Source organism: Nuphar pumila, chromosome 7 (assembly GCF_984573655.1).
Source record: "Nuphar pumila chromosome 7, dmNupPumi1.hap1.1, whole genome shotgun sequence".
NCBI classification, from domain to species: domain Eukaryota; kingdom Viridiplantae; phylum Streptophyta; class Magnoliopsida; order Nymphaeales; family Nymphaeaceae; genus Nuphar; species Nuphar pumila.
In genome coordinates this window covers 16,446,561-16,590,739 of record NC_143255.1, presented here as the reverse complement: position 1 = coordinate 16,590,739, position 144,179 = coordinate 16,446,561, and the positions used below count along the sequence as shown (strand labels likewise).

At 36.3% G+C, this 144,179-nt stretch overlaps 7 protein-coding genes across 8 annotated transcripts in view; all 7 read right to left on the bottom strand.

Annotated features, from left to right (window-relative positions):
* The window catches only part of LOC149831297 (glutamine-dependent NAD(+) synthetase-like), a 22,478-nt gene extending 4,836 nt beyond the window's left edge, over positions 1-17,642 (bottom strand). Inside the window, exons 1-10 of one of the 2 annotated variants that reach the window (XM_090013802.1) lie at positions 17,274-17,642; positions 15,444-15,749; positions 14,312-14,535; positions 14,027-14,130; positions 10,808-10,942; positions 9,375-9,543; positions 8,654-8,789; positions 2,730-2,868; positions 1,091-1,267; positions 762-929 (exon numbers count right to left, since the gene is read on the bottom strand). In XM_090013802.1, coding sequence (XP_089869928.1) covers positions 762-929; positions 1,091-1,267; positions 2,730-2,868; positions 8,654-8,789; positions 9,375-9,543; positions 10,808-10,942; positions 14,027-14,130; positions 14,312-14,535; positions 15,444-15,749; positions 17,274-17,467 — 1,752 coding nt within the window. In that variant the 5' untranslated portion in view covers positions 17,468-17,642. The remainder of the gene's footprint in view (positions 1-761; positions 930-1,090; positions 1,268-2,729; positions 2,869-8,653; positions 8,790-9,374; positions 9,544-10,807; positions 10,943-14,026; positions 14,131-14,311; positions 14,536-15,443; positions 15,750-17,273) is intronic. The other variant, XM_090013803.1, reaches the window with a different exon arrangement.
* Positions 17,643-23,148: 5,506 nt separating this feature from the next.
* On the bottom strand, positions 23,149-33,481 carry LOC149831296 (hyperosmolality-gated Ca2+ permeable channel 3.1-like). The gene is made up of 5 exons (XM_090012988.1): positions 33,401-33,481; positions 25,990-26,265; positions 24,880-25,706; positions 24,521-24,776; positions 23,149-23,659 (listed from the first exon to the last, which is right to left on the bottom strand). Exons 1-5 carry the CDS (start codon positions 33,479-33,481, stop codon positions 23,309-23,311), a joined length of 1,791 nt encoding a protein of 596 aa, XP_089869114.1. The 3' UTR covers positions 23,149-23,308.
* A 1,303-nt stretch (positions 33,482-34,784) lies between these two features.
* Positions 34,785-54,691, bottom strand: LOC149831295 (glutamine-dependent NAD(+) synthetase-like). The gene is made up of 12 exons (XM_090012987.1): positions 54,431-54,691; positions 53,617-54,147; positions 52,611-52,724; positions 50,347-50,481; positions 48,958-49,126; positions 48,237-48,372; positions 42,312-42,450; positions 40,672-40,848; positions 40,343-40,510; positions 35,937-36,032; positions 35,462-35,590; positions 34,785-35,134 (listed from the first exon to the last, which is right to left on the bottom strand). Exons 1-12 carry the CDS (start codon positions 54,689-54,691, stop codon positions 34,910-34,912), a joined length of 2,280 nt encoding a protein of 759 aa, XP_089869113.1. The 3' UTR covers positions 34,785-34,909.
* Positions 54,692-63,164: 8,473 nt separating this feature from the next.
* Positions 63,165-85,651, bottom strand: LOC149831294 (glutamine-dependent NAD(+) synthetase-like). The gene is made up of 13 exons (XM_090013801.1): positions 85,283-85,651; positions 83,449-83,754; positions 82,317-82,540; positions 82,032-82,135; positions 78,814-78,948; positions 77,380-77,548; positions 76,659-76,794; positions 70,729-70,867; positions 69,089-69,265; positions 68,760-68,927; positions 64,317-64,412; positions 63,842-63,970; positions 63,165-63,514 (listed from the first exon to the last, which is right to left on the bottom strand). The coding sequence occupies exons 1-13, from the start codon at positions 85,474-85,476 to the stop codon at positions 63,290-63,292; spliced, it is 2,202 nt and encodes a 733-aa protein (XP_089869927.1). The 5' UTR covers positions 85,477-85,651; the 3' UTR covers positions 63,165-63,289.
* Positions 85,652-91,175: 5,524 nt separating this feature from the next.
* LOC149831293 (hyperosmolality-gated Ca2+ permeable channel 3.1-like) lies at positions 91,176-101,494 on the bottom strand. The gene is made up of 5 exons (XM_090012986.1): positions 101,414-101,494; positions 94,017-94,292; positions 92,907-93,733; positions 92,548-92,803; positions 91,176-91,686 (listed from the first exon to the last, which is right to left on the bottom strand). The coding sequence occupies exons 1-5, from the start codon at positions 101,492-101,494 to the stop codon at positions 91,336-91,338; spliced, it is 1,791 nt and encodes a 596-aa protein (XP_089869112.1). The 3' UTR covers positions 91,176-91,335.
* Positions 101,495-102,847: 1,353 nt separating this feature from the next.
* On the bottom strand, positions 102,848-122,816 carry LOC149831292 (glutamine-dependent NAD(+) synthetase-like). The gene is made up of 11 exons (XM_090012985.1): positions 122,556-122,816; positions 121,742-122,272; positions 120,692-120,805; positions 117,039-117,207; positions 116,318-116,453; positions 110,381-110,519; positions 108,741-108,917; positions 108,412-108,579; positions 104,000-104,095; positions 103,525-103,653; positions 102,848-103,197 (listed from the first exon to the last, which is right to left on the bottom strand). The coding sequence occupies exons 1-11, from the start codon at positions 122,814-122,816 to the stop codon at positions 102,973-102,975; spliced, it is 2,145 nt and encodes a 714-aa protein (XP_089869111.1). The 3' UTR covers positions 102,848-102,972.
* Positions 122,817-131,240: 8,424 nt separating this feature from the next.
* LOC149831291 (glutamine-dependent NAD(+) synthetase-like) overlaps positions 131,241-144,179 on the bottom strand; it is a 19,948-nt gene continuing 7,009 nt past the window's right edge. Inside the window, exons 6-11 of the mRNA XM_090012984.1 lie at positions 138,772-138,910; positions 137,132-137,308; positions 136,803-136,970; positions 132,393-132,488; positions 131,918-132,046; positions 131,241-131,590 (exon numbers count right to left, since the gene is read on the bottom strand). Of these exons, the coding sequence (XP_089869110.1) occupies positions 131,366-131,590; positions 131,918-132,046; positions 132,393-132,488; positions 136,803-136,970; positions 137,132-137,308; positions 138,772-138,910 (934 nt within the window). The 3' untranslated portion in view covers positions 131,241-131,365. The remainder of the gene's footprint in view (positions 131,591-131,917; positions 132,047-132,392; positions 132,489-136,802; positions 136,971-137,131; positions 137,309-138,771; positions 138,911-144,179) is intronic.

Sequence of the window (144,179 nt, the reverse complement as noted above, 5' to 3'; positions counted from 1 at the left end):
AATTAGGAAATTGATGGCGTTTTAAAGACAGTTGGAAGGGCAAATGGAATAATTCATCTAGTATTTTGTCATGCCTATCCAAAATTTTGGATGTTTCTGTCTTTGTTAAGGGACCAGATTTGTTGATTTTTTATTTATTCTCTGTAGATATTGTGGTGGGGAATTTTATGTATTGGAAAAATAAGCCACCTGATCATCAGGCTGCTAGTGACTCTTTCCTCATGGATACTGTGTAAATGCCTTTTCAATGAACGGAAATTTTGGGGTAACCCCACAGCATTATTCATCAAAAAGGAAATGGGTAGGTGTGTATTATGCAGCTGTCAGAAGGTGTACTGTAGGTGTATACATGATTTGATACACAGAAGAGGATAGCTCAATACAAACACAAAACACAATCAAAATAACAAGTCTTTTTTCCTCGCTGACTGAGATCTTCAAAAGTATGTTTGAGTAAAATTCAAAATTATAAGCACAAGCATAATTAAGAAAAACTTCAGTCATTTAACAATAATGTCCACACACAACGCTTCCCTTAACACTTGTATGACACTTCAAACATGATAACAAAAACATTAATAAGGAATGGCTTGAGGAAAAGGTCCCCTCCCCCAGTTCATGAAATATGAAACCACAAATAATTAATCATGTCAGAAGTTTTATACGCTTTCCGAATAATGCATTACCCTTTCGTACTTAAGTGAAATGCCATGGGGAAATAGTAATAGTAACAATATCTTATAACCAGTCAAGAGAAAGACCTGGGAATAATTGGAACGGATAGGTTCCAACTCTGCAGTTGGAGGAGCTGCTTCGACTTCTGCCAAAGATGTATATCCAAGATTAACAGAAGCCCAGCGAAGGAATGCACGGAGATCCACTTTACTAATACTCCCAATTGGATTAATATCAGCCGAGCTACAATCATACTGCACCAGGAAATGAAAAATATCACACAAAAAACTCAATGACAGGAACAATGGAGACTCAATAAAGGAAAAAGAACGATGGAGACTTAATAAAGAAAAATACAACTGCCCCATCAAATGCATATTAGGGATGTATAACAAATGGTAGTAGAAATTCACACCTTGGTTAGGTACCCTCGCAATGCTTCATCAACATTTGAACTCCCAAGCACAAGATAAAAGCCAGATTTGTTATGAACCCAAGGCATGAGAGACGCTAGCATAAAAGATACGACCATTCTTACTCGAGCTTGAATATTTTGCAGTGCCAGGTTCTCCGTGTTTGAGCCACCATCAACCTTTAAAGAAGGCTTATGTTAATGTTGTGACCCAACTAGACTAGAAACAACACATTAAATGAAACACATTAATGTGCACACATGCAGAAAAGGAAAACAGACATGGACATGAAAGAAGTAAAGAATGTTATGGCCTGATAAGGGGTTGATTGACCCATGAAATACTCTAGCAACCACTAAAATCCATGTAGTCAAGAAAGAGCTCCAGCTTACCACTGGTTTAAGGCCGGGTATGGACTTGAATTGGACAGGGAAGAATAGAATAGTTTTGTAAGCAGTCTTTGGTTCTAGCTTCATAGCTGTCGCTGTTCTTGTATTTGGTTGTCCTACTTCCTTACTTTCTTAAGACAAGAGAGTGATACCTCATCATTTTTGGTAATGGTGTAATTCTTCCATCTTATTAATATACAATTTTCTTTCTTTAAAAAAAAAACAGAAGACATGAGTTAGTTTATGGTCCAAATATCCTCTCTGTTGGCTTCTCCGTGTTCAATTATGACAACCCCATAGACACAGATGTCATCGATATGTTCAAAACACCATGGTCTTATATAATAGAAAAACAATTTATCATGATCTTTTCAAAATACCACCAATTTAAATATATTGCTTCATGATATTAACACGGTTTATCATGGTGTTTTCACAAGTTGTTTTTCAAACTTTTATACACCTAAAAATGATATTTTGAAAACTTTTCTAAAAATTAAGTTATTTTTCTTACACTGGATTGTTTATTATTATCATTTTTAAATGGAAAAAACTTCCTGAGCATTTCCCAAGATTTATAAGGAAATCCTAAATATCTTGAGAAACTGCCTCATTAAGATGTAACCAACACATTGATACTGGTGACTGGATGCGTACAGTAAGGAAAACACAGGGTGTTCTAGTTCTAGAGAAGCTGTTGTGAACAGGACCATAGTTTTGCAAGTTCAGGTCCTTTAGGCATGTCCTTAGTTCATTGAAACATGACATTACTAAAATTGGATTCAAATGGTACCAAAACTTGACTTGGGTCAAAAAATCGCTGACAAAAGGCAGTCTTTAGCACAGGTTGAAGTTGAAATTTATTCGTCTGGATGATGTTGAAGAAAGTAGGGAGTACACGTATAGGCAAGGTATCCAAGGCAACCATGTCATATAAATGGACATATACCATTTTGCCAAGTTTCTGAACTGTTTCAAAGAGAGACTTCAAGAACCATCTTTTTAACAAACATCTCTTTTTTAGCTTATTCTAGCTCACATCAGTATCATTTTTAATAAAGAGAAGAAAATAAAAAGGAAATTGGAATCTCCTGTCAAATGATAGACTCAGTCAACAAATTACAGCACTCATCAACAAGCGCTCACCATAAGCCCATAAAGGTAAGACAGAATGAACTTTTCATGTAAAGAGGACACCCCAAAAACTAAAAAGAAAAAAGAACTCAAAAATATAAAATATTCAGATTAGTACCTTATAACAGGGCCTCCTCCCAGAAAGTGTGTGAAACAAGGAGATCAATGCGGATATAACCATGTCAATCTTCATATCAATATGATATGAGCCAATTTCATCAGAGAGGACCTTTGCTCGCAGCCTAGTAGCCTCAGAACTGCATAGATGAAACAACTAAGTCTCAGAGGGCTCTTGTCTCATCCAAATCACAAGATAAACACTGGAGATCATGAGAAAAAAATTTCATGATCCACCTTAATTAGGAAGCTAGCCATTTGGAAAGCAGAGACACAGCACATGGAGAGAGAAAGAGATTTCCATCTGTTACATCCATGGTAACCTTGAAAAAAAAGAAGCGATACATTTGAAATGACCTCTTATTGGAAAATTATCACTCACAAAAAGGTAAGACATGCAGCCATATGCACAGTAGTATGCAATTAAGACATGCAGCCATATGACCATCAGTATCAGTATGTCATCTATAACTATTGTAAATCAAATTAGATGAACTTGCTCAACTTGTAGTTACTATCTAGATATTATCTCTTAAAGAGTTAGTTATGTTTCAATAAAAGCAGATCGCTTAATTCATTGTATGAAAAAATATTTATTGATAAATCATGCATCTTATGTGCATTTCATCGATAATATCTCTCTCTCTCTCTCTCTATATATATATATATATATATATTAAGATTGTTGTTTGGTCCTTTGTGCTTAAACCCATTATAGGTTGTGTAAATGAATCCTAATGGGTTGTGATTTATGAGATTGTTCTCATTCATTATTATGTTCAATAAATATGCTTTAATTGCATGTTATATATATGTGTGTGTTTAATATTGATTATCTTGTTCACATTGTTGTATGCATGAATTTAATTAACTCCTCATTTCTTGAAGGATCTTTTGAATTGTTATATTTTATATGCATGTTGTCGTGTTTGCTTAGTATAGTTGATGATTTGTTATTTCATTTGAAGTGCTTTTCTAAAACTTTGAGATATTATTTATGCATGATTGTTTATCTCTTCTTGATAATTTATGTCTTTTAGTGATCAAATTCTCTTATGATTAATATTTATGTTTTCTTGAAAAATATGCTGATTTTTGGTATATGATTGTCTAAAATTTGATTTCATAAAAATTTATCTTTGAGGTATGCTCCTCTCATCATTCTTAATGATTGTCTAATGTTTCTAAAATCTTAAAATTATTGTTGTTTTGTTTTTATCTTTCTTAATGATTGTCTAATGTTTCTAAAATCTTAAAATTATTGCTGCTTTGTTTGAAAATTCTACTTGAGTATTATTCTTGTTCAAAATATATACTTGTTTTGAAACTTTATAACTATTTGGTTAAGATATCTTCTTTTGTGTAGTTGGAACCTTTGTTTTGTTCTCTCTGCAGCTTCTTAAAGATGATATGGGTTGAGAAAGAAATTTCATTTTTGATGCATCATGAAGATGAAGATAGTCGATGCAGGCATTTGGTGAAGATTATCATTGAAGACTTGGATCCTTCCTATTGATTCCTTTTGTATTTTCAAACTTCCGGTATATCACATCGTAAGTTTGAGGGGGAGTATTAAGTTGTATATATATATATATAGTTTCATATTGTACATATATATTTCTAATGATGTAATAGGTAATACCCTCTAGGGGTATTTTTGTCTTTTTTAATAGGTTGTGCCGATTAGGGGCACATCAATCCTTTTTCTTTTCTTGTATTTTTTTTGTTTTTGTTATTTTCTATGTCACATAGGTGTGGGTGCGGATACGGGTGAGGCGATGCAACACTTTAAAAAAACTTGGGTGCGAGGGTGCGGGGAGGGTATATATATAAATATAATTTTTAACAGTTTTAAGTTAAAACTATGTGCATGTTTGTGCATTTATGTATATATATAAAACTAGACTTGATTAGGTTTAATTGAACCTACTTTTGGATAAAAATGGACCTCAATGTGGTTGACTTCACCTGACATAAAGGAAGTCGTGCCCAAGTGTCACACCTACATGGTTGTGGGTGCAGTGCCCTGTTAGAAGAGTTCATGTTATAATGATGACAAGTAATTTTACCCTTGTGTCCTCCTTTGTATCCTCCCCCATTATGTCCTTCATTGAATTTTCTTTCAAAGTGAGGTGATTTATAAGTTTTTACAAAATTTCCGGGTCTTGATACGGTAAGAACCTCGTCATTAGACTTGTGCATTCTAAGTCTTGTTTCTTCTTGACAAATTTGAATAAGAGCCTCACTTATAGAAGAAGTCGAAGTCCTATGAAACAAGGAAGACCTAACTTGCTCAAATTCTGATCGGAGACCATATATAAAAGAGAAAAGGTTTTCTCTTTCAAGTTGTAATTTTCTCATCTCAATAGCCAAATCTTCTCATTTTGCTTCTAACATAACTAGTTCATCCCAAATGAATGTTTGGTATTATGTACCATAAAGGTCTCTTACACTTTTATCTCTTTGTTTGGTATTATGCACATTGCCTTGAAGATAATATAACCTAGACATATCTTTTTGAATGAATGTGCTCTTTAAGAAGATCCATGCATCACATGTCCTTTTAAATTTGATGATGTTAGTGGTGATCTTGAACTCCATGGTATTCATGAACCATGAAAGTATTTGAGCATTGCTAGCTTCTCGATCCTCCAACTTGTTTTGGTATTCTTGCAAAGCTTTCTCTTTTTGTCCTTCGGATAGAGCTTTGACTTGATCTCCTTTTCTTCTTGTTAATTTAAGTTGAGGTTTATTAGTAGCTCTACTAACAAACCCCCAAAGCTATTTACCTTTGATTGATTTTTCATTACGATAGCCCATATAAAATAGTTGCTTTCGTTAAGCTTGTAGGGGGTGATGGAGGCGAAATCTCTTTCTCCCATAACGAAGAAGGTTTGCGTTTGAAGACTAAAGATTGAAGATCACCACCACAAAGAGAGCAATCCCAAGATAATTTTCAACACTTCAAGAGCCATAAGCTCTGATACCATGTAATGAAACAAGATGTGCACAATCAGAATGCCAACAAAGGGCAAAACAAGTGCACAAATACAATATGATCTCTAATGGACCGATAACAATCTCATAAAAGAGATATACAAAAACACAAATTCCATGATAACACAATGGCACAACTTCCACACAAGCACAATGTAAAAAAACTAATTTTTATATAACGGCCAATAAGCTTAGAAAAGCTTGTATTACATAGAGTGGTATAGAGCCTCACGTATAATGAAAAGGAGGCAGTCCAACAGTCATATTGACTGACATACAAAAAACAGAAAATAAAAAAACAAAAAAGTCTCTACAGTCCCTATTGGACTGTACTATATTATATGTCATTAAATGACCAAAATACCCCTGATATATGTATATTGTATAAATATACGTATATCAGTTATGTATAAAAATATATACACTATATTTTAACAATGGAGACTTTCCATTTAGGTTCAAGGAGTGCCAACTTATCCCATAGAGAGGACAAAGTAGGGGTGGGCAACGGGTCGGGCCGCCTGATGGGCCAAGCCAACCCGGCCGACCATGGGTCGGGTTTAGGCCAAGATTTTAGGCCCGGACCAAAACTCGACCTGCTATATGCGTGGGCTGGGCCTGGGCCGGCCAACGGGCAACTGAGCAGGCATGATGGGCTTGAGTTATTTATTATTTTTTTAATAATATAAAAATTAACTATTTTCATAGTACCTTGGTAACTACTATTTACCTAATTAGTTATATTAATTTTATGAAAACTAGAAAGATAATTAATTGGATACATGGAAAGTTGAAAACTTATTAATTATTACTATTTACAAATGGATTTGGGTCGGGTCGGGCTGGACCCAACCCGCTTCACATTGGCCCATTGGGCCGGGCCATGGGTTGCTCTTCAAACCCGAGCCCATTAAGAATCGATCAATCTTTGTTCTGGGCCACACTTAAAGCCCGGTGGGCCAAGCTCTAAATGGGCCCAGGTCAGGCCAGGCTGGCTCGATGCCCACCCCTAGGACAAGGCACTAAAATAGTCCTAAACATTCATGACCTTTTGTTTAGTACTTCTAATCTTCAATTGCAAGAAATATTGTCTTGGTCCTTTTGGGGTTTTGGGTATACATACCCTTCATAAAGAACCATGCCTCATTTGCCTTTCTAAACTTGGCAATGTTAGCACAAGTCTTAATATCCACATTATTCATGAACCATGCTAAGATTTTAGCATGGTTGTTTTCTCAATCTTCTATCTTCATTTGATGTTCATAAATAGCTTTGGTTCGATCTTCTCTTTCAAGAGCCTTTTCTATGCCTCCTTCAAGTTTTGTGAGCTTCAGTAGAGGCTCGGGAGTAGTGCCCATCACGTACTCCTAAAGTTTTTCCTCTTTGAGGTGGTTCTCCATTACAACTGACCACATCATATAGTTAGTTCTATTGAGCTTAAAGGAGAGTTCACTCTTTGCTTCATGCTCCATGACGAGGATGATTGATCACCATGTTCCGAGGTCAAAGTACCCAAGAAGCTCTTATACTGAAACAAGCAGAAATGCAAAATACAATATGCTTAAGCACAAATACAAGTCCACTAAGGGACAACACAAATGCAAAGCCAATACAAAAGCACAAAAGTGCATACAAAGGCTTCAAAGAGCCAAACAAGAGACCAATATAAAAAAATATATTTATTCACTTAACAAATGCTTAGAAAAGCATTAAGATTACAAGGGGAAGTCCCCTATATATAAGCACAAAAGAGAGACAAAGGGGGCAGCCCAACTAGTCGTTGGGCTAGCCCCCAACGACTAGTTTGGCTGCTCCAACAATCATATGTATTACAAAATATAAAAAACAAAAAACAACAACAACAACTACGCCTTCATCCCAAAACAATTGGGGTCAGCGATATGAACCAAAAAAGAAATTCATTTTGAGTCTTCCACATGAATCCTTTTCCTCCAATCATTTATATCCAATGCCATGTCCTCGGTGAGGTTCAAAGCATTCATATCCTTTCCTATCATCTCCATCCAAGTCTTCCTAGGCCTACCCCGACCTCTTTTAACTAATATATTTTCCCATTTCTCCAACCTTCTAACTGGAGCATCATTAGGCCTTCGCCGAATATGTCCAAACCACCGTAAACGATTCTCTCGCATCTTATTTTCAATGGGTGCAATACCTACCTTCTTACGTATCTCCTCGTTCTGAATCTTATCTTTTATTGTATTTCCACACATCCATCTAAGCATCCGCATCTCAGCTACACTCATTTTTTGAATATGATGTCTCTTGGCAGCCCAACATTCCGTACCATATAGTAAAGCGGGTCTAATAGTTGTCCTAAAAAACAAAAAACAAAAGTACAAAACAGCCCTACTAGGATGACCCTATTACAAAAGGGAAAATACCAAAATGTCCCTATATATATATACACACACATGAATATAGGGGAATGAAAACCTCCCCAATGGAAAATTTTTGGTATTTTTTTTCAAAATTCTGACCGTACAAATGTGTTCAGCATGATTGATTTACTATAAATCAACACTTGGATCATGAATTTTAGATAGAAAAAATGGTATTCGGAGCCTCAAAAGTTTATGAAAATTGTACGCCATTGATTTTGAAACTTATAAAAACCTATCCATGCATCAGAATCAAATGCTCCAAGAACTGATTCCGATAAAAACAAGCATATAGATCACATTTGCACGGCCAGAATTTTGAAAAAAACACCAAAAATCCAATAAAACGTCCATTGGGGAGGTTTGGGAGGGTTTTCCATTGGGGAGGTTTTCATTTCTCCATGAATATATATAACTATATTTTTATACAGATCTAACACATATCACATTACCAAACATTTTAGAAGATGACATAAAATCATGATATCACTATTTTCAGTGTATTGCTAAAAAGTGCTAATCTTACCTGTTTTCTGTTCCCATGTAGACGGTATAAAAAATGCGCCTACTGAACTCTTTACTGTCATGAGGGAGCTCGCCATTATGGTATTGACCGACACGTATAGCATCAGCTTTAACTTGTTCATCTCCGTCCGCAATTGCTGCATGCATATGCAGTCATTGAGCTATAAGAGATATGGATAATAAATGTTTGCCAGCTGAGAAAGGTAACTATGGATTGCTCCCAACGAAAATTTTAACTATGAAAAACAGTAGGATAGAGTGTCATTGTAGAAGTGGCTAAAACTGACACAAGAAAGAATTAATGTCATAAAAAAAAGGAAAATAGAATGATTACCACATTTTCTGACTTGGGGAACCATCTCCCACTCCCGTTTTAACCTAGGTTGGGATTCACTTTCAAAGTTGGTACACAAGCCCTCAAAGCAATTCAACCAAAGAATTGAACATCTCATTTTTTTTTATCTTAGCCAGTTTCTAGGATATTCACATTTAGTGAGGGATTTGTTCTAAATGTAAAAATTGGTCTCACTAGATTCTACTAGCACATTGCAAAAGTACCCACCCCCTTAATAAGTTTTAAGTTGTGTTGCATAAGCCAATGCACTAATCCAAGAGAACGTGTCCCCTTGCTATATAATGCATGACGAAGTCTGGATATAAAGATAACAATGGTGAATGGTCTAGATAAACATGAGGATGTTAAATGCAAATATTCAGTGTACCTTTCATGATCAGCTGGCACATACATCCAACAATAGCTGCTACAGAAGAACTATCTGCTCCGCCTGAAAGTGGAAGCAAATATCCAGAAGCTCCACTCCTTCTCAAGTAGTCCCACAGCCAACAGCTAGGCCCTAAAGCTATCTCCTCCTCTGGCAAGTGGTACTTGACCTGCAAGGTCATAAAACTTTAGAACTTCGGATAGAAATGCAGAAAAAAGGCAACTTGCTGATAATTCTACACACAAGTTAGCCTTTGCTGGCAAAAAAAGAATTTTCAAAAAAATAAAATAGAATAAACAGAAAGGAGGTGTAGTCATTGCTGCAGTAAGGTTTGTTAACTATTTCCATGCACCTGGTTAGCATATTAAACAAACTTACCATAGAATTGACAAGTACTATCTTTTTCTTCTTTTTACTATCTTTGGGGTGTTTCTTTCATGCCCTTTGCTATGAAAGAGGCCCTTTTTCATAGAAAAGGAAGCCTCTTTCCCTAGAGGGGTAAAACAAACATCTTCGTAGGGTCTACATAATGAATGCAAAAAAACATCTTTCCTATCAAAGCCAGTTCACGCTTCCTCTCATGCTAAAGCACTTTCCCTCCTGGGTTTCCCTCTCAAGAGAAAATGGTTTCGCTTGGGTGGGGATGCAACAAACGCCCCCTTCAAGTTCACAAATTTCCATAAGGTAGCATAATGGATTCCTTATATAGTAACTTTTCCTTTCAAAATAAAAAGTTGAGACAGCTTTTAAATTATTCAGTCTGACAATTATCATTAGAGATCTTGAACAATCATATCATCACTATGTCACAGGGGGCTAGCAGGGTGCCGCACCCGCGTCGACACGAGCACCGGGTGCGGTCAACACACCCAGGGTCATTTTGGTCCAATTTTCGGACTTAAAAAAATTGCCAAGAAATTTTTTTTGTCCTATATGTCACAGGGATTCTCCAACTAGGTGCCGCACCTGCACCCAATGCGGTCAACCTGACCCTGTGTGCAGTCAACGCACCCAGGGTCATTTATGTCCAACTTTATATATATATATATATATATATATATATATATATATATATATATATATATATATATATATAATTTTCTATATTTTTGCCGCACCCCCGCACCCATGTGACATAGTATCATCATGAAGCAAAAGAGAGAACAATGGTATATAGCAGAGAAGCAGAGATGGCAAGAAAGAATCTGGGCACGACTTTAGTGTAACCATACTTTCCTATTTTAATGAATGCATGCCTAAACAAGTTTTCATTCAGAGCTTGGTTTGGAACCAAGCATAGGTTGCCAGCACATCTATCCATATACATAAACTAGGCTTGGTTTATTACTCTTTACTATATCTATAAATGTAAAATTAACCTAGAGAAGTGCATTCATAAGTGAAAAGCTATTTGTGACCAAGAAATAGCTCACCTCAATTGGCAGCGAAGGAAATTCTTGGAAATTGAAAGTTTGGCAGAGTTTATAATGAACTGCCACAGAAGGAACCTTAGGCTTGTAACTTGCTTGATCTCGCAAACTACTGATTGCTCCTCGATAGCTAACTACCTGATTATTAAGACAGATCAAGAAATGAGTTGTTAGACTGTCGAGAAAATATTAAGGATAATAAATAACAGAACAATCACAGAAGGAAATCCATGCCAAAATGTTTTGGCCTGGAATATACACATGAATATCACATGTACTAACCAAGGTTTCTACTAAACCAAGGCAACATTTTGGATTGCATCCCTTAAAGAATTATAAGCATAGAATAAAGTTTTTTCAGATGGAGAGTTACAGGTGCAAATTAGTAAACTTCCCTTCAAGTTTTGGTGGGCATGCACCCACAAATTCACTTCTTCAATTAATAAAGTAATGATGAACTAAACCCATTTATAAGTTATTCTGGATGGACCATCGACAAATCAACAGAACAAACTAGAAACTCGGACATCATGACTGGATCATTTCATTATTTGATCATCAATTTCTGACACCCGCAAAAACATCCACACAATAGGGAAGAATCCAACACTCCTTCCTATGTAGTTGCTCCACATGGTGCCTTTTAAAACTCAATGGACAAAATCCTTAAATGCTGACATCTGGACCATGGAGGGATCATGCTGCAATGGAGTACTGGGTCAAAGGTCAGAACAAGTATCATTTTGAAGTTTGTGTCTGTGGATTGAGGGATTTAAGGGACGTAATCTTGCATTAGTGGAACCAGCCATCTGAAGGCAAATAGGTGGGATTTAGACTGATGGTTAAGTTCAGATTTCTCAAAAGTAAGATGAAAGGATGATTGAAGGAGCATAGAGAATATAGTTTTCGCCTCATGAACACTTAAAAAGTGAAGCTCTGGGAATTTCAACTACAAAGGCGCAACGATGATGGATTGACAGAAATGCGGGGGTTGCATTCTCACATCAGTGACCTGATTTCACAAACTCAATGGCGTATCCATGAAGAAATCTGTTGGAGACAAAGATGACATGAAGAAATCTGTTGGAAATATTTTTAAAGGTTCCAATGCTTTTGATTTTCAAATTAGTTCCATCGGCGATAGAAACAATATGAACTATAAAAGGGTTTAGTGCATTCAGATAAGAGAGATTCTAGAGGAGGCACCGAAATCAAGTATCGAAAACGTATCGGGAGGAGAGGATGTGGAGACGGTGACACTAAAAGTAAGTTGAAGATGTCTTAAGGAATTGTTGAAGTGCTTCCGTTAATTGGTTGATGGTATCCTTAAGGTCTCCTCCTTTCTTGTTTGCTTCTTCACCATTTTTGGATGATTCTTTAACAGTTGCCACCTTCTTCTTAAGCTTGAGACATTCTGGTTTGATATGTCCTGGTTCATTACAAAATGGCATATTATTCTCCTCACTCTACCATTGTTATTCCTCCCAAAATGAAGTCTATATGTTTTGACATAGTTGTTGGGTCTTGACACGACAAGGACTTCCTCACTTCCTTTGTTCATGCCAAGTCAAGTTTCAGCTTGGTATACCTCGACAAGGGCCTCGTTAAGTGAGATAGTAGTAATCCTATGCAAAATTGAGGACCTAATTTGCTCAAACTTGGGTCTCAACCTGAATAAGAACATAAAGAGTTGTTCCTTTTCCAATTACTTTCGCCTCATTTCAATGCACGTGCCTTCCCATTTAGGCTCAAGCAAGGCCAACTCATCTCAAAGAGGAGAGAGAGTTTCATAGTAATCTCTCACACTCTTATCTCCTTGTTTTATAGTTTGAACCTTCTCTTGAAGGAAATATTGTCGTGCCAAGTCTTTTTGCATGAACATGTTTTTTAGAAAGATCCATGCATCACAAGCTTTTTTAAACTTCACAATGTTGGTGGCTATCTTAAATTTCATGCTATTTAGGAACCAAGATAGGATTTGAGCGTTCTCGACTTCCTAATCCTCCACCTTAATATGATGTTTTTTAAGAATTTTTTCTCTTTCTTCATCATCAAGGGCTTTGATTTGATCTCCATCTTTTTTGGTGAGTATGAGATGTGGCTCACATGTAGTGACACTTTCGTACCCCTATAGTTTTTTGCCTTTAAGATGGTTCTCCATAGCAGCGGCCCACATTAGGTAATTTGAGTCATTTAGCTTGAATGTGACCACCGTCATGAGTTCTTTTTTGCCTATCTTTGGAGAGAAGAAATGAACTATCACGAACAAGTGTGGTGGAGAGAAATGAAGTATCACGAACAAATGCTTGAGGAAGATCCCTTCTTTGCCACAACCACGAACTTTGGAGAAGTATCACGCGATCCCAAGAGCCTATGGCTCTGATACCATGTAATGAAAGAAAGAGAAATACAAAAAGAGCCACCAAGGGCATACAAGAGTCAAAAGAGAGTGCTCAAACACAAGTCCACAAAGGGACAATACGCAAGCTAATCAATAGCAAATATAAAAGTTCACAATAGCAAATACAAGAACACACACTTAAAAATAATATGATCATTATTATGAGAAAATGCTTAAGAAAAAGCATTAATACAAGAGGGGATTTAACCCCCTTTATATAGGCTATACAAGACTCAAAAGAGTAGTTGGGATGCTCCCAACAGCTATAATTATAGCAGTTGGGGAGGTCCCAACACTCCCAACGACTATATTGGATAAAGTCCAATATACCCTCATGCAAGAGGGAAAAGACAGAATAAAAAATAAAATGAAAAAATATACACAAAGACAAAACTGCCCCTAATAGGCAGTACCTATTACATACATGTAAAAAGACTAAAATGTCCCTACATGGGCAAAACCTATTACAATGAGAAACAGTCAAATATATATATATATATATATATATATAAGTGAATTTATATCAATACATCTTAACAGGCCTACCTTTTCTATTGTTCGAACAATTAGAGGACTGAGACTGGGTGATACCTCGCCATCTACCCCTTAAGATTGATTATATTCTGATCTTTAATTAACAGATATATTCCTTTCTTCTTAAAAAAAAAAATTTGCTTCCAGTGCCTTGAACTGGGAACAACTCGAAATACGATAAAAAAAAAAAGGCTTCAAGGGAAGGAACAACACACATATTTTTCACTATGAACAGAAGAAAGTGAAAAGAGCAACAGCAATAATATAAATGAGAGAGGAAAGCTCACAGCATCCAAATCAACTTGTGCAAATAAAACCTCTACATCCTTAAGTGAAAACTGGGAACCTTGGGCAACAACATCTCCATTCACAGCAACACAAGAACATCCATCTGCCTCAGGGAAACACCAAAATCATCATATTGAAGAATGCATACGAGCCTGAATGCTCAGGGTAAGTGTAAAGATTATAGAAAATGGAGACATTCAGCATTGAACACAATTCACAGAATGCAACAAATGCCAACACACAAATCTAGAAAAGCAAAAAGGAAAAAAGAATAAATGTCAAACCATAGTAAAGCCGGCCACCATCACACCCTTTATGATTGCTATATATATAAACACCGCCACATACAAATGTAGCATTCTTGATCCGGTCCATTCGGATGTTTAGCTTTCTCAATTGGTGATGACTACCACTTGCATTAACAAAGACTTCAACACCATTCAACGCAAGCTCAATTCGGGGTGCATCTGGAGTAAAAAGTTCCTCACATGTTTCAGCAGCAACCACTCTGATGAGAAAAGACAAATCAGAATGACTTACTAGTGTGGAAGTTAAGGACTCATGCTTGTCAAAAGCAAGAATATACACAGTTCTTTGCTTCAAAAACTCAAAATAATTAACTCACTGGATATATTCACGCCTTTTGACATATGTATATTTCATCATTCATTGCTTATGGCAATGTACAGAAAAAATCCTAAAAAGAAGACTGAGTCTACTGAGAGGACTGTGACCTTCATGAATCAGCCAAATCAATTAAGGCTCTCTTTGGGAGCTGGCGTTGGAGGGGAGATAAGAGAGCTGATGGGAGTGGAGAGGAAAATGGATGATGAGAGTTGAGTTGTCAACTACATCTTTTTTAGGATGTAGTTGAAATGGGGATATGGGAGACCATCTCCACCCTCCTCTTCACTCCCATCTCACAAATCTGGGTTACCAAAAAAAATGGGGGAATAGAGGATACAATGAATCCCTATTTCCCTCCCATCTCCATCTCAAATATGGCATCCAAACAGAGCATAAAGGCAAAAACCATTACATGTGAAACATTATTGAGTTGCAAAGTTGAAATCTAAAACTTCCGGCCATTGTATGAAATAATCTAAAAAAGTGGATGTGTGACTCTGCAGGAGATTCTCTGTATAACCAATGCCATGAGACAAACAGTGATTGCTTCAGATAGGGGGTTGCTAAGTTTGCCAGATGCAAAAATTTAAAATGAAAAATTGACATGGTGGCCCTTGTCAATGTTGCAGATTTTTGTACTAAGTAGAAGCAGGAAGCAAACTACAACAAAACCAAACTTTACCGGAACTAATCATACATGCGATACAGAAATACATTAACAAGCAGATTAAAAAGCATACAGATTTCTCTGTGTCTGAAAGTTTAAAGTGCTGAAGACAAGAGGCTTACGTGTCTGAGAATGTCAGATACCCATAACCAAAGGGAACTGTTTTTTGTGAAGTAATCTCATAGACATTGTGCGGGAGTTGAAAATCAATCAACTGGCCTCTATGCTTCCATGCTGAAAACCATCTTGGTTCCCTGTAATTTCCATCACCAGCAAGGCACATCTTTGGTCGAATCAAAAGGATCTTCCGGTCTAAACAGAATATTTGGCAGTTGTAAAGGGTGCTTCCTTCTCTAACTGGCATGCCGATACTACATAAAATGCCTTCCGTCCATTCTCCTGACAGAAGATCTGCCAAACAATCCCACCTACATTCATCATCAGTTCACTTTTTATAAACGAAAACACCAAAAATAATATCTAACTTAATAAGAAAGATTGCAATCCAGAAGCAACATTATGAAATTGGAAATGGCAACGAACAAAGACCAAAGTTCTTTAGCCTAATACTGAATTGTTACTGTGGATAGTGAATGACAAAACGCAAATGCGCATGCAGTTCATCTAATATAAGCAAGTAAAAACAAATGTCAATTAACTTTATGTGAAATTAAAAGAATTTAGGTTCAGATCATGAATTAGTCCCAAAAGGATTACATGAATTCCTTCACACATAAGCAGAAACTTCAAAAAAGAACAAAACCGTGTAAAATCCAACTGAAATTCTGAAATTCTACTCCATTTAACATATGAATTTAATTTCTTTAACAAACGAAATTAAACCCCTAGCATGCATAAATCAAATTAAAAAGAAAAAATAACTGGAAAAGAAAATTGTCTTTTTTCAAATTATCAATTCCAAATGAACGTGATAATAAATTTGTATCAGTTGCCCGATTTCAAAAAAATAAATCAAGCAGTAATAGAAAGTTCAGCAAACCAAACAAAATTAAGGAATCCTACTTTGTCTGAAGACATCTTTTCAACCCTTTTCTAGAGCTATTTCCTAACTTGAAAAAAGAAATAACGAAAGGAATCTAAAGAGAGAAAAAGTAAACCCAACATGGAAAAACAAAAAGAGCAGAACATAAAGCTCAACGATCACAAAGAACAGAAAAGGAAAGGAAGGAACTTATACTTTGTAAAAACAACGTATTCAACGATTTCCAAACCATACCGATTATGTAACATGCAAAAATCCACAAACCAATCCGAAATTAAAAGAGGCTCCCGATTCGAGCACAGATAGCAAAAGTTTACATCCTCAATCCGAATTGATTCAAAGATAGAACAGAAGCACCGGAATGGACAACTGCAAACCTCATCAAACTAAACCGAAATTACAAAAATCCTCCTTCGACGTGAATCAGCAAATTGAGTCCTCGACCAAACTAAACCAATTCACTACAACATAAAAACCACAAACAATTCCCAACAAATCGAAAAGGAAAAAAAATCATCTCATGCAACAAAAACAAAGAACTTCCATTCCTTCCAAGACGAAACTCACTCTAAGAAAACACACACCGACGATTCTAAACGAAGAACGAACGATCGATTAGAAGACAAATCGAACTGCAAAAAACTCACTCTAAGAAAACACACACCGACGATTCTAAACGAAGAAGAACGAACGATCGATTAGAAGACAAATCGAACTGCAAAAGAATTGAATCCACCTGACAAAGGGCTAAAGAATCGAATTCGTCAAAAAAAAAAGAGAAAGTAAAAAACAAAAGGAAATGAACTCGCAATCGAAGAATTTACTTCTTCATGCCACAACAAAAAGAAACAAAGCGAACTTCGGATCAGGATTCTAAGACGGCTTCCGATGAACTAAAAGTCGACTAATTAAGTGAAAAAAAAGGAAAATCACAGAGGGTGAATTTTACGCGTGGGCGTGGGTATCAGGCTCCAAGAAATGATCCTCGCAACCGTAGCCGGTGATCTCGAGCTCGGGGCCGACCCTGACCCTCGCACCCATCTCCTTCGCCCTAGCGATCGACTCCTTCACGTTTCGCAGGTTCAGGTCGAAGTCCATCGCCCACTGGTTCAGGCTGCACGTCGCTACCTTCAGGAGCCTCATCCTTCCTTACTCACTCCAAACACAGAACCCTCACAGACAGAGAAGAAGAAGAAGAATTTAGGATATCGCCGCCTTCGTCTTCTTCGGATTTTTATTGGGCGGGAATTAAGCAGAAAGTTCCAAAAGAAGCAGAAAGTGGCGTAACGGAAATGCGGCCAGAAATGCGAGAGGAGCAAGAGGGTTAAAAACAGAAGTTGATTTATTAACGCGTTAATACATGGACGTCAATGAACCGGAATTTATTCTTTGACGAACCCATATTTTAAAAATTACAAAAGTGCCACTTCTTTTTATATAATCACTTAAAAGTGCCACTTACATGTCATCTTTATAATATGCTCAATAACTAAATACTTACCATTTTATTAGGTAACGATCAAATTGTAATAAAACTCTCTTTCTCTATTAGTCCCATATTAAAAACAAAAGAACAAGTAGTGACCATTTAGTTAAGGAACTATTCAAATGGGAAAACATGTTTTATATATATATATATATATATATAACTGAAATATGTAAATCAGAATAATATGTAAACTGATATGCACCGATATTTTCATTAAGTTCTTTTTTATTTTCTTCTAAAATTTCACCTCACGGATGTAGTCTAGATGCTTGGTTTTATAGAATCAAACTCTTAGATCATCCGATTAAGATATATAAGAAGAATCTTTCAAGACTTCAAAATCAAGGGAGATTAGATTTTTTATAAATATTAAAACATGCAAAAATCACATTTTTTTATTCGATTTCAATGATCCAATAGTCAATTCCAAGCAAATGGACCACGCAGAATGCATCTGCAAGGTTAGATTTACAAAAAAAGAAAACTGATGAAAATCTCGGTTTATACTAGTTTACATATTTTGTTGGTTTACATAATTCAGTTTATATATATATATATATATATTATCTTTTTTAGAAAAAAATGCATCAGACACAAGCTAGAGGCCTGCATAAAACTTGATTCATTTGCACCTGGTTAGCTTTGGGAACCCAATTGGCTCTCAGAACTTGACCCAACAGGGTACGTTCCACTCACTTCCTTATTGTCACACTCACTTTCTAGATTTTTTTATATTAGGAAATAATAGCATTTCTATAACAAACTTGCTGCTTTCACCCGCACTTCATATTGCTTTCTAAGTGTTTCCTTTTCATTTTTCATGCATAATGGCTTCACAATTGTACCACGCTTCGCGCTTCATTCTCGCTTCCCCTTCACACATCTTCTCGTATCCATTTATGGTTGATAAATAAAAAAACAATAGGCAAGCACGTATCCCTTTCTATATCCTCACATGTTGCAGACCGGATGCTGTCTATCATATGGACCTTTGGTAAATCTTCAGTGGCTTGTTCCTACAATTTGTTTTTTTTTTTTTTTAATTCTTTATTGTCATGTGCTAGTCAACTTGCATGAGTTGGTGGGATTATGGATATGTATTCTTTTTTTCCTTTTTCTCGGTTAAGTTGGTGGTGAAGGTATCTTCTCATAAATTGTGATTTTTTTTAACAAAATAAAAAAATTTATTAAAATCATGCATCTGCAAGTAAGACTCTTAAATGAGTCGAATGGAACAGGTTTGGGCTTGGCTTTTTTACCAGAGAAAGCTCATGAGTCGGCTAGTGTTCTTGTTTAGCTGAGCCGAGCTCCGCTTGTCCTTGAATGAGGCAAGCCAAATATGAGCGGCTTCATATAAAAAAAAATCCATGTTATTTATTTATAGAATATATATATATATATATATATATATATATATATTGCATACTTCTCTTTATATATTACATTAAAAATATATATCACATAAAAAAAATATATTTTTAATCTACATAAGCTCACTTGAGTGAAGCCGAGCCAAACGCCTTGTGTTCGGGCTCTACTCCTTTAAGTGGCTTCACTTGCCAGCTGTATGAGCCGGTCACGAACAAGCTCATGACGAGTCAAGTCGCCAGATGTTCGGTTCATTTACCAGACCTATCTGCAACTAAGGGCTGGTAAACAAGCCTAACTAACCAAAGAGGGCATGTTCGGGCTCGGCTCATTTACTAGTGGGTTGAGCTTGTGGCTTAGCTTGTATTCTTGTTTAGCCGAGCCGAGCTCATGATCTGGTTCGTGTAAAAACATTTCATGTTATTTATACAAAGTATATACATTTGTATATATTATACTTGAAAATATATATAATTTTCTATAAATTACACTTAATAACCCACATTTTATGTGTATATTTTTCATTCATCTTTCTTTTTTATATATATTTTATTCACAACAGAAAACATATAAAGTTTGTGACAGAAACAACAAAGAAATAATTGCAATAAAGCAATTCTGTTAAAGCTGATCCACTCAATGTTTTTGGATGCAATTCTATAGTAAATCCTTTATTCGGTTGGACCTGGGTCTGGCTTATGCAATTCTAGGTGAGGTCCGGCCTGTTGATATTCCTACTAAACGCTGTGTCAATGTTCGGATGAACACAACCATAGCAGCGTCGTGAAATGAATCGAGGCATCTCATTTCACTACTATCACATTCCCTCACAGGAACCACCAACTCTCTCATGCACTCGGCAACTCTACAAAAACCCAACTGCCTTTTGATCTACAGACACCGCCTCACCCTGAGCATCTCATCTCTCTACCATTTTGACACCCAACACCACCAAACGCCAATTTCCAAGCATCGGTTGTTTCCTTCAACTCCCTGATTACCAAACACGGGAAAAATGGCGATCTCGTTGATGCAAAGGTAGTCTTTGACAGCATGCCCTTCAGAAACGTCGTCTCCTGGACGGCATTGCTCACAGCTTATGCTGAGAATGATGAGATCGAGAATGCACGCAAAGTGTTCGATGGAATGCCTCATAGAAACTTGGTCTCCTGGAATGCTATGATCTCTGGTTGCGTATGTAATGGAAGGCTGGAGGATGCGTATGTGCTCTTTCGATCTATGCTGGAAAGGAATGCGGTTTCCTGGACTGCTATGATCACTGGGTTTGCTCACAAATGGTATGTTGGCTGAAGCTAAGAATCTGTTCGACCGGATGCCTGGAGAGAAGAATTTGATAGCTTCGAATGCAATGCTTACTGGATATGTGAAGAATGGCAAGATGGATAGTGCACGTTGATTTTTCGATCGGATGGACCGAAGAGATGTGGTCTCCTGGAGGGCTATGGTCGATGGGTACTCCCGAACAGGCTCAATTATGGAAGCTTGGCATCTGTTTGATAGAATGACTGAGAGAAATGTGGTTTCTTGGACGGCAATGATTGGTGGTTATTCACAGAATGGTATGTGGGATGAAGCGTTCAGTATGTTTTTGACTATTTGAAGGCAGGGTGTGATGATCAATTCAACTGCTTTGACTGTTGTTTGTGATGCCTGTGCTGAAGGTGGTAATATCAAAGAGGAAATTCAGGTTCATGCTTTAGTTTTTGTAATGGGTTTTGAATAAGATGCAATCGCGGGGAATGCTTTAATCACCATGTATTCAAGGAATGGAAAGGCAACCCATGCTTCTAAGATCTTTAATATCATGAAGAAGAAGGATGTAGCTGCATGGAATGCCATGATTACAGGATGTGTTCAAAATGGAAGAATTGATGAAGCCTACAGGTTGTTTATTAAAATGCCTAGAAAGGATGTCGTTTCCTGGACTACCATGGTTCTTGGATTATCAAACATTGGATGTATGCAGGACTCAATTTCTCTATATGAGAAGATGCCTGAGAGAGATGTGATAGCTTGGACTACTATGATTTCTAGTTTTGTACAAAATGGTGATTTCGATCCTGCATTTCTATGGTTCATTAGGATGCTTAGGGAAGGGGTTCAGCCAAACCCCGTGACTTTCAGCAGCTTGCTAAGTGCATCTTCCTGGTTAGCAGCATTGAACCAAGGGGAGCAGGTCCATGCGCAGGCCGTGAAGAGGAATTTCCAGTCAGAAATCTTGGTCTCAAACTTGCTAATCTCTATGTACTCAAAATGTGGGAGTATAGAAGATGCATATCAAGTTTTCAGAAGTACCAAAAACCATGATCTCGTGTCATGGAATTCGATGATTAGTGGTTTTGCTGCTCATGGCTGTGGAAACAAAGCATTAGGACTGTTCAATACAATGCAACTAGTTGGAGAGCAACCAAACTTTATTACGTTTCTTGGGGTGCTCACATCATGCATCCACGTGGGCCTAATAGACGAAGGATGGCACTACTTCTATCTGATGAGGTCTTCATATGGAATCAACCGTGGGCCTGATCATATACTTGTATGGTTGACCTTCTTGGTAGAGCTGGATTATTAGAAGAAGCATTCAACTTCACCAAGGCAATGCCATTAGAGCCTTATCCAGCTGCTTGGGGAGCTTTACTTGGTGCAAGTAAAACACATGTGAATCTCAAGCTCGCAAAGATAGCTGCACGTCAGCTTTTTGAACTAGAACCTGAGAGTGCAACTCCATACGTGGTCCTGTCAAAGATGTATGCCATGGCAGGTCAGAAGAAGGATGAGAAAAGACTTGGGATGGTCAAGAGGCTGAAAGATGTGAAGAAGAACAGAGGACATAGCTGGATCATTGTGAACTCTGAAGTTCACTTCTTCTTTGCTGGGTACCAATCTCATCCGCAGTTTTCAGGAATAGAGTCTATGCTGAGGAAAATCTAATTTAATATGGCTGATGTCTAAGAAGTTGGGATATGTGATCATGACCAGAATGCAGACTGTTCCATGGTGTGCTAACCAACCTCTATAAAACAAGGAACATTGAGATGATTGACATTTTTGGTTGCCTCAGCACATCCCCTACGGCATCTTGCCACTGAGCCTGATCAACTGTGGCTCTTGGATGTCGAATTAATGAGATAAGCAATGCTGGAGAAAGGTCACAAATCAATCACTATAAAACAAGGAACAGTGAGATTTCATATTTGGATGTCTAATGTCAATCTCTTGTGACAATCTTTTTCCCATTAATCCATTCATTTCTGCTACAATGGCCAGTGTATGAAAAACATCACAAGGCCACCTTAGATGGCAACAGATGATTAAACCACAAAAGCTCGCGTACGATGCTGCCACTGTAAATCAGAGAACAGTGACGAGATTTCCAATATTTGGATGGCTTTGTGTAATCCTTTACCACATGAAAGAAACCGAAGAACCATGGTCACCATGTAGAGAAGGATTATCATAATTTTCTTCAAGAGAAGAATAAAACATTTGCAGCAAAAGAGAAGCTGTTGCTTTCATCATCTTGTTGGGCAGCTCAGAGCTAAACAAAGCTTCCTGAACAAAAATTGGATAAAGTAGTACAAATGAAAATTGTATCACCATTACCACGAAATCCTGAAAAGATTATGACATTATTCATTGCTTAGAAATAAGACCAAATATTTCACTAACTAACAACTAAGATAAATCCTAATCGTTGTAATTACTGTGAATTTCCCAATAACATCTTGGCAGATGAATTAATGTTTTCTGATCCAGTTCCTGTTCACGGAAGATATGGGTTAATATATAGAGAGAGATAAAGCAAAAATGAGCCATTGGAGTTTCTCTAAATGACAATAATAAGAAGCCACAATTGAGACAACTTTCTTTATAACAATTTTGGTCATATGCCGACCACCGAAAGAAAGATAAAACTGACAAAGTTATAGATGTGGCAACCAAAATAGAATATCCACAAACAGAAATACAGCTTGGGTTCTTCTCGAAAGAAGCATAGAAAGTTTAAAAAAGGCAAAACATGAAAAATGCTCCTACACATTTACACAAGATGGTACTACAACTACACGGATGAATATATGCTTGGGCCTACTCTTGAGGGCTAGCTGTCAGCGAGCATCTCCACCTTGTTCCACATCTTCAAACTTGTCCATGCTCAAGCATGGTGGGACATAGGCCTCAAAAACTGCTTCCAGATTTGGTTCTTCCTCCAAATTCTGGCAGGCAACTTCCAGTGGAATGAAAGCAAACGATCGATAGAAGCGTTTATAGCAAACGTAGCCAAAGATTACACTCAGAATCGGAAGGGGTATAGCAAACGGTGCATAATTGAAGTGCTTTACTCCTAAGAAACCAATCATGGTTAATTGGAAAAGCAAAAGAGAGGCCAGAATTCGACTGTGAATGTGCGGCCACATGCGTCCATAGCTCTCATAGGAGGGTACATACACTTTCAAAGCCTGCATACATAGAAAGTTTTATGAATCAACTCTGCTCTGTGAATAGAAGTAACTAAATCTGTTCATAGCTGTCTTGATTTTCTGTGAAGTTTGTGGTATCAATGATTATATTTCAAACTTGAACGTGCTATAAGGCTTATTGTAGTTTTGGACATTAGTTATTTTCTGGACCATGCTTTAGTTTTAATAGTTGCGTTTTTTTAAGCCCTTTTGGAAGATTGATGATTCAGCCTTCAGACCCGAAGTGCTTTTTAGAGGCAATCCTAAGAACTAGAAGATTTTATTGTTATTTTTATTTAATGTTTGTTTCGTAGTCACTTGGTGAGGCTTTCCCTGAAAATATAAAAATAAATGGTTTTCCGTAAGAAATTCTCAGAGTTTCTTTAAAATAAAGTACAGTAAAAAAAAATGAATGAAGAATATCACAAACATATCATGATATTTTCAATTTGGAACTTTTTCAAAATATCATGATTCTTTTCTGTTTTTCTCAAAAACCTTTAGAACAGAATATATTCAATTATGATTTGGTCTGCTCAATGTTAGGACTTGGTAGAGCACTTTATTTATTATATTTCATGATAGAATATGTTTTTCCGTACTATAGTAGCATGTTTTTTTCAGTCAACAAAATCAAAGTCGGGTTTCCTCTGAGCTTCTTTTAGGAGAAGGCTAGGGACGTTGGTGAGCGTGGCAAGGTCCGACCTTGGTCAAAATCACAAATTTCAGTGGCCAAACACAACTTTTAGAAGTTACTGTTTGTATTTATTTCTAGATGCAGTGAAAAATATACTAATAATCACTATGATGAAAGTAAGAGAAAAAGGAAAGCAAAAACTCAGCAAAGATTTCAAGCCTTACCTGATTTCTGAACAAAAGCCATCCAATTGCAAAGTACACAACACCGAAGGGGAGTATCATTGGTGCAATTACCGAGTAGCATATCACAACTGTTGCTATCAGCATGTCATTGGGAACTCTAGCTACATAATTAAGATCCCCAGGAGCCCAAGCTTCCTTCAACTCGGCCTTGGTTTTGCAGAGGTACCTCCTCTTAAGATGGTAAAGGACCAATGGGACCAAGCGAGAGAGCTCAAGCCCATGGACAACAAAGAACCTGAAATAAAAAATGAACAAGCCACCATTAATTTTTTTATGCAGGAGCAGGAAATCGAAAATGAAATGGAAAAATCTGCGAGTTCAGAAAATGAAAATCTTACTTTAAGGCAACAAATGTAATAAAGAAGGTGGCGCTTTTAGGAAGAGATTTCCCAAGTGTGGGAACAATTTTGTCAGTGTGTGTGGTGAAGTCCTTAAATGAGGTAAGCAGGGTAGAGCCCAGTGTCACCCCAATGAAGACATTAAGCACTGTGAAGTAGAAATACTTGGTAGACGCTGATCTGGCCGCATGGCTCCGTGAAGGGATCCCTTCAGCCTTTGACAAAATCATGAAAATCGTTGGCAGGATAGCCAACAACACCAACAAGGCAATTTGAGGCAGGAAAGCCTCCAGCACCATCTTAATCGTCGGTTGGTCGACAATTGGCTTCAAGAAAGGCAAGTACTTCCTCAAATTCGAAAGAGTGGTGAATGCAGAGACAAATCCCATCGGTATCGTGTAGAAGAAGATGACGAGGAATACAATGCCATAGATCACATACTGCCTGATTTGCCTCATGAAATATGGGATGGATAGATTTTTCCACAGCAACTCACGAGGCTGAGGAGCTGCCGTCACCGTCCATTTTTCGACCATCTGTGCATGGATGGTCTGGGAGGCAGATACAGCGGCTCGCCAGCTGTTAAAGAACACAAGAGCAGAAGCGAGCTGCTTGTCCTTGACGGTGGTCTTCTGTTCGGCCTCTAACTTTGGAGCTAATTCTTTGATTTTCTGGTTGCAGTACTTGATCGTGTCAACTTTCTCACCAATGAGTCCCAGAAATCCAGTCCTGTGCTGCGGCCTAGTTTTCGGGTTTTCTGCAAACACGGCTTCTGAATGAGCAAGTTTCTTCTTGCAACTTTCCAGCTCTTGCCATATTTTGTTGGCCTGTAATAAATACTTGTCATTGCTTATTTACTAAAAATACATGTTTTGATTGAATATTCTGTCACTGTGAGACATGAGCTGTTGATTTTAAATCTCTTCAACAAATTTGAACCTGAATATACCTCATCTAATACATGTTTTTGTTTTCTACCGAGTAAACTATAATAAACACATCTAGAGGTTCAGATTGATCCGAAAAGGCAAAAACAACGGCAACTATGATTCTTAGCAAGATCCTAGTTTATACATATTCCATGTAGGAAGGAGCGAAGAAAAGTAGTACCTCTTTGTTGTCAGTGACCACCATAGATCTAAAGAAAGAATCGGGATGGAGCCTCCTGAAATATGAATCGACCTGCTCTTTACGTGTTTGTTCTGGAGGAAGAGAAGGCATATCTCTAACCAGTACTGCAAATCGTTCGGGCTTAGTTTCATCCGCTTCTAATCGTGCCGCTCTTAGCTCAGAGACATGTTTGTATGCTTTCCATAGTATGTAAAACGTAACAAACGACACCCAGTAAACTGCTAATAAATGTGCCCACATCCTGGAGCTTTTTGGCTGCGTATTGAACACACACCAGTTCACAACAAAGAAACATGATAGGAAAAAGTATTGCATTTGAATCATGTGATGATGACAAGTAATTAGGTTTTTAAAGGGTCCAAAAATCAACGGCTCAAAATGTGCCAAAATTTCTGTCACTCAAAAGATCACATTTTTACATTAGAAAAGCACAACCCAAGGCTTGATACTTGCAAACAAACCACGTTGAACACATTTATGTGTTTAGATTGAGTCGATACAACTTCACCTTATGATTTCTAGCTCATTAGTTCCTTATCTTCATTAGTAGCAAATATTATATATATATATATATATATATATGAGAGAGAGAGATACATGGCTTTTATAAAGATTCATAAGTCCACAAATTTGTTACCTAAAAAAATTTAAAATTGATCTTACGGTTTTGATGCACATAATATATATATATATATATATATATATATATATATATATATATATATATATATATAGAGAGAGAGAGAGAGAGAGAGTCACTAGAACATGAGAACTAGAAATATGGGCATTTTCAATACTTTTTTGCAAATTCAACCATGTGCATGTGCTTGGCACGGTGAGTTGCTAGGAATCAACCATTGGATGGTGTATTTTTGATGAAAAAATATGATTTTTGAATACTTGAATATTTATGAAGATTATGAGCCACTGATTTTAAAGCCTTAAAACATCTGCTTTATGCATCAAAATAGAATGATTCAATAATGGGTTCTTATAAAACCATACATGTAGATCACATCCTTATGGTTAGATTCAAGAGAAGAGAACAAAAAATCCATAAAAATCATGGTTCACACATTAGTTGTCATATTCTAGTGTTTATATATATATATATATATATATATATATATATATATATATATATATATATATATATATATATAGAGAGAGAGAGAGAGAGAGAGAGTTAACTTGCATTGCCTTTTATATAAAGATTCACGATCCATAAATTTGTAACCTCAAAAAATTAAAAAAATGATCTTATGGTTTTGACGTATTATCATCATTATAAGAAATTAGTTATTTTATTACAATATTATGGAAATATGCAACATTGTTTAGTGCATTTTTATTTAAATTTTTTATCAAAATGCTCATGATATAGACAACCGATGCATCAAAACTACCATTAACTTGAAAATGCATCAAGTGTATAATTTTGTGCTGGATATAAGTTTGTGGTGAACTTGTTCACAAAGGGCCATGAGAGAGAGAGTCTCGTTGCAAGGGCAAGTTTTTGTCTTGCATAGATTTCTTTTTTACATTCTATGTTTTTCCTTACATTTATGCACGAGTACCCTAAGAATTCTGTTGGTCACTTAATGAGGAAAAGAAAAAAGAAGAAAACATATAAAATATTTTCTCTGTTCCAATGAGTCATCTCTTCACAGTGCTCCTGTTGCTCCATTCCTAGTTTAACACATCTACCTTGTTAAAGAAAGTGTGGAGGATACGTGAGACCTCAAGAATCATGTGAAGGTGTCCATTGAAGGAAACAAGACATGTAATGAAGCTAATGAAGATAGAAATCTAGTTTCCCTTTCTAAATCTATTCATAATTGTGATAGGACTTTTACAATTGATAAGAGTCCTAAGAAAGAATCTTCTGGTGATTGTAAACCTCCTGTAAAATCAATGAAAACAAGGCCACCTCTCCATTGAGTGTGTGAGGTTTCCCACCGTGGATGTAGGTTCTCGAAAGGAACTGAACCACGTTAAGAGTTTGTGTCTGTTTCTCTTCTTCTCATGCAAGTCATTTATGATATCAGAGCTGTAGACGATATGAAGGAGATGGATCCTCCAAAGAATGATAACACTACCAATGGATCAGGTGCCTCACCAGCTTCTACAAATCTCCAATATTTTTTTACTACAAAATCATCGGATGATAATTTTCTGTTCTGGGAATCTTAATTCATCCCCTTGTTAAAGAGCTATGATCTCATTGGTTTTATCGGCGAATCTAATCCTTGCCAAAAAAAGAGGTTTAAACCGGCTGAACCTGAAAAAAACCTGCTTTAAACCATGCCTATATTCAATGACATCAGCAAGATCAACTTCTGTTAAGTTGGCTGGTCTCCTCTCTCAGTGAGACGGTTCATAGTTAGGTGATTGGCCTGACTACTTATGAGGTATGGATGGTTCTTAAGAAGTACTATGCTACTTGATCTAGAGCTCATGTTCAACAGTTAGAGAGGTCAGTTTCATTATCTTAAGAAAGGCAACGATAGTCCTATTTTCTAAAAGCAAAAGTGCTTGAATCTCAACTTGTACTTGCTTCCAAACCAGCCTCAAATGAGGACTTAATCATGCAGTTCTTGGTTGGTCTTGCTGTTGCAGAATATGGTTCTATTAGGACATCTACTGATACCCATTCAGATCTTGTTACTCTTGATGAACTGTTCAAACTTTTATTGACTCATGAAGCTGAACTTAGTGTGAATGAACAACATGAAGTTGTGACTCCTACTGTCCAATATACCCAAAGGCAATTCGGTAGGGGCCGCAGAAATAAATCTGGCGGTTGTTTTTACTAGAAGAAGCAAATCAATAAGGGTCGGTTCTCTAGAAATCGAGGTGGTGGTTATGATAACTGGTCGTTTAATGCTGGTGGACAAAATCTGTCTCAAAATCAGCATACCAGAGGTTCTTCTAATTCTATTTCTTGCTAAGCATGGTGACAAATCTAGCCATGGGCCCTTCAATGTAGGATTTTCAAGTTTTATAAAGGTCCTGAGGGCACATGGCTGCTCATGGTGGTGATTCGTTTTGCTAAAGCTCATAAGATGAATTTTCGTGGCGCTCAATATTTTTTCTTAGGATATAGTGCTCAGCATAAAGGATATTTGTGTTTAGATATGAAATTGAGCGTATGGTTGTTTTTTACAAGGAGAAGTTTCCCTTTCTTAAACCTATGGTATCTCCCATACTCCCCCACCTACCCCTTCAGTTGGTGTAGCGCCCTTGTCACCCTCACCCCCAGTTGTTTTGACTATGTCTCTGACTGCACCCGCTCCCACTCTCGTAGACCAGCCTTCATTGCCAACCCCTCCTCCTCCTCCCTCGTCGACACCTTCTTCCCAACCTGGTTCAATGCTTGATGAGCTTTTAAAGATTGATTCGTCAGTTTGCTCATCAAAGTAGTGGCAAGGATTGATTGATTGATTATGACTTTGTAACCATGTAATCTTAACTTCTTGTATGTGGTAAAATCTCCAAAAGGTGATTATCATGGGATTAAAAAAAAACCACCTTCAAACAGTGCGGATCCATGGTGATTGAAACCGCGAATGGCTTTGTTGGTACTAGCACTTTTTAATAGACAAAGTCTATTTACATTAGGGGTGTCAACGGGACCGGTTTAATTCGGATCCAAATGAAACCAGATTTGGATAAGATTTTCAGGTATGGTATCGGGTCCAAACCTGGGTCTAATCAGGTCCATTATAAGAAAAACCATATCTGGACCTAATAAGAACTACATGAACCAAACCCGGACCATACCTGGTAAACCATATTTTTTTTATCATTTTTACATTGAAAAATTATGGGTTTTAATTGGAGCTCGGGTTGGGCCTGTGTCTAGTATAAAATTTCACAAACTATAACCAGGTCCATGTATTAATCGGACCTTCGGATCTGAACTTGGGTCTTAATCAGGTCTTCTTATTTATCACCATACCTGGACCCTGTAGGGTTTGGTTTGTATCGGTTCTAGGTAAACCAGGCCCGTTGATGCCCCTAATTTACATAGTGAGGATGGTATTAGCTACCGTCGTGTATGGGTAAGGAACCCTATATATATATATATATATAGAGAGAGAGAGAGAGAGAGAGAGAGAGAGAGACTGTTTTGACCAAATCTGCGTTTAACATGGTTCCAATAGTGGTAATAGGCCCTTGGATATAGTGTTTTAATGTAAAAAAAATTGTTTCTTTTCAGGTTTGAGAGAGAGAGAGGCTGTTTTGACCAAATCTGTAAAAAAAAGTTCTTTTGAGGTTTGAAATTTTGGTAGATTGCGTGGTGTTGATTTTTCAATCCTGGTAAAATCTGACGTACATAAAAAAAAAAAAACATGATCCAAACGCCAGTTTTTATTAAACTTAATACGTATTTCACATCCAGATGGTTTAATGTAAAAAAACCTTGGAAAAAAAAATAATGCATTTTTTTTACTAGGGGTTCCATACCCACAAGGTAGCAAACATTACCCTACATAATGTTCCCTAATAAGAAGTCTATGAGAGAGAGAGAGAGCATAAATGGAGTCACACACAAAAAGAGCATGAAGGGCATAAATAATCTCACGGGAAAATATTGGATACCCTCAGGTGTAACTCATTGGTAAAATGGATATTATCTATATGGCTTGTTTAGTAAAAACATCATGGTAAAAACAAATCTTTTGAGGGCTACAAAATACATTAGTCCACAACCAGTGATACATATTATCTTTTTTTGAAAAAAAAAAAACATGAAAAAACAGAAATTGGTTTAACATTTTAAACAATTTCTTGTGAGATTTCCAAAATAGTCGCCAACATTTCCATTCAACTATAAAATATCATGATGTTTACATTTTTAATGATTATTTTTCATGAAATATATGCATTTTTCATTTCATCACAAAGACTATATTTTTTGAAATTTAAATTATTTATTTTACCGATACTTTGCGGAAAAACATGAGAAATGTAAAACAATTGGATTTCCCATAAGATTTAGGCTGCCCAAATTTGATGAAAAGGTTAGGTGCAATATGATTGGACAAATATTTGTGCCTTAAGCACCTGATCACCCTCCATTTTGGGAACAGGGCAAAGCATGATGGAGGGCAATCAGGTGCTTAATGCACAAATTTTGTGCCAGTACCCGATCGGAACTCCCAAATTTGCTATGTTGTCAAGATTTTTTTATTAACAAAGTTATATGTTTATATCAAAACCACTCAATTCAAAGTGCATTTTTTAATAAATGAACCATGCTAAACACATCCACGTGGTCAATTAATCAAATAATGCTTCTACCTATGAGATTCACTATACAATGGTACTATAAACTGTAGCCAATTCGTTACATAACATGTTATCTTTGGTGATTGTCACATCAGGCAATGGTCATAAAGCTTGAACCAGTTTACAAAGTTCGCCCCCTTTTTCCTTTCGGTCTTCCTTAAACTTCTTATGAAGTTGAATGAAAGAAGTCCTGATGATACCACCACCACCACCACCTCCCCCACCTCCCCCACCCACCTACCCACCCCAATCCTGTTATAACCTTACCATATATAGAGAGTAGAATTTGGACTGCACAATAAGCCAAGCCATACCGGGCCGTCTATGACCAGTTGGAACTTGTCCAATTAAATAAATGAGCCAAGCTTGAGCAGGGCCTCATGCTCATCATAATTGGAAAACTCGGCCAGTCAACTCGTGACTCGCCCGAGTTGACTCAGATTGGAACCTAAAAAAGTAAAAAAAAGTTACATAACTCGGTTAGGACCAAACTTGGCTGAATCAGCTAACACTCGCTGAGTTTATCATTGACTGGGCTGAGTCTTAGCTACCATGTTGAAAATTAAAGGTTTTGCTAAAAATTCAAAACATTAACTAAAAGCATTAAAAAAGTTTGGGCCAATTAAAAAAGAACTAAATTTGAGAATCATATATATATATATATATATATATATATATATATATATATATATATATATATATATATATATATATATATATATTCTACAAACAATTATACCTACAGTCAAGTGGGAATGTCACGTGAGTTGTTTTGACTCAATCAAACCTCATAGACATGTTCAACATGCCAAATTTAGTAGAAATCAATGTGAGTTTTTTTTTATTCAATCTAACCTCATAGACATGTTCAACATGCCAAATTTAGTAGAAATCAACCCTTGGATCATGTTTTTTCGACAAAAAAATGTTATTTGCTAAGTTGATTGTAAATAGAATGGATTGTAGCAATATATAAATATATAATGGTACATGCTTGAGTTATATAGATTTAAGCTCCAAATGCAAAATCTAACCTTTGGATCATGTTTAACATGTTCTATTTGTTATTTCTATATGTTAAACTTGATTGAAATATGATGTTTGATGTCATTTCTAAACTATCCTTATTTTCGTGAATTGTGAGTCATCTATTTTCACTATAAAAAATAAGATCTATAAAGTATTAGGCACAATAAAACATGTTAATGTAGTAAATAAACCATCATTAGATCTATCGCTAAATTCATACAAACACAAACAAGAGTGTGCACCACCATAAGGTATCATAGTACAAAACCATCATATATTTTTCACATACACATATAGGAAGGGTGTAATATTGGACGCTCATTTCATCTGATGTTATTAGACGCAGTTGTGCCACTAATGGCATGCGTAATCAGCAGTGCAAAAAAATTTTGCACAAAAGTGGCCTTTAGGTGCTGTCATTTCTACCACTAGAGGCCCTTCAGTTGTAATGCTTGTTTTGGGCAAAATCAGCGTGCGCAGATCAACGGTGCATACTTGTCCAACGTCCGCATCCACTGTTACTCTCATATATATATATATATATATATATATATATATATATATATATATATATATATATATATATATATATGTGGATTAATCTAACAATAAATTAATTGCTGTTAACAGTAGATGAATTCAATCATATTAAAATAACTAAAAAAAAAGCCTTAAAAATAATATTTTTTAATATATGATTGATTTTTTAAGTCAAAAAGGTAAATTTGATGGATTCATAAAGTTACTTTTTTGGGAAAGGAGTTTGACTTTTCAAATCCCTTAAGTTCAAAAAACTTTTCAATTCCCATGAAGATACATGGACTTTTTACACAGAATCAACATTGTTCTGATTCAACCCGTTACAACTCGCATCAAATTGAGGAGCCCCCAATCCAGCCCATAGGATTTTCACTGACCCGAGGTGACCCCAATCCAATCCCAAACCCTAATAAATAATAAATTACAAGAGAAACAAGTTCAAAGATCCAATAATCTATCATTCTTTACTTATTGATCAAACAGACCAACACAAAAAAAGATTCAAAGTTCCTAAGAAAAAAATTACGAAAAAGTGAACCAGCTGGGTAGACTCAGGATCAAACGGCTGGACCTGTAACATCGTAACCAATGCATCACGCCACGGCATCCTACAATACTGCAAACAGAAATATGCCTATGCACGTGGACCTTGCTGTCCTTGTGACCTATAAATGCTGGCAATGCTATTCACTGAAAGAATAACCGAATGAATGGGAGATTCAAGAAAAGCCTGCTTAGATTTCATAAGGAGGACGGATCAGGTGCAATGTGACCACACACTTTTGGTGTGCTCCGGAACCTGATCACACACCATCTGCTGTTGGGCCCCACAACTGATTGTCTCTTACCAAAGAAGGTGGGTGATCAGATGCAACAACACTACGGATGTAAATGGTTCAGATTCAGGTCGGATGTGGCCAATACCAAATTAGACTAATTGAATGTTGACTAAAAGTACTCGAATTCGGATTCAAATTGGGATGGTGAAAAGCTCATACCATATCCAGTTTTTTTACACATAATCAGATTCATATATCCATCAAATCTGGATATTTGTCAAATTAGGTAGGAAAAAAAATCAAAACCATATCCGCATTCAATTATAATTGAATATCAATTTAGCTTACCAAATCCTACTAAACAGAGTTGGATTAAAATTCAATCCATTGACATCTCTAAGCAGCACACTAGAAGTATTCAATCAGATTGCGCCTGATCATCCCTCATTTCAAAAAGAGAAAAGGAAAATTGGCATTTAATGATCAATCGAGAAAATGACAACAATAGCTCTTGTTCACACTCTGTCTGACTGTCAAATATCAAACATAAGCGACAAACAGTAGATTGGGCCAAAGGTCGTTTATCATCCAGCAAAAATACGGCATCATTATTAACTAAGATTGAAAAAATAGAAGCGTATATCATGCAATTTCACTGAAAGAAAAGCAATAAATTTGCTATCTTTCGTTACCTCGAGACACCTTGACCAAACTGTGAGTCGGTGGCAAATTTAGGCAATAAAAAAGCAAAAGCCACACAAAGACAACATTTACCAAAGAAAACAGTAACTAAATAAATGATATTGGCTTTTCCAGGGCTGGACTCCGACTAGAGACCTAAAATCTAGGATAATCTTAGAACTCAAGCGCATGTTCACAATCTCATTTCTATCAAGATGCCCTTCAACCATCTGATGCTGTATTTGCTAAGATTAACTTGCATCCATCTATCTTTAAATATACCAGCCAAACAAGTGCCTTAGCCACCACTATCCTTGGCATAAGGTTGTCATATCAGCTCCAACCAAAGTCCAAAGAGAAGGCTGAGAGAGAGAGAGAGAGAGAGAAGAAAAGAATAATCTATGCGTGGGAAAATATTCAGACACCAAAATCTTTTGAGAAAGAAACAGAGAAAGACCAAATGCAACTACCATGATATGAATTAGAAAGATAAGGGTCAACAACATGTTGCATGAATTACATCTTATTACCCCCATAAAAGCAGAGATATCAAAATACCTACCAAACTATTAAAATTACAAGCCAGTCCTCGGGTTTCCAGCGTCAGCTGCTGCAACCCCCATTCCAGTTGCATGGACCATGGAAACTTCCAAGTCTGTTGGCTCCTTAGGTTTTACCACAGGGATGCTGCCAGCTGCACCTTTCTGTACAAGTTCATCAATCTTGCGGAACTGATAAGGCCACCTTGTATTGTATAAAAACTGGCGAAGATCAAATCTATTGTCTTCTGGTGAATAACTCTGCAGGAAACAATGTTGTCTTTCTTAATTTTCCATGATTAGTGAAAGCCTTACTTAAAAATTCAAGAATAGAAAAAATAGGCAAATGTTTGAGCACAACCTGAAAAAATTTAAGTCGAATGAAATAAACAAAATGAAACCATATGGAGTTAAAGACATTGGAGGGTTGAAGGAAAAAAAAGAATAAGAATTTCTATTCCAAAAGATATTAGTTTCCACATTTTAAAAATAAGTCAAGTCTCTTATATCTAAGCTGAATATACTTCATAGAATGCAAGCATAGACAATTGAATAATTAGTCAGTCAAGATCTACATCATGAAAATACCTCAGCATGATATGATGGCGTTAGGACAGTCATCTTATGCCGATTCATTGAGTAGTACTTAAAGAAGTGCTTGACCTTTGCCGCAACCTCAGAAGGAGTAAGCCTACCATGCCACGTGTGAACAAGGTTCTAAAACATAAAAAATAAAGCTATAAATAACAGACATTAACCAAATTATAATGCTATGAACACCTTTCCATCAGGTACAGATCCACTGCAATGGATACCACACCAAGTTAGTCCACAGGAGTACTTGATCCCTTGATGTTTGCTACAGTTGATCGATTCCATGTCATAAATGCATGTGTGTGCTTACATGTGCACACATAATAAGAAAAAACAATAAGATAATTTCATCTCTCAAACAATCTGAGTATAATAAGTAAAAATAATATTATTTAACTATGTCATCATAAGAAGGGTTGTTGCACAACCTAGATAATAAACTGTGATAACCTGAGTTTATGAGAGTAACCTGAAACATTGAGACAGGGCCACATCGGAAAATCTTTCTAAGCCGTCCATAGAATGATAACTCCTCATATGTCATGCCCATATCCACTTCATCTAACTGTGCCACAAAGACAGAACGTTAGACCATGAACTCACATTTTTTATTCAATCTTACTTATTGTCGAATTAGTTTTTTAAATAGAAAAAGCAAATTATTTCATTTCCATCAACTATCATGTTATCATGTCTTTGTATTTGTTGCGATCTGCATTGACAAGTTTAATGTAAATCCATCTACTAATTATGGGATCAGCTGATCCTTGATCTGCAACAATACAAATGTCATTCTAGTTGAAAACCATTTGAACAAACAGATGATAAAATAAAAACTATCCTGCATACAAAAAGTGTTTCCCTCTACCACAAAACAATATCATTGGATGTTCACAGGGCAATATAGATAAAGTTTGATACCAGTGGGGCCAATATGAGGCATATTGATAGCTTGCAAACCCATGCTTTTGAAATTCATTTGCAAGTAACTGATCTGCGGCTTGCACAGGTCAACAAATGAACCAGATAGGTCAATGTGTCCATGCAGTTAGATTAATCGCCTGTCTGAGTCAAGGCATCACTCAAGTTTATGTTCAGTCCAGGTTTGATCACATAAAGGGCATACAATATTGAACACAAGCATGGGCACATTTGATTGAAAATAAATTCCTCAGGCATGTGTGAAAAAATCAGACAAACAACTAAATAGTTGCTAAAACAGAAATCTGATGTATGCATCTTATAGGTACCATAAGTAGTGCAGGAATGTGTGAGAGCTTGCACTTTCCTCAGGCTATCTGGCTCTTCAGTTGCTACTTTCTCTTTTGTAAGCCCTCCATTTGAGGGCATTAATGCAGTTAGACTGTCACCTTCATCTGCAATTGAGTTTTGTCTGATGAAGATTTACTTCCAGCTCTTTGAGGACGAACATGAGAAAGCAATCACTAGAGACATATCTTTTTTTCTTATGCACATTATTGTAATTACAGATCTTAAGGAATTTTAATAAATTTTACTTCATATCTTTCATTGTTAACATAGTAAAAAATGAAATATATGAGTTTTTCATCAGTGGAAACTAATGAATAGTGAGGCCCACCATACTGCATCTTCATCCTTTTCTCTCACATTTTTACTTTGAGATGGCATCACTGGGGCTTGTATCATTTTAAGCTGCACATTGTAGGCATTCAAACTTACTTTATGTGAATGTATCACTCACCTAACATTCTAAGTAATGTACGGGCTGAGATTCTTACTAGTTTGGAAGTAAATAGAAGGGAATGGGCATGACTTGATGCACAGCCACCACAAGATGTTGCCCAGTTATCACAAGATTGTTAAATATGTGTATATGTTATTGTTCACATATATATAGTACATATATATATATATATATGTGTGTGTGTGTGTTTCTTCTCTTGTAATAAGTAATACCCACTAGGGTTTCTTTTGCAATTCTGCATGTGTAATAGGTCCTGCCCATTAGGGGCAGATTTGATATTTTTTATTTCTTTTATTTTTCCTTTTTTGTCTTTCCTTTTTTATGTAAGGGCATTATGGTCTTTAGGCCATATACCTGTTGGGGCTCCCCAACAGCTATAATGGCCCCCCTTTAGTCCCTCTTTAGCCTAAAAGGACATCTTGAACCCTTTGTGGGAATGCTTCTCTTGAGCATTTGTTAATATAATAAAATTATATGTTTTATGTCTTTGTGTTATGCCCATTAGTGGCTTGTGAGTTCTTGAGTGTTTGTTCTAGCCCTTAGTGGCTTATGTGCACCATCCCATAGTGGATTTGTGTGTGCACCTCTCTTTCTATTTCATTACAAAGATGTCATCCCTGATGGAGAACACTGAATACAACAAACAACAACAACAACAACTATGCCTTCATCCCAAAACAATTGGGGTCAGCGATATGAACCAACAAAGAAAATCATTCTGGGTCTTCCACATGAATCCTTCTCCTCCGATCATTTCTATCCAATGCCATGTTCTCGGTGAGGTTCAAAGCATTCATATCCTTTCTTATCATCTCCATCCAAGTCTTCTTAGGCCTACCCTGACCTCTTTTAACTAATATATTTTTCCATTTCACCATCCTTCTAATTGGAGCATCATTAGGCCTTCGCCGAATATGTCCAAGCCACCGTAAACGATTCTCTCTCATCTTATTTTCAATGGGTGCAACGCCTACCTTCTTACGCATCTCCTCGTTCTGAATCTTATCTTTTATTGTATTTCCACACATCCATCTAAGCATACGCATCTCAGCTACACTCATTTTTTGAATATGATGTCTTTTGGCAGCCCAACATTCCCTACCATATAGTAAAGCGGGCCTAATAGTCGTCCTATAAAACTTTCCCTTCAACCGCAATGGCATTCTACGATCGCACAACACTCCAGTTGCACTTTTTCATTTCATCCACCCAACCTTTATCCTATGATTTACATCTCCATCAATTTCTCCATACTTTTGAATGATAGATCCCAAATATTTGAAACAATCATCCACCGGTATTCGATGAATATTCGATGAAAATGACTGATGTATTTTATAATTTTATTATACAAGTTTATGTAATGAACTTTCATAACATTTATGTTTATGTAATGAAATTTACTTGATGTTAATGGCTTAATGCACATCTATGTTTAATTGATCTTAATGCTTAATTTTTTTTCCTATTGCATTTTTTTCTATTTTTCCTGATTTTTTAGTGTTTTTCTGTTTTTTTGTAATTTTTTAAATGTGTTTTTTCCTATATCTTATGATACAATATGATATAGTACGATATGCATGTCTTCCTTTCTGATACAGATTCCAAAACACTTTTTTCAACATTGGCATGCTAGAATTTTATTAGGCATCGTATTCTAAAGAACAGTGGAGACGTTTCATTTGGATTAAGGATCAGATACCTCATGAATCTTGGTTTGTTTATATCTTTATATAGCAGTTGCTAATAGGCTTCCAATTCTTGATAGACTTCAGAGAAGAGGTATATTTACGGCAAATGGATGCTACTTGTGTACAAGCTCGGAAGAAAATCATGATCATCTGCTTTTAAGTGTAATGTGGCTGTTATAATCCATGGAAGGATGCTGTTAACAAGTTTGGAGTCAAGCGGGTTCTCAACTCAAATATTGGTTGCCAAATCAAGTGGTGGTTTTCCAAGAAATTCCAAGCTAGCTGGATGACTGGGAATCTTGCAAAGCTGTCTTCAATACTGTAATTTGGATATTATGATTTATTTGGAATAAAGTCGTGCATGATGACACAGGTTGGGAGATTGATAGCATTGAGGAAAATTTGGTTTTCCTATAAGGAAATTATATTGAAAATCAAGTGGCCATTGAACTAACTCCGGTTAAAATCTGGTTAAATGGACAACCAGTTATTGATCAATACATTGCTCCACCGTACGATTGTACTCGTTTGCAGTTAGCTGGTTGGGCGATGTCTTCTGGTAAAAGATTTGCTTTTGCAGTTCAGACACAGCAGTAGGTTCTATTCAAGGGTTTATGTTCAATTTCATTTTGACTGAAATAAAGTTTTTTCTTACGTTCCAAATCAAATCCAATCTACTAAGTTGCAGATTATTTCCAATTAGGAAATTGATGGCGTTTTAAAGACAGTTGGAAGGGCAAATGGAATAATTCATCTAGTATTTTGTCATGCCTATCCAAAATTTTGGATGTTTCTGTCTTTGTTAAGGGACCAGATTTGTTGATTTTTTATTTATTCTCTGTAGATATTGTGGTGGGGAATTTTATGTATTGGAAAAATAAGCCACCTGATCATCAGGCTGCTAGTGACTCTTTCCTCATGGATACTGTGTAAATACCTTTCCAATGAACGGAAATTTTGGGGTAACCCCACAGCATTATTCATCAAAAAGGAAATGGGTAGGTGTGTATTATGCAGCTGTCAGAAGGTGTACTGTAGGTGTATACATGATTTGATACACAGAAGAGGATAGCTCAATACAAACACAAAACACAATCAAAATAACAAGTCTTTTTTCCTCGCTGACTGAGATCTTCAAAAGTATGTTTGAGTAAAATTCAAAATTATAAGCACAAGCATAATTAAGAAAAACTTCAGTCATTTAACAATAATGTCCACTCACAACGCTTCCCTTAACACTTGTATGACACTTCAAACATGATAACAAAAACATTAATAAGGAATGGCTTGAGGAAAAGGTCCCCTCCCCCAGTTCATGAAATATGAAACCACAAATAATTAATCATGTCAGAAGTTTTATACGCTTTCCGAATAATGCATTACCCTTTCGTACTTAACTGAAATGCCATGGGGAAATAGTAATAGTAACAATATCTTATAACCAGTCAAGAGAAAGACCTGGGAATAATTGGAACGGATAGGTTCCAACTCTGCAGTTGGAGGAGCTGCTTCGACTTCTGCCAAAGATGTATATCCAAGATTAACAGAAGCCCAGCGAAGGAATGCACGGAGATCCACTTTATTAATACTCCCAATTGGATTAATATCAGCCGAGCTACAATCATACTGCACCAGGAAATGAAAAATATCACACAAAAAACTCAATGACAGGAACAATGGAGACTCAATAAAGGAAAAAGAACGATGGAGACTTAATAAAGAAAAATACAACTGCCCCATCAAATGCATATTAGGGATGTATAACAAATGGTAGTAGAAATTCACACCTTGGTTAGGTACCCTCGCAATGCTTCATCAACATTTGAACTCCCAAGCACAAGATAAAAGCCAGATTTGTTATGAACCCAAGGCATGAGAGACGCTAGCATAAAAGATACGACCATTCTTACTCGAGCTTGAATATTTTGCAGTGCCAGGTTCTCCGTGTTTGAGCCACCATCAACCTTTAAAGAAGGCTTATGTTAATGCTGTGACCCAACTAGACTAGAAACAACACATTAAATGAAACACATTAATGTGCACACATGCAGAAAAGGAAAACAGACATGGACATGAAAGAAGTAAAGAATGTTATGGCCTGATAAGGGGTTGATTGACCCATGAAATACTCTAGCAACCACTAAAATCCATGTAGTCAAGAAAGAGCTCCAGCTTACCACTGGTTTAAGGCCGGGTATGGACTTGAATTGGACAGGGAAGAATAGAATAGTTTTGTAAGCAGTCTTTGGTTCTAGCTTCATAGCTGTCGCTGTTCTTGTATTTGGTTGTCCTACTTCCTTACTTTCTTAAGACAAGAGAGTGATACCTCATCATTTTTGGTAACGGTGTAATTCTTCCATCTTATTAATATACAATTTTCTTTCTTTAAAAAAAAAAACAGAAGACATGAGTTAGTTTATGGTCCAAATATCCTCTCTGTTGGCTTCTCCGTGTTCAATTATGACAACCCCATAGACACAGATGTCATCGATATGTTCAAAACACCATGGTCTTATATAATAGAAAAACAATTTATCATGATCTTTTCAAAATACCACCAATTTAAATATATTGCTTCATGATATTAACACGGTTTATCATGGTGTTTTCACAAGTTGTTTTTCAAACTTTTATACACCTAAAAATGATATTTTGAAAACTTTTCTAAAAATTAAGTTATTTTTCTTACACTGGATTGTTTATTATTATCATTTTTAAATGGAAAAAACTTCCTGAGCATTTCCCAAGATTTATAAGGAAATCCTAAATATCTTGAGAAACTGCCTCATTAAGATGTAACCAACACATTGATACTGGTGACTGGATGCGTACAGTAAGGAAAACACAGGGTGTTCTAGTTCTAGAGAAGCTGTTGTGAACAGGACCATAGTTTTGCAAGTTCAGGTCCTTTAGGCATGTCCTTAGTTCATTGAAACATGGCATTACTAAAATTGGATTCAAATGGTACCAAAACTTGACTTGGGTCAAAAAATCGCTGACAAAAGGCAGTCTTTAGCACAGGTTGAAGTTGAAATTTATTCGTCTGGATGATGTTGAAGAAAGTAGGGAGTACACGTATAGGCAAGGTATCCAAGGCAACCATGTCATATAAATGGACATATACCATTTTGCCAAGTTTCTGAACTGTTTCAAAGAGAGACTTCAAGAACCATCTTTTTAACAAACATCCCTTTTTTAGCTTATTCTAGCTCACATCAGTATCATTTTTAATAAAGAGAAGAAAATAAAAAGGAAATTGGAATCTCCTGTCAAATGATAGACTCAGTCAACAAATTACAGCACTCATCAACAAGCGCTCACCATAAGCCCATAAAGGTAAGACAGAATGAACTTTTCATGTAAAGAGGACACCCCAAAAACTAAAAAGAAAAAAGAACTCAAAAATATAAAATATTCAGATTAGTACCTTATAACAGGGCCTCCTCCCAGAAAGTGTGTGAAACAAGGAGATCAATGCGGATATAACCATGTCAATCTTCATATCAATATGATATGAGCCAATTTCATCAGAGAGGACCTTTGCTCGCAGCCTAGTAGCCTCAGAACTGCATAGATGAAACAACTAAGTCTCAGAGGGCTCTTGTCTCATCCAAATCACAAGATAAACACTGGAGATCATGAGAAAAAAATTTCATGATCCACCTTAATTAGGAAGCTAGCCATTTGGAAAGCAGAGACACAGCACATGGAGAGAGAAAGAGATTTCCATCTGTTACATCCATGGTAACCTTGAAAAAAAAGAAGCGATACATTTGAAATGACCTCTTATTGGAAAATTATCACTCACAAAAAGGTAAGACGTGCAGCCATATGCACAGTAGTATGCAATTAAGACATGCAGCCATATGACCATCAGTATCAGTATGTCATCTATAACTATTGTAAATCAAATTAGATGAACTTGCTCAACTTGTAGTTACTATCTAGATATTATCTCTTAAAGAGTTAGTTATGTTTCAATAAAAGCAGATCGCTTAATTCATTGTATGAAAAAATATTTATTGATAAATCATGCATCTTATGTGCATTTCATCGATAATCTCTCTCTCTCTCTCTCTATATATATATATATATATATTAAGATTGTTGTTTGGTCCTTTGTGCTTAAACCCATTATAGGTTGTGTAAATGAATCCTAATGGGTTGTGATTTATGAGATTGTTCTCATTCATTATTATGTTCAATAAATATGCTTTAATTGCATGTTATATATATGTGTGTGTTTAATATTGATTATCTTGTTCACATTGTTGTATGCATGAATTTAATTAACTCCTCATTTCTTGAAGGATCTTTTGAATTGTTATATTTTATATGCATGTTGTCGTGTTTGCTTAGTATAGTTGATGATTTGTTATTTCATTTGAAGTGCTTTTCTAAAACTTTGAGATATTATTTATGCATGATTGTTTATCTCTTCTTGATAATTTATGTCTTTTAGTGATCAAATTCTCTTATGATTAATATTTATGTTTTCTTGAAAAATATGCTGATTTTTGATATATGATTGTCTAAAATTTGATTTCATAAAAATTTATCTTTGAGGTATGCTCCTCTCATCATTCTTAATGATTGTCTAATGTTTCTAAAATCTTAAAATTATTGTTGTTTTGTTTTTATCTTTCTTAATGATTGTCTAATGTTTCTAAAATCTTAAAATTATTGCTGCTTTGTTTGAAAATTCTACTTGAGTATTATTCTTGTTCAAAATATATACTTGTTTTGAAACTTTATAACTATTTGGTTAAGATATCTTCTTTTGTGTAGTTGGAACCTTTGTTTTGTTCTCTCTGCAGCTTCTTAAAGATGATATGGGTTGAGAAAGAAATTTCATTTTTGATGCATCATGAAGATGAAGATAGTCGATGCAGGCATTTGGTGAAGATTATCATTGAAGACTTGGATCCTTCCTATTGATTCCTTTTGTATTTTCAAACTTTCGGTATATCACATCGTAAGTTTGAGGGGGAGTATTAAGTTGTATATATATATATATATAGTTTCATATTGTACATATATATTTCTAATGATGTAATAGGTAATACCCTCTAGGGATATTTTTGTCTTTTTTAATAGGTTGTGCCGATTAGGGGCACATCAATCCTTTTTCTTTTCTTGTATTTTTTTTGTTTTTGTTATTTTCTATGTCACATAGGTGTGGGTGCGGATACAGGTGAGGCGATGCAACACTTTAAAAAAACTTGGGTGCGAGGGTGCGGGGAGGGTATATATATAAATATAATTTTTAACAGTTTTAAGTTAAAACTATGTGCATGTTTGTGCATTTATGTATATATATAAAACTAGACTTGATTAGGTTTAATTGAACCTACTTTTGGATAAAAATGGACCTCAATGTGGTTGACTTCACCTGACATAAAGGAAGTCGTGCCCAAGTGTCACACCTGCATGGTTGTGGGTGCAGTGCCCTGTTAGAAGAGTTCATGTTATAATGATGACAAGTAATTTTACCCTTGTGTCCTCCTTTGTATCCTCCCCCATTATGTCCTCCATTGAATTTTCTTTCAAAGTGAGGTGATTTATAAGTTTTTACAAAATTTCCGGGTCTTGATACGGTAAGAACCTCGTCATTAGACTTGTGCATTCTAAGTCTTGTTTCTTCTTGACAAATTTGAATAAGAGCCTCACTTATAGAAGAAGTCGAAGTCCTATGAAACAAGGAAGACCTAACTTGCTCAAATTCTGATCGGAGACCATATAGAAAAGAGAAAAGGTTTTCTCTTTCAAGTTGTAATTTTCTCATCTCAATAGCCAAATCTTCTCATTTTGCTTCTAACATAACTAGTTCATCCCAAATGAATGTTTGGTATTATGTACCATAAAGGACTCTTACACTTTTATCTCTTTGTTTGGTATTATGCACATTGCCTTGAAGATAATATAACCTAGCCATATCTTTTTGAATGAATGTGCTCTTTAAGAAGATCCATGCATCACATGTCCTTTTAAATTTGATGATGTTAGTGGTGATCTTGAACTCCATGGTATTCATGAACCATGAAAGTATTTGAGCATTGCTAGCTTCTCGATCCTCCAACTTGTTTTGGTATTCTTGCAAAGCTTTCTCTTTTTGTCCTTCGGATAGAGCTTTGACTTGATCTCCTTTTCTTCTTGTTAATTTAAGTTGAGGTTTATTAGTAGTTCTACTAACAAACCCCCAAAGCTATTTACCTTTGATTGATTTTTCATTACGATAGCCCATATAAAATAGTTGCTTTCGTTAAGCTTGTAGGAGGTGATGGAGGCGAAATCTCTTTCTCCCATAATGAAGAAGGTTTGCGTTTGAAGACTAAAGATTGAAGATCACCACCACAAAGAGAGCAATCCCAAGATAATTTTCAACACTTCAAGAGCTATAAGCTCTGATACCATGTAATGAAACAAGATGTGCACAATCAGAATGCCCACAAAGGGCAAAACAAGTGCACAAATACAATATGATCTCTAATGGACCGATAACAATCTCATAAAAGAGATATACAAAAACACAAATTCCATGATAACACAATGGCACAACTTCCACACAAGCACAATGTAAAAAAACTAATTTTTATATAACGGCCAATAAGCTTAGAAAAGCTTGTATTACATAGAGTGGTATAGAGCCTCACGTATAATGAAAAGGAGGCAGTCCAACAGTCATATTGACTGACATACAAAAAACAGAAAATAAAAAAACAAAAAAGTCTCTACAGTCCCTATTGGACTGTACTATATTATATGTCATTAAATGACCAAAATACCCCTGATATATGTATATTGTATAAATATACGTATATCAGTTATGTATAAAAATATATACACTATATTTTAACAATGGAGACTTTCCATTTAGGTTCAAGGAGTGCCAACTTATCCCATAGAGAGGACAAAGTAGGGGTGGGCAACGGGTCGGGCCGCCTGATGGGCCAAGCCAACCCGGCCGACCATGGGTCGGGTTTAGGCCAAGATTTTAGGCCCGGACCAAAACTCGACCTGCTATATGCGTGGGCTGGGCCTGGGCCGGCCAACGGGCAACTGAGCAGGCATGATGGGCTTGAGTTATTTATTATTTTTTTAATAATATAAAAATTAACTATTTTCATAGTACCTTGGTAACTACTATTTACCTAATTAGTTATATTAATTTTATGAAAACTAGAAAGATAATTAATTGGATACATGGAAAGTTGAAAACTTATTAATTATTACTATTTACAAATGGATTTGGGTCGGGTCGGGCTGGACCCAACCCGCTTCACATTGGCCCATTGGGCCGGGCCATGGGTTGCTCTTCAAACCCGAGCCCATTAAGAATCGATCAATCTTTGTTCTGGGCCACACTTAAAGCCCGGTGGGCCAAGCTCTAAATGGGCCCAGGTCAGGCCAGGCTGGCTCGATGCCCACCCCTAGGACAAGGCACTAAAATAGTCCTAAACATTCATGACCTTTTGTTTAGTACTTCTAATCTTCAATTGCAAGAAATATTGTCTTGGTCCTTTTGGGGTTTTGGGTATACATACCCTTCATAAAGAACCATGCCTCATTTGCCTTTCTAAACTTGGCAATGTTAGCACAAGTCTTAATATCCACATTATTCATGAACCATGCTAAGATTTTAGCATGGTTGTTTTCTCAATCTTCTATCTTCATTTGATGTTCATAAATAGCTTTGGTTCGATCTTCTCTTTCAAGAGCCTTTTCTATGCCTCCTTCAAGTTTTGTGAGCTTCAGTAGAGGCTCGGGAGTAGTGCCCATCACGTACTCCTAAAGTTTTTCCTCTTTGAGGTGGTTCTCCATTACAACTGTCCACATCATATAGTTAGTTCTATTGAGCTTAAAGGAGAGTTCACTCTTTGCTTCATGCTCCATGACGAGGATGATTGATCACCATGTTCCGAGGTCAAAGTACCCAAGAAGCTCTTATACTGAAACAAGCAGAAATGCAAAATACAATATGCTTAAGCACAAATACAAGTCCACTAAGGGACAACACAAATGCAAAGCCAATACAAAAGCACAAAAGTGCATACAAAGGCTTCAAAGAGCCAAACAAGAGACCAATATAAAAAAATATATTTATTCACTTAACAAATGCTTAGAAAAGCATTAAGATTACAAGGGGAAGTCCCCTATATATATAAGCACAAAAGAGAGAGAAAGGGGGCAGCCCAACTAGTCGTTGGGCTAGCCCCCAACGACTAGTTTGGCTGTTCCAACAATCATATGTATTACAAAATATAAAAAACAAAAAACAACAACAACAACTATGCCTTCATCCCAAAACAATTGGGGTCAGCGATATGAACCAAAAAAGAAATTCATTTTGAGTCTTCCACATGAATCCTTTTCCTCCAATCATTTATATCCAATGCCATGTCCTCGGTGAGGTTCAAAGCATTCATATCCTTTCCTATCATCTCCATCCAAGTCTTCCTAGGCCTACCCGGACCTCTTTTAACTAATATATTTTCCCATTTCTCCAACCTTCTAACTGGAGCATCATTAGGCCTTCGCCGAATATGTCCAAACCACCGTAAACGATTCTCTCGCATCTTATTTTCAATGGGTGCAATACCTACCTTCTTACGTATCTCCTCGTTCTGAATCTTATCTTTTATTGTATTTCCACACATCCATCTAAGCATCCGCATCTCAGCTACACTCATTTTTTGAATATGATGTCTCTTGGCAGCCCAACATTCCGTACCATATAGTAAAGCGGGTCTAATAGTCGTCCTAAAAAACAAAAAACAAAATTACAAAACAGCCCCTACTAGGATGACCCTATTACAAAAGGGAAAATACCAAAATGTCCCTATATATATACACACACACATGAATATAGGGGAATGAAAACCTCCCCAATGGAAAATTTTTGGTATTTTTTTTCAAAATTCTGACCGTACAAATGTGTTCAGCATGATTGATTTACTATAAATCAACACTTGGATCATGAATTTTAGATAGAAAAAATGGTATTCGGAGCCTCAAAAGTTTATGAAAATTGTACGCCATTGATTTTGAAACTTACAAAAACCTATCCATGCATCAGAATCAAATGCTCCAAGAACTGATTCCGATAAAAACAAGCATATAGATCACATTTGCACGGCCAGAATTTTGAAAAAAACACCAAAAATCCAATAAAACGTCCATTGGGGAGGTTTGGGAGGGTTTTCCATTGGGGAGGTTTTCATTTCCCCATGAATATATATAACTATATTTTTATACAGATCTAACACAGATCACATTACCAAACATTTTAGAAGATGACATAAAATCATGATATCACTATTTTCAGTGTATTGCTAAAAAGTGCTAATCTTACCTGTTTTCTGTTCCCATGTAGACGGTATAAAAAATGCGCCTACTGAACTCTTTACTGTCATGAGGGAGCTCGCCATTATGGTATTGACCGACACGTATAGCATCAGCTTTAACTTGTTCATCTCCGTCCGCAATTGCTGCATGCATATGCAGTCATTGAGCTATAAGAGATATGGATAATAAATGTTTGCCAGCTGAGAAAGGTAACTATGGATTGCTCCCAACGAAAATTTTAACTATGAAAAACAGTAGGATAGAGTGTCATTGTAGAAGTGGCTAAAACTGACACAAGAAAGAATTAATGTCATAAAAAAAAGGAAAATAGAATGATAACCACATTTTCTGACTTGGGGAACCATCTCCCACTCCCGTTTTAACCTAGGTTGGGATTCACTTTCAAAGTTGGTACACAAGCCCTCAAAGCAATTCAACCAAAGAATTGAACATCTCATTTTTTTTTATCTTAGCCAGTTTCTAGGATATTCACATTTAGTGAGGGATTTGTTCTAAATGTAAAAATTGGTCTCACTAGATTCTACTAGCACATTGCAAAAGTACCCACCCCCTTAATAAGTTTTAAGTTGTGTTGCATAAGCCAATGCACTAATCCAAGAGAACGTGTCCCCTTGCTATATAATGCATGACGAAGTCTGGATATAAAGATAACAATGGTGAATGGTCTAGATAAACATGAGGATGTTAAATGCAAATATTCAGTGTACCTTTCATGATCAGCTGGCACATACATCCAACAATAGCTGCTACAGAAGAACTATCTGCTTCGCTTGAAAGTGGAAGCAAATATCCAGAAGCTCCACTCCTTCTCAAGTAGTCCCACAACCAACAGCTAGGCCCTAAAGCTATCTCCTCCTCTGGCAAGTGGTACTTGACCTGCAAGGTCATAAAACTTTAGAACTTCGGATAGAAATGCAGAAAAAAGGCAACTTGCTGATAATTCTACACACAAGTTAGCCTTTGCTGGCAGAAAAAGAATTTTCAAAAAAATAAAATAGAATAAACAGAAAGGAGGTGTAGTCATTGCTGCAGTAAGGTTTGTTAACTATTTCCATGCACCTGGTTAGCATATTAAACAAACTTACCATAAAATTGACAAGTACTATCTTTTTCTTCTTTTTACTATCTTTGGGGTGTTTCTTTCATGCCCTTTGCTATGAAAGAGGCCCTTTTTCATAGGAAAGGAAGCCTCTTTCCCTAGAGGGGTAAAACAAACATCTTCGTAGGGTCTACATAATGAATGCAAAAAAACATCTTTCCTATCAAAGCCAGTTCACGCTTCCTCTCATGCTAAAGCACTTTCCCTCCTGGGTTTCCCTCTCAAGAGAAAGTGGTTTCGCTTGGGTGGGGATGCAACAAACGCCCCCTTCAAGTTCACAAATTTCCATAAGGTAGCATAATGGATTCCTTATATAGTAACTTTTCCTTTCAAAATAAAAAGTTGAGACAGCTTTTAAATTATTCAGTCTGACAATTATCATTAGAGATCTTGAACAATCATATCATCACTATGTCACAGGGGGCTAGCAGGGTGCCGCACCCGCGTCGACACGAGCACCGGGTGCGGTCAACACACCCAGGGTCATTTTGGTCCAATTTTCGGACTTAAAAAAATTGCCAAGAAAATTTTTTTGTCCTATATGTCACAGGGATTCTCCAACTAGGTGCCGCACCCGCACCCAATGCGGTCAACCTGACCCTGTGTGCAGTCAACGCACCCAGGGTCATTTATGTCAAACTTTATATATATATATATATAATTTTCTATATTTTTGCCGCACCCCCGCACCCATGTGACATAGTATAATCATGAAGCAAAAGAGAGAACAGTGGTATATAGCAGAGAAGCAGAGATGGCAAGAAAGAATCTGGGCACGACTTTAGTGTAACCATACTTTCCTATTTTAATGAATGCATGCCTAAACAAGTTTTCATTCAGAGCTTGGTTTGGAACCAAGCATAGGTTGCCAGCACATCTATCCATATACATAAACTAGGTTTGGTTTATTACTCTTTACTATATCTATAAATGTAAAATTAACCTAGAGAAGTGCATTCATAAGTGAAAAGCTATTTGTGACCAAGAAATAGCTCACCTCAATTGGCAGCGAAGGAAATTCTTGGAAATTGAAAGTTTGGCAGAGTTTATAATGAACTGCCACAGAAGGAACCTTAGGCTTGTAACTTGCTTGATCTCGCAAACTACTGATTGCTCCTCGATAGCTAACTACCTGATTATTAAGACAGATCAAGAAATGAGTTGTTAGACTGTCGAGAAAATATAAAGGATAATAAATAACAGAACAATCACAGAAGGAAATCCATGCCAAAATGTTTTGGCCTGGAATATACACATGAATATCACATGTACTAACCAAGGTTTCTACTAAACCAAGGCAACATTTTGGATTGCATCCCTTAAAGAATTATAAGCATAGAATAATGTTTTTTCAGATGACGAGTTACATGTGCAAATTAGTAAACTTCCCTTCAAGTTTTGGTGGGCATGCACCCACAAATTCACTTCTTCAAATAATAAAGTAATGATGAACTAAACCCATTTATAAGTTATTCTGGATGGACCATCGACATATCAACAGAACAAACTAGAAACTCGGACATCATGACTGGATCATTTCATTATTTGATCATCAATTTCTGACACCCGCAAAAACATCCACACAATAGGGAAGAATCCAACACTCCTTCCTATGTAGTTGCTCCACATGGTGCCTTTTAAAACTCAATGGACAAAATCCTTAAATGCTGACATCTGGACCATGGAGGGATCATGCTGCAATGGAGTACTGGGTCAAAGGTCAGAACAAGTATCATTTTGAAGTTTGTGTCTGTGGATTGAGGGATTTAAGGGACGTAATCTTGCATTAGTGGAACCAGCCATCTGAAGGCAAATAGGTGGGATTTAGACTGATGGTTAAGTTCAGATTTCTCAAAAGTAAGATGAAAGGATGATTGAAGGAGCATAGAGAATATAGTTTTCTCCTCATGAACACTTAAAAAGTGAAGCTCTGGGAATTTCAACTACAAAGGCGCAACGATGATGGATTGACAGAAATGCGGGGGTTGCATTCTCACATCAGTGACCTGATTTCACAAACTCAACGGCGTATCCATGAAGAAATCTGTTGGAGACAAAGATGACATGAAGAAATCTGTTGGAAATATTTTTAAAGGTTCCAATGCTTTTGATTTTCAAATTAGTTCCATCGGCGATAGAAACAATATGAACTATAAAAGGGTTTAGTGCATTCAGATAAGAGAGATTCTAGAGGAGGCACCGAAATCAAGTATCGAAAACGTATCGGGAGGAGAGGATGTGGAGACGGTGACACTAAAAGTAAGTTGAAGATGTCTTAAGGAATTGTTGAAGTGCTTCCGTTAATTGGTTGATGGTATCCTTAAGGTCTCCTCCTTTCTTGTTTGCTTCTTCACCATTTTTGGATGATTCTTTAACAGTTGCCACCTTCTTCTTAAGCTTGAGACATTCTGGTTTGATATGTCCTGGTTCATTACAAAATGGCATATTATTCTCCTCACTCTACCATTGTTATTCCTCCCAAAATGAAGTCTATATGTTTTGACATAGTTGTTGGGTCTTGACACGACAAGGACTTCCTCACTTCCTTTGTTCATGCCAAGTCAAGTTTCAGCTTGGTATACCTCAACAAGGGCCTCGTTAAGTGAGATAGTAGTAATCCTATGCAAAATTGAGGACCTAATTTGCTCAAACTTGGGTCTCAACCTGAATAAGAACATAAAGAGTTGTTCCTTTTCCAATTACTTTCGCCTCATTTCAATGCACGTGCCTTCCCATTTAGGCTCAAGCAAGGCCAACTCATCTCAAAGAGGAGAGAGAGTTTCATAGTAATCTCTCACACTCTTATCTCCTTGTTTTATAGTTTGAACCTTCTCTTGAAGGAAATATTGTCGTGCCAAGTCTTTTTGCATGAACATGTTTTTTAGAAAGATCCATGCATCACAAGCTTTTTTAAACTTCACAATGTTGGTGGCTATCTTAAATTTCATGCTATTTAGGAACCAAGATAGGATTTGAGCGTTCTCGACTTCCTAATCTTCCACCTTAATATGATGTTTTTTAAGAATTTTTTCTCTTTCTTCATCATCAAGGGCTTTGATTTGATCTCCATCTTTTTTGGTGAGTATGAGATGTGGCTCACATGTAGTGACACTTACGTACCCCTATAGTTTTTTGCCTTTAAGATGGTTCTCCATAGCAGCGGCCCACATTAGGTAATTTGAGTCATTTAGCTTGAATGTGACCACCGTCATGAGTTCTTTTTTGCCTATCTTTGGAGAGAAGAAATGAACTATCACGAACAAGTGTGGAGGAGAGAAATGAAGTATCACGAACAAATGGCTTCAAGGAAGATCCCTTCTTTGCCACAACCACGAACTTTGGAGAAGTATCACGCGATCCCAAGAGCCTATGGCTCTGATACCATGTAATGAAAGAAAGAGAAATACAAAAAGAGCCACCAAGGGCATACAAGAGTCAAAAGAGAGTGCTCAAACACAAGTCCACAAAGGGACAATACGCAAGCTAATCAATAGCAAATATAAAAGTTCACAATAGCAAATACAAGAACACACACTTAAAAATAATATGATCATTATTATGAGAAAATGCTTAAGAAAAAGCATTAATACAAGAGGGGATTTAACCCCCTTTATATAGGCTATACAAGACTCAAAAGAGTAGTTGGGATGCTCCCAACAGCTATAATTATAGCAGTTGGGGAGGTCCCAACACTCCCAACGACTATATTGGATAAAGTCCAATATACCCTCATGCAAGAGGGAAAAGACAGAATAAAAAATAAAATGAAAAAATATACACAAAGACAAAACTGCCCCTAATAGGCAGTACCTATTACATACATGTAAAAAGACTAAAATGTCCCTACATGGGCAAAACCTATTACAATGAGAAACAGTCAAATATATATATATATATATATATATATATATATATATATATAAAAGTGAATTTATATCAATACATCTTAACAGGCCTACCTTTTCTATTGTTCGAACAATTAGAGGACTGAGACTGGGTGATACCTCGCCATCTACCCCTTAAGATTGATTATATTCTGATCTTTAATTAACAGATATATTCCTTTCTTCTTAAAAAAAAAAATTTGCTTCCAGTGCCTTGAACTGGGAACAACTCGAAATACGATTAATACAAGAGGGGATTTAACCCCCTTTATATAGGCTATACAAGACTCAAAAGAGTAGTTGGGATGCTCCCAACAGCTATAATTATAGCAGTTGGGGAGGTCCCAACACTCCCAACGACTATATTGGATAAAGTCCAGCACCATCTTAATCGTCGGTTGGTCGACAATTGGCTTCAAGAAAGGCAAGTACTTCCTCAAATTCGAAAGAGTGGTGAATGCAGAGACAAATCCCATCGGTATCGTGTAGAAGAAGATGACGAGGAATACAATGCCATAGATCACATACTGCCTGATTTGCCTCATGAAATATGGGATGGATAGATTTTTCCACAGCAACTCACGAGGCTGAGGAGCTGCCGTCACCGTCCATTTTTCGACCATCTGTGCATGGATGGTCTGGGAGGCAGATACAGCGGCTCGCCAGCTGTTAAAGAACACAAGAGCAGAAGCGAGCTGCTTGTCCTTGACGGTGGTCTTCTGTTCGGCCTCTAACTTTGGAGCTAATTCTTTGATTTTCTGGTTGCAGTACTTGATCGTGTCAACTTTCTCACCAATGAGTCCCAGAAATCCAGTCCTGTGCTGCGGCCTAGTTTTCGGGTTTTCTGCAAACACGGCTTCTGAATGAGCAAGTTTCTTCTTGCAACTTTCCAGCTCTTGCCATATTTTGTTGGCCTGTAATAAATACTTGTCATTGCTTATTTACTAAAAATACATGTTTTGATTGAATATTCTGTCACTGTGAGACATGAGCTGTTGATTTTAAATCTCTTCAACAAATTTGAACCTGAATATACCTCATCTAATACATGTTTTTGTTTTCTACCGAGTAAACTATAATAAACACATCTAGAGGTTCAGATTGATCCGAAAAGGCAAAAACAACGGCAACTATGATTCTTAGCAAGATCCTAGTTTATACATATTCCATGTAGGAAGGAGCGAAGAAAAGTAGTACCTCTTTGTTGTCAGTGACCACCATAGATCTAAAGAAAGAATCGGGATGGAGCCTCCTGAAATATGAATCGACCTGCTCTTTACGTGTTTGTTCTGGAGGAAGAGAAGGCATATCTCTAACCAGTACTGCAAATCGTTCGGGCTTAGTTTCATCCGCTTCTAATCGTGCCGCTCTTAGCTCAGAGACATGTTTGTATGCTTTCCATAGTATGTAAAACGTAACAAACGACACCCAGTAAACTGCTAATAAATGTGCCCACATCCTGGAGCTTTTTGGCTGCGTATTGAACACACACCAGTTCACAACAAAGAAACATGATAGGAAAAAGTATTGCATTTGAATCATGTGATGATGACAAGTAATTAGGTTTTTAAAGGGTCCAAAAATCAACGGCTCAAAATGTGCCAAAATTTCTGTCACTCAAAAGATCACATTTTTACATTAGAAAAGCACAACCCAAGGCTTGATACTTGCAAACAAACCACGTTGAACACATTTATGTGTTTAGATTGAGTCGATACAACTTCACCTTATGATTTCTAGCTCATTAGTTCCTTATCTTCATTAGTAGCAAATATTATATATATATATATATATATATATATGAGAGAGAGAGATACATGGCTTTTATAAAGATTCATAAGTCCATAAATTTGTTACCTAAAAAAATTTAAAATTGATCTTACGGTTTTGATGCACATAATATATATATATATATATAGAGAGAGAGAGAGAGAGAGAGAGAGAGTCACTAGAACATGAGAACTAGAAATATGGGCATTTTCAATACTTTTTTGCAAATTCAACCATGTGCATGTGCTTGGCACGGTGAGTTGCTAGGAATCAACCATTGGATGGTGTATTTTTGATGAAAAAATATGATTTTTGAATACTTGAATATTTATGAAGATTATGAGCCACTGATTTTAAAGCCTTAAAACATCTGCTTTATGCATCAAAATAGAATGATTCAATAATGGGTTCTTATAAAACCATACATGTAGATCACATCCTTATGGTTAGATTCAAGAGAAGAGAACAAAAAATCCATAAAAATCATGGTTCACACATTAGTTGTCATATTCTAGTGTTTATATATATATATATATATATATATATATATATATAGAGAGAGAGAGAGAGAGAGAGAGAGAGAGAGTTAACTTGCATTGCCTTTTATATAAAGATTCACGATCCATAAATTTGTAACCTCAAAAAATTAAAAAAATGATCTTATGGTTTTGACGTATTATCATCATTATAAGAAATTAGTTATTTTATTACAATATTATGGAAATATGCAACATTGTTTAGTGCATTTTTATTTAAATTTTTTATCAAAATGCTCATGATATAGACAACCGATGCATCAAAACTACCATTAACTTGAAAATGCATCAAGTGTATAATTTTGTGCTGGATATAAGTTTGTGGTGAACTTGTTCACAAAGGGCCATGAGAGAGAGAGTCTCGTTGCAAGGGCAAGTTTTTGTCTTGCATAGATTTCTTTTTTACATTCTATGTTTTTCCTTACATTTATGCACGAGTACCCTAAGAATTCTGTTGGTCACTTAATGAGGAAAAGAAAAAAGAAGAAAACATATAAAATATTTTCTCTGTTCCAATGAGTCATCTCTTCACAGTGCTCCTGTTGCTCCATTCCTAGTTTAACACATCTACCTTGTTAAAGAAAGTGTGGAGGATACGTGAGACCTCAAGAATCATGTGAAGGTGTCCATTGAAGGAAACAAGACATGTAATGAAGCTAATGAAGATAGAAATCTAGTTTCCCTTTCTAAATCTATTCATAATTGTGATAGGACTTTTACAATTGATAAGAGTCCTAAGAAAGAATCTTCTGGTGATTGTAAACCTCCTGTAAAATCAATGAAAACAAGGCCACCTCTCCATTGAGTGTGTGAGGTTTCCCACCGTGGATGTAGGTTCTCGAAAGGAACTGAACCACGTTAAGAGTTTGTGTCTGTTTCTCTTCTTCTCATGCAAGTCATTTATGATATCAGAGCTGTAGACGATATGAAGGAGATGGATCCTCCAAAGAATGATAACACTACCAATGGATCAGGTGCCTCACCAGCTTCTACAAATCTCCAATATTTTTTTACTACAAAATCATCGGATGATAATTTTCTGTTCTGGGAATCTTAATTCATCCCCTTGTTAAAGAGCTATGATCTCATTGGTTTTATCGGCGAATCTAATCCTTGCCAAAAAAAGAGGTTTAAACCGGCTGAACCTGAAAAAAACCTGCTTTAAACCATGCCTATATTCAATGACATCAGCAAGATCAACTTCTGTTAAGTTGGCTGGTCTCCTCTCTCAGTGAGACGGTTCATAGTTAGGTGATTGGCCTGACTACTTATGAGGTATGGATGGTTCTTAAGAAGTACTATGCTACTTGATCTAGAGCTCATGTTCAACAGTTAGAGAGGTCAGTTTCATTATCTTAAGAAAGGCAACGATAGTCCTATTTTCTAAAAGCAAAAGTGCTTGAATCTCAACTTGTACTTGCTTCCAAACCAGCCTCAAATGAGGACTTAATCATGCAGTTCTTGGTTGGTCTTGCTGTTGCAGAATATGGTTCTATTAGGACATCTACTGATACCCATTCAGATCTTGTTACTCTTGATGAACTGTTCAAACTTTTATTGACTCATGAAGCTGAACTTAGTGTGAATGAACAACATGAAGTTGTGACTCCTACTGTCCAATATACCCAAAGGCAATTCGGTAGGGGCCGCAGAAATAAATCTGGCGGTTGTTTTTACTAGAAGAAGCAAATCAATAAGGGTCGGTTCTCTAGAAATCGAGGTGGTGGTTATGATAACTGGTCGTTTAATGCTGGTGGACAAAATCTGTCTCAAAATCAGCATACCAGAGGTTCTTCTAATTCTATTTCTTGCTAAGCATGGTGACAAATCTAGCCATGGGCCCTTCAATGTAGGATTTTCAAGTTTTATAAAGGTCCTGAGGGCACATGGCTGCTCATGGTGGTGATTCGTTTTGCTAAAGCTCATAAGATGAATTTTCGTGGCGCTCAATATTTTTTCTTAGGATATAGTGCTCAGCATAAAGGATATTTGTGTTTAGATATGAAATTGAGCGTATGGTTGTTTTTTACAAGGAGAAGTTTCCCTTTCTTAAACCTATGGTATCTCCCATACTCCCCCACCTACCCCTTCAGTTGGTGTAGCGCCCTTGTCACCCTCACCCCCAGTTGTTTTGACTATGTCTCTGACTGCACCCGCTCCCACTCTCGTAGACCAGCCTTCATTGCCAACCCCTCCTCCTCCTCCCTCGTCGACACCTTCTTCCCAACCTGGTTCAATGCTTGATGAGCTTTTAAAGATTGATTCGTCAGTTTGCTCATCAAAGTAGTGGCAAGGATTGATTGATTGATTATGACTTTGTAACCATGTAATCTTAACTTCTTGTATGTGGTAAAATCTCCAAAAGGTGATTATCATGGGATTAAAAAAAAACCACCTTCAAACAGTGCGGATCCATGGTGATTGAAACCGCGAATGGCTTTGTTGGTACTAGCACTTTTTAATAGACAAAGTCTATTTACATTAGGGGTGTCAACGGGACCGGTTTAATTCGGATCCAAATGAAACCAGATTTGGATAAGATTTTCAGGTATGGTATCGGGTCCAAACCTGGGTCTAATCAGGTCCATTATAAGAAAAACCATATCTGGACCTAATAAGAACTACATGAACCAAACCCGGACCATACCTGGTAAACCATATTTTTTTTATCATTTTTACATTGAAAAATTATGGGTTTTAATTGGAGCTCGGGTTGGGCCTGTGTCTAGTATAAAATTTCACAAACTATAACCAGGTCCATGTATTAATCGGACCTTCGGATCTGAACTTGGGTCTTAATCAGGTCTTCTTATTTATCACCATACCTGGACCCTGTAGGGTTTGGTTTGTATCGGTTCTAGGTAAACCAGGCCCGTTGATGCCCCTAATTTACATAGTGAGGATGGTATTAGCTACCGTCGTGTATGGGTAAGGAACCCTATATATATATATATATATATATATATATATATATATATATATATATATATAGAGAGAGAGAGAGAGAGAGAGAGAGAGAGAGAGAGAGACTGTTTTGACCAAATCTGCGTTTAACATGGTTCCAATAGTGGTAATAGGCCCTTGGATATAGTGTTTTAATGTAAAAAAAATTGTTTCTTTTCAGGTTTGAGAGAGAGAGAGGCTGTTTTGACCAAATCTGTAAAAAAAAGTTCTTTTGAGGTTTGAAATTTTGGTAGATTGCGTGGTGTTGATTTTTCAATCCTGGTAAAATCTGACGTACATAAAAAAAAAAAAACATGATCCAAACGCCAGTTTTTATTAAACTTAATACGTATTTCACATCCAGATGGTTTAATGTAAAAAAACCTTGGAAAAAAAAATAATGCATTTTTTTTACTAGGGGTTCCATACCCACAAGGTAGCAAACATTACCCTACATAATGTTCCCTAATAAGAAGTCTATGAGAGAGAGAGAGAGCATAAATGGAGTCACACACAAAAAGAGCATGAAGGGCATAAATAATCTCACGGGAAAATATTGGATACCCTCAGGTGTAACTCATTGGTAAAATGGATATTATCTATATGGCTTGTTTAGTAAAAACATCATGGTAAAAACAAATCTTTTGAGGGCTACAAAATACATTAGTCCACAACCAGTGATACATATTATCTTTTTTTGAAAAAAAAAAAACATGAAAAAACAGAAATTGGTTTAACATTTTAAACAATTTCTTGTGAGATTTCCAAAATAGTCGCCAACATTTCCATTCAACTATAAAATATCATGATGTTTACATTTTTAATGATTATTTTTCATGAAATATATGCATTTTTCATTTCATCACAAAGACTATATTTTTTGAAATTTAAATTATTTATTTTACCGATACTTTGCGGAAAAACATGAGAAATGTAAAACAATTGGATTTCCCATAAGATTTAGGCTGCCCAAATTTGATGAAAAGGTTAGGTGCAATATGATTGGACAAATATTTGTGCCTTAAGCACCTGATCACCCTCCATTTTGGGAACAGGGCAAAGCATGATGGAGGGCAATCAGGTGCTTAATGCACAAATTTTGTGCCAGTACCCGATCGGAACTCCCAAATTTGCTATGTTGTCAAGATTTTTTTATTAACAAAGTTATATGTTTATATCAAAACCACTCAATTCAAAGTGCATTTTTTAATAAATGAACCATGCTAAACACATCCACGTGGTCAATTAATCAAATAATGCTTCTACCTATGAGATTCACTATACAATGGTACTATAAACTGTAGCCAATTCGTTACATAACATGTTATCTTTGGTGATTGTCACATCAGGCAATGGTCATAAAGCTTGAACCAGTTTACAAAGTTCGCCCCCTTTTTCCTTTCGGTCTTCCTTAAACTTCTTATGAAGTTGAATGAAAGAAGTCCTGATGATACCACCACCACCACCACCTCCCCCACCCACCTACCCACCTCAATCCTGTTATAACCTTACCATATATAGAGAGTAGAATTTGGACTGCACAATAAGCCAAGCCATACCGGGCCGTCTATGACCAGTTGGAACTTGTCCAATTAAATAAATGAGCCAAGCTTGAGCAGGGCCTCATGCTCATCATAATTGGAAAACTCGGCCAGTCAACTCGTGACTCGCCCGAGTTGACTCAGATTGGAACCTAAAAAAGTAAAAAAAAGTTACATAACTCGGTTAGGACCAAACTTGGCTGAATCAGCTAACACTCGCTGAGTTTATCATTGACTGGGCTGAGTCTTAGCTACCATGTTGAAAATTAAAGGTTTTGCTAAAAATTCAAAACATTAACTAAAAGCATTAAAAAAGTTTGGGCCAATTAAAAAAGAACTAAATTTGAGAATCATATATATATATATATATATATATATATATATATATATATTCTACAAACAATTATACCTACAGTCAAGTGGGAATGTCACGTGAGTTGTTTTGACTCAATCAAACCTCATAGACATGTTCAACATGCCAAATTTAGTAGAAATCAATGTGAGTTTTTTTTTATTCAATCTAACCTCATAGACATGTTCAACATGCCAAATTTAGTAGAAATCAACCCTTGGATCATGTTTTTTCGACAAAAAAATGTTATTTGCTAAGTTGATTGTAAATAGAATGGATTGTAGCAATATATAAATATATAATGGTACATGCTTGAGTTATATAGATTTAAGCTCCAAATGCAAAATCTAACCTTTGGATCATGTTTAACATGTTCTATTTGTTATTTCTATATGTTAAACTTGATTGAAATATGATGTTTGATGTCATTTCTAAACTATCCTTATTTTCGTGAATTGTGAGTCATCTATTTTCACTATAAAAAATAAGATCTATAAAGTATTAGGCACAATAAAACATGTTAATGTAGTAAATAAACCATCATTAGATCTATCGCTAAATTCATACAAACACAAACAAGAGTGTGCACCACCATAAGGTATCATAGTACAAAACCATCATATATTTTTCACATACACATATAGGAAGGGTGTAATATTGGACGCTCATTTCATCTGATGTTATTAGACGCAGTTGTGCCACTAATGGCATGCGTAATCAGCAGTGCAAAAAAATTTTGCACAAAAGTGGCCTTTAGGTGCTGTCATTTCTACCACTAGAGGCCCTTCAGTTGTAATGCTTGTTTTGGGCAAAATCAGCGTGCGCAGATCAACGGTGCATACTTGTCCAACGTCCGCATCCACTGTTACTCTCATATATATATATATATATATATATATATATATATATATATATATATATATATATATATGTGGATTAATCTAACAATAAATTAATTGCTGTTAACAGTAGATGAATTCAATCATATTAAAATAACTAAAAAAAAAGCCTTAAAAATAATATTTTTTAATATATGATTGATTTTTTAAGTCAAAAAGGTAAATTTGATGGATTCATAAAGTTACTTTTTTGGGAAAGGAGTTTGACTTTTCAAATCCCTTAAGTTCAAAAAACTTTTCAATTCCCATGAAGATACATGGACTTTTTACACAGAATCAACATTGTTCTGATTCAACCCGTTACAACTCGCATCAAATTGAGGAGCCCCCAATCCAGCCCATAGGATTTTCACTGACCCGAGGTGACCCCAATCCAATCCCAAACCCTAATAAATAATAAATTACAAGAGAAACAAGTTCAAAGATCCAATAATCTATCATTCTTTACTTATTGATCAAACAGACCAACACAAAAAAAGATTCAAAGTTCCTAAGAAAAAAATTACGAAAAAGTGAACCAGCTGGGTAGACTCAGGATCAAACGGCTGGACCTGTAACATCGTAACCAATGCATCACGCCACGGCATCCTACAATACTGCAAACAGAAATATGCCTATGCACGTGGACCTTGCTGTCCTTGTGACCTATAAATGCTGGCAATGCTATTCACTGAAAGAATAACCGAATGAATGGGAGATTCAAGAAAAGCCTGCTTAGATTTCATAAGGAGGACGGATCAGGTGCAATGTGACCACACACTTTTGGTGTGCTCCGGAACCTGATCACACACCATCTGCTGTTGGGCCCCACAACTGATTGTCTCTTACCAAAGAAGGTGGGTGATCAGATGCAACAACACTACGGATGTAAATGGTTCAGATTCAGGTCGGATGTGGCCAATACCAAATTAGACTAATTGAATGTTGACTAAAAGTACTCGAATTCGGATTCAAATTGGGATGGTGAAAAGCTCATACCATATCCAGTTTTTTTACACATAATCAGATTCATATATCCATCAAATCTGGATATTTGTCAAATTAGGTAGGAAAAAAAATCAAAACCATATCCGCATTCAATTATAATTGAATATCAATTTAGCTTACCAAATCCTACTAAACAGAGTTGGATTAAAATTCAATCCATTGACATCTCTAAGCAGCACACTAGAAGTATTCAATCAGATTGCGCCTGATCATCCCTCATTTCAAAAAGAGAAAAGGAAAATTGGCATTTAATGATCAATCGAGAAAATGACAACAATAGCTCTTGTTCACACTCTGTCTGACTGTCAAATATCAAACATAAGCGACAAACAGTAGATTGGGCCAAAGGTCGTTTATCATCCAGCAAAAATACGGCATCATTATTAACTAAGATTGAAAAAATAGAAGCGTATATCATGCAATTTCACTGAAAGAAAAGCAATAAATTTGCTATCTTTCGTTACCTCGAGACACCTTGACCAAACTGTGAGTCGGTGGCAAATTTAGGCAATAAAAAAGCAAAAGCCACACAAAGACAACATTTACCAAAGAAAACAGTAACTAAATAAATGATATTGGCTTTTCCAGGGCTGGACTCCGACTAGAGACCTAAAATCTAGGATAATCTTAGAACTCAAGCGCATGTTCACAATCTCATTTCTATCAAGATGCCCTTCAACCATCTGATGCTGTATTTGCTAAGATTAACTTGCATCCATCTATCTTTAAATATACCAGCCAAACAAGTGCCTTAGCCACCACTATCCTTGGCATAAGGTTGTCATATCAGCTCCAACCAAAGTCCAAAGAGAAGGCTGAGAGAGAGAGAGAGAGAGAGAAGAAAAGAATAATCTATGCGTGGGAAAATATTCAGACACCAAAATCTTTTGAGAAAGAAACAGAGAAAGACCAAATGCAACTACCATGATATGAATTAGAAAGATAAGGGTCAACAACATGTTGCATGAATTACATCTTATTACCCCCATAAAAGCAGAGATATCAAAATACCTACCAAACTATTAAAATTACAAGCCAGTCCTCGGGTTTCCAGCGTCAGCTGCTGCAACCCCCATTCCAGTTGCATGGACCATGGAAACTTCCAAGTCTGTTGGCTCCTTAGGTTTTACCACAGGGATGCTGCCAGCTGCACCTTTCTGTACAAGTTCATCAATCTTGCGGAACTGATAAGGCCACCTTGTATTGTATAAAAACTGGCGAAGATCAAATCTATTGTCTTCTGGTGAATAACTCTGCAGGAAACAATGTTGTCTTTCTTAATTTTCCATGATTAGTGAAAGCCTTACTTAAAAATTCAAGAATAGAAAAAATAGGCAAATGTTTGAGCACAACCTGAAAAAATTTAAGTCGAATGAAATAAACAAAATGAAACCATATGGAGTTAAAGACATTGGAGGGTTGAAGGAAAAAAAAGAATAAGAATTTCTATTCCAAAAGATATTAGTTTCCACATTTTAAAAATAAGTCAAGTCTCTTATATCTAAGCTGAATATACTTCATAGAATGCAAGCATAGACAATTGAATAATTAGTCAGTCAAGATCTACATCATGAAAATACCTCAGCATGATATGATGGCGTTAGGACAGTCATCTTATGCCGATTCATTGAGTAGTACTTAAAGAAGTGCTTGACCTTTGCCGCAACCTCAGAAGGAGTAAGCCTACCATGCCACGTGTGAACAAGGTTCTAAAACATAAAAAATAAAGCTATAAATAACAGACATTAACCAAATTATAATGCTATGAACACCTTTCCATCAGGTACAGATCCACTGCAATGGATACCACACCAAGTTAGTCCACAGGAGTACTTGATCCCTTGATGTTTGCTACAGTTGATCGATTCCATGTCATAAATGCATGTGTGTGCTTACATGTGCACACATAATAAGAAAAAACAATAAGATAATTTCATCTCTCAAACAATCTGAGTATAATAAGTAAAAATAATATTATTTAACTATGTCATCATAAGAAGGGTTGTTGCACAACCTAGATAATAAACTGTGATAACCTGAGTTTATGAGAGTAACCTGAAACATTGAGACAGGGCCACATCGGAAAATCTTTCTAAGCCGTCCATAGAATGATAACTCCTCATATGTCATGCCCATATCCACTTCATCTAACTGTGCCACAAAGACAGAACGTTAGACCATGAACTCACATTTTTTATTCAATCTTACTTATTGTCGAATTAGTTTTTTAAATAGAAAAAGCAAATTATTTCATTTCCATCAACTATCATGTTATCATGTCTTTGTATTTGTTGCGATCTGCATTGACAAGTTTAATGTAAATCCATCTACTAATTATGGGATCAGCTGATCCTTGATCTGCAACAATACAAATGTCATTCTAGTTGAAAACCATTTGAACAAACAGATGATAAAATAAAAACTATCCTGCATACAAAAAGTGTTTCCCTCTACCACAAAACAATATCATTGGATGTTCACAGGGCAATATAGATAAAGTTTGATACCAGTGGGGCCAATATGAGGCATATTGATAGCTTGCAAACCCATGCTTTTGAAATTCATTTGCAAGTAACTGATCTGCGGCTTGCACAGGTCAACAAATGAACCAGATAGGTCAATGTGTCCATGCAGTTAGATTAATCGCCTGTCTGAGTCAAGGCATCACTCAAGTTTATGTTCAGTCCAGGTTTGATCACATAAAGGGCATACAATATTGAACACAAGCATGGGCACATTTGATTGAAAATAAATTCCTCAGGCATGTGTGAAAAAATCAGACAAACAACTAAATAGTTGCTAAAACAGAAATCTGATGTATGCATCTTATAGGTACCATAAGTAGTGCAGGAATGTGTGAGAGCTTGCACTTTCCTCAGGCTATCTGGCTCTTCAGTTGCTACTTTCTCTTTTGTAAGCCCTCCATTTGAGGGCATTAATGCAGTTAGACTGTCACCTTCATCTGCAATTGAGTTTTGTCTGATGAAGATTTACTTCCAGCTCTTTGAGGACGAACATGAGAAAGCAATCACTAGAGACATATCTTTTTTTCTTATGCACATTATTGTAATTACAGATCTTAAGGAATTTTAATAAATTTTACTTCATATCTTTCATTGTTAACATAGTAAAAAATGAAATATATGAGTTTTTCATCAGTGGAAACTAATGAATAGTGAGGCCCACCATACTGCATCTTCATCCTTTTCTCTCACATTTTTACTTTGAGATGGCATCACTGGGGCTTGTATCATTTTAAGCTGCACATTGTAGGCATTCAAACTTACTTTATGTGAATGTATCACTCACCTAACATTCTAAGTAATGTACGGGCTGAGATTCTTACTAGTTTGGAAGTAAATAGAAGGGAATGGGCATGACTTGATGCACAGCCACCACAAGATGTTGCCCAGTTATCACAAGATTGTTAAATATGTGTATATGTTATTGTTCACATATATATAGTACATATATATATATATATATATGTGTGTGTGTGTGTGTTTCTTCTCTTGTAATAAGTAATACCCACTAGGGTTTCTTTTGCAATTCTGCATGTGTAATAGGTCCTGCCCATTAGGGGCAGATTTGATATTTTTTATTTCTTTTATTTTTCCTTTTTTGTCTTTCCTTTTTTATGTAAGGGCATTATGGTCTTTAGGCCATATACCTGTTGGGGCTCCACAACAGCTATATTTCTAGCTGTTGGGGCCTCCACAACAGCTATAATGGGCCCCCTTTAGTCCCTCTTTAGCCTAAAAGGACATCTTGTCCCCTTTGTGGGAATGCTTCTCTTGAGCATTTGTTAATATAATAAAATTATATGTTTTATGTCTTTGTGTTATGCCCATTAGTGGCTTGTGAGTTCTTGAGTGTTTGTTCTAGCCCTTAGTGGCTTATGTGCACCATCCCATAGTGGATTTGTGTGTGCACCTCTCTTTCTATTTCATTACAAAGATGTCATCCCTGATGGAGAACACTGAATACAACAAACAACAACAACAACAACTATGCCTTCATCCCAAAACAATTGGGGTCGGCGATATGAACCAACAAAGAAAATCATTCTGGGTCTTCCACATGAATCCTTCTCCTCCGATCATTTCTATCCAATGCCATGTTCTCGGTGAGGTTCAAAGCATTCATATCCTTTCTTATCATCTCCATCCAAGTCTTCTTAGGCCTACCCTGACCTCTTTTAACTAATATATTTTTCCATTTCACCATCCTTCTAATTGGAGCATCATTAGGCCTTCGCCGAATATGTCCAAGCCACCGTAAACGATTCTCTCTCATCTTATTTTCAATGGGTGCAACGCCTACCTTCTTACGCATCTCCTCGTTCTGAATCTTATCTTTTATTGTATTTCCACACATCCATCTAAGCATACGCATCTCAGCTACACTCATTTTTTGAATATGATGTCTTTTGGCAGCCCAACATTCCCTACCATATAGTAAAGCGGGCCTAATAGTCGTCCTATAAAACTTTCCCTTCAACCGCAATGGCATTCTACGATCGCACAACACTCCAGTTGCACTTTTTCATTTCATCCACCCAACCTTTATCCTATGATTTACATCTCCATCAATTTCTCCATACTTTTGAATGATAGATCCCAAATATTTGAAACAATCATCCACCGGTATTCGATGAATATTCGATGAAAATGACTGATGTATTTTATAATTTTATTATACAAGTTTATGTAATGAACTTTCATAACATTTATGTTTATGTAATGAAATTTACTTGATGTTAATGGCTTAATGCACATCTATGTTTAATTGATCTTAATGCTTAATTTTTTTTCCTATTGCATTTTTTTCTATTTTTCCTGATTTTTTAGTGTTTTTCTGTTTTTTTGTAATTTTGTAAATGTGTTTTTTCCTATATCTTATGATACAATATGATATAGTACGATATGCATGTCTTCCTTTCTGATACAGATTCCAAAACACTTTTTTCAACATTGGCATGCTGGAATTTTATTAGGCATCGTATTCTAAAGAACAGTGGAGACGTTTCATTTGGATTAAGGATCAGATACCTCATGAATCTTGGTTTGTTTATATCTTTATATAGCAGTTGCTAATAGGCTTCCAATTCTTGATAGACTTCAGAGAAGAGGTATATTTACGGCAAATGGATGCTACTTGTGTACAAGCTCGGAAGAAAATCATGATCATCTGCTTTTAAGTGTAATGTGGCTGTTAAAATCCATGGAAGGATGCTGTTAACAAGTTTGGAGTCAAGCGGGTTCTCAACTCAAATATTGGTTGCCAAATCAAGTGGTGGTTTTCCAAGAAATTCCAAGCTAGCTGGATGACTGGGAATCTTGCAAAGCTGTCTTCAATACTGTAATTTGGATATTATGATTTATTTGGAATAAAGTCGTGCATGATGACACAGGTTGGGAGATTGATAGCATTGAGGAAAATTTGGTTTTCCTATAAGGAAATTATATTGAAAATCAAGTGGCCATTGAACTAACTCCGGTTAAAATCTGGTTAAATGGACAACCAGTTATTGATCAATACATTGCTCCACCGTACGATTGTACTCGTTTGCAGTTAGCTGGTTGGGCGATGTCTTCTGGTAAAAGATTTGCTTTTGCAGTTCAGACACAGCAGTAGGTTCTATTCAAGGGTTTATGTTCAATTTCATTTTGACTGAAATAAAGTTTTTTCTTACGTTCCAAATCAAATCCAATCTACTAAGTTGCAGATTATTTCCAATTAGGAAATTGATGGCGTTTTAAAGACAGTTGGAAGGGCAAATGGAATAATTCATCTAGTATTTTGTCATGCCTATCCAAAATTTTGGATGTTTCTGTCTTTGTTAAGGGACCAGATTTGTTGATTTTTTATTTATTCTCTGTAGATATTGTGGTGGGGAATTTTATGTATTGGAAAAATAAGCCACCTGATCATCAGGCTGCTAGTGACTCTTTCCTCATGGATACTGTGTAAATGCCTTTTCAATGAACGGAAATTTTGGGGTAACCCCACAGCATTATTCATCAAAAAGGAAATGGGTAGGTGTGTATTATGCAGCTGTCAGAAGGTGTACTGTAGGTGTATACATGATTTGATACACAGAAGAGGATAGCTCAATACAAACACAAAACACAATCAAAATAACAAGTCTTTTTTCCTCGCTGACTGAGATCTTCAAAAGTATGTTTGAGTAAAATTCAAAATTATAAGCACAAGCATAATTAAGAAAAACTTCAGTCATTTAACAATAATGTCCACACACAACGCTTCCCTTAACACTTGTATGACACTTCAAACATGATAACAAAAACATTAATAAGGAATGGCTTGAGGAAAAGGTCCCCTCCCCCAGTTCATGAAATATGAAACCACAAATAATTAATCATGTCAGAAGTTTTATACGCTTTCCGAATAATGCATTACCCTTTCGTACTTAAGTGAAATGCCATGGGGAAATAGTAATAGTAACAATATCTTATAACCAGTCAAGAGAAAGACCTGGGAATAATTGGAACGGATAGGTTCCAACTCTGCAGTTGGAGGAGCTGCTTCGACTTCTGCCAAAGATGTATATCCAAGATTAACAGAAGCCCAGCGAAGGAATGCACGGAGATCCACTTTACTAATACTCCCAATTGGATTAATATCAGCCGAGCTACAATCATACTGCACCAGGAAATGAAAAATATCACACAAAAAACTCAATGACAGGAACAATGGAGACTCAATAAAGGAAAAAGAACGATGGAGACTTAATAAAGAAAAATACAACTGCCCCATCAAATGCATATTAGGGATGTATAACAAATGGTAGTAGAAATTCACACCTTGGTTAGGTACCCTCGCAATGCTTCATCAACATTTGAACTCCCAAGCACAAGATAAAAGCCAGATTTGTTATGAACCCAAGGCATGAGAGACGCTAGCATAAAAGATACGACCATTCTTACTCGAGCTTGAATATTTTGCAGTGCCAGGTTCTCCGTGTTTGAGCCACCATCAACCTTTAAAGAAGGCTTATGTTAATGCTGTGACCCAACTAGACTAGAAACAACACATTAAATGAAACACATTAATGTGCACACATGCAGAAAAGGAAAACAGACATGGACATGAAAGAAGTAAAGAATGTTATGGCCTGATAAGGGGTTGATTGACCCATGAAATACTCTAGCAACCACTAAAATCCATGTAGTCAAGAAAGAGCTCCAGCTTACCACTGGTTTAAGGTCGGGTATGGACTTGAATTGGACAGGGAAGAATAGAATAGTTTTGTAAGCAGTCTTTGGTTCTAGCTTCATAGCTGTCGCTGTTCTTGTATTTGGTTGTCCTACTTCCTTACTTTCTTAAGACAAGAGAGTGATACCTCATCATTTTTGGTAACGGTGTAATTCTTCCATCTTATTAATATACAATTTTCTTTCTTTAAAAAAAAAAACAGAAGACATGAGTTAGTTTATGGTCCAAATATCCTCTCTGTTGGCTTCTCCGTGTTCAATTATGACAACCCCATAGACACAGATGTCATCGATATGTTCAAAACACCATGGTCTTATATAATAGAAAAACAATTTATCATGATCTTTTCAAAATACCACCAATTTAAATATATTGCTTCATGATATTAACACGGTTTATCATGGTGTTTTCACAAGTTGTTTTTCAAACTTTTATACACCTAAAAATGATATTTTGAAAACTTTTCTAAAAATTAAGTTATTTTTCTTACACTGGATTGTTTATTATTATCATTTTTAAATGGAAAAAACTTCCTGAGCATTTCCCAAGATTTATAAGGAAATCCTAAATATCTTGAGAAACTGCCTCATTAAGATGTAACCAACACATTGATACTGGTGACTGGATGCGTACAGTAAGGAAAACACAGGGTGTTCTAGTTCTAGAGAAGCTGTTGTGAACAGGACCATAGTTTTGCAAGTTCAGGTCCTTTAGGCATGTCCTTAGTTCATTGAAACATGACATTACTAAAATTGGATTCAAATGGTACCAAAACTTGAGTTGGGTCAAAAAATCGCTGACAAAAGGCAGTCTTTAGCACAGGTTGAAGTTGAAATTTATTCGTCTGGATGATGTTGAAGAAAGTAGGGAGTACACGTATAGGCAAGGTATCCAAGGCAACCATGTCATATAAATGGACATATACCATTTTGCCAAGTTTCTGAACTGTTTCAAAGAGAGACTTCAAGAACCATCTTTTTAACAAACATCTCTTTTTTAGCTTATTCTAGCTCACATCAGTATCATTTTTAATAAAGAGAAGAAAATAAAAAGGAAATTGGAATCTCCTGTCAAATGATAGACTCAGTCAACAAATTACAACACTCATCAACAAGCGCTCACCATAAGCCCATAAAGGTAAGACAGAATGAACTTTTCATGTAAAGAGGACACCCCAAAAACTAAAAAGAAAAAAGAACTCAAAAATATAAAATATTCAGATTAGTACCTTATAACAGGGCCTCCTCCCAGAAAGTGTGTGAAACAAGGAGATCAATGCGGATATAACCATGTCAATCTTCATATCAATATGATATGAGCCAATTTCATCAGAGAGGACCTTTGCTCGCAGCCTAGTAGCCTCAGAACTGCATAGATGAAACAACTAAGTCTCAGAGGGCTCTTGTCTCATCCAAATCACAAGATAAACACTGGAGATCATGAGAAAAAAATTTCATGATCCACCTTAATTAGGAAGCTAGCCATTTGGAAAGCAGACACAGCACATGGAGAGAGAAAGAGATTTCCATCTGTTACATCCATGGTAACCTTGAAAAAAAAGAAGCGATACATTTGAAATGACCTCTTATTGGAAAATTATCACTCACAAAAAGGTAAGACGTGCAGCCATATGCACAGTAGTATGCAATTAAGACATGCAGCCATATGACCATCAGTATCAGTATGTCATCTATAACTATTGTAAATCAAATTAGATGAACTTGCTCAACTTGTAGTTACTATCTAGATATTATCTCTTAAAGAGTTAGTTATGTTTCAATAAAAGCAGATCGCTTAATTCATTGTATGAAAAAATATTTATTGATAAATCATGCATCTTATGTGCATTTCATCGATAATATCTCTCTCTCTCTCTCTCTCTATATATATATATATATATTAAGATTGTTGTTTGGTCCTTTGTGCTTAAACCCATTATAGGTTGTGTAAATGAATCCTAATGGGTTGTGATTTATGAGATTGTTCTCATTCATTATTATGTTCAATAAATATGCTTTAATTGCATGTTATATATATGTGTGTGTTTAATATTGATTATCTTGTTCACATTGTTGTATGCATGAATTTAATTAACTCCTCATTTCTTGAAGGATCTTTTGAATTGTTATATTTTATATGCATGTTGTCGTGTTTGCTTAGTATAGTTGATGATTTGTTATTTCATTTGAAGTGCTTTTCTAAAACTTTGAGATATTATTTATGCATGATTGTTTATCTCTTCTTGATAATTTATGTCTTTTAGTGATCAAATTCTCTTATGATTAATATTTATGTTTTCTTGAAAAATATGCTGATTTTTGGTATATGATTGTCTAAAATTTGATTTCATAAAAATTTATCTTTGAGGTATGCTCCTCTCATCATTCTTAATGATTGTCTAATGTTTCTAAAATCTTAAAATTATTGTTGTTTTGTTTTTATCTTTCTTAATGATTGTCTAATGTTTCTAAAATCTTAAAATTATTGCTGCTTTGTTTGAAAATTCTACTTGAGTATTATTCTTGTTCAAAATATATACTTGTTTTGAAACTTTATAACTATTTGGTTAAGATATCTTCTTTTGTGTAGTTGGAACCTTTGTTTTGTTCTCTCTGCAGCTTCTTAAAGATGATATGGGTTGAGAAAGAAATTTCATTTTTGATGCATCATGAAGATGAAGATAGTCGATGCAGGCATTTGGTGAAGATTATCATTGAAGACTTGGATCCTTCCTATTGATTCCTTTTGTATTTTCAAACTTCCGGTATATCACATCGTGAGTTTGAGGGGGAGTATTAAGTTGTATATATATATATATATAGTTTCATATTGTACATATATATTTCTAATGATGTAATAGGTAATACCCTCTAGGGGTATTTTTGTCTTTTTTAATAGGTTGTGCCGATTAGGGGCACATCAATCCTTTTTCTTTTCTTGTATTTTTTTTGTTTTTGTTATTTTCTATGTCACATAGGTGTGGGTGCGGATACAGGTGAGGCGATGCAACACTTTAAAAAAACTTGGGTGCGAGGGTGCGGGGAGGGTATATATATAAATATAATTTTTAACAGTTTTAAGTTAAAACTATGTGCATGTTTGTGCATTTATGTATATATATAAAACTAGACTTGATTAGGTTTAATTGAACCTACTTTTGGATAAAAATGGACCTCAATGTGGTTGACTTCACCTGACATAAAGGAAGTCGTGCCCAAGTGTCACACCTGCATGGTTGTGGGTGCAGTGCCCTGTTAGAAGAGTTCATGTTATAATGATAACAAGTAATTTTACCCTTGTGTCCTCCTTTGTATCCTCCCCCATTATGTCCTCCATTGAATTTTCTTTCAAAGTGAGGTGATTTATAAGTTTTTACAAAATTTCCGGGTCTTGATACGGTAAGAACCTCGTCATTAGACTTGTGCATTCTAAGTCTTGTTTCTTCTTGACAAATTTGAATAAGAGCCTCACTTATAGAAGAAGTCGAAGTCCTATGAAACAAGGAAGACCTAACTTGCTCAAATTCTGATCGGAGACCATATAGAAAAGAGAAAAGGTTTTCTCTTTCAAGTTGTAATTTTCTCATCTCAATAGCCAAATCTTCTCATTTTGCTTCTAACATAACTAGTTCATCCCAAATGAATGTTTGGTATTATGTACCATAAAGGTCTCTTACACTTTTATCTCTTTGTTTGGTATTATGCACATTGCCTTGAAGATAATATAACCTAGACATATCTTTTTGAATGAATGTGCTCTTTAAGAAGATCCATGCATCACATGTCCTTTTAAATTTGATGATGTTAGTGGTGATCTTGAACTCCATGGTATTCATGAACCATGAAAGTATTTGAGCATTGCTAGCTTCTCGATCCTCCAACTTGTTTTGGTATTCTTGCAAAGCTTTCTCTTTTTGTCCTTCGGATAGAGCTTTGACTTGATCTCCTTTTCTTCTTGTTAATTTAAGTTGAGGTTTATTAGTAGCTCTACTAACAAACCCCCAAAGCTATTTACCTTTGATTGATTTTTCATTACGATAGCCCATATAAAATAGTTGCTTTCGTTAAGCTTGTAGGGGGTGATGGAGGCGAAATCTCTTTCTCCCATAACGAAGAAGGTTTGCGTTTGAAGACTAAAGATTGAAGATCACCACCACAAAGAGAGCAATCCCAAGATAATTTTCAACACTTCAAGAGCCATAAGCTCTGATACCATGTAATGAAACAAGATGTGCACAATCAGAATGCCAACAAAGGGCAAAACAAGTGCACAAATACAATATGATCTCTAATGGACCGATAACAATCTCATAAAAGAGATATACAAAAACACAAATTCCATGATAACACAATGGCACAACTTCCACACAAGCACAATGTAAAAAAACTAATTTTTATATAACGGCCAATAAGCTTAGAAAAGCTTGTATTACATAGAGTGGTATAGAGCCTCACGTATAATGAAAAGGAGGCAGTCCAACAGTCATATTGACTGACATACAAAAAACAGAAAATAAAAAAACAAAAAAGTCTCTACAGTCCCTATTGGACTGTACTATATTATATGTCATTAAATGACCAAAATACCCCTGATATATGTATATTGTATAAATATACGTATATCAGTTATGTATAAAAATATATACACTATATTTTAACAATGGAGACTTTCCATTTAGGTTCAAGGAGTGCCAACTTATCCCATAGAGAGGACAAAGTAGGGGTGGGCAACGGGTCGGGCCGCCTGATGGGCCAAGCCAACCCGGCCGACCATGGGTCGGGTTTAGGCCAAGATTTTAGGCCCGGACCAAAACTCGACCTGCTATATGCGTGGGCTGGGCCTGGGCCGGCCAACGGGCAACTGAGCAGGCATGATGGGCTTGAGTTATTTATTATTTTTTTAATAATATAAAAATTAACTATTTTCATAGTACCTTGGTAACTACTATTTACCTAATTAGTTATATTAATTTTATGAAAACTAGAAAGATAATTAATTGGATACATGGAAAGTTGAAAACTTATTAATTATTACTATTTACAAATGGATTTGGGTCGGGTCGGGCTGGACCCAACCCGCTTCACATTGGCCCATTGGGCCGGGCCATGGGTTGCTCTTCAAACCCGAGCCCATTAAGAATCGATCAATCTTTGTTCTGGGCCACACTTAAAGCCCGGTGGGCCAAGCTCTAAATGGGCCCAGGTCAGGCCAGGCTGGCTCGATGCCCACCCCTAGGACAAGGCACTAAAATAGTCCTAAACATTCATGACCTTTTGTTTAGTACTTCTAATCTTCAATTGCAAGAAATATTGTCTTGGTCCTTTTGGGGTTTTGGGTATACATACCCTTCATAAAGAACCATGCCTCATTTGCCTTTCTAAACTTGGCAATGTTAGCACAAGTCTTAATATCCACATTATTCATGAACCATGCTAAGATTTTAGCATGGTTGTTTTCTCAATCTTCTATCTTCATTTGATGTTCATAAATAGCTTTGGTTCGATCTTCTCTTTCAAGAGCCTTTTCTATGCCTCCTTCAAGTTTTGTGAGCTTCAGTAGAGGCTCGAGAGTAGTGCCCATCACGTACTCCTAAAGTTTTTCCTCTTTGAGGTGGTTCTCCATTACAACTGACCACATCATATAGTTAGTTCTATTGAGCTTAAAGGAGAGTTCACTCTTTGCTTCATGCTCCATGACGAGGATGATTGATCACCATGTTCCGAGGTCAAAGTACCCAAGAAGCTCTTATACTGAAACAAGCAGAAATGCAAAATACAATATGCTTAAGCACAAATACAAGTCCACTAAGGGACAACACAAATGCAAAGCCAATACAAAAGCACAAAAGTGCATACAAAGGCTTCAAAGAGCCAAACAAGAGACCAATATAAAAAAATATATTTATTCACTTAACAAATGCTTAGAAAAGCATTAAGATTACAAGGGGAAGTCCCCTATATATAAGCACAAAAGAGAGACAAAGGGGGCAGCCCAACTAGTCGTTGGGCTAGCCCCCAACGACTAGTTTGGCTGCTCCAACAATCATATGAATTACAAAATATAAAAAACAAAAAACAACAACAACAACTACGCCTTCATCCCAAAACAATTGGGGTCAGCGATATGAACCAAAAAAGAAATTCATTTTGAGTCTTCCACATGAATCCTTTTCCTCCAATCATTTATATCCAATGCCATGTCCTCGGTGAGGTTCAAAGCATTCATATCCTTTCCTATCATCTCCATCCAAGTCTTCCTAGGCCTACCCCGACCTCTTTTAACTAATATATTTTCCCATTTCTCCAACCTTCTAACTGGAGCATCATTAAGCCTTCGCCGAATATGTCCAAACCACCGTAAACGATTCTCTCGCATCTTATTTTCAATGGGTGCAATACCTACCTTCTTACGTATCTCCTCGTTCTGAATCTTATCTTTTATTGTATTTCCACACATCCATCTAAGCATCCGCATCTCAGCTACACTCATTTTTTGAATATGATGTCTCTTGGCAGCCCAACATTCCGTACCATATAGTAAAGCGGGTCTAATAGTCGTCCTAAAAAACAAAAAACAAAAAACAAAAGTACAAAACAGCCCCTACTAGGATGACCCTATTACAAAAGGGAAAATACCAAAATGTCCCTATATATATACACACACACATGAATATAGGGGAATGAAAACCTCCCCAATGGAAAATTTTTGGTATTTTTTTTCAAAATTCTGACCGTACAAATGTGTTCAACATGATTGATTTACTATAAATCAACACTTGGATCATGAATTTTAGATAGAAAAAATGGTATTCGGAGCCTCAAAAGTTTATGAAAATTGTACGCCATTGATTTTGAAACTTATAAAAACCTATCCATGCATCAGAATCAAATGCTCCAAGAACTGATTCCGATAAAAACAAGCATATAGATCACATTTGCACGGCCAGAATTTTGAAAAAAACACCAAAAATCCAATAAAACGTCCATTGGGGAGGTTTGGGAGGGTTTTCCATTGGGGAGGTTTTCATTTCCCCATGAATATATATAACTATATTTTTATACAGATCTAACACAGATCACATTACCAAACATTTTAGAAGATGACATAAAATCATGATATCACTATTTTCAGTGTATTGCTAAAAAGTGCTAATCTTACCTGTTTTCTGTTCCCATGTAGACGGTATAAAAAATGCGCCTACTGAACTCTTTACTGTCATGAGGGAGCTCGCCATTATGGTATTGACCGACACGTATAGCATCAGCTTTAACTTGTTCATCTCCGTCCGCAATTGCTGCATGCATATGCAGTCATTGAGCTATAAGAGATATGGATAATAAATGTTTGCCAGCTGAGAAAGGTAACTATGGATTGCTCCCAACGAAAATTTTAACTATGAAAAACAGTAGGATAGAGTGTCATTGTAGAAGTGGCTAAAACTGACACAAGAAAGAATTAATGTCATAAAAAAAAGGAAAATAGAATGATTACCACATTTTCTGACTTGGGGAACCATCTCCCACTCCCGTTTTAACCTAGGTTGGGATTCACTTTCAAAGTTGGTACACAAGCCCTCAAAGCAATTCAACCAAAGAATTGAACATCTCATTTTTTTTTATCTTAGCCAGTTTCTAGGATATTCACATTTAGTGAGGGATTTGTTCTAAATGTAAAAATTGGTCTCACTAGATTCTACTAGCACATTGCAAAAGTACCCACCCCCTTAATAAGTTTTAAGTTGTGTTGCATAAGCCAATGCACTAATCCAAGAGAACGTGTCCCCTTGCTATATAATGCATGACGAAGTCTGGATATAAAGATAACAATGGTGAATGGTCTAGATAAACATGAGGATGTTAAATGCAAATATTCAGTGTACCTTTCATGATCAGCTGGCACATACATCCAATAATAGCTGCTACAGAAGAACTATCTGCTCCGCCTGAAAGTGGAAGCAAATATCCAGAAGCTCCACTCCTTCTCAAGTAGTCCCACAGCCAACAGCTAGGCCCTAAAGCTATCTCCTCCTCTGGCAAGTGGTACTTGACCTGCAAGGTCATAAAACTTTAGAACTTCGGATAGAAATGCAGAAAAAAGGCAACTTGCTGATAATTCTACACACAAGTTAGCCTTTGCTGGCAGAAAAAGAATTTTCAAAAAAATAAAATAGAATAAACAGAAAGGAGGTGTAGTCATTGCTGCAGTAAGGTTTGTTAACTATTTCCATGCACCTGGTTAGCATATTAAACAAACTTACCATAGAATTGACAAGTACTATCTTTTTCTTCTTTTTACTATCTTTGGGGTGTTTCTTTCATGCCCTTTGCTATGAAAGAGGCCCTTTTTCATAGGAAAGGAAGCCTCTTTCCCTAGAGGGGTAAAACAAACATCTTCGTAGGTTCTACATAATGAATGCAAAAAAACATCTTTCCTATCAAAGCCAGTTCACGCTTCCTCTCATGCTAAAGCACTTCCCTCCTGGGTTTCCCTCTCAAGAGAAAATGGTTTCGCTTGGGTGGGGATGCAACAAACGCCCCCTTCAAGTTCACAAATTTCCATAAGGTAGCATAATGGATTCCTTATATAGTAACTTTTCCTTTCAAAATAAAAAGTTGAGACAGCTTTTAAATTATTCAGTCTGACAATTATCATTAGAGATCTTGAACAATCATATCATCACTATGTCACAGGGGGCTAGCAGGGTGCCGCACCCGCGTCGACACGAGCACCGGGTGCGGTCAACACACCCAGGGTCATTTTGGTCCAATTTTCGAACTTAAAAAAATTGCCAAGAAAATTTTTTTGTCCTATATGTCACAGGGATTCTCCAACTAGGTGCCGCACCTGCACCCAATGCGGTCAACCTGACCCTGTGTGCAGTCAACGCACCCAGGGTCATTTATGTCCAACTTTATATATATATATATATATATATATATATATATATATATATATATATATATATATATATATATAATTTTCTATATTTTTGCCGCACCCCCGCACCCATGTGACATAGTATCATCATGAAGCAAAAGAGAGAACAATGGTATATAGCAGAGAAGCAGAGATGGCAAGAAAGAATCTGGGCACGACTTTAGTGTAACCATACTTTCCTATTTTAATGAATGCATGCCTAAACAAGTTTTCATTCAGAGCTTGGTTTGGAACCAAGCATAGGTTGCCAGCACATCTATCCATATACATAAACTAGGCTTGGTTTATTACTCTTTACTATATCTATAAATGTAAAATTAACCTAGAGAAGTGCATTCATAAGTGAAAAGCTATTTGTGACCAAGAAATAGCTCACCTCAATTGGCAGCGAAGGAAATTCTTGGAAATTGAAAGTTTGGCAGAGTTTATAATGAACTGCCACAGAAGGAACCTTAGGCTTGTAACTTGCTTGATCTCGCAAACTACTGATTGCTCCTCGATAGCTAACTACCTGATTATTAAGACAGATCAAGAAATGAGTTGTTAGACTGTCGAGAAAATATTAAGGATAATAAATAACAGAACAATCACAGAAGGAAATCCATGCCAAAATGTTTTGGCCTGGAATATACACATGAATATCACATGTACTAACCAAGGTTTCTACTAAACCAAGGCAACATTTTGGATTGCATCCCTTAAAGAATTATAAGCATAGAATAAAGTTTTTTCAGATGGAGAGTTACAGGTGCAAATTAGTAAACTTCCCTTCAAGTTTTGGTGGGCATGCACCCACAAATTCACTTCTTCAATTAATAAAGTAATGATGAACTAAACCCATTTATAAGTTATTCTGGATGGACCATCGACAAATCAACAGAACAAACTAGAAACTCGGACATCATGACTGGATCATTTCATTATTTGATCATCAATTTCTGACACCCGCAAAAACATCCACACAATAGGGAAGAATCCAACACTCCTTCCTATGTAGTTGCTCCACATGGTGCCTTTTAAAACTCAATGGACAAAATCCTTAAATGCTGACATCTGGACCATGGAGGGATCATGCTGCAATGGAGTACTGGGTCAAAGGTCAGAACAAGTATCATTTTGAAGTTTGTGTCTGTGGATTGAGGGATTTAAGGGACGTAATCTTGCATTAGTGGAACCAGCCATCTGAAGGCAAATAGGTGGGATTTAGACTGATGGTTAAGTTCAGATTTCTCAAAAGTAAGATGAAAGGATGATTGAAGGAGCATAGAGAATATAGTTTTCGCCTCATGAACACTTAAAAAGTGAAGCTCAGGGAATTTCAACTACAAAGGCGCAACGATGATGGATTGACAGAAATGCGGGGGTTGCATTCTCACATCAGTGACCTGATTTCACAAACTCAACGGCGTATCCATGAAGAAATCTGTTGGAGACAAAGATGACATGAAGAAATCTGTTGGAAATATTTTTAAAGGTTCCAATGCTTTTGATTTTCAAATTAGTTCCATCGATAGAAACAATATGAACTATAAAAGGGTTTAGTGCATTCAGATAAGAGAGATTCTAGAGGAGGCACCGAAATCAAGTATCGAAAACGTATCGGGAGGAGAGGATGTGGAGACGGTGACACTAAAAGTAAGTTGAAGATGTCTTAAGGAATTGTTGAAGTGCTTCCGTTAATTGGTTGATGGTATCCTTAAGGTCTCCTCCTTTCTTGTTTGCTTCTTCACCATTTTTGGATGATTCTTTAACAGTTGCCACCTTCTTCTTAAGCTTGAGACATTCTGGTTTGATATGTCCTGGTTCATTACAAAATGGCATATTATTCTCCTCACTCTACCATTGTTATTCCTCCCAAAATGAAGTCTATATGTTTTGACATAGTTGTTGGGTCTTGACACGACAAGGACTTCCTCACTTCCTTTGTTCATGCCAAGTCAAGTTTCAGCTTGGTATACCTCGACAAGGGCCTCGTTAAGTGAGATAGTAGTAATCCTATGCAAAATTGAGGACCTAATTTGCTCAAACTTGGGTCTCAACCTGAATAAGAACATAAAGAGTTGTTCCTTTTCCAATTACTTTCGCCTCATTTCAATGCACGTGCCTTCCCATTTAGGCTCAAGCAAGGCCAACTCATCTCAAAGAGGAGAGAGAGTTTCATAGTAATCTCTCACACTCTTATCTCCTTGTTTTATAGTTTGAACCTTCTCTTGAAGGAAATATTGTCGTGCCAAGTCTTTTTGCATGAACATGTTTTTTAGAAAGATCCATGCATCACAAGCTTTTTTAAACTTCACAATGTTGGTGGCTATCTTAAATTTCATGCTATTTAGGAACCAAGATAGGATTTGAGCGTTCTCGACTTCCTAATCCTCCACCTTAATATGATGTTTTTTAAGAATTTTTTCTCTTTCTTCATCATCAAGGGCTTTGATTTGATCTCCATCTTTTTTGGTGAGTATGAGATGTGGCTCACATGTAGTGACACTTTCGTACCCCTATAGTTTTTTGCCTTTAAGATGGTTCTCCATAGCAGCGGCCCACATTAGGTAATTTGAGTCATTTAGCTTGAATGTGACCACCGTCATGAGTTCTTTTTTGCCTATCTTTGGAGAGAAGAAATGAACTATCACGAACAAGTGTGGAGGAGAGAAATGAAGTATCACGAACAAATGCTTGAGGAAGATCCCTTCTTTGCCACAACCACGAACTTTGGAGAAGTATCACGCGATCCCAAGAGCCTATGGCTCTGATACCATGTAATGAAAGAAAGAGAAATACAAAAAGAGCCACCAAGGGCATACAAGAGTCAAAAGAGAGTGCTCAAACACAAGTCCACAAAGGGACAATACGCAAGCTAATCAATAGCAAATATAAAAGTTCACAATAGCAAATACAAGAACACACACTTAAAAATAATATGATCATTATTATGAGAAAATGCTTAAGAAAAAGCATTAATACAAGAGGGGATTTAACCCCCTTTATATAGGCTATACAAGACTCAAAAGAGTAGTTGGGATGCTCCCAACAGCTATAATTATAGCAGTTGGGGAGGTCCCAACACTCCCAACGACTATATTGGATAAAGTCCAATATACCCTCATGCAAGAGGGAAAAGACAGAATAAAAAATAAAATGAAAAAATATACACAAAGACAAAACTGCCCCTAATAGGCAGTACCTATTACATACATGTAAAAAGACTAAAATGTCCCTACATGGGCAAAACCTATTACAATGAGAAACAGTCAAATATATATATATATATATATATATATATAAGTGAATTTATATCAATACATCTTAACAGGCCTACCTTTTCTATTGTTCGAACAATTAGAGGACTGAGACTGGGTGATACCTCGCCATCTACCCCTTAAGATTGATTATATTCTGATCTTTAATTAACAGATATATTCCTTTCTTCTTAAAAAAAAAAATTTGCTTCCAGTGCCTTGAACTGGGAACAACTCGAAATACGATAAAAAAAAAAAGGCTTCAAGGGAAGGAACAACACACATATTTTTCACTATGAACAGAAGAAAGTGAAAAGAGCAACAGCAATAATATAAATGAGAGAGGAAAGCTCACAGCATCCAAATCAACTTGTGCAAATAAAACCTCTACATCCTTAAGTGAAAACTGGGAACCTTGGGCAACAACATCTCCATTCACAGCAACACAAGAACATCCATCTGCCTCAGGGAAACACCAAAATCATCATATTGAAGAATGCATACGAGCCTGAATGCTCAGGGTAAGTGTAAAGATTATAGAAAATGGAGACATTCAGCATTGAACACAATTCACAGAATGCAACAAATGCCAACACACAAATCTAGAAAAGCAAAAAGGAAAAAAGAATAAATGTCAAACCATAGTAAAGCCGGCCACCATCACACCCTTTATGATTGCTATATATATAAACACCGCCACATACAAATGTAGCATTCTTGATCCGGTCCATTCGGATGTTTAGCTTTCTCAATTGGTGATGACTACCACTTGCATTAACAAAGACTTCAACACCATTCAACGCAAGCTCAATTCGGGGTGCATCTGGAGTAAAAAGTTCCTCACATGTTTCAGCAGCAACCACTCTGATGAGAAAAGACAAATCAGAATGACTTACTAGTGTGGAAGTTAAGGACTCATGCTTGTCAAAAGCAAGAATATACACAGTTCTTTGCTTCAAAAACTCAAAATAATTAACTCACTGGATATATTCACGCCTTTTGACATATGTATATTTCATCATTCATTGCTTATGGCAATGTACAGAAAAAATCCTAAAAAGAAGACTGAGTCTACTGAGAGGACTGTGACCTTCATGAATCAGCCAAATCAATTAAGGCTCTCTTTGGGAGCTGGCGTTGGAGGGGAGATAAGAGAGCTGATGGGAGTGGAGAGGAAAATGGATGATGAGAGTTGAGTTGTCAACTACATCTTTTTTAGGATGTAGTTGAAATGGGGATATGGGAGACCATCTCCACCCTCCTCTTCACTCCCATCTCACAAATCTGGGTTACCAAAAAAAATGGGGGAATAGAGGATACAATGAATCCCTATTTCCCTCCCATCTCCATCTCAAATATGGCATCCAAACAGAGCATAAAGGCAAAAACCATTACATGTGAAACATTATTGAGTTGCAAAGTTGAAATCTAAAACTTCCGGCCATTGTATGAAATAATCTAAAAAAGTGGATGTGTGACTCTGCAGGAGATTCTCTGTATAACCAATGCCATGAGACAAACAGTGATTGCTTCAGATAGGGGGTTGCTAAGTTTGCCAGATGCAAAAATTTAAAATGAAAAATTGACATGGTGGCCCTTGTCAATGTTGCAGATTTTTGTACTAAGTAGAAGCAGGAAGCAAACTACAACAAAACCAAACTTTACCGGAACTAATCATACATGCGATACAGAAATACATTAACAAGCAGATTAAAAAGCATACAGATTTCTCTGTGTCTGAAAGTTTAAAGTGCTGAAGACAAGAGGCTTACGTGTCTGAGAATGTCAGATACCCATAACCAAAGGGAACTGTTTTTTGTGAAGTAATCTCATAGACATTGTGCGGGAGTTGAAAATCAATCAACTGGCCTCTATGCTTCCATGCTGAAAACCATCTTGGTTCCCTGTAATTTCCATCACCAGCAAGGCACATCTTTGGTCGAATCAAAAGGATCTTCCGGTCTAAACAGAATATTTGGCAGTTGTAAAGGGTGCTTCCTTCTCTAACTGGCATGCCGATACTACATAAAATGCCTTCCGTCCATTCTCCTGACAGAAGATCTGCCAAACAATCCCACCTACATTCATCATCAGTTCACTTTTTATAAACGAAAACACCAAAAATAATATCTAACTTAATAAGAAAGATTGCAATCCAGAAGCAACATTATGAAATTGGAAATGGCAATGAACAAAGACCAAAGTTCTTTAGCCTAATACTGAATTGTTACTGTGGATAGTGAATGACAAAACGCAAATGCGCATGCAGTTCATCTAATATAAGCAAGTAAAAACAAATGTCAATTAACTTTATGTGAAATTAAAAGAATTTAGGTTCAGATCATGAATTAGTCCCAAAAGGATTACATGAATTCCTTCACACATAAGCAGAAACTTCAAAAAAGAACAAAACCGTGTAAAATCCAACTGAAATTCTGAAATTCTACTCCATTTAACATATGAATTTAATTTCTTTAACAAACGAAATTAAACCCCTAGCATGCATAAATCAAATTAAAAAGAAAAAATAACTGGAAAAGAAAATTGTCTTTTTTCAAATTATCAATTCCAAATGAACGTGATAATAAATTTGTATCAGTTGCCCGATTTCAAAAAAATAAATCAAGCAGTAATAGAAAGTTCAGCAAACCAAACAAAATTAAGGAATCCTACTTTGTCTGAAGACATCTTTTCAACCCTTTTCTAGAGCTATTTCCTAACTTGAAAAAAGAAATAACGAAAGGAATCTAAAGAGAGAAAAAGTAAACCCAACATGGAAAAACAAAAAGAGCAGAACATAAAGCTCAACGATCACAAAGAACAGAAAAGGAAAGGAAGGAACTTATACTTTGTAAAAACAACGTATTCAACGATTTCCAAACCATGCCGATTATGTAACATGCAAAAATCCACAAACCAATCCGAAATTAAAAGAGGCTCCCGATTCGAGCACAGATAGCAAAAGTTTACATCCTCAATCCGAATTGATTCAAAGATAGAACAGAAGCACCGGAATGGACAACTGCAAACCTCATCAAACTAAACCGAAATTACAAAAATCCTCCTTCGACGTGAATCAGCAAATTGAGTCCTCGACCAAACTAAACCAATTCACTACAACATAAAAACCACAAACAATTCCCAACAAATCGAAAAGGAAAAAAAAATCATCTCATGCAACAAAAACAAAGAACTTCCATTCCTTCCAAGACGAAACTCACTCTAAGAAAACACACACCGACGATTCTAAACGAAGAACGAACGATCGATTAGAAGACAAATCGAACTGCAAAAAACTCACTCTAAGAAAACACACACCGACGATTCTAAACGAAGAAGAACGAACGAACGATCGATTAGAAGACAAATCGAACTGCAAAAGAATTGAATCCACCTGACAAAGGGCTAAAGAATCGAATTCGTCAAAAAAAAAGAGAAAGTAAAAAACAAAAGGAAATGAACTCGCAATCGAAGAATTTACTTCTTCATGCCACAACAAAACGAAACAAAGCGAACTTCGGATCAGGATTCTAAGACGGCTTCCGATGAACTAAAAGTCGACTAATTAAGTGAAAAAAAAGGAAAATCACAGAGGGTGAATTTTACGCGTGGGCGTGGGTATCAGGCTCCAAGAAATGATCCTCGCAACCGTAGCCGGTGATCTCGAGCTCGGGGCCGACCCTGACCCTCGCACCCATCTCCTTCGCCCTAGCGATCGACTCCTTCACGTTTCGCAGGTTCAGGTCGAAGTCCATCGCCCACTGGTTCAGGCTGCACGTCGCTACCTTCAGGAGCCTCATCCTTCCTTACTCACTCCAAACACAGAACCCTCACAGACAGAGAAGAAGAAGAAGAATTTAGGATATCGCCGCCTTCGTCTTCTTCGGATTTTTATTGGGCGGGAATTAAGCAGAAAGTTCCAAAAGAAGCAGAAAGTGGCGTAACGGAAATGCGGCCAGAAATGCGAGAGGAGCAAGAGGGTTAAAAACAGAAGTTGATTTATTAACGCGTTAATACATGGACGTCAATGAACCGGAATTTATTCTTTGACGAACCCATATTTTAAAAATTACAAAAGTGCCACTTCTTTTTATATAATCACTTAAAAGTGCCACTTACATGTCATCTTTATAATATGCTCAATAACTAAATACTTACCATTTTATTAGGTAACGATCAAATTGTAATAAAACTCTCTTTCTCTATTAGTCCCATATTAAAAACAAAAGAACAAGTAGTGACCATTTAGTTAAGGAACTATTCAAATGGGAAAACATGTTTTATATATATATATATATATATATATATATATAACTGAAATATGTAAATCAGAATAATATGTAAACTGATATGCACCGATATTTTCATTAAGTTCTTTTTTATTTTCTTCTAAAATTTCACCTCACGGATGTAGTCTAGATGCTTGGTTTTATAGAATCAAACTCTTAGATCATCCGATTAAGATATATAAGAAGAATCTTTCAAGACTTCAAAATCAAGGGAGATTAGATTTTTTATAAATATTAAAACATGCAAAAATCACATTTTTTTATTCGATTTCAATGATCCAATAGTCAATTCCAAGCAAATGGACCACGCAGAATGCATCTGCAAGGTTAGATTTACAAAAAAAGAAAACTGATGAAAATCTCGGTTTATACTAGTTTACATATTTTGTTGGTTTACATAATTCAGTTTATATATATATATATATATATATATATTATCTTTTTTAGAAAAAAATGCATCAGACACAAGCTAGAGGCCTGCATAAAACTTGATTCATTTGCACCTGGTTAGCTTTGGGAACCCAATTGGCTCTCAGAACTTGACCCAACAGGGTACGTTCCACTCACTTCCTTATTGTCACACTCACTTTCTAGATTTTTTTATATTAGGAAATAATAGCATTTCTATAACAAACTTGCTGCTTTCACCCGCACTTCATATTGCTTTCTAAGTGTTTCCTTTTCATTTTTCATGCATAATGGCTTCACAATTGTACCACGCTTCGCGCTTCATTCTCGCTTCCCCTTCACACATCTTCTCGTATCCATTTATGGTTGATAAATAAAAAAACAATAGGCAAGCACGTATCCCTTTCTATATCCTCACATGTTGCAGACCGGATGCTGTCTATCATATGGACCTTTGGTAAATCTTCAGTGGCTTGTTCCTACAATTTGTTTTTTTTTTTTTTTAATTCTTTATTGTCATGTGCTAGTCAACTTGCATGAGTTGGTGGGATTATGGATATGTATTCTTTTTTTCCTTTTTCTCGGTTAAGTTGGTGGTGAAGGTATCTTCTCATAAATTGTGATTTTTTTTAACAAAATAAAAAAATTTATTAAAATCATGCATCTGCAAGTAAGACTCTTAAATGAGTCGAATGGAACAGGTTTGGGCTTGGCTTTTTTACCAGAGAAAGCTCATGAGTCGGCTAGTGTTCTTGTTTAGCTGAGCCGAGCTCCGCTTGTCCTTGAATGAGGCAAGCCAAATATGAGCGGCTTCATATAAAAAAAAATCCATGTTATTTATTTATAGAATATATATATATATATATATATATATATATATATATATTGCATACTTCTCTTTATATATTACATTAAAAATATATATCACATAAAAAATATATATTTTTAATCTACATAAGCTCACTTGAGTGAAGCCGAGCCAAACGCCTTGTGTTCGGGCTCTACTCCTTTAAGTGGCTTCACTTGCCAGCTGTATGAGCCGGTCACGAACAAGCTCATGACGAGTCAAGTCGCCAGATGTTCGGTTCATTTACCAGACCTATCTGCAACTAAGGGCTGGTAAACAAGCCTAACTAACCAAAGAGGGCATGTTCGGGCTCGGCTCATTTACTAGTGGGTTGAGCTTGTGGCTTAGCTTGTATTCTTGTTTAGCCGAGCCGAGCTCATGATCTGGTTCGTGTAAAAACATTTCATGTTATTTATACAAAGTATATACATTTGTATATATTATACTTGAAAATATATATAATTTTCTATAAATTACACTTAATAACCCACATTTTATGTGTATATTTTTCATTCATCTTTCTTTTTTATATATATTTTATTCACAACAGAAAACATATAAAGTTTGTGACAGAAACAACAAAGAAATAATTGCAATAAAGCAATTCTGTTAAAGCTGATCCACTCAATGTTTTTGGATGCAATTCTATAGTAAATCCTTTATTCGGTTGGACCTGGGTCTGGCTTATGCAATTCTAGGTGAGGTCCGGCCTGTTGATATTCCTACTAAACGCTGTGTCAATGTTCGGATGAACACAACCATAGCAGCGTCGTGAAATGAATCGAGGCATCTCATTTCACTACTATCACATTCCCTCACAGGAACCACCAACTCTCTCATGCACTCGGCAACTCTACAAAAACCCAACTGCCTTTTGATCTACAGACACCGCCTCACCCTGAGCATCTCATCTCTCTACCATTTTGACACCCAACACCACCAAACGCCAATTTCCAAGCATCGGTTGTTTCCTTCAACTCCCTGATTACCAAACACGGGAAAAATGGCGATCTCGTTGATGCAAAGGTAGTCTTTGACAGCATGCCCTTCAGAAACGTCGTCTCCTGGACGGCATTGCTCACAGCTTATGCTGAGAATGATGAGATCGAGAATGCACGCAAAGTGTTCGATGGAATGCCTCATAGAAACTTGGTCTCCTGGAATGCTATGATCTCTGGTTGCGTATGTAATGGAAGGCTGGAGGATGCGTATGTGCTCTTTCGATCTATGCTGGAAAGGAATGCGGTTTCCTGGACTGCTATGATCACTGGGTTTGCTCACAAATGGTATGTTGGCTGAAGCTAAGAATCTGTTCGACCGGATGCCTGGAGAGAAGAATTTGATAGCTTCGAATGCAATGCTTACTGGATATGTGAAGAATGGCAAGATGGATAGTGCACGTTGATTTTTCGATCGGATGGACCGAAGAGATGTGGTCTCCTGGAGGGCTATGGTCGATGGGTACTCCCGAACAGGCTCAATTATGGAAGCTTGGCATCTGTTTGATAGAATGACTGAGAGAAATGTGGTTTCTTGGACGGCAATGATTGGTGGTTATTCACAGAATGGTATGTGGGATGAAGCGTTCAGTATGTTTTTGACTATTTGAAGGCAGGGTGTGATGATCAATTCAACTGCTTTGACTGTTGTTTGTGATGCCTGTGCTGAAGGTGGTAATATCAAAGAGGAAATTCAGGTTCATGCTTTAGTTTTTGTAATGGGTTTTGAATAAGATGCAATCGCGGGGAATGCTTTAATCACCATGTATTCAAGGAATGGAAAGGCAACCCATGCTTCTAAGATCTTTAATATCATGAAGAAGAAGGATGTAGCTGCATGGAATGCCATGATTACAGGATGTGTTCAAAATGGAAGAATTGATGAAGCCTACAGGTTGTTTATTAAAATGCCTAGAAAGGATGTCGTTTCCTGGACTACCATGGTTCTTGGATTATCAAACATTGGATGTATGCAGGACTCAATTTCTCTATATGAGAAGATGCCTGAGAGAGATGTGATAGCTTGGACTACTATGATTTCTAGTTTTGTACAAAATGGTGATTTCGATCCTGCATTTCTATGGTTCATTAGGATGCTTAGGGAAGGGGTTCAGCCAAACCCCGTGACTTTCAGCAGCTTGCTAAGTGCATCTTCCTGGTTAGCAGCATTGAACCAAGGGGAGCAGGTCCATGCGCAGGCCGTGAAGAGGAATTTCCAGTCAGAAATCTTGGTCTCAAACTTGCTAATCTCTATGTACTCAAAATGTGGGAGTATAGAAGATGCATATCAAGTTTTCAGAAGTACCAAAAACCATGATCTCGTATCATGGAATTCGATGATTAGTGGTTTTGCTGCTCATGGCTGTGGAAACAAAGCATTAGGACTGTTCAATACAATGCAACTAGTTGGAGAGCAACCAAACTTTATTACGTTTCTTGGGGTGCTCACATCATGCATCCACGTGGGCCTAATAGACGAAGGATGGCACTACTTCTATCTGATGAGGTCTTCATATGGAATCAACCGTGGGCCTGATCATATACTTGTATGGTTGACCTTCTTGGTAGAGCTGGATTATTAGAAGAAGCATTCAACTTCACCAAGGCAATGCCATTAGAGCCTTATCCAGCTGCTTGGGGAGCTTTACTTGGTGCAAGTAAAACACATGTGAATCTCAAGCTCGCAAAGATAGCTGCACGTCAGCTTTTTGAACTAGAACCTGAGAGTGCAACTCCATACGTGGTCCTGTCAAAGATGTATGCCATGGCAGGTCAGAAGAAGGATGAGAAAAGACTTGGGATGGTCAAGAGGCTGAAAGATGTGAAGAAGAACAGAGGACATAGCTGGATCATTGTGAACTCTGAAGTTCACTTCTTCTTTGCTGGGGACCAATCTCATCCGCAGTTTTCAGGAATAGAGTCTATGCTGAGGAAAATCTAATTTAATATGGCTGATGTCTAAGAAGTTGGGATATGTGATCATGACCAGAATGCAGACTGTTCCATGGTGTGCTAACCAACCTCTATAAAACAAGGAACATTGAGATGATTGACATTTTTGGTTGCCTCAGCACATCCCCTACGGCATCTTGCCACTGAGCCTGATCAACTGTGGCTCTTGGATGTCGAATTAATGAGATAAGCAATGCTGGAGAAAGGTCACAAATCAATCACTATAAAACAAGGAACAGTGAGATTTCATATTTGGATGTCTAATGTCAATCTCTTGTGACAATCTTTTTCCCATTAATCCATTCATTTCTGCTACAATGGCCAGTGTATGAAAAACATCACAAGGCCACCTTAGATGGCAACAGATGATTAAACCACAAAAGCTCGCGTACGATGCTGCCACTGTAAATCAGAGAACAGTGACGAGATTTCCAATATTTGGATGGCTTTGTGTAATCCTTTACCACATGAAAGAAACCGAAGAACCATGGTCACCATGTAGAGAAGGATTATCATAATTTTCTTCAAGAGAAGAATAAAACATTTGCAGCAAAAGAGAAGCTGTTGCTTTCATCATCTTGTTGGGCAGCTCAGAGCTAAACAAAGCTTCCTGAACAAAAATTGGATAAAGTAGTACAAATGAAAATTGTATCACCATTACCACGAAATCCTGAAAAGATTATGACATTATTCATTGCTTAGAAATAAGACCAAATATTTCACTAACTAACAACTAAGATAAATCCTAATCGTTGTAATTACTGTGAATTTCCCAATAACATCTTGGCAGATGAATTAATGTTTTCTGATCCAGTTCCTGTTCACGGAAGATATGGGTTAATATATAGAGAGAGATAAAGCAAAAATGAGCCATTGGAGTTTCTCTAAATGACAATAATAAGAAGCCACAATTGAGACAACTTTCTTTATAACAATTTTGGTCATATGCCGACCACCGAAAGAAAGATAAAACTGACAAAGTTATAGATGTGGCAACCAAAATAGAATATCCACAAACAGAAATACAGCTTGGGTTCTTCTCGAAAGAAGCATAGAAAGTTTAAAAAAGGCAAAACATGAAAAATGCTCCTACACATTTACACAAGATGGTACTACAACTACACGGATGAATATATGCTTGGGCCTACTCTTGAGGGCTAGCTGTCAGCGAGCATCTCCACCTTGTTCCACATCTTCAAACTTGTCCATGCTCAAGCATGGTGGGACATAGGCCTCAAAAACTGCTTCCAGATTTGGTTCTTCCTCCAAATTCTGGCAGGCAACTTCCAGTGGAATGAAAGCAAACGATCGATAGAAGCGTTTATAGCAAACGTAGCCAAAGATTACACTCAGAATCGGAAGGGGTATAGCAAACGGTGCATAATTGAAGTGCTTTACTCCTAAGAAACCAATCATGGTTAATTGGAAAAGCAAAAGAGAGGCCAGAATTCGACTGTGAATGTGCGGCCACATGCGTCCATAGCTCTCATAGGAGGGTACATACACTTTCAAAGCCTGCATACATAGAAAGTTTTATGAATCAACTCTGCTCTGTGAATAGAAGTAACTAAATCTGTTCATAGCTGTCTTGATTTTCTGTGAAGTTTGTGGTATCAATGATTATATTTCAAACTTGAACGTGCTATAAGGCTTATTGTAGTTTTGGACATTAGTTATTTTCTGGACCATGCTTTAGTTTTAATAGTTGCGTTTTTTTAAGCCCTTTTGGAAGATTGATGATTCAGCCTTCAGACCCGAAGTGCTTTTTAGAGGCAATCCTAAGAACTAGAAGATTTTATTGTTATTTTTATTTAATGTTTGTTTCGTAGTCACTTGGTGAGGCTTTCCCTGAAAATATAAAAATAAATGGTTTTCCGTAAGAAATTCTCAGAGTTTCTTTAAAATAAAGTACAGTAAAAAAAAATGAATGAAGAATATCACAAACATATCATGATATTTTCAATTTGGAACTTTTTCAAAATATCATGATTCTTTTCTGTTTTTCTCAAAAACCTTTAGAACAGAATATATTCAATTATGATTTGGTCTGCTCAATGTTAGGACTTGGTAGAGCACTTTATTTATTATATTTCATGATAGAATATGTTTTTCCGTACTATAGTAGCATGTTTTTTTCAGTCAACAAAATCAAAGTCGGGTTTCCTCTGAGCTTCTTTTAGGAGAAGGCTAGGGACGTTGGTGAGCGTGGCAAGGTCCGACCTTGGTCAAAATCACAAATTTCAGTGGCCAAACACAACTTTTAGAAGTTACTGTTTGTATTTATTTCTAGATGCAGTGAAAAATATACTAATAATCACTATGATGAAAGTAAGAGAAAAAGGAAAGCAAAAACTCAGCAAAGATTTCAAGCCTTACCTGATTTCTGAACAAAAGCCATCCAATTGCAAAGTACACAACACCGAAGGGGAGTATCATTGGTGCAATTACCGAGTAGCATATCACAACTGTTGCTATCAGCATGTCATTGGGAACTCTAGCTACATAATTAAGATCCCCAGGAGCCCAAGCTTCCTTCAACTCGGCCTTGGTTTTGCAGAGGTACCTCCTCTTAAGATGGTAAAGGACCAATGGGACCAAGCGAGAGAGCTCAAGCCCATGGACAACAAAGAACCTGAAATAAAAAATGAACAAGCCACCATTAATTTTTTTATGCAGGAGCAGGAAATCGAAAATGAAATGGAAAAATCTGCGAGTTCAGAAAATGAAAATCTTACTTTAAAGCAACAAATGTAATAAAGAAGGTGGCGCTTTTAGGAAGAGATTTCCCAAGTGTGGGAACAATTTTGTCAGTGTGTGTGGTGAAGTCCTTAAATGAGGTAAGCAGGGTAGAGCCCAGTGTCACCCCAATGAAGACATTAAGCACTGTGAAGTAGAAATACTTGGTAGACGCTGATCTGGCCGCATGGCTCCGTGAAGGGATCCCTTCAGCCTTTGACAAAATCATGAAAATCGTTGGCAGGATAGCCAACAACACCAACAAGGCAATTTGAGGCAGGAAAGCCTCCAGCACCATCTTAATCGTCGGTTGGTCGACAATTGGCTTCAAGAAAGGCAAGTACTTCCTCAAATTCGAAAGAGTGGTGAATGCAGAGACAAATCCCATCGGTATCGTGTAGAAGAAGATGACGAGGAATACAATGCCATAGATCACATACTGCCTGATTTGCCTCATGAAATATGGGATGGATAGATTTTTCCACAGCAACTCACGAGGCTGAGGAGCTGCCGTCACCGTCCATTTTTCGACCATCTGTGCATGGATGGTCTGGGAGGCAGATACAGCGGCTCGCCAGCTGTTAAAGAACACAAGAGCAGAAGCGAGCTGCTTGTCCTTGACGGTGGTCTTCTGTTCGGCCTCTAACTTTGGAGCTAATTCTTTGATTTTCTGGTTGCAGTACTTGATCGTGTCAACTTTCTCACCAATGAGTCCCAGAAATCCAGTCCTGTGCTGCGGCCTAGTTTTCGGGTTTTCTGCAAACACGGCTTCTGAATGAGCAAGTTTCTTCTTGCAACTTTCCAGCTCTTGCCATATTTTGTTGGCCTGTAATAAATACTTGTCATTGCTTATTTACTAAAAATACATGTTTTGATTGAATATTCTGTCACTGTGAGACATGAGCTGTTGATTTTAAATCTCTTCAACAAATTTGAACCTGAATATACCTCATCTAATACATGTTTTTGTTTTCTACCGAGTAAACTATAATAAACACATCTAGAGGTTCAGATTGATCCGAAAAGGCAAAAACAACGGCAACTATGATTCTTAGCAAGATCCTAGTTTATACATATTCCATGTAGGAAGGAGCGAAGAAAAGTAGTACCTCTTTGTTGTCAGTGACCACCATAGATCTAAAGAAAGAATCGGGATGGAGCCTCCTGAAATATGAATCGACCTGCTCTTTACGTGTTTGTTCTGGAGGAAGAGAAGGCATATCTCTAACCAGTACTGCAAATCGTTCGGGCTTAGTTTCATCCGCTTCTAATCGTGCCGCTCTTAGCTCAGAGACATGTTTGTATGCTTTCCATAGTATGTAAAACGTAACAAACGACACCCAGTAAACTGCTAATAAATGTGCCCACATCCTGGAGCTTTTTGGCTGCGTATTGAACACACACCAGTTCACAACAAAGAAACATGATAGGAAAAAGTATTGCATTTGAATCATGTGATGATGACAAGTAATTAGGTTTTTAAAGGGTCCAAAAATCAACGGCTCAAAATGTGCCAAAATTTCTGTCACTCAAAAGATCACATTTTTACATTAGAAAAGCACAACCCAAGGCTTGATACTTGCAAACAAACCACGTTGAACACATTTATGTGTTTAGATTGAGTCGATACAACTTCACCTTATGATTTCTAGCTCATTAGTTCCTTATCTTCATTAGTAGCAAATATTATATATATATATATATATATATATGAGAGAGAGAGATACATGGCTTTTATAAAGATTCATAAGTCCACAAATTTGTTACCTAAAAAAATTTAAAATTGATCTTACGGTTTTGATGCACATAATATATATATATATATATATATATATATATATATATATATATATATATATATATAGAGAGAGAGAGAGAGAGAGAGTCACTAGAACATGAGAACTAGAAATATGGGCATTTTCAATACTTTTTTGCAAATTCAACCATGTGCATGTGCTTGGCACGGTGAGTTGCTAGGAATCAACCATTGGATGGTGTATTTTTGATGAAAAAATATGATTTTTGAATACTTGAATATTTATGAAGATTATGAGCCACTGATTTTAAAGCCTTAAAACATCTGCTTTATGCATCAAAATAGAATGATTCAATAATGGGTTCTTATAAAACCATACATGTAGATCACATCCTTATGGTTAGATTCAAGAGAAGAGAACAAAAAATCCATAAAAATCATGGTTCACACATTAGTTGTCATATTCTAGTGTTTATATATATATATATATATATATATATATAGAGAGAGAGAGAGAGAGAGAGTTAACTTGCATTGCCTTTTATATAAAGATTCACGATCCATAAATTTGTAACCTCAAAAAATTAAAAAAATGATCTTATGGTTTTGACGTATTATCATCATTATAAGAAATTAGTTATTTTATTACAATATTATGGAAATATGCAACATTGTTTAGTGCATTTTTATTTAAATTTTTTATCAAAATGCTCATGATATAGACAACCGATGCATCAAAACTACCATTAACTTGAAAATGCATCAAGTGTATAATTTTGTGCTGGATATAAGTTTGTGGTGAACTTGTTCACAAAGGGCCATGAGAGAGAGAGTCTCGTTGCAAGGGCAAGTTTTTGTCTTGCATAGATTTCTTTTTTACATTCTATGTTTTTCCTTACATTTATGCACGAGTACCCTAAGAATTCTGTTGGTCACTTAATGAGGAAAAGAAAAAAGAAGAAAACATATAAAATATTTTCTCTGTTCCAATGAGTCATCTCTTCACAGTGCTCCTGTTGCTCCATTCCTAGTTTAACACATCTACCTTGTTAAAGAAAGTGTGGAGGATACGTGAGACCTCAAGAATCATGTGAAGGTGTCCATTGAAGGAAACAAGACATGTAATGAAGCTAATGAAGATAGAAATCTAGTTTCCCTTTCTAAATCTATTCATAATTGTGATAGGACTTTTACAATTGATAAGAGTCCTAAGAAAGAATCTTCTGGTGATTGTAAACCTCCTGTAAAATCAATGAAAACAAGGCCACCTCTCCATTGAGTGTGTGAGGTTTCCCACCGTGGATGTAGGTTCTCGAAAGGAACTGAACCACGTTAAGAGTTTGTGTCTGTTTCTCTTCTTCTCATGCAAGTCATTTATGATATCAGAGCTGTAGACGATATGAAGGAGATGGATCCTCCAAAGAATGATAACACTACCAATGGATCAGGTGCCTCACCAGCTTCTACAAATCTCCAATATTTTTTTACTACAAAATCATCGGATGATAATTTTCTGTTCTGGGAATCTTAATTCATCCCCTTGTTAAAGAGCTATGATCTCATTGGTTTTATCGGCGAATCTAATCCTTGCCAAAAAAAGAGGTTTAAACCGGCTGAACCTGAAAAAAACCTGCTTTAAACCATGCCTATATTCAATGACATCAGCAAGATCAACTTCTGTTAAGTTGGCTGGTCTCCTCTCTCAGTGAGACGGTTCATAGTTAGGTGATTGGCCTGACTACTTATGAGGTATGGATGGTTCTTAAGAAGTACTATGCTACTTGATCTAGAGCTCATGTTCAACAGTTAGAGAGGTCAGTTTCATTATCTTAAGAAAGGCAACGATAGTCCTATTTTCTAAAAGCAAAAGTGCTTGAATCTCAACTTGTACTTGCTTCCAAACCAGCCTCAAATGAGGACTTAATCATGCAGTTCTTGGTTGGTCTTGCTGTTGCAGAATATGGTTCTATTAGGACATCTACTGATACCCATTCAGATCTTGTTACTCTTGATGAACTGTTCAAACTTTTATTGACTCATGAAGCTGAACTTAGTGTGAATGAACAACATGAAGTTGTGACTCCTACTGTCCAATATACCCAAAGGCAATTCGGTAGGGGCCGCAGAAATAAATCTGGCGGTTGTTTTTACTAGAAGAAGCAAATCAATAAGGGTCGGTTCTCTAGAAATCGAGGTGGTGGTTATGATAACTGGTCGTTTAATGCTGGTGGACAAAATCTGTCTCAAAATCAGCATACCAGAGGTTCTTCTAATTCTATTTCTTGCTAAGCATGGTGACAAATCTAGCCATGGGCCCTTCAATGTAGGATTTTCAAGTTTTATAAAGGTCCTGAGGGCACATGGCTGCTCATGGTGGTGATTCGTTTTGCTAAAGCTCATAAGATGAATTTTCGTGGCGCTCAATATTTTTTCTTAGGATATAGTGCTCAGCATAAAGGATATTTGTGTTTAGATATGAAATTGAGCGTATGGTTGTTTTTTACAAGGAGAAGTTTCCCTTTCTTAAACCTATGGTATCTCCCATACTCCCCCACCTACCCCTTCAGTTGGTGTAGCGCCCTTGTCACCCTCACCCCCAGTTGTTTTGACTATGTCTCTGACTGCACCCGCTCCCACTCTCGTAGACCAGCCTTCATTGCCAACCCCTCCTCCTCCTCCCTCGTCGACACCTTCTTCCCAACCTGGTTCAATGCTTGATGAGCTTTTAAAGATTGATTCGTCAGTTTGCTCATCAAAGTAGTGGCAAGGATTGATTGATTGATTATGACTTTGTAACCATGTAATCTTAACTTCTTGTATGTGGTAAAATCTCCAAAAGGTGATTATCATGGGATTAAAAAAAAACCACCTTCAAACAGTGCGGATCCATGGTGATTGAAACCGCGAATGGCTTTGTTGGTACTAGCACTTTTTAATAGACAAAGTCTATTTACATTAGGGGTGTCAACGGGACCGGTTTAATTCGGATCCAAATGAAACCAGATTTGGATAAGATTTTCAGGTATGGTATCGGGTCCAAACCTGGGTCTAATCAGGTCCATTATAAGAAAAACCATATCTGGACCTAATAAGAACTACATGAACCAAACCCGGACCATACCTGGTAAACCATATTTTTTTTATCATTTTTACATTGAAAAATTATGGGTTTTAATTGGAGCTCGGGTTGGGCCTGTGTCTAGTATAAAATTTCACAAACTATAACCAGGTCCATGTATTAATCGGACCTTCGGATCTGAACTTGGGTCTTAATCAGGTCTTCTTATTTATCACCATACCTGGACCCTGTAGGGTTTGGTTTGTATCGGTTCTAGGTAAACCAGGCCCGTTGATGCCCCTAATTTACATAGTGAGGATGGTATTAGCTACCGTCGTGTATGGGTAAGGAACCCTATATATATATATATATATATATATATATATATATATATATATATATATATATATATATATATAGAGAGAGAGAGAGAGAGAGAGAGAGAGAGAGAGAGACTGTTTTGACCAAATCTGCGTTTAACATGGTTCCAATAGTGGTAATAGGCCCTTGGATATAGTGTTTTAATGTAAAAAAAATTGTTTCTTTTCAGGTTTGAGAGAGAGAGAGGCTGTTTTGACCAAATCTGTAAAAAAAAGTTCTTTTGAGGTTTGAAATTTTGGTAGATTGCGTGGTGTTGATTTTTCAATCCTGGTAAAATCTGACGTACATAAAAAAAAAAAAACATGATCCAAACGCCAGTTTTTATTAAACTTAATACGTATTTCACATCCAGATGGTTTAATGTAAAAAAACCTTGGAAAAAAAAATAATGCATTTTTTTTACTAGGGGTTCCATACCCACAAGGTAGCAAACATTACCCTACATAATGTTCCCTAATAAGAAGTCTATGAGAGAGAGAGAGAGCATAAATGGAGTCACACACAAAAAGAGCATGAAGGGCATAAATAATCTCACGGGAAAATATTGGATACCCTCAGGTGTAACTCATTGGTAAAATGGATATTATCTATATGGCTTGTTTAGTAAAAACATCATGGTAAAAACAAATCTTTTGAGGGCTACAAAATACATTAGTCCACAACCAGTGATACATATTATCTTTTTTTGAAAAAAAAAAAACATGAAAAAACAGAAATTGGTTTAACATTTTAAACAATTTCTTGTGAGATTTCCAAAATAGTCGCCAACATTTCCATTCAACTATAAAATATCATGATGTTTACATTTTTAATGATTATTTTTCATGAAATATATGCATTTTTCATTTCATCACAAAGACTATATTTTTTGAAATTTAAATTATTTATTTTACCGATACTTTGCGGAAAAACATGAGAAATGTAAAACAATTGGATTTCCCATAAGATTTAGGCTGCCCAAATTTGATGAAAAGGTTAGGTGCAATATGATTGGACAAATATTTGTGCCTTAAGCACCTGATCACCCTCCATTTTGGGAACAGGGCAAAGCATGATGGAGGGCAATCAGGTGCTTAATGCACAAATTTTGTGCCAGTACCCGATCGGAACTCCCAAATTTGCTATGTTGTCAAGATTTTTTTATTAACAAAGTTATATGTTTATATCAAAACCACTCAATTCAAAGTGCATTTTTTAATAAATGAACCATGCTAAACACATCCACGTGGTCAATTAATCAAATAATGCTTCTACCTATGAGATTCACTATACAATGGTACTATAAACTGTAGCCAATTCGTTACATAACATGTTATCTTTGGTGATTGTCACATCAGGCAATGGTCATAAAGCTTGAACCAGTTTACAAAGTTCGCCCCCTTTTTCCTTTCGGTCTTCCTTAAACTTCTTATGAAGTTGAATGAAAGAAGTCCTGATGATACCACCACCACCACCACCTCCCCCACCTCCCCCACCCACCTACCCACCCCAATCCTGTTATAACCTTACCATATATAGAGAGTAGAATTTGGACTGCACAATAAGCCAAGCCATACCGGGCCGTCTATGACCAGTTGGAACTTGTCCAATTAAATAAATGAGCCAAGCTTGAGCAGGGCCTCATGCTCATCATAATTGGAAAACTCGGCCAGTCAACTCGTGACTCGCCCGAGTTGACTCAGATTGGAACCTAAAAAAGTAAAAAAAAGTTACATAACTCGGTTAGGACCAAACTTGGCTGAATCAGCTAACACTCGCTGAGTTTATCATTGACTGGGCTGAGTCTTAGCTACCATGTTGAAAATTAAAGGTTTTGCTAAAAATTCAAAACATTAACTAAAAGCATTAAAAAAGTTTGGGCCAATTAAAAAAGAACTAAATTTGAGAATCATATATATATATATATATATATATATATATATATATATTCTACAAACAATTATACCTACAGTCAAGTGGGAATGTCACGTGAGTTGTTTTGACTCAATCAAACCTCATAGACATGTTCAACATGCCAAATTTAGTAGAAATCAATGTGAGTTTTTTTTTATTCAATCTAACCTCATAGACATGTTCAACATGCCAAATTTAGTAGAAATCAACCCTTGGATCATGTTTTTTCGACAAAAAAATGTTATTTGCTAAGTTGATTGTAAATAGAATGGATTGTAGCAATATATAAATATATAATGGTACATGCTTGAGTTATATAGATTTAAGCTCCAAATGCAAAATCTAACCTTTGGATCATGTTTAACATGTTCTATTTGTTATTTCTATATGTTAAACTTGATTGAAATATGATGTTTGATGTCATTTCTAAACTATCCTTATTTTGGTGAATTGTGAGTCATCTATTTTCACTATAAAAAATAAGATCTATAAAGTATTAGGCACAATAAAACATGTTAATGTAGTAAATAAACCATCATTAGATCTATCATTTCGTGGCTAAATTCATACAAACACAAACAAGAGTGTGCACCACCATAAGGTATCATAGTACAAAACCATCATATATTTTTCACATACACATATAGGAAGGGTGTAATATTGGACGCTCATTTCATCTGATGTTATTAGACGCAGTTGTGCCACTAATGGCATGCGTAATCAGCAGTGCAAAAAAATTTTGCACAAAAGTGGCCTTTAGGTGCTGTCTTTTCTACCACTAGAGGCCCTTCAGTTGTAATGCTTGTTTTGCGCAAAATCAGCGTGCGCAGATCAACGGTGCATACTTGTCCAACGTCCGCATCCACTGTTACTCTCATATATATATATATATATATATATATATATATATATATATATATATATATATATATATATATATATATGTGGATTAATCTAACAATAAATTAATTGCTGTTAACAGTAGATGAATTCAATCATATTAAAATAACTAAAAAAAAAGCCTTAAAAATAATATTTTTTAATATATGATTGATTTTTTAAGTCAAAAAGGTAAATTTGATGGATTCATAAAGTTACTTTTTTGGGAAAGGAGTTTGACTTTTCAAATCCCTTAAGTTCAAAAAACTTTTCAATTCCCATGAAGATACATGGACTTTTTACACAGAATCAACATTGTTCTGATTCAACCCGTTACAACTCGCATCAAATTGAGGAGCCCCCAATCCAGCCCATAGGATTTTCACTGACCCGAGGTGACCCCAATCCAATCCCAAACCCTAATAAATAATAAATTACAAGAGAAACAAGTTCAAAGATCCAATAATCTATCATTCTTTACTTATTGATCAAACAGACCAACACAAAAAAAGATTCAAAGTTCCTAAGAAAAAAATTACGAAAAAGTGAACCAGCTGGGTAGACTCAGGATCAAACGGCTGGACCTGTAACATCGTAACCAATGCATCACGCCACGGCATCCTACAATACTGCAAACAGAAATATGCCTATGCACGTGGACCTTGCTGTCCTTGTGACCTATAAATGCTGGCAATGCTATTCACTGAAAGAATAACCGAATGAATGGGAGATTCAAGAAAAGCCTGCTTAGATTTCATAAGGAGGACGGATCAGGTGCAATGTGACCACACACTTTTGGTGTGCTCCGGAACCTGATCACACACCATCTGCTGTTGGGCCCCACAACTGATTGTCTCTTACCAAAGAAGGTGGGTGATCAGATGCAACAACACTACGGATGTAAATGGTTCAGATTCAGGTCGGATGTGGCCAATACCAAATTAGACTAATTGAATGTTGACTAAAAGTACTCGAATTCGGATTCAAATTGGGATGGTGAAAAGCTCATACCATATCCAGTTTTTTTACACATAATCAGATTCATATATCCATCAAATCTGGATATTTGTCAAATTAGGTAGGAAAAAAAATCAAAACCATATCCGCATTCAATTATAATTGAATATCAATTTAGCTTACCAAATCCTACTAAACAGAGTTGGATTAAAATTCAATCCATTGACATCTCTAAGCAGCACACTAGAAGTATTCAATCAGATTGCGCCTGATCATCCCTCATTTCAAAAAGAGAAAAGGAAAATTGGCATTTAATGATCAATCGAGAAAATGACAACAATAGCTCTTGTTCACACTCTGTCTGACTGTCAAATATCAAACATAAGCGACAAACAGTAGATTGGGCCAAAGGTCGTTTATCATCCAGCAAAAATACGGCATCATCATTAACTAAGATTGAAAAAATAGAAGCGTATATCATGCAATTTCACTGAAAGAAAAGCAATAAATTTGCTATCTTTCGTTACCTCGAGACACCTTGACCAAACTGTGAGTCGGTGGCAAATTTAGGCAATAAAAAAGCAAAAGCCACACAAAGACAACATTTACCAAAGAAAACAGTAACTAAATAAATGATATTGGCTTTTCCAGGGCTGGACTCCGACTAGAGACCTAAAATCTAGGATAATCTTAGAACTCAAGCGCATGTTCACAATCTCATTTCTATCAAGATGCCCTTCAACCATCTGATGCTGTATTTGCTAAGATTAACTTGCATCCATCTATCTTTAAATATACCAGCCAAACAAGTGCCTTAGCCACCACTATCCTTGGCATAAGGTTGTCATATCAGCTCCAACCAAAGTCCAAAGAGAAGGCTGAGAGAGAGAGAGAGAGAGAGAGAGAGAGAGAGAGAGAGAGAGAGAGAGAGAGAGAGAGAGAGAGAGAGAGAAGAAAAGAATAATCTATGCGTGGGAAAATATTCAGACACCAAAATCTTTTGAGAAAGAAACAGAGAAAGACCAAATGCAACTACCATGATATGAATTAGAAAGATAAGGGTCAACAACATGTTGCATGAATTACATCTTATTACCCCCATAAAAGCAGAGATATCAAAATACCTACCAAACTATTAAAATTACAAGCCAGTCCTCGGGTTTCCAGCGTCAGCTGCTGCAACCCCCATTCCAGTTGCATGGACCATGGAAACTTCCAAGTCTGTTGGCTCCTTAGGTTTTACCACAGGGATGCTGCCAGCTGCACCTTTCTGTACAAGTTCATCAATCTTGCGGAACTGATAAGGCCACCTTGTATTGTATAAAAACTGGCGAAGATCAAATCTATTGTCTTCTGGTGAATAACTCTGCAGGAAACAATGTTGTCTTTCTTAATTTTCCATGATTAGTGAAAGCCTTACTTAAAAATTCAAGAATAGAAAAAATAGGCAAATGTTTGAGCACAACCTGAAAAAATTTAAGTCGAATGAAATAAACAAAATGAAACCATATGGAGTTAAAGACATTGGAGGGTTGAAGGAAAAAAAAGAATAAGAATTTCTATTCCAAAAGATATTAGTTTCCACATTTTAAAAATAAGTCAAGTCTCTTATATCTAAGCTGAATATACTTCATAGAATGCAAGCATAGACAATTGAATAATTAGTCAGTCAAGATCTACATCATGAAAATACCTCAGCATGATATGATGGCGTTAGGACAGTCATCTTATGCCGATTCATTGAGTAGTACTTAAAGAAGTGCTTGACCTTTGCCGCAACCTCAGAAGGAGTAAGCCTACCATGCCACGTGTGAACAAGGTTCTAAAACATAAAAAATAAAGCTATAAATAACAGACATTAACCAAATTATAATGCTATGAACACCTTTCCATCAGGTACAGATCCACTGCAATGGATACCACACCAAGTTAGTCCACAGGAGTACTTGATCCCTTGATGTTTGCTACAGTTGATCGATTCCATGTCATAAATGCATGTGTGTGCTTACATGTGCACACATAATAAGAAAAAACAATAAGATAATTTCATCTCTCAAACAATCTGAGTATAATAAGTAAAAATAATATTATTTAACTATGTCATCATAAGAAGGGTTGTTGCACAACCTAGATAATAAACTGTGATAACCTGAGTTTATGAGAGTAACCTGAAACATTGAGACAGGGCCACATCGGAAAATCTTTCTAAGCCGTCCATAGAATGATAACTCCTCATATGTCATGCCCATATCCACTTCATCTAACTGTGCCACAAAGACAGAACGTTAGACCATGAACTCACATTTTTTATTCAATCTTACTTATTGTCGAATTAGTTTTTTAAATAGAAAAAGCAAATTATTTCATTTCCATCAACTATCATGTTATCATGTCTTTGTATTTGTTGCGATCTGCATTGACAAGTTTAATGTAAATCCATCTACTAATTATGGGATCAGCTGATCCTTGATCTGCAACAATACAAATGTCATTCTAGTTGAAAACCATTTGAACAAACAGATGATAAAATAAAAACTATCCTGCATACAAAAAGTGTTTCCCTCTACCACAAAACAATATCATTGGATGTTCACAGGGCAATATAGATAAAGTTTGATACCAGTGGGGCCAATATGAGGCATATTGATAGCTTGCAAACCCATGCTTTTGAAATTCATTTGCAAGTAACTGATCTGCGGCTTGCACAGGTCAACAAATGAACCAGATAGGTCAATGTGTCCATGCAGTTAGATTAATCGCCTGTCTGAGTCAAGGCATCACTCAAGTTTATGTTCAGTCCAGGTTTGATCACATAAAGGGCATACAATATTGAACACAAGCATGGGCACATTTGATTGAAAATAAATTCCTCAGGCATGTGTGAAAAAATCAGACAAACAACTAAATAGTTGCTAAAACAGAAATCTGATGTATGCATCTTATAGGTACCATAAGTAGTGCAGGAATGTGTGAGAGCTTGCACTTTCCTCAGGCTATCTGGCTCTTCAGTTGCTACTTTCTCTTTTGTAAGCCCTCCATTTGAGGGCATTAATGCAGTTAGACTGTCACCTTCATCTGCAATTGAGTTTTGTCTGATGAAGATTTACTTCCAGCTCTTTGAGGACGAACATGAGAAAGCAATCACTAGAGACATATCTTTTTTTCTTATGCACATTATTGTAATTACAGATCTTAAGGAATTTTAATAAATTTTACTTCATATCTTTCATTGTTAACATAGTAAAAAATGAAATATATGAGTTTTTCATCAGTGGAAACTAATGAATAGTGAGGCCCACCATACTGCATCTTCATCCTTTTCTCTCACATTTTTACTTTGAGATGGCATCACTGGGGCTTGTATCATTTTAAGCTGCACATTGTAGGCATTCAAACTTACTTTATGTGAATGTATCACTCACCTAACATTCTAAGTAATGTACGGGCTGAGATTCTTACTAGTTTGGAAGTAAATAGAAGGGAATGGGCATGACTTGATGCACAGCCACCACAAGATGTTGCCCAGTTATCACAAGATTGTTAAATATGTGTATATGTTATTGTTCACATATATATAGTACATATATATATATATATATATGTGTGTGTGTGTGTGTGTTTCTTCTCTTGTAATAAGTAATACCCACTAGGGTTTCTTTTGCAATTCTGCATGTGTAATAGGTCCTGCCCATTAGGGGCAGATTTGATATTTTTTATTTCTTTTATTTTTCCTTTTTTGTCTTTCCTTTTTTATGTAAGGGCATTATGGTCTTTAGGCCATATACCTGTTGGGGCTCCCCAACAGCTATAATGGCCCCCCTTTAGTCCCTCTTTAGCCTAAAAGGACATCTTGAACCCTTTGTGGGAATGCTTCTCTTGAGCATTTGTTAATATAATAAAATTATATGTTTTATGTCTTTGTGTTATGCCCATTAGTGGCTTGTGAGTTCTTGAGTGTTTGTTCTAGCCCTTAGTGGCTTATGTGCACCATCCCATAGTGGATTTGTGTGTGCACCTCTCTTTCTATTTCATTACAAAGATGTCATCCCTGATGGAGAACACTGAATACAACAAACAACAACAACAACAACTATGCCTTCATCCCAAAACAATTGGGGTCAGCGATATGAACCAACAAAGAAAATCATTCTGGGTCTTCCACATGAATCCTTCTCCTCCGATCATTTCTATCCAATGCCATGTTCTCGGTGAGGTTCAAAGCATTCATATCCTTTCTTATCATCTCCATCCAAGTCTTCTTAGGCCTACCCTGACCTCTTTTAACTAATATATTTTTCCATTTCACCATCCTTCTAATTGGAGCATCATTAGGCCTTCGCCGAATATGTCCAAGCCACCGTAAACGATTCTCTCTCATCTTATTTTCAATGGGTGCAACGCCTACCTTCTTACGCATCTCCTCGTTCTGAATCTTATCTTTTATTGTATTTCCACACATCCATCTAAGCATACGCATCTCAGCTACACTCATTTTTTGAATATGATGTCTTTTGGCAGCCCAACATTCCCTACCATATAGTAAAGCGGGCCTAATAGTCGTCCTATAAAACTTTCCCTTCAACCGCAATGGCATTCTACGATCGCACAACACTCCAGTTGCACTTTTTCATTTCATCCACCCAACCTTTATCCTATGATTTACATCTCCATCAATTTCTCCATACTTTTGAATGATAGATCCCAAATATTTGAAACAATCATCCACCGGTATTCGATGAATATTCGATGAAAATGACTGATGTATTTTATAATTTTATTATACAAGTTTATGTAATGAACTTTCATAACATTTATGTTTATGTAATGAAATTTACTTGATGTTAATGGCTTAATGCACATCTATGTTTAATTGATCTTAATGCTTAATTTTTTTTCCTATTGCATTTTTTTCTATTTTTCCTGATTTTTTAGTGTTTTTCTGTTTTTTTGTAATTTTTTAAATGTGTTTTTTCCTATATCTTATGATACAATATGATATAGTACGATATGCATGTCTTCCTTTCTGATACAGATTCCAAAACACTTTTTTCAACATTGGCATGCTAGAATTTTATTAGGCATCGTATTCTAAAGAACAGTGGAGACGTTTCATTTGGATTAAGGATCAGATACCTCATGAATCTTGGTTTGTTTATATCTTTATATAGCAGTTGCTAATAGGCTTCCAATTCTTGATAGACTTCAGAGAAGAGGTATATTTACGGCAAATGGATGCTACTTGTGTACAAGCTCGGAAGAAAATCATGATCATCTGCTTTTAAGTGTAATGTGGCTGTTATAATCCATGGAAGGATGCTGTTAACAAGTTTGGAGTCAAGCGGGTTCTCAACTCAAATATTGGTTGCCAAATCAAGTGGTGGTTTTCCAAGAAATTCCAAGCTAGCTGGATGACTGGGAATCTTGCAAAGCTGTCTTCAATACTGTAATTTGGATATTATGATTTATTTGGAATAAAGTCGTGCATGATGACACAGGTTGGGAGATTGATAGCATTGAGGAAAATTTGGTTTTCCTATAAGGAAATTATATTGAAAATCAAGTGGCCATTGAACTAACTCCGGTTAAAATCTGGTTAAATGGACAACCAGTTATTGATCAATACATTGCTCCACCGTACGATTGTACTCGTTTGCAGTTAGCTGGTTGGGCGATGTCTTCTGGTAAAAGATTTGCTTTTGCAGTTCAGACACAGCAGTAGGTTCTATTCAAGGGTTTATGTTCAATTTCATTTTGACTGAAATAAAGTTTTTTCTTACGTTCCAAATCAAATCCAATCTACTAAGTTGCAGATTATTTCCAATTAGGAAATTGATGGCGTTTTAAAGACAGTTGGAAGGGCAAATGGAATAATTCATCTAGTATTTTGTCATGCCTATCCAAAATTTTGGATGTTTCTGTCTTTGTTAAGGGACCAGATTTGTTGATTTTTTATTTATTCTCTGTAGATATTGTGGTGGGGAATTTTATGTATTGGAAAAATAAGCCACCTGATCATCAGGCTGCTAGTGACTCTTTCCTCATGGATACTGTGTAAATACCTTTCCAATGAACGGAAATTTTGGGGTAACCCCACAGCATTATTCATCAAAAAGGAAATGGGTAGGTGTGTATTATGCAGCTGTCAGAAGGTGTACTGTAGGTGTATACATGATTTGATACACAGAAGAGGATAGCTCAATACAAACACAAAACACAATCAAAATAACAAGTCTTTTTTCCTCGCTGACTGAGATCTTCAAAAGTATGTTTGAGTAAAATTCAAAATTATAAGCACAAGCATAATTAAGAAAAACTTCAGTCATTTAACAATAATGTCCACTCACAACGCTTCCCTTAACACTTGTATGACACTTCAAACATGATAACAAAAACATTAATAAGGAATGGCTTGAGGAAAAGGTCCCCTCCCCCAGTTCATGAAATATGAAACCACAAATAATTAATCATGTCAGAAGTTTTATACGCTTTCCGAATAATGCATTACCCTTTCGTACTTAACTGAAATGCCATGGGGAAATAGTAATAGTAACAATATCTTATAACCAGTCAAGAGAAAGACCTGGGAATAATTGGAACGGATAGGTTCCAACTCTGCAGTTGGAGGAGCTGCTTCGACTTCTGCCAAAGATGTATATCCAAGATTAACAGAAGCCCAGCGAAGGAATGCACGGAGATCCACTTTACTAATACTCCCAATTGGATTAATATCAGCCGAGCTACAATCATACTGCACCAGGAAATGAAAAATATCACACAAAAAACTCAATGACAGGAACAATGGAGACTCAATAAAGGAAAAAGAACGATGGAGACTTAATAAAGAAAAATACAACTGCCCCATCAAATGCATATTAGGGATGTATAACAAATGGTAGTAGAAATTCACACCTTGGTTAGGTACCCTCGCAATGCTTCATCAACATTTGAACTCCCAAGCACAAGATAAAAGCCAGATTTGTTATGAACCCAAGGCATGAGAGACGCTAGCATAAAAGATACGACCATTCTTACTCGAGCTTGAATATTTTGCAGTGCCAGGTTCTCCGTGTTTGAGCCACCATCAACCTTTAAAGAAGGCTTATGTTAATGCTGTGACCCAACTAGACTAGAAACAACACATTAAATGAAACACATTAATGTGCACACATGCAGAAAAGGAAAACAGACATGGACATGAAAGAAGTAAAGAATGTTATGGCCTGATAAGGGGTTGATTGACCCATGAAATACTCTAGCAACCACTAAAATCCATGTAGTCAAGAAAGAGCTCCAGCTTACCACTGGTTTAAGGCCGGGTATGGACTTGAATTGGACAGGGAAGAATAGAATAGTTTTGTAAGCAGTCTTTGGTTCTAGCTTCATAGCTGTCGCTGTTCTTGTATTTGGTTGTCCTACTTCCTTACTTTCTTAAGACAAGAGAGTGATACCTCATCATTTTTGGTAACGGTGTAATTCTTCCATCTTATTAATATACAATTTTCTTTCTTTAAAAAAAAAAACAGAAGACATGAGTTAGTTTATGGTCCAAATATCCTCTCTGTTGGCTTCTCCGTGTTCAATTATGACAACCCCATAGACACAGATGTCATCGATATGTTCAAAACACCATGGTCTTATATAATAGAAAAACAATTTATCATGATCTTTTCAAAATACCACCAATTTAAATATATTGCTTCATGATATTAACACGGTTTATCATGGTGTTTTCACAAGTTGTTTTTCAAACTTTTATACACCTAAAAATGATATTTTGAAAACTTTTCTAAAAATTAAGTTATTTTTCTTACACTGGATTGTTTATTATTATCATTTTTAAATGGAAAAAACTTCCTGAGCATTTCCCAAGATTTATAAGGAAATCCTAAATATCTTGAGAAACTGCCTCATTAAGATGTAACCAACACATTGATACTGGTGACTGGATGCGTACAGTAAGGAAAACACAGGGTGTTCTAGTTCTAGAGAAGCTGTTGTGAACAGGACCATAGTTTTGCAAGTTCAGGTCCTTTAGGCATGTCCTTAGTTCATTGAAACATGGCATTACTAAAATTGGATTCAAATGGTACCAAAACTTGACTTGGGTCAAAAAATCGCTGACAAAAGGCAGTCTTTAGCACAGGTTGAAGTTGAAATTTATTCGTCTGGATGATGTTGAAGAAAGTAGGGAGTACACGTATAGGCAAGGTATCCAAGGCAACCATGTCATATAAATGGACATATACCATTTTGCCAAGTTTCTGAACTGTTTCAAAGAGAGACTTCAAGAACCATCTTTTTAACAAACATCCCTTTTTTAGCTTATTCTAGCTCACATCAGTATCATTTTTAATAAAGAGAAGAAAATAAAAAGGAAATTGGAATCTCCTGTCAAATGATAGACTCAGTCAACAAATTACAGCACTCATCAACAAGCGCTCACCATAAGCCCATAAAGGTAAGACAGAATGAACTTTTCATGTAAAGAGGACACCCCAAAAACTAAAAAGAAAAAAGAACTCAAAAATATAAAATATTCAGATTAGTACCTTATAACAGGGCCTCCTCCCAGAAAGTGTGTGAAACAAGGAGATCAATGCGGATATAACCATGTCAATCTTCATATCAATATGATATGAGCCAATTTCATCAGAGAGGACCTTTGCTCGCAGCCTAGTAGCCTCAGAACTGCATAGATGAAACAACTAAGTCTCAGAGGGCTCTTGTCTCATCCAAATCACAAGATAAACACTGGAGATCATGAGAAAAAAATTTCATGATCCACCTTAATTAGGAAGCTAGCCATTTGGAAAGCAGAGACACAGCACATGGAGAGAGAAAGAGATTTCCATCTGTTACATCCATGGTAACCTTGAAAAAAAAGAAGCGATACATTTGAAATGACCTCTTATTGGAAAATTATCACTCACAAAAAGGTAAGACGTGCAGCCATATGCACAGTAGTATGCAATTAAGACATGCAGCCATATGACCATCAGTATCAGTATGTCATCTATAACTATTGTAAATCAAATTAGATGAACTTGCTCAACTTGTAGTTACTATCTAGATATTATCTCTTAAAGAGTTAGTTATGTTTCAATAAAAGCAGATCGCTTAATTCATTGTATGAAAAAATATTTATTGATAAATCATGCATCTTATGTGCATTTCATCGATAATCTCTCTCTCTCTCTCTCTCTATATATATATATATATATATATATATTAAGATTGTTGTTTGGTCCTTTGTGCTTAAACCCATTATAGGTTGTGTAAATGAATCCTAATGGGTTGTGATTTATGAGATTGTTCTCATTCATTATTATGTTCAATAAATATGCTTTAATTGCATGTTATATATATGTGTGTGTTTAATATTGATTATCTTGTTCACATTGTTGTATGCATGAATTTAATTAACTCCTCATTTCTTGAAGGATCTTTTGAATTGTTATATTTTATATGCATGTTGTCGTGTTTGCTTAGTATAGTTGATGATTTGTTATTTCATTTGAAGTGCTTTTCTAAAACTTTGAGATATTATTTATGCATGATTGTTTATCTCTTCTTGATAATTTATGTCTTTTAGTGATCAAATTCTCTTATGATTAATATTTATGTTTTCTTGAAAAATATGCTGATTTTTGATATATGATTGTCTAAAATTTGATTTCATAAAAATTTATCTTTGAGGTATGCTCCTCTCATCATTCTTAATGATTGTCTAATGTTTCTAAAATCTTAAAATTATTGTTGTTTTGTTTTTATCTTTCTTAATGATTGTCTAATGTTTCTAAAATCTTAAAATTATTGCTGCTTTGTTTGAAAATTCTACTTGAGTATTATTCTTGTTCAAAATATATACTTGTTTTGAAACTTTATAACTATTTGGTTAAGATATCTTCTTTTGTGTAGTTGGAACCTTTGTTTTGTTCTCTCTGCAGCTTCTTAAAGATGATATGGGTTGAGAAAGAAATTTCATTTTTGATGCATCATGAAGATGAAGATAGTCGATGCAGGCATTTGGTGAAGATTATCATTGAAGACTTGGATCCTTCCTATTGATTCCTTTTGTATTTTCAAACTTTCGGTATATCACATCGTAAGTTTGAGGGGGAGTATTAAGTTGTATATATATATATATATATATAGTTTCATATTGTACATATATATTTCTAATGATGTAATAGGTAATACCCTCTAGGGGTATTTTTGTCTTTTTTAATAGGTTGTGCCGATTAGGGGCACATCAATCCTTTTTCTTTTCTTGTATTTTTTTTGTTTTTGTTATTTTCTATGTCACATAGGTGTGGGTGCGGATACAGGTGAGGCGATGCAACACTTTAAAAAAACTTGGGTGCGAGGGTGCGGGGAGGGTATATATATAAATATAATTTTTAACAGTTTTAAGTTAAAACTATGTGCATGTTTGTGCATTTATGTATATATATAAAACTAGACTTGATTAGGTTTAATTGAACCTACTTTTGGATAAAAATGGACCTCAATGTGGTTGACTTCACCTGACATAAAGGAAGTCGTGCCCAAGTGTCACACCTGCATGGTTGTGGGTGCAGTGCCCTGTTAGAAGAGTTCATGTTATAATGATGACAAGTAATTTTACCCTTGTGTCCTCCTTTGTATCCTCCCCCATTATGTCCTCCATTGAATTTTCTTTCAAAGTGAGGTGATTTATAAGTTTTTACAAAATTTCCGGGTCTTGATACGGTAAGAACCTCGTCATTAGACTTGTGCATTCTAAGTCTTGTTTCTTCTTGACAAATTTGAATAAGAGCCTCACTTATAGAAGAAGTCGAAGTCCTATGAAACAAGGAAGACCTAACTTGCTCAAATTCTGATCGGAGACCATATAGAAAAGAGAAAAGGTTTTCTCTTTCAAGTTGTAATTTTCTCATCTCAATAGCCAAATCTTCTCATTTTGCTTCTAACATAACTAGTTCATCCCAAATGAATGTTTGGTATTATGTACCATAAAGGACTCTTACACTTTTATCTCTTTGTTTGGTATTATGCACATTGCCTTGAAGATAATATAACCTAGCCATATCTTTTTGAATGAATGTGCTCTTTAAGAAGATCCATGCATCACATGTCCTTTTAAATTTGATGATGTTAGTGGTGATCTTGAACTCCATGGTATTCATGAACCATGAAAGTATTTGAGCATTGCTAGCTTCTCGATCCTCCAACTTGTTTTGGTATTCTTGCAAAGCTTTCTCTTTTTGTCCTTCGGATAGAGCTTTGACTTGATCTCCTTTTCTTCTTGTTAATTTAAGTTGAGGTTTATTAGTAGTTCTACTAACAAACCCCCAAAGCTATTTACCTTTGATTGATTTTTCATTACGATAGCCCATATAAAATAGTTGCTTTCGTTAAGCTTGTAGGAGGTGATGGAGGCGAAATCTCTTTCTCCCATAATGAAGAAGGTTTGCGTTTGAAGACTAAAGATTGAAGATCACCACCACAAAGAGAGCAATCCCAAGATAATTTTCAACACTTCAAGAGCTATAAGCTCTGATACCATGTAATGAAACAAGATGTGCACAATCAGAATGCCCACAAAGGGCAAAACAAGTGCACAAATACAATATGATCTCTAATGGACCGATAACAATCTCATAAAAGAGATATACAAAAACACAAATTCCATGATAACACAATGGCACAACTTCCACACAAGCACAATGTAAAAAAACTAATTTTTATATAACGGCCAATAAGCTTAGAAAAGCTTGTATTACATAGAGTGGTATAGAGCCTCACGTATAATGAAAAGGAGGCAGTCCAACAGTCATATTGACTGACATACAAAAAACAGAAAATAAAAAAACAAAAAAGTCTCTACAGTCCCTATTGGACTGTACTATATTATATGTCATTAAATGACCAAAATACCCCTGATATATGTATATTGTATAAATATACGTATATCAGTTATGTATAAAAATATATACACTATATTTTAACAATGGAGACTTTCCATTTAGGTTCAAGGAGTGCCAACTTATCCCATAGAGAGGACAAAGTAGGGGTGGGCAACGGGTCGGGCCGCCTGATGGGCCAAGCCAACCCGGCCGACCATGGGTCGGGTTTAGGCCAAGATTTTAGGCCCGGACCAAAACTCGACCTGCTATATGCGTGGGCTGGGCCTGGGCCGGCCAACGGGCAACTGAGCAGGCATGATGGGCTTGAGTTATTTATTATTTTTTTAATAATATAAAAATTAACTATTTTCATAGTACCTTGGTAACTACTATTTACCTAATTAGTTATATTAATTTTATGAAAACTAGAAAGATAATTAATTGGATACATGGAAAGTTGAAAACTTATTAATTATTACTATTTACAAATGGATTTGGGTCGGGTCGGGCTGGACCCAACCCGCTTCACATTGGCCCATTGGGCCGGGCCATGGGTTGCTCTTCAAACCCGAGCCCATTAAGAATCGATCAATCTTTGTTCTGGGCCACACTTAAAGCCCGGTGGGCCAAGCTCTAAATGGGCCCAGGTCAGGCCAGGCTGGCTCGATGCCCACCCCTAGGACAAGGCACTAAAATAGTCCTAAACATTCATGACCTTTTGTTTAGTACTTCTAATCTTCAATTGCAAGAAATATTGTCTTGGTCCTTTTGGGGTTTTGGGTATACATACCCTTCATAAAGAACCATGCCTCATTTGCCTTTCTAAACTTGGCAATGTTAGCACAAGTCTTAATATCCACATTATTCATGAACCATGCTAAGATTTTAGCATGGTTGTTTTCTCAATCTTCTATCTTCATTTGATGTTCATAAATAGCTTTGGTTCGATCTTCTCTTTCAAGAGCCTTTTCTATGCCTCCTTCAAGTTTTGTGAGCTTCAGTAGAGGCTCGGGAGTAGTGCCCATCACGTACTCCTAAAGTTTTTCCTCTTTGAGGTGGTTCTCCATTACAACTGTCCACATCATATAGTTAGTTCTATTGAGCTTAAAGGAGAGTTCACTCTTTGCTTCATGCTCCATGACGAGGATGATTGATCACCATGTTCCGAGGTCAAAGTACCCAAGAAGCTCTTATACTGAAACAAGCAGAAATGCAAAATACAATATGCTTAAGCACAAATACAAGTCCACTAAGGGACAACACAAATGCAAAGCCAATACAAAAGCACAAAAGTGCATACAAAGGCTTCAAAGAGCCAAACAAGAGACCAATATAAAAAAATATATTTATTCACTTAACAAATGCTTAGAAAAGCATTAAGATTACAAGGGGAAGTCCCCTATATATATAAGCACAAAAGAGAGAGAAAGGGGGCAGCCCAACTAGTCGTTGGGCTAGCCCCCAACGACTAGTTTGGCTGTTCCAACAATCATATGTATTACAAAATATAAAAAACAAAAAACAACAACAACAACTATGCCTTCATCCCAAAACAATTGGGGTCAGCGATATGAACCAAAAAAGAAATTCATTTTGAGTCTTCCACATGAATCCTTTTCCTCCAATCATTTATATCCAATGCCATGTCCTCGGTGAGGTTCAAAGCATTCATATCCTTTCCTATCATCTCCATCCAAGTCTTCCTAGGCCTACCCGGACCTCTTTTAACTAATATATTTTCCCATTTCTCCAACCTTCTAACTGGAGCATCATTAGGCCTTCGCCGAATATGTCCAAACCACCGTAAACGATTCTCTCGCATCTTATTTTCAATGGGTGCAATACCTACCTTCTTACGTATCTCCTCGTTCTGAATCTTATCTTTTATTGTATTTCCACACATCCATCTAAGCATCCGCATCTCAGCTACACTCATTTTTTGAATATGATGTCTCTTGGCAGCCCAACATTCCGTACCATATAGTAAAGCGGGTCTAATAGTCGTCCTAAAAAACAAAAAACAAAATTACAAAACAGCCCCTACTAGGATGACCCTATTACAAAAGGGAAAATACCAAAATGTCCCTATATATATACACACACACATGAATATAGGGGAATGAAAACCTCCCCAATGGAAAATTTTTGGTATTTTTTTTCAAAATTCTGACCGTACAAATGTGTTCAGCATGATTGATTTACTATAAATCAACACTTGGATCATGAATTTTAGATAGAAAAAATGGTATTCGGAGCCTCAAAAGTTTATGAAAATTGTACGCCATTGATTTTGAAACTTACAAAAACCTATCCATGCATCAGAATCAAATGCTCCAAGAACTGATTCCGATAAAAACAAGCATATAGATCACATTTGCACGGCCAGAATTTTGAAAAAAACACCAAAAATCCAATAAAACGTCCATTGGGGAGGTTTGGGAGGGTTTTCCATTGGGGAGGTTTTCATTTCCCCATGAATATATATAACTATATTTTTATACAGATCTAACACAGATCACATTACCAAACATTTTAGAAGATGACATAAAATCATGATATCACTATTTTCAGTGTATTGCTAAAAAGTGCTAATCTTACCTGTTTTCTGTTCCCATGTAGACGGTATAAAAAATGCGCCTACTGAACTCTTTACTGTCATGAGGGAGCTCGCCATTATGGTATTGACCGACACGTATAGCATCAGCTTTAACTTGTTCATCTCCGTCCGCAATTGCTGCATGCATATGCAGTCATTGAGCTATAAGAGATATGGATAATAAATGTTTGCCAGCTGAGAAAGGTAACTATGGATTGCTCCCAACGAAAATTTTAACTATGAAAAACAGTAGGATAGAGTGTCATTGTAGAAGTGGCTAAAACTGACACAAGAAAGAATTAATGTCATAAAAAAAAGGAAAATAGAATGATAACCACATTTTCTGACTTGGGGAACCATCTCCCACTCCCGTTTTAACCTAGGTTGGGATTCACTTTCAAAGTTGGTACACAAGCCCTCAAAGCAATTCAACCAAAGAATTGAACATCTCATTTTTTTTTATCTTAGCCAGTTTCTAGGATATTCACATTTAGTGAGGGATTTGTTCTAAATGTAAAAATTGGTCTCACTAGATTCTACTAGCACATTGCAAAAGTACCCACCCCCTTAATAAGTTTTAAGTTGTGTTGCATAAGCCAATGCACTAATCCAAGAGAACGTGTCCCCTTGCTATATAATGCATGACGAAGTCTGGATATAAAGATAACAATGGTGAATGGTCTAGATAAACATGAGGATGTTAAATGCAAATATTCAGTGTACCTTTCATGATCAGCTGGCACATACATCCAACAATAGCTGCTACAGAAGAACTATCTGCTTCGCTTGAAAGTGGAAGCAAATATCCAGAAGCTCCACTCCTTCTCAAGTAGTCCCACAACCAACAGCTAGGCCCTAAAGCTATCTCCTCCTCTGGCAAGTGGTACTTGACCTGCAAGGTCATAAAACTTTAGAACTTCGGATAGAAATGCAGAAAAAAGGCAACTTGCTGATAATTCTACACACAAGTTAGCCTTTGCTTGCAGAAAAAGAATTTTCAAAAAAATAAAATAGAATAAACAGAAAGGAGGTGTAGTCATTGCTGCAGTAAGGTTTGTTAACTATTTCCATGCACCTGGTTAGCATATTAAACAAACTTACCATAAAATTGACAAGTACTATCTTTTTCTTCTTTTTACTATCTTTGGGGTGTTTCTTTCATGCCCTTTGCTATGAAAGAGGCCCTTTTTCATAGGAAAGGAAGCCTCTTTCCCTAGAGGGGTAAAACAAACATCTTCGTAGGGTCTACATAATGAATGCAAAAAAACATCTTTCCTATCAAAGCCAGTTCACGCTTCCTCTCATGCTAAAGCACTTTCCCTCCTGGGTTTCCCTCTCAAGAGAAAGTGGTTTCGCTTGGGTGGGGATGCAACAAACGCCCCCTTCAAGTTCACAAATTTCCATAAGGTAGCATAATGGATTCCTTATATAGTAACTTTTCCTTTCAAAATAAAAAGTTGAGACAGCTTTTAAATTATTCAGTCTGACAATTATCATTAGAGATCTTGAACAATCATATCATCACTATGTCACAGGGGGCTAGCAGGGTGCCGCACCCGCGTCGACACGAGCACCGGGTGCGGTCAACACACCCAGGGTCATTTTGGTCCAATTTTCGGACTTAAAAAAATTGCCAAGAAAATTTTTTTGTCCTATATGTCACAGGGATTCTCCAACTAGGTGCCGCACCCGCACCCAATGCGGTCAACCTGACCCTGTGTGCAGTCAACGCACCCAGGGTCATTTATGTCAAACTTTATATATATATATATATAATTTTCTATATTTTTGCCGCACCCCCGCACCCATGTGACATAGTATAATCATGAAGCAAAAGAGAGAACAGTGGTATATAGCAGAGAAGCAGAGATGGCAAGAAAGAATCTGGGCACGACTTTAGTGTAACCATACTTTCCTATTTTAATGAATGCATGCCTAAACAAGTTTTCATTCAGAGCTTGGTTTGGAACCAAGCATAGGTTGCCAGCACATCTATCCATATACATAAACTAGGTTTGGTTTATTACTCTTTACTATATCTATAAATGTAAAATTAACCTAGAGAAGTGCATTCATAAGTGAAAAGCTATTTGTGACCAAGAAATAGCTCACCTCAATTGGCAGCGAAGGAAATTCTTGGAAATTGAAAGTTTGGCAGAGTTTATAATGAACTGCCACAGAAGGAACCTTAGGCTTGTAACTTGCTTGATCTCGCAAACTACTGATTGCTCCTCGATAGCTAACTACCTGATTATTAAGACAGATCAAGAAATGAGTTGTTAGACTGTCGAGAAAATATAAAGGATAATAAATAACAGAACAATCACAGAAGGAAATCCATGCCAAAATGTTTTGGCCTGGAATATACACATGAATATCACATGTACTAACCAAGGTTTCTACTAAACCAAGGCAACATTTTGGATTGCATCCCTTAAAGAATTATAAGCATAGAATAATGTTTTTTCAGATGACGAGTTACATGTGCAAATTAGTAAACTTCCCTTCAAGTTTTGGTGGGCATGCACCCACAAATTCACTTCTTCAAATAATAAAGTAATGATGAACTAAACCCATTTATAAGTTATTCTGGATGGACCATCGACATATCAACAGAACAAACTAGAAACTCGGACATCATGACTGGATCATTTCATTATTTGATCATCAATTTCTGACACCCGCAAAAACATCCACACAATAGGGAAGAATCCAACACTCCTTCCTATGTAGTTGCTCCACATGGTGCCTTTTAAAACTCAATGGACAAAATCCTTAAATGCTGACATCTGGACCATGGAGGGATCATGCTGCAATGGAGTACTGGGTCAAAGGTCAGAACAAGTATCATTTTGAAGTTTGTGTCTGTGGATTGAGGGATTTAAGGGACGTAATCTTGCATTAGTGGAACCAGCCATCTGAAGGCAAATAGGTGGGATTTAGACTGATGGTTAAGTTCAGATTTCTCAAAAGTAAGATGAAAGGATGATTGAAGGAGCATAGAGAATATAGTTTTCTCCTCATGAACACTTAAAAAGTGAAGCTCTGGGAATTTCAACTACAAAGGCGCAACGATGATGGATTGACAGAAATGCGGGGGTTGCATTCTCACATCAGTGACCTGATTTCACAAACTCAACGGCGTATCCATGAAGAAATCTGTTGGAGACAAAGATGACATGAAGAAATCTGTTGGAAATATTTTTAAAGGTTCCAATGCTTTTGATTTTCAAATTAGTTCCATCGGCGATAGAAACAATATGAACTATAAAAGGGTTTAGTGCATTCAGATAAGAGAGATTCTAGAGGAGGCACCGAAATCAAGTATCGAAAACGTATCGGGAGGAGAGGATGTGGAGACGGTGACACTAAAAGTAAGTTGAAGATGTCTTAAGGAATTGTTGAAGTGCTTCCGTTAATTGGTTGATGGTATCCTTAAGGTCTCCTCCTTTCTTGTTTGCTTCTTCACCATTTTTGGATGATTCTTTAACAGTTGCCACCTTCTTCTTAAGCTTGAGACATTCTGGTTTGATATGTCCTGGTTCATTACAAAATGGCATATTATTCTCCTCACTCTACCATTGTTATTCCTCCCAAAATGAAGTCTATATGTTTTGACATAGTTGTTGGGTCTTGACACGACAAGGACTTCCTCACTTCCTTTGTTCATGCCAAGTCAAGTTTCAGCTTGGTATACCTCGACAAGGGCCTCGTTAAGTGAGATAGTAGTAATCCTATGCAAAATTGAGGACCTAATTTGCTCAAACTTGGGTCTCAACCTGAATAAGAACATAAAGAGTTGTTCCTTTTCCAATTACTTTCGCCTCATTTCAATGCACGTGCCTTCCCATTTAGGCTCAAGCAAGGCCAACTCATCTCAAAGAGGAGAGAGAGTTTCATAGTAATCTCTCACACTCTTATCTCCTTGTTTTATAGTTTGAACCTTCTCTTGAAGGAAATATTGTCGTGCCAAGTCTTTTTGCATGAACATGTTTTTTAGAAAGATCCATGCATCACAAGCTTTTTTAAACTTCACAATGTTGGTGGCTATCTTAAATTTCATGCTATTTAGGAACCAAGATAGGATTTGAGCGTTCTCGACTTCCTAATCTTCCACCTTAATATGATGTTTTTTAAGAATTTTTTCTCTTTCTTCATCATCAAGGGCTTTGATTTGATCTCCATCTTTTTTGGTGAGTATGAGATGTGGCTCACATGTAGTGACACTTACGTACCCCTATAGTTTTTTGCCTTTAAGATGGTTCTCCATAGCAGCGGCCCACATTAGGTAATTTGAGTCATTTAGCTTGAATGTGACCACCGTCATGAGTTCTTTTTTGCCTATCTTTGGAGAGAAGAAATGAACTATCACGAACAAGTGTGGAGGAGAGAAATGAAGTATCACGAACAAATGGCTTCAAGGAAGATCCCTTCTTTGCCACAACCACGAACTTTGGAGAAGTATCACGCGATCCCAAGAGCCTATGGCTCTGATACCATGTAATGAAAGAAAGAGAAATACAAAAAGAGCCACCAAGGGCATACAAGAGTCAAAAGAGAGTGCTCAAACACAAGTCCACAAAGGGACAATACGCAAGCTAATCAATAGCAAATATAAAAGTTCACAATAGCAAATACAAGAACACACACTTAAAAATAATATGATCATTATTATGAGAAAATGCTTAAGAAAAAGCATTAATACAAGAGGGGATTTAACCCCCTTTATATAGGCTATACAAGACTCAAAAGAGTAGTTGGGATGCTCCCAACAGCTATAATTATAGCAGTTGGGGAGGTCCCAACACTCCCAACGACTATATTGGATAAAGTCCAATATACCCTCATGCAAGAGGGAAAAGACAGAATAAAAAATAAAATGAAAAAATATACACAAAGACAAAACTGCCCCTAATAGGCAGTACCTATTACATACATGTAAAAAGACTAAAATGTCCCTACATGGGCAAAACCTATTACAATGAGAAACAGTCAAATATATAAATATATATATATATATATATATATATATATATATATATATATATATATATATATATATATATATATATATATATATAAAAGTGAATTTATATCAATACATCTTAACAGGCCTACCTTTTCTATTGTTCGAACAATTAGAGGACTGAGACTGGGTGATACCTCGCCATCTACCCCTTAAGATTGATTATATTCTGATCTTTAATTAACAGATATATTCCTTTCTTCTTAAAAAAAAAAATTTGCTTCCAGTGCCTTGAACTGGGAACAACTCGAAATACGATTAATACAAGAGGGGATTTAACCCCCTTTATATAGGCTATACAAGACTCAAAAGAGTAGTTGGGATGCTCCCAACAGCTATAATTATAGCAGTTGGGGAGGTCCCAACACTCCCAACGACTATATTGGATAAAGTCCAGCACCATCTTAATCGTCGGTTGGTCGACAATTGGCTTCAAGAAAGGCAAGTACTTCCTCAAATTCGAAAGAGTGGTGAATGCAGAGACAAATCCCATCGGTATCGTGTAGAAGAAGATGACGAGGAATACAATGCCATAGATCACATACTGCCTGATTTGCCTCATGAAATATGGGATGGATAGATTTTTCCACAGCAACTCACGAGGCTGAGGAGCTGCCGTCACCGTCCATTTTTCGACCATCTGTGCATGGATGGTCTGGGAGGCAGATACAGCGGCTCGCCAGCTGTTAAAGAACACAAGAGCAGAAGCGAGCTGCTTGTCCTTGACGGTGGTCTTCTGTTCGGCCTCTAACTTTGGAGCTAATTCTTTGATTTTCTGGTTGCAGTACTTGATCGTGTCAACTTTCTCACCAATGAGTCCCAGAAATCCAGTCCTGTGCTGCGGCCTAGTTTTCGGGTTTTCTGCAAACACGGCTTCTGAATGAGCAAGTTTCTTCTTGCAACTTTCCAGCTCTTGCCATATTTTGTTGGCCTGTAATAAATACTTGTCATTGCTTATTTACTAAAAATACATGTTTTGATTGAATATTCTGTCACTGTGAGACATGAGCTGTTGATTTTAAATCTCTTCAACAAATTTGAACCTGAATATACCTCATCTAATACATGTTTTTGTTTTCTACCGAGTAAACTATAATAAACACATCTAGAGGTTCAGATTGATCCGAAAAGGCAAAAACAACGGCAACTATGATTCTTAGCAAGATCCTAGTTTATACATATTCCATGTAGGAAGGAGCGAAGAAAAGTAGTACCTCTTTGTTGTCAGTGACCACCATAGATCTAAAGAAAGAATCGGGATGGAGCCTCCTGAAATATGAATCGACCTGCTCTTTACGTGTTTGTTCTGGAGGAAGAGAAGGCATATCTCTAACCAGTACTGCAAATCGTTCGGGCTTAGTTTCATCCGCTTCTAATCGTGCCGCTCTTAGCTCAGAGACATGTTTGTATGCTTTCCATAGTATGTAAAACGTAACAAACGACACCCAGTAAACTGCTAATAAATGTGCCCACATCCTGGAGCTTTTTGGCTGCGTATTGAACACACACCAGTTCACAACAAAGAAACATGATAGGAAAAAGTATTGCATTTGAATCATGTGATGATGACAAGTAATTAGGTTTTTAAAGGGTCCAAAAATCAACGGCTCAAAATGTGCCAAAATTTCTGTCACTCAAAAGATCACATTTTTACATTAGAAAAGCACAACCCAAGGCTTGATACTTGCAAACAAACCACGTTGAACACATTTATGTGTTTAGATTGAGTCGATACAACTTCACCTTATGATTTCTAGCTCATTAGTTCCTTATCTTCATTAGTAGCAAATATTATATATATATATATATATATGAGAGAGAGAGATACATGGCTTTTATAAAGATTCATAAGTCCACAAATTTGTTACCTAAAAAAATTTAAAATTGATCTTACGGTTTTGATGCACATAATATATATATATATATATAGAGAGAGAGAGAGAGAGAGAGAGAGAGTCACTAGAACATGAGAACTAGAAATATGGGCATTTTCAATACTTTTTTGCAAATTCAACCATGTGCATGTGCTTGGCACGGTGAGTTGCTAGGAATCAACCATTGGATGGTGTATTTTTGATGAAAAAATATGATTTTTGAATACTTGAATATTTATGAAGATTATGAGCCACTGATTTTAAAGCCTTAAAACATCTGCTTTATGCATCAAAATAGAATGATTCAATAATGGGTTCTTATAAAACCATACATGTAGATCACATCCTTATGGTTAGATTCAAGAGAAGAGAACAAAAAATCCATAAAAATCATGGTTCACACATTAGTTGTCATATTCTAGTGTTTATATATATATATATATATATATATATATATATATATATAGAGAGAGAGAGAGAGAGAGTTAACTTGCATTGCCTTTTATATAAAGATTCACGATCCATAAATTTGTAACCTCAAAAAATTAAAAAAATGATCTTATGGTTTTGACGTATTATCATCATTATAAGAAATTAGTTATTTTATTACAATATTATGGAAATATGCAACATTGTTTAGTGCATTTTTATTTAAATTTTTTATCAAAATGCTCATGATATAGACAACCGATGCATCAAAACTACCATTAACTTGAAAATGCATCAAGTGTATAATTTTGTGCTGGATATAAGTTTGTGGTGAACTTGTTCACAAAGGGCCATGAGAGAGAGAGTCTCGTTGCAAGGGCAAGTTTTTGTCTTGCATAGATTTCTTTTTTACATTCTATGTTTTTCCTTACATTTATGCACGAGTACCCTAAGAATTCTGTTGGTCACTTAATGAGGAAAAGAAAAAAGAAGAAAACATATAAAATATTTTCTCTGTTCCAATGAGTCATCTCTTCACAGTGCTCCTGTTGCTCCATTCCTAGTTTAACACATCTACCTTGTTAAAGAAAGTGTGGAGGATACGTGAGACCTCAAGAATCATGTGAAGGTGTCCATTGAAGGAAACAAGACATGTAATGAAGCTAATGAAGATAGAAATCTAGTTTCCCTTTCTAAATCTATTCATAATTGTGATAGGACTTTTACAATTGATAAGAGTCCTAAGAAAGAATCTTCTGGTGATTGTAAACCTCCTGTAAAATCAATGAAAACAAGGCCACCTCTCCATTGAGTGTGTGAGGTTTCCCACCGTGGATGTAGGTTCTCGAAAGGAACTGAACCACGTTAAGAGTTTGTGTCTGTTTCTCTTCTTCTCATGCAAGTCATTTATGATATCAGAGCTGTAGACGATATGAAGGAGATGGATCCTCCAAAGAATGATAACACTACCAATGGATCAGGTGCCTCACCAGCTTCTACAAATCTCCAATATTTTTTTACTACAAAATCATCGGATGATAATTTTCTGTTCTGGGAATCTTAATTCATCCCCTTGTTAAAGAGCTATGATCTCATTGGTTTTATCGGCGAATCTAATCCTTGCCAAAAAAAGAGGTTTAAACCGGCTGAACCTGAAAAAAACCTGCTTTAAACCATGCCTATATTCAATGACATCAGCAAGATCAACTTCTGTTAAGTTGGCTGGTCTCCTCTCTCAGTGAGACGGTTCATAGTTAGGTGATTGGCCTGACTACTTATGAGGTATGGATGGTTCTTAAGAAGTACTATGCTACTTGATCTAGAGCTCATGTTCAACAGTTAGAGAGGTCAGTTTCATTACCTTAAGAAAGGCAACGATAGTCCTATTTTCTAAAAGCAAAAGTGCTTGAATCTCAACTTGTACTTGCTTCCAAACCAGCCTCAAATGAGGACTTAATCATGCAGTTCTTGGTTGGTCTTGCTGTTGCAGAATATGGTTCTATTAGGACATCTACTGATACCCATTCAGATCTTGTTACTCTTGATGAACTGTTCAAACTTTTATTGACTCATGAAGCTGAACTTAGTGTGAATGAACAACATGAAGTTGTGACTCCTACTGTCCAATATACCCAAAGGCAATTCGGTAGGGGCCGCAGAAATAAATCTGGCGGTTGTTTTTACTAGAAGAAGCAAATCAATAAGGGTCGGTTCTCTAGAAATCGAGGTGGTGGTTATGATAACTGGTCGTTTAATGCTGGTGGACAAAATCTGTCTCAAAATCAGCATACCAGAGGTTCTTCTAATTCTATTTCTTGCTAAGCATGTGACAAATCTAGCCATGGGCCCTTCAATGTAGGATTTTCAAGTTTTATAAAGGTCCTGAGGGCACATGGCTGCTCATGGTGGTGATTCGTTTTGCTAAAGCTCATAAGATGAATTTTCGTGGCGCTCAATATTTTTTCTTAGGATATAGTGCTCAGCATAAAGGATATTTGTGTTTAGATATGAAATTGAGCGTATGGTTGTTTTTTACTAGGAGAAGTTTCCCTTTCTTAAACCTATGGTATCTCCCATACTCCCCCACCTACCCCTTCAGTTGGTGTAGCGCCCTTGTCACCCTCACCCCCAGTTGTTTTGACTATGTCTCTGACTGCACCCGCTCCCACTCTCGTAGACCAGCCTTCATTGCCAACCCCTCCTCCTCCTCCCTCGTCGACACCTTCTTCCCAACCTGGTTCAATGCTTGATGAGCTTTTAAAGATTGATTCGTCAGTTTGCTCATCAAAGTAGTGGCAAGGATTGATTGATTGATTATGACTTTGTAACCATGTAATCTTAACTTCTTGTATGTGGTAAAATCTCCAAAAGGTGATTATCATGGGATTAAAAAAAAACCACCTTCAAACAGTGCGGATCCATGGTGATTGAAACCGCGAATGGCTTTGTTGGTACTAGCACTTTTTAATAGACAAAGTCTATTTACATTAGGGGTGTCAACGGGACCGGTTTAATTCGGATCCAAATGAAACCAGATTTGGATAAGATTTTCAGGTATGGTATCGGGTCCAAACCTGGGTCTAATCAGGTCCATTATAAGAAAAACCATATCTGGACCTAATAAGAACTACATGAACCAAACCCGGACCATACCTGGTAAACCATATTTTTTTTATCATTTTTACATTGAAAAATTATGGGTTTTAATTGGAGCTCGGGTTGGGCCTGTGTCTAGTATAAAATTTCACAAACTATAACCAGGTCCATGTATTAATCGGACCTTCGGATCTGAACTTGGGTCTTAATCAGGTCTTCTTATTTATCACCATACCTGGACCCTGTAGGGTTTGGTTTGTATCGGTTCTAGGTAAACCAGGCCCGTTGATGCCCCTAATTTACATAGTGAGGATGGTATTAGCTACCGTCGTGTATGGGTAAGGAACCCTATATATATATATATATATATATATATAGAGAGAGAGAGAGAGAGAGAGAGAGAGAGAGAGACTGTTTTGACCAAATCTGCGTTTAACATGGTTCCAATAGTGGTAATAGGCCCTTGGATATAGTGTTTTAATGTAAAAAAAATTGTTTCTTTTCAGGTTTGAGAGAGAGAGAGGCTGTTTTGACCAAATCTGTAAAAAAAAGTTCTTTTGAGGTTTGAAATTTTGGTAGATTGCGTGGTGTTGATTTTTCAATCCTGGTAAAATCTGACGTACATAAAAAAAAAAAAACATGATCCAAACGCCAGTTTTTATTAAACTTAATACGTATTTCACATCCAGATGGTTTAATGTAAAAAAACCTTGGAAAAAAAAATAATGCATTTTTTTTACTAGGGGTTCCATACCCACAAGGTAGCAAACATTACCCTACATAATGTTCCCTAATAAGAAGTCTATGAGAGAGAGAGAGAGCATAAATGGAGTCACACACAAAAAGAGCATGAAGGGCATAAATAATCTCACGGGAAAATATTGGATACCCTCAGGTGTAACTCATTGGTAAAATGGATATTATCTATATGGCTTGTTTAGTAAAAACATCATGGTAAAAACAAATCTTTTGAGGGCTACAAAATACATTAGTCCACAACCAGTGATACATATTATCTTTTTTTGAAAAAAAAAAAACATGAAAAAACAGAAATTGGTTTAACATTTTAAACAATTTCTTGTGAGATTTCCAAAATAGTCGCCAACATTTCCATTCAACTATAAAATATCATGATGTTTACATTTTTAATGATTATTTTTCATGAAATATATGCATTTTTCATTTCATCACAAAGACTATATTTTTTGAAATTTAAATTATTTATTTTACCGATACTTTGCGGAAAAACATGAGAAATGTAAAACAATTGGATTTCCCATAAGATTTAGGCTGCCCAAATTTGATGAAAAGGTTAGGTGCAATATGATTGGACAAATATTTGTGCCTTAAGCACCTGATCACCCTCCATTTTGGGAACAGGGCAAAGCATGATGGAGGGCAATCAGGTGCTTAATGCACAAATTTTGTGCCAGTACCCGATCGGAACTCCCAAATTTGCTATGTTGTCAAGATTTTTTTATTAACAAAGTTATATGTTTATATCAAAACCACTCAATTCAAAGTGCATTTTTTAATAAATGAACCATGCTAAACACATCCACGTGGTCAATTAATCAAATAATGCTTCTACCTATGAGATTCACTATACAATGGTACTATAAACTGTAGCCAATTCGTTACATAACATGTTATCTTTGGTGATTGTCACATCAGGCAATGGTCATAAAGCTTGAACCAGTTTACAAAGTTCGCCCCCTTTTTCCTTTCGGTCTTCCTTAAACTTCTTATGAAGTTGAATGAAAGAAGTCCTGATGATACCACCACCACCACCACCTCCCCCACCCACCTACCCACCTCAATCCTGTTATAACCTTACCATATATAGAGAGTAGAATTTGGACTGCACAATAAGCCAAGCCATACCGGGCCGTCTATGACCAGTTGGAACTTGTCCAATTAAATAAATGAGCCAAGCTTGAGCAGGGCCTCATGCTCATCATAATTGGAAAACTCGGCCAGTCAACTCGTGACTCGCCCGAGTTGACTCAGATTGGAACCTAAAAAAGTAAAAAAAAGTTACATAACTCGGTTAGGACCAAACTTGGCTGAATCAGCTAACACTCGCTGAGTTTATCATTGACTGGGCTGAGTCTTAGCTACCATGTTGAAAATTAAAGGTTTTGCTAAAAATTCAAAACATTAACTAAAAGCATTAAAAAAGTTTGGGCCAATTAAAAAAGAACTAAATTTGAGAATCATATATATATATATATATATATATTCTACAAACAATTATACCTACAGTCAAGTGGGAATGTCACGTGAGTTGTTTTGACTCAATCAAACCTCATAGACATGTTCAACATGCCAAATTTAGTAGAAATCAATGTGAGTTTTTTTTTATTCAATCTAACCTCATAGACATGTTCAACATGCCAAATTTAGTAGAAATCAACCCTTGGATCATGTTTTTTCGACAAAAAAATGTTATTTGCTAAGTTGATTGTAAATAGAATGGATTGTAGCAATATATAAATATATAATGGTACATGCTTGAGTTATATAGATTTAAGCTCCAAATGCAAAATCTAACCTTTGGATCATGTTTAACATGTTCTATTTGTTATTTCTATATGTTAAACTTGATTGAAATATGATGTTTGATGTCATTTCTAAACTATCCTTATTTTGGTGAATTGTGAGTCATCTATTTTCACTATAAAAAATAAGATCTATAAAGTATTAGGCACAATAAAACATGTTAATGTAGTAAATAAACCATCATTAGATCTATCATTTCGTGGCTAAATTCATACAAACACAAACAAGAGTGTGCACCACCATAAGGTATCATAGTACAAAACCATCATATATTTTTCACATACACATATAGGAAGGGTGTAATATTGGACGCTCATTTCATCTGATGTTATTAGACGCAGTTGTGCCACTAATGGCATGCGTAATCAGCAGTGCAAAAAAATTTTGCACAAAAGTGGCCTTTAGGTGCTGTCTTTTCTACCACTAGAGGCCCTTCAGTTGTAATGCTTGTTTTGCGCAAAATCAGCGTGCGCAGATCAACGGTGCATACTTGTCCAACGTCCGCATCCACTGTTACTCTCATATATATATATATATATATATATATATATATATATATATATATATATATATATATATATGTGGATTAATCTAACAATAAATTAATTGCTGTTAACAGTAGATGAATTCAATCATATTAAAATAACTAAAAAAAAAGCCTTAAAAATAATATTTTTTAATATATGATTGATTTTTTAAGTCAAAAAGGTAAATTTGATGGATTCATAAAGTTACTTTTTTGGGAAAGGAGTTTGACTTTTCAAATCCCTTAAGTTCAAAAAACTTTTCAATTCCCATGAAGATACATGGACTTTTTACACAGAATCAACATTGTTCTGATTCAACCCGTTACAACTCGCATCAAATTGAGGAGCCCCCAATCCAGCCCATAGGATTTTCACTGACCCGAGGTGACCCCAATCCAATCCCAAACCCTAATAAATAATAAATTACAAGAGAAACAAGTTCAAAGATCCAATAATCTATCATTCTTTACTTATTGATCAAACAGACCAACACAAAAAAAGATTCAAAGTTCCTAAGAAAAAAATTACGAAAAAGTGAACCAGCTGGGTAGACTCAGGATCAAACGGCTGGACCTGTAACATCGTAACCAATGCATCACGCCACGGCATCCTACAATACTGCAAACAGAAATATGCCTATGCACGTGGACCTTGCTGTCCTTGTGACCTATAAATGCTGGCAATGCTATTCACTGAAAGAATAACCGAATGAATGGGAGATTCAAGAAAAGCCTGCTTAGATTTCATAAGGAGGACGGATCAGGTGCAATGTGACCACACACTTTTGGTGTGCTCCGGAACCTGATCACACACCATCTGCTGTTGGGCCCCACAACTGATTGTCTCTTACCAAAGAAGGTGGGTGATCAGATGCAACAACACTACGGATGTAAATGGTTCAGATTCAGGTCGGATGTGGCCAATACCAAATTAGACTAATTGAATGTTGACTAAAAGTACTCGAATTCGGATTCAAATTGGGATGGTGAAAAGCTCATACCATATCCAGTTTTTTTACACATAATCAGATTCATATATCCATCAAATCTGGATATTTGTCAAATTAGGTAGGAAAAAAAATCAAAACCATATCCGCATTCAATTATAATTGAATATCAATTTAGCTTACCAAATCCTACTAAACAGAGTTGGATTAAAATTCAATCCATTGACATCTCTAAGCAGCACACTAGAAGTATTCAATCAGATTGCGCCTGATCATCCCTCATTTCAAAAAGAGAAAAGGAAAATTGGCATTTAATGATCAATCGAGAAAATGACAACAATAGCTCTTGTTCACACTCTGTCTGACTGTCAAATATCAAACATAAGCGACAAACAGTAGATTGGGCCAAAGGTCGTTTATCATCCAGCAAAAATACGGCATCATTATTAACTAAGATTGAAAAAATAGAAGCGTATATCATGCAATTTCACTGAAAGAAAAGCAATAAATTTGCTATCTTTCGTTACCTCGAGACACCTTGACCAAACTGTGAGTCGGTGGCAAATTTAGGCAATAAAAAAGCAAAAGCCACACAAAGACAACATTTACCAAAGAAAACAGTAACTAAATAAATGATATTGGCTTTTCCAGGGCTGGACTCCGACTAGAGACCTAAAATCTAGGATAATCTTAGAACTCAAGCGCATGTTCACAATCTCATTTCTATCAAGATGCCCTTCAACCATCTGATGCTGTATTTGCTAAGATTAACTTGCATCCATCTATCTTTAAATATACCAGCCAAACAAGTGCCTTAGCCACCACTATCCTTGGCATAAGGTTGTCATATCAGCTCCAACCAAAGTCCAAAGAGAAGGCTGAGAGAGAGAGAGAGAGAGAGAAGAAAAGAATAATCTATGCGTGGGAAAATATTCAGACACCAAAATCTTTTGAGAAAGAAACAGAGAAAGACCAAATGCAACTACCATGATATGAATTAGAAAGATAAGGGTCAACAACATGTTGCATGAATTACATCTTATTACCCCCATAAAAGCAGAGATATCAAAATACCTACCAAACTATTAAAATTACAAGCCAGTCCTCGGGTTTCCAGCGTCAGCTGCTGCAACCCCCATTCCAGTTGCATGGACCATGGAAACTTCCAAGTCTGTTGGCTCCTTAGGTTTTACCACAGGGATGCTGCCAGCTGCACCTTTCTGTACAAGTTCATCAATCTTGCGGAACTGATAAGGCCACCTTGTATTGTATAAAAACTGGCGAAGATCAAATCTATTGTCTTCTGGTGAATAACTCTGCAGGAAACAATGTTGTCTTTCTTAATTTTCCATGATTAGTGAAAGCCTTACTTAAAAATTCAAGAATAGAAAAAATAGGCAAATGTTTGAGCACAACCTGAAAAAATTTAAGTCGAATGAAATAAACAAAATGAAACCATATGGAGTTAAAGACATTGGAGGGTTGAAGGAAAAAAAAGAATAAGAATTTCTATTCCAAAAGATATTAGTTTCCACATTTTAAAAATAAGTCAAGTCTCTTATATCTAAGCTGAATATACTTCATAGAATGCAAGCATAGACAATTGAATAATTAGTCAGTCAAGATCTACATCATGAAAATACCTCAGCATGATATGATGGCGTTAGGACAGTCATCTTATGCCGATTCATTGAGTAGTACTTAAAGAAGTGCTTGACCTTTGCCGCAACCTCAGAAGGAGTAAGCCTACCATGCCACGTGTGAACAAGGTTCTAAAACATAAAAAATAAAGCTATAAATAACAGACATTAACCAAATTATAATGCTATGAACACCTTTCCATCAGGTACAGATCCACTGCAATGGATACCACACCAAGTTAGTCCACAGGAGTACTTGATCCCTTGATGTTTGCTACAGTTGATCGATTCCATGTCATAAATGCATGTGTGTGCTTACATGTGCACACATAATAAGAAAAAACAATAAGATAATTTCATCTCTCAAACAATCTGAGTATAATAAGTAAAAATAATATTATTTAACTATGTCATCATAAGAAGGGTTGTTGCACAACCTAGATAATAAACTGTGATAACCTGAGTTTATGAGAGTAACCTGAAACATTGAGACAGGGCCACATCGGAAAATCTTTCTAAGCCGTCCATAGAATGATAACTCCTCATATGTCATGCCCATATCCACTTCATCTAACTGTGCCACAAAGACAGAACGTTAGACCATGAACTCACATTTTTTATTCAATCTTACTTATTGTCGAATTAGTTTTTTAAATAGAAAAAGCAAATTATTTCATTTCCATCAACTATCATGTTATCATGTCTTTGTATTTGTTGCGATCTGCATTGACAAGTTTAATGTAAATCCATCTACTAATTATGGGATCAGCTGATCCTTGATCTGCAACAATACAAATGTCATTCTAGTTGAAAACCATTTGAACAAACAGATGATAAAATAAAAACTATCCTGCATACAAAAAGTGTTTCCCTCTACCACAAAACAATATCATTGGATGTTCACAGGGCAATATAGATAAAGTTTGATACCAGTGGGGCCAATATGAGGCATATTGATAGCTTGCAAACCCATGCTTTTGAAATTCATTTGCAAGTAACTGATCTGCGGCTTGCACAGGTCAACAAATGAACCAGATAGGTCAATGTGTCCATGCAGTTAGATTAATCGCCTGTCTGAGTCAAGGCATCACTCAAGTTTATGTTCAGTCCAGGTTTGATCACATAAAGGGCATACAATATTGAACACAAGCATGGGCACATTTGATTGAAAATAAATTCCTCAGGCATGTGTGAAAAAATCAGACAAACAACTAAATAGTTGCTAAAACAGAAATCTGATGTATGCATCTTATAGGTACCATAAGTAGTGCAGGAATGTGTGAGAGCTTGCACTTTCCTCAGGCTATCTGGCTCTTCAGTTGCTACTTTCTCTTTTGTAAGCCCTCCATTTGAGGGCATTAATGCAGTTAGACTGTCACCTTCATCTGCAATTGAGTTTTGTCTGATGAAGATTTACTTCCAGCTCTTTGAGGACGAACATGAGAAAGCAATCACTAGAGACATATCTTTTTTTCTTATGCACATTATTGTAATTACAGATCTTAAGGAATTTTAATAAATTTTACTTCATATCTTTCATTGTTAACATAGTAAAAAATGAAATATATGAGTTTTTCATCAGTGGAAACTAATGAATAGTGAGGCCCACCATACTGCATCTTCATCCTTTTCTCTCACATTTTTACTTTGAGATGGCATCACTGGGGCTTGTATCATTTTAAGCTGCACATTGTAGGCATTCAAACTTACTTTATGTGAATGTATCACTCACCTAACATTCTAAGTAATGTACGGGCTGAGATTCTTACTAGTTTGGAAGTAAATAGAAGGGAATGGGCATGACTTGATGCACAGCCACCACAAGATGTTGCCCAGTTATCACAAGATTGTTAAATATGTGTATATGTTATTGTTCACATATATATAGTACATATATATATATATATATATGTGTGTGTGTGTGTGTTTCTTCTCTTGTAATAAGTAATACCCACTAGGGTTTCTTTTGCAATTCTGCATGTGTAATAGGTCCTGCCCATTAGGGGCAGATTTGATATTTTTTATTTCTTTTATTTTTCCTTTTTTGTCTTTCCTTTTTTATGTAAGGGCATTATGGTCTTTAGGCCATATACCTGTTGGGGCTCCCCAACAGCTATAATGGCCCCCCTTTAGTCCCTCTTTAGCCTAAAAGGACATCTTGAACCCTTTGTGGGAATGCTTCTCTTGAGCATTTGTTAATATAATAAAATTATATGTTTTATGTCTTTGTGTTATGCCCATTAGTGGCTTGTGAGTTCTTGAGTGTTTGTTCTAGCCCTTAGTGGCTTATGTGCACCATCCCATAGTGGATTTGTGTGTGCACCTCTCTTTCTATTTCATTACAAAGATGTCATCCCTGATGGAGAACACTGAATACAACAAACAACAACAACAACAACTATGCCTTCATCCCAAAACAATTGGGGTCAGCGATATGAACCAACAAAGAAAATCATTCTGGGTCTTCCACATGAATCCTTCTCCTCCGATCATTTCTATCCAATGCCATGTTCTCGGTGAGGTTCAAAGCATTCATATCCTTTCTTATCATCTCCATCCAAGTCTTCTTAGGCCTACCCTGACCTCTTTTAACTAATATATTTTTCCATTTCACCATCCTTCTAATTGGAGCATCATTAGGCCTTCGCCGAATATGTCCAAGCCACCGTAAACGATTCTCTCTCATCTTATTTTCAATGGGTGCAACGCCTACCTTCTTACGCATCTCCTCGTTCTGAATCTTATCTTTTATTGTATTTCCACACATCCATCTAAGCATACGCATCTCAGCTACACTCATTTTTTGAATATGATGTCTTTTGGCAGCCCAACATTCCCTACCATATAGTAAAGCGGGCCTAATAGTCGTCCTATAAAACTTTCCCTTCAACCGCAATGGCATTCTACGATCGCACAACACTCCAGTTGCACTTTTTCATTTCATCCACCCAACCTTTATCCTATGATTTACATCTCCATCAATTTCTCCATACTTTTGAATGATAGATCCCAAATATTTGAAACAATCATCCACCGGTATTCGATGAATATTCGATGAAAATGACTGATGTATTTTATAATTTTATTATACAAGTTTATGTAATGAACTTTCATAACATTTATGTTTATGTAATGAAATTTACTTGATGTTAATGGCTTAATGCACATCTATGTTTAATTGATCTTAATGCTTAATTTTTTTTCCTATTGCATTTTTTTCTATTTTTCCTGATTTTTTAGTGTTTTTCTGTTTTTTTGTAATTTTTTAAATGTGTTTTTTCCTATATCTTATGATACAATATGATATAGTACGATATGCATGTCTTCCTTTCTGATACAGATTCCAAAACACTTTTTTCAACATTGGCATGCTAGAATTTTATTAGGCATCGTATTCTAAAGAACAGTGGAGACGTTTCATTTGGATTAAGGATCAGATACCTCATGAATCTTGGTTTGTTTATATCTTTATATAGCAGTTGCTAATAGGCTTCCAATTCTTGATAGACTTCAGAGAAGAGGTATATTTACGGCAAATGGATGCTACTTGTGTACAAGCTCGGAAGAAAATCATGATCATCTGCTTTTAAGTGTAATGTGGCTGTTATAATCCATGGAAGGATGCTGTTAACAAGTTTGGAGTCAAGCGGGTTCTCAACTCAAATATTGGTTGCCAAATCAAGTGGTGGTTTTCCAAGAAATTCCAAGCTAGCTGGATGACTGGGAATCTTGCAAAGCTGTCTTCAATACTGTAATTTGGATATTATGATTTATTTGGAATAAAGTCGTGCATGATGACACAGGTTGGGAGATTGATAGCATTGAGGAAAATTTGGTTTTCCTATAAGGAAATTATATTGAAAATCAAGTGGCCATTGAACTAACTCCGGTTAAAATCTGGTTAAATGGACAACCAGTTATTGATCAATACATTGCTCCACCGTACGATTGTACTCGTTTGCAGTTAGCTGGTTGGGCGATGTCTTCTGGTAAAAGATTTGCTTTTGCAGTTCAGACACAGCAGTAGGTTCTATTCAAGGGTTTATGTTCAATTTCATTTTGACTGAAATAAAGTTTTTTCTTACGTTCCAAATCAAATCCAATCTACTAAGTTGCAGATTATTTCCAATTAGGAAATTGATGGCGTTTTAAAGACAGTTGGAAGGGCAAATGGAATAATTCATCTAGTATTTTGTCATGCCTATCCAAAATTTTGGATGTTTCTGTCTTTGTTAAGGGACCAGATTTGTTGATTTTTTATTTATTCTCTGTAGATATTGTGGTGGGGAATTTTATGTATTGGAAAAATAAGCCACCTGATCATCAGGCTGCTAGTGACTCTTTCCTCATGGATACTGTGTAAATACCTTTCCAATGAACGGAAATTTTGGGGTAACCCCACAGCATTATTCATCAAAAAGGAAATGGGTAGGTGTGTATTATGCAGCTGTCAGAAGGTGTACTGTAGGTGTATACATGATTTGATACACAGAAGAGGATAGCTCAATACAAACACAAAACACAATCAAAATAACAAGTCTTTTTTCCTCGCTGACTGAGATCTTCAAAAGTATGTTTGAGTAAAATTCAAAATTATAAGCACAAGCATAATTAAGAAAAACTTCAGTCATTTAACAATAATGTCCACTCACAACGCTTCCCTTAACACTTGTATGACACTTCAAACATGATAACAAAAACATTAATAAGGAATGGCTTGAGGAAAAGGTCCCCTCCCCCAGTTCATGAAATATGAAACCACAAATAATTAATCATGTCAGAAGTTTTATACGCTTTCCGAATAATGCATTACCCTTTCGTACTTAACTGAAATGCCATGGGGAAATAGTAATAGTAACAATATCTTATAACCAGTCAAGAGAAAGACCTGGGAATAATTGGAACGGATAGGTTCCAACTCTGCAGTTGGAGGAGCTGCTTCGACTTCTGCCAAAGATGTATATCCAAGATTAACAGAAGCCCAGCGAAGGAATGCACGGAGATCCACTTTACTAATACTCCCAATTGGATTAATATCAGCCGAGCTACAATCATACTGCACCAGGAAATGAAAAATATCACACAAAAAACTCAATGACAGGAACAATGGAGACTCAATAAAGGAAAAAGAACGATGGAGACTTAATAAAGAAAAATACAACTGCCCCATCAAATGCATATTAGGGATGTATAACAAATGGTAGTAGAAATTCACACCTTGGTTAGGTACCCTCGCAATGCTTCATCAACATTTGAACTCCCAAGCACAAGATAAAAGCCAGATTTGTTATGAACCCAAGGCATGAGAGACGCTAGCATAAAAGATACGACCATTCTTACTCGAGCTTGAATATTTTGCAGTGCCAGGTTCTCCGTGTTTGAGCCACCATCAACCTTTAAAGAAGGCTTATGTTAATGCTGTGACCCAACTAGACTAGAAACAACACATTAAATGAAACACATTAATGTGCACACATGCAGAAAAGGAAAACAGACATGGACATGAAAGAAGTAAAGAATGTTATGGCCTGATAAGGGGTTGATTGACCCATGAAATACTCTAGCAACCACTAAAATCCATGTAGTCAAGAAAGAGCTCCAGCTTACCACTGGTTTAAGGCCGGGTATGGACTTGAATTGGACAGGGAAGAATAGAATAGTTTTGTAAGCAGTCTTTGGTTCTAGCTTCATAGCTGTCGCTGTTCTTGTATTTGGTTGTCCTACTTCCTTACTTTCTTAAGACAAGAGAGTGATACCTCATCATTTTTGGTAACGGTGTAATTCTTCCATCTTATTAATATACAATTTTCTTTCTTTAAAAAAAAAAACAGAAGACATGAGTTAGTTTATGGTCCAAATATCCTCTCTGTTGGCTTCTCCGTGTTCAATTATGACAACCCCATAGACACAGATGTCATCGATATGTTCAAAACACCATGGTCTTATATAATAGAAAAACAATTTATCATGATCTTTTCAAAATACCACCAATTTAAATATATTGCTTCATGATATTAACACGGTTTATCATGGTGTTTTCACAAGTTGTTTTTCAAACTTTTATACACCTAAAAATGATATTTTGAAAACTTTTCTAAAAATTAAGTTATTTTTCTTACACTGGATTGTTTATTATTATCATTTTTAAATGGAAAAAACTTCCTGAGCATTTCCCAAGATTTATAAGGAAATCCTAAATATCTTGAGAAACTGCCTCATTAAGATGTAACCAACACATTGATACTGGTGACTGGATGCGTACAGTAAGGAAAACACAGGGTGTTCTAGTTCTAGAGAAGCTGTTGTGAACAGGACCATAGTTTTGCAAGTTCAGGTCCTTTAGGCATGTCCTTAGTTCATTGAAACATGGCATTACTAAAATTGGATTCAAATGGTACCAAAACTTGACTTGGGTCAAAAAATCGCTGACAAAAGGCAGTCTTTAGCACAGGTTGAAGTTGAAATTTATTCGTCTGGATGATGTTGAAGAAAGTAGGGAGTACACGTATAGGCAAGGTATCCAAGGCAACCATGTCATATAAATGGACATATACCATTTTGCCAAGTTTCTGAACTGTTTCAAAGAGAGACTTCAAGAACCATCTTTTTAACAAACATCCCTTTTTTAGCTTATTCTAGCTCACATCAGTATCATTTTTAATAAAGAGAAGAAAATAAAAAGGAAATTGGAATCTCCTGTCAAATGATAGACTCAGTCAACAAATTACAGCACTCATCAACAAGCGCTCACCATAAGCCCATAAAGGTAAGACAGAATGAACTTTTCATGTAAAGAGGACACCCCAAAAACTAAAAAGAAAAAAGAACTCAAAAATATAAAATATTCAGATTAGTACCTTATAACAGGGCCTCCTCCCAGAAAGTGTGTGAAACAAGGAGATCAATGCGGATATAACCATGTCAATCTTCATATCAATATGATATGAGCCAATTTCATCAGAGAGGACCTTTGCTCGCAGCCTAGTAGCCTCAGAACTGCATAGATGAAACAACTAAGTCTCAGAGGGCTCTTGTCTCATCCAAATCACAAGATAAACACTGGAGATCATGAGAAAAAAATTTCATGATCCACCTTAATTAGGAAGCTAGCCATTTGGAAAGCAGAGACACAGCACATGGAGAGAGAAAGAGATTTCCATCTGTTACATCCATGGTAACCTTGAAAAAAAAGAAGCGATACATTTGAAATGACCTCTTATTGGAAAATTATCACTCACAAAAAGGTAAGACGTGCAGCCATATGCACAGTAGTATGCAATTAAGACATGCAGCCATATGACCATCAGTATCAGTATGTCATCTATAACTATTGTAAATCAAATTAGATGAACTTGCTCAACTTGTAGTTACTATCTAGATATTATCTCTTAAAGAGTTAGTTATGTTTCAATAAAAGCAGATCGCTTAATTCATTGTATGAAAAAATATTTATTGATAAATCATGCATCTTATGTGCATTTCATCGATAATCTCTCTCTCTCTCTCTCTATATATATATATATATATATTAAGATTGTTGTTTGGTCCTTTGTGCTTAAACCCATTATAGGTTGTGTAAATGAATCCTAATGGGTTGTGATTTATGAGATTGTTCTCATTCATTATTATGTTCAATAAATATGCTTTAATTGCATGTTATATATATGTGTGTGTTTAATATTGATTATCTTGTTCACATTGTTGTATGCATGAATTTAATTAACTCCTCATTTCTTGAAGGATCTTTTGAATTGTTATATTTTATATGCATGTTGTCGTGTTTGCTTAGTATAGTTGATGATTTGTTATTTCATTTGAAGTGCTTTTCTAAAACTTTGAGATATTATTTATGCATGATTGTTTATCTCTTCTTGATAATTTATGTCTTTTAGTGATCAAATTCTCTTATGATTAATATTTATGTTTTCTTGAAAAATATGCTGATTTTTGGTATATGATTGTCTAAAATTTGATTTCATAAAAATTTATCTTTGAGGTATGCTCCTCTCATCATTCTTAATGATTGTCTAATGTTTCTAAAATCTTAAAATTATTGTTGTTTTGTTTTTATCTTTCTTAATGATTGTCTAATGTTTCTAAAATCTTAAAATTATTGCTGCTTTGTTTGAAAATTCTACTTGAGTATTATTCTTGTTCAAAATATATACTTGTTTTGAAACTTTATAACTATTTGGTTAAGATATCTTCTTTTGTGTAGTTGGAACCTTTGTTTTGTTCTCTCTGCAGCTTCTTAAAGATGATATGGGTTGAGAAAGAAATTTCATTTTTGATGCATCATGAAGATGAAGATAGTCGATGCAGGCATTTGGTGAAGATTATCATTGAAGACTTGGATCCTTCCTATTGATTCCTTTTGTATTTTCAAACTTCCGGTATATCACATCGTAAGTTTGAGGGGGAGTATTAAGTTGTATATATATATATATATATAGTTTCATATTGTACATATATATTTCTAATGATGTAATAGGTAATACCCTCTAGGGGTATTTTTGTCTTTTTTAATAGGTTGTGCCGATTAGGGGCACATCAATCCTTTTTCTTTTCTTGTATTTTTTTTGTTTTTGTTATTTTCTATGTCACATAGGTGTGGGTGCGGATACGGGTGAGGCGATGCAACACTTTAAAAAAACTTGGGTGCGAGGGTGCGGGGAGGGTATATATATAAATATAATTTTTAACAGTTTTAAGTTAAAACTATGTGCATGTTTGTGCATTTATGTATATATATAAAACTAGACTTGATTAGGTTTAATTGAACCTACTTTTGGATAAAAATGGACCTCAATGTGGTTGACTTCACCTGACATAAAGGAAGTCGTGCCCAAGTGTCACACCTGCATGGTTGTGGGTGCAGTGCCCTGTTAGAAGAGTTCATGTTATAATGATGACAAGTAATTTTACCCTTGTGTCCTCCTTTGTATCCTCCCCCATTATGTCCTTCATTGAATTTTCTTTCAAAGTGAGGTGATTTATAAGTTTTTACAAAATTTCCGGGTCTTGATACGGTAAGAACCTCGTCATTAGACTTGTGCATTCTAAGTCTTGTTTCTTCTTGACAAATTTGAATAAGAGCCTCACTTATAGAAGAAGTCGAAGTCCTATGAAACAAGGAAGACCTAACTTGCTCAAATTCTGATCGGAGACCATATAGAAAAGAGAAAAGGTTTTCTCTTTCAAGTTGTAATTTTCTCATCTCAATAGCCAAATCTTCTCATTTTGCTTCTAACATAACTAGTTCATCCCAAATGAATGTTTGGTATTATGTACCATAAAGGTCTCTTACACTTTTATCTCTTTGTTTGGTATTATGCACATTGCCTTGAAGATAATATAACCTAGCCATATCTTTTTGAATGAATGTGCTCTTTAAGAAGATCCATGCATCACATGTCCTTTTAAATTTGATGATGTTAGTGGTGATCTTGAACTCCATGGTATTCATGAACCATGAAAGTATTTGAGCATTGCTAGCTTCTCGATCCTCCAACTTGTTTTGGTATTCTTGCAAAGCTTTCTCTTTTTGTCCTTCGGATAGAGCTTTGACTTGATCTCCTTTTCTTCTTGTTAATTTAAGTTGAGGTTTATTAGTAGTTCTACTAACAAACCCCCAAAGCTATTTACCTTTGATTGATTTTTCATTACGATAGCCCATATAAAATAGTTGCTTTCGTTAAGCTTGTAGGAGGTGATGGAGGCGAAATCTCTTTCTCCCATAATGAAGAAGGTTTGCGTTTGAAGACTAAAGATTGAAGATCACCACCACAAAGAGAGCAATCCCAAGATAATTTTCAACACTTCAAGAGCTATAAGCTCTGATACCATGTAATGAAACAAGATGTGCACAATCAGAATGCCCACAAAGGGCAAAACAAGTGCACAAATACAATATGATCTCTAATGGACCGATAACAATCTCATAAAAGAGATATACAAAAACACAAATTCCATGATAACACAATGGCACAACTTCCACACAAGCACAATGTAAAAAAACTAATTTTTATATAACGGCCAATAAGCTTAGAAAAGCTTGTATTACATAGAGTGGTATAGAGCCTCACGTATAATGAAAAGGAGGCAGTCCAACAGTCATATTGACTGACATACAAAAAACAGAAAATAAAAAAACAAAAAAGTCTCTACAGTCCCTATTGGACTGTACTATATTATATGTCATTAAATGACCAAAATACCCCTGATATATGTATATTGTATAAATATACGTATATCAGTTATGTATAAAAATATATACACTATATTTTAACAATGGAGACTTTCCATTTAGGTTCAAGGAGTGCCAACTTATCCCATAGAGAGGACAAAGTAGGGGTGGGCAACGGGTCGGGCCGCCTGATGGGCCAAGCCAACCCGGCCGACCATGGGTCGGGTTTAGGCCAAGATTTTAGGCCCGGACCAAAACTCGACCTGCTATATGCGTGGGCTGGGCCTGGGCCGGCCAACGGGCAACTGAGCAGGCATGATGGGCTTGAGTTATTTATTATTTTTTTAATAATATAAAAATTAACTATTTTCATAGTACCTTGGTAACTACTATTTACCTAATTAGTTATATTAATTTTATGAAAACTAGAAAGATAATTAATTGGATACATGGAAAGTTGAAAACTTATTAATTATTACTATTTACAAATGGATTTGGGTCGGGTCGGGCTGGACCCAACCCGCTTCACATTGGCCCATTGGGCCGGGCCATGGGTTGCTCTTCAAACCCGAGCCCATTAAGAATCGATCAATCTTTGTTCTGGGCCACACTTAAAGCCCGGTGGGCCAAGCTCTAAATGGGCCCAGGTCAGGCCAGGCTGGCTCGATGCCCACCCCTAGGACAAGGCACTAAAATAGTCCTAAACATTCATGACCTTTTGTTTAGTACTTCTAATCTTCAATTGCAAGAAATATTGTCTTGGTCCTTTTGGGGTTTTGGGTATACATACCCTTCATAAAGAACCATGCCTCATTTGCCTTTCTAAACTTGGCAATGTTAGCACAAGTCTTAATATCCACATTATTCATGAACCATGCTAAGATTTTAGCATGGTTGTTTTCTCAATCTTCTATCTTCATTTGATGTTCATAAATAGCTTTGGTTCGATCTTCTCTTTCAAGAGCCTTTTCTATGCCTCCTTCAAGTTTTGTGAGCTTCAGTAGAGGCTCGGGAGTAGTGCCCATCACGTACTCCTAAAGTTTTTCCTCTTTGAGGTGGTTCTCCATTACAACTGTCCACATCATATAGTTAGTTCTATTGAGCTTAAAGGAGAGTTCACTCTTTGCTTCATGCTCCATGACGAGGATGATTGATCACCATGTTCCGAGGTCAAAGTACCCAAGAAGCTCTTATACTGAAACAAGCAGAAATGCAAAATACAATATGCTTAAGCACAAATACAAGTCCACTAAGGGACAACACAAATGCAAAGCCAATACAAAAGCACAAAAGTGCATACAAAGGCTTCAAAGAGCCAAACAAGAGACCAATATAAAAAAATATATTTATTCACTTAACAAATGCTTAGAAAAGCATTAAGATTACAAGGGGAAGTCCCCTATATATATAAGCACAAAAGAGAGAGAAAGGGGGCAGCCCAACTAGTCGTTGGGCTAGCCCCCAACGACTAGTTTGGCTGTTCCAACAATCATATGTATTACAAAATATAAAAAACAAAAAACAACAACAACAACTATGCCTTCATCCCAAAACAATTGGGGTCAGCGATATGAACCAAAAAAGAAATTCATTTTGAGTCTTCCACATGAATCCTTTTCCTCCAATCATTTATATCCAATGCCATGTCCTCGGTGAGGTTCAAAGCATTCATATCCTTTCCTATCATCTCCATCCAAGTCTTCCTAGGCCTACCCGGACCTCTTTTAACTAATATATTTTCCCATTTCTCCAACCTTCTAACTGGAGCATCATTAGGCCTTCGCCGAATATGTCCAAACCACCGTAAACGATTCTCTCGCATCTTATTTTCAATGGGTGCAATACCTACCTTCTTACGTATCTCCTCGTTCTGAATCTTATCTTTTATTGTATTTCCACACATCCATCTAAGCATCCGCATCTCAGCTACACTCATTTTTTGAATATGATGTCTCTTGGCAGCCCAACATTCCGTACCATATAGTAAAGCGGGTCTAATAGTCGTCCTAAAAAACAAAAAACAAAATTACAAAACAGCCCCTACTAGGATGACCCTATTACAAAAGGGAAAATACCAAA

Bases quoted from the DNA above. Each gene is read 5' to 3' on its own strand.
- LOC149831296 (XM_090012988.1), bottom strand. From the start codon at position 33,481: ATGCCGTGGCGTGATGCATTGGTTACGATGTTACAGGTCCAGCCGTTT. The intron at 26,266-33,400 runs GTAATTTTTTTC...TTCAATACGCAG, and splicing joins CCCAGCTGGTTCACTTTTTC to CCAAAAAGCTCCAGGATGTG. The intron at 23,660-24,520 runs GTAAGGCTTGAA...CTATGTATGCAG, and splicing joins GGCTTTTGTTCAGAAATCAG to GCTTTGAAAGTGTATGTACC.
- LOC149831295 (XM_090012987.1), bottom strand. From the start codon at position 54,691: ATGTGGGCACATTTATTAGCAGTTTACTGGGTGTCGTTTGTTACGTTT. The intron at 52,725-53,616 runs GTGCTGGACTTT...ACATGGTATCAG, and splicing joins ACCAACCGACGATTAAGATG to AGCCATAGGCTCTTGGGATC. The intron at 40,849-42,311 runs GTACTAATCTGA...CCTTCTTTAAAG, and splicing joins GGAGGAGGCCCTGTTATAAG to GTTGATGGTGGCTCAAACAC.
- LOC149831294 (XM_090013801.1), bottom strand. From the start codon at position 85,476: ATGAGGCTCCTGAAGGTAGCGACGTGCAGCCTGAACCAGTGGGCGATG. The intron at 77,549-78,813 runs GTGAGCTATTTC...ATGACCTTGCAG, and splicing joins TTCCTTCGCTGCCAATTGAG to GTCAAGTACCACTTGCCAGA. The intron at 64,413-68,759 runs GTCTTTCTCTTG...TTTGTGGCACAG, and splicing joins TCCGTTCCAATTATTCCCAG to TTAGATGAAGTGGATATGGG.
- LOC149831293 (XM_090012986.1), bottom strand. From the start codon at position 101,494: ATGCCGTGGCGTGATGCATTGGTTACGATGTTACAGGTCCAGCCGTTT. The intron at 94,293-101,413 runs GTAATTTTTTTC...TTCAATACGCAG, and splicing joins CCCAGCTGGTTCACTTTTTC to CCAAAAAGCTCCAGGATGTG. The intron at 92,804-92,906 runs GTAAGATTTTCA...TTTTTATTTCAG, and splicing joins ATTACATTTGTTGCTTTAAA to GTTCTTTGTTGTCCATGGGC.
- LOC149831292 (XM_090012985.1), bottom strand. From the start codon at position 122,816: ATGTGGGCACATTTATTAGCAGTTTACTGGGTGTCGTTTGTTACGTTT. The intron at 110,520-116,317 runs GTAAGATTAGCA...TCATCTATGCAG, and splicing joins TACATGGGAACAGAAAACAG to TTCTGAGGCTACTAGGCTGC. The intron at 103,198-103,524 runs GTATTTTCATGA...TGTTTCCTGCAG, and splicing joins CGCCATCATATCATGCTGAG to AGTTATTCACCAGAAGACAA.